This window comes from Arachis stenosperma, chromosome 1 (assembly GCF_014773155.1).
Source record: "Arachis stenosperma cultivar V10309 chromosome 1, arast.V10309.gnm1.PFL2, whole genome shotgun sequence".
Taxonomy (NCBI): domain Eukaryota; kingdom Viridiplantae; phylum Streptophyta; class Magnoliopsida; order Fabales; family Fabaceae; genus Arachis; species Arachis stenosperma.
Window position 1 is genome coordinate 135,326,571 of NC_080377.1, and position 117,193 is coordinate 135,443,763.

The following is a 117,193-nucleotide window of genomic DNA, read 5'->3' on the forward strand; positions in this document are numbered from 1 at the left end:
TTTCGATATAAATCATTGAATCATCGGACCTTGAATTGAACCTCTTCTAACTTTTCACCAATAGTTTCAAAAGAGGAGTGACAACAAGAACTAATTGAAAAAGAAATAAAAATGCTACATCAACAATAGCATAATAAGTACATTGAAAAAGCAGGGATTAGAGGCATTAAGGTATTCTTTTGTATTCACAAATTTGGAATTAGAAGCAACGATTGAATCAGCAAAACATAAAATTCCAACAAGAGAATATGAATTTGAAAGAATGAATATTATTAGTACATGACAACATAATTTACTAGATTTTTGGTAGGAGAGATTGAATATTCAAACCAAACAATTAAGTGAGCAAAAAGAAAATTCAACAATTGCAAATAGAATGACAGGAATCGACAATGTAGAAATTACAAACAAAAACCAATTAATTGATATTATAGTGAGTAATAAATTATGAATTAGTTACAATTACTAGTACAGATAAAAAAAGATGCTGAGACGGAGAAGTAGCGATCATTACCTACTTCAAATGGCGGTGACGGAAAGCAAGCTAAGCAGTGAGTTTGGCCACCAGAGGGAAATAGAGGAGCAACAACAACCGTTCGAGGAAAGAAAGCGAATGCAGCAACGACATCGTTCTTAGAGGAGATGTGTTGACAGAAAATGCACTTTCTTTCGATCTCAAAGGCTTGGGCATTGCTACCTAATCTTGAATGCATTGGCAAGGAAGGTGCCTTCGCTTGATCCTGGAACCTTTATGGCAACAGCAAAAAGAGATGACCTAAGGCGACAATGGTGGTGACGACGACAGCGAGCTTAGGGTTTCAATGATGAGCTCTCCCTTCCCTTTGAGTTAAGCTTCAAAGTAGTCTTGAAGTTGCACTCGAGCATCAAATTGGTCCTTAAAGTTAATAGTTACTCAAATTTGTCCTCAAAGTTATACTTCGGGACTCATAGTAGTTTGTAAGCCACTTTTTGTCATCAGAAAGCTTAGTGTAAGGCCTACATCGGTTGGGGAGGGGAACGAAGCATGCCTTATAAAGGTGTGGATACCTCTCCCTAACATGACGCGTTTTGACGAGTGAGTGTGGGGGGCTTCGGCCATCATCCCTATTGTCAAAGGCAAAACCGTGAGGCCTTGTGTGCCAAAGCAGACAATATCGTGCTAGCGGGTGGTCTGGGATGTTACAGATGGTATCAGAGCCAGAACACGGATCGATGTGCCAGCGAGGGTGCTGGGCTCCCTTAGGGGGGTGGATTGTAAGGCCCACATCGATTGGGGAGGGAAACGAAGCATGCCTTATAAGGGTGTGGATACCTCTCCCTAGTATGACGCATTTTGACGAGTAAGTGTGGGGGGCTTTGGCCATCATCCCTATCGTCAAAGGCAAAACTGTGAGGCCTTGTGTGCCAAAGCGGACAATATCGTGCTAGCGGGTGGTCTGCGCTGTTACACTTAGCTCAATTGATTTTTGCCACGCTGGCAAACCTCTCTTCTAAAATGACGTCATTATATATATAACCCCTAATGGCCTTTAACCCCCTCCCCAACCCTACTCTCTCACACTCATAAGTCAGGTAGAGCTTTTCTCAACCTTCTCTGTCGCCGCCTCTCACCGGTTGTCATCTCGGCGTTGCGCTGCTCGCCTCCCTCCCCAACCTAGTCTCTCAAACTCACAATACCCAAACATAGCAGAGGCACAACTCAAAGCATCAACTTTCTTTATCGTTGCCTGTTATTGGCCTCCATATCGTTGCCGCTTCGTTCGCTGGCCCCTTTATATCACCGCATTGTCTCATTTTTCACCCTCAATATTGATGTTGTCACTGCTGCCATTATTGGATTATCTATAAAGTGTTTCCCATATTTGTTTTTAGAGCTATGCTTGTGGATGACTTGGTAGGGAATTCATAATTTTATTATTCATTTTTACAATACCTTGTTTGGTTGTTGAATTGTTTTGTTGACAGTGTTAGCTTGTCAATTGATTACACAATGATTGGAGTTTCAAATTTGTAAATGTAGAGTCAATAGATAGGAACTTGTTCAATGAAAAAGTTAAGAATTTGTGCTTCTTCAATATAGATCGGGTTTGAATCTATTGTTAGGTGCATATAAGAGTTTGAATTGGTGTGTAGTTCGTTAATGGATTTTGTGTTTAGAGTAATGTTAATTGTATATACACATCCCAGTATAGATGGGCATCCTAGCATTGTGACTTTACTTTGAGAGATGTAACTATAGAAAGTTTAAGGCATTGGTTCTGACTAGCACACTACTTGGTTGCTTAATTGATTTTTGAATCCTTTGGTTATTTATAACTAATTTATTGGTATGAAAAACTGATGGTATAATAGTTATATTGTTGTATAGCATGAAATATTCTATCTCATGGGTATTGTATTCACTCTTTTGCTTTGTTATAATAGGTAAGATTTTGAGTTTTTGGAGGGGTTTTTAATATTGATTTTGTCATTGTTGCCATTCTTAGATTATCTGTACTCCTTGTTGTAGTGATGATTGGATTTGGAACAGTGAAAGTAAAAAATGGAGTTAAAAAAGAGAATCTGGTGAAGATAATTTGGGGTTTAGGATTTTAAAAGGGGGAAGGAACTAAATTGTGAAAAAAAAGTTTTCTTCACCACATCAGCTAGCTATCATAGTGCCAAAGTAGTAGAAATCAGTCCAGCTCAGCTTTTCGATGACGAAAAATGTCTTAGAGACTACTATGAGTCTCAAAGTACAACTTCGAGGACAAATTTGATTAACTATTAATTTTAGGGACCATTTTGAGGCTCGAGTACAACTTCAGTGTCCACTTTGAGGATTAACTCAAATTTTTGTTTCTCACACTCACTCCCTCTGATCTCATTTTCCCTCTATTTGGCAATTGACCAATTGTTATAAAAAAATATTTTAATAAAAATAATATTGACCATAGTATTATGGCCACTAAAAAATTTCTACCAAAAGTAGTTTTTTTTTATATTTCATTGGCAATAATAATAATTGCCATTATAATATATAGTATTTATGGCAAATATATAATTTGTACAAAAATATAACTTAAATTAAAAAAATAGCATCCATTGTTAGCACTAAAACTAATTATTCTTGTAATGATCTTAGCTATTTGGTTATACATGTCTCTGAGACTATAGTTCAACTTGTCAAAACTACCACTTTGACTTGCTAGCAACGCATAAACCTGGGATGTGCTACTTCCAGACTTGCACATGTTATTCATGAGTGTAATTTCAGCTTTGAACATTATCTGATGACCTGGCAATAACCTACTTAACTGTCCTTCCAATAGTTCGTGATTGTAAACATTTGAAAAATGGGTCACATGCCATTTTCCAGTTATCCCTTCAAACTTGACTTGGAATTATACTTTGCACCCAATTCTTGTCTTACTATTTGGGTTTTCTTTTTCTGTTTGGCAAAGTGTACCACTTCTATAATCATTATCTTTGTTGAAAACATATAAATCTTTGGATGCAGGTCTCGTCATTTGAGTTCTTCTAATTTTTTTCTTTCCATGTACTGAAACCGTGACTATTTGCAAATCTGTTATAAAATTCAAAAGCAATGGGTAGGGTTCCGAAATGAAACTCGTCAACTTCAACCTCACCAATGCTTACAAAGTCAAGTTTCAATAAATCTTCAAATGAATCCAATCCATATGCGTCAGTCAATTTTTCAAATATCTTCTCACCTTGTAACTCATCATCCAACTCTCTTTTTCCTGTTGCTACAACAACTATTGGTCTTCTATATATGACTTATCCCCTAAATACTTCTCATTGTAAAAAATAACATCCTCATGTTCATACTCATACTCATCTATTATCTCATCCTCTGCTATGAATGATAATTGCAAAGAAATAATCTGAACATAAAAGATATTGCAATAAAATTAAGGTCCAAGTACTAAGTAGTATAAGACAAAATGCCTTCGGATAAAATTTTAAAAAATTAGACTTATAATTGAAGACTTTAGACAACACTAGAATATGTATGTTATATATTTTTTGCATAATAAATTAAACATTTCGCAGTGATTAGGCATAAATCCTTAACAAAGATTAGTAATAAATTCGTAATAGGCTACATACATAACAATATGTTTATAGACAAAAATTATTATTAAATGCCTAAAATTTACTTTAAAAAAAAGTCACATGTTTCAAGAAAAAAAAAGCAATCAAATAAAAAGTTGAGAAAGTAAAGAAAAAAATTAGATTGGTATTCCCTCCTTGAAATCAATTTTTTTTTTGAGTAAATTGATCTTACTTTTCTGTTTTGGCCAATTATGTTAATTTAACAAATTACACTAATAGTTTGGATGATGATCATGTTCAACATTTAAATCCTCTTGCTTGGTCAGTTTGAACAAAAATACTCACAAAAAAAATTGCAAAACACAATTTTTCACAAATTTAAAATGACATTTCTTCATATTTAGAAGTACAAATTTTTGAATAAAAGAAAAGACATGTAGAATTTGAACAATTTTAAGCATATTCAATTAACAAATTAACGGTTTTAGCAATCATGAATAAATATCATATCATCATAGCAACTCACAACAATAATAGGTTATGTGCCAATTAAGAAGCATTTTAAGTTTCAACTTTTATTTACAATTTAGGAGAACAAAATTCAACAATACAAATATGACAATATAATAACCACAAATTAATAACAATATTACATTTAAAATAGCATCAATTTGCAAGCAAGCAAAAATTTTAACAAGATACATTACTAGCAAAAATACTATGAACTAGTATCAACCAAGAGAAATTGTCAAATCTAAAACTAAAATAAGTATAAAATGAGTAAATAGGTATTACAATAAAAAAATTGATTTAACAATATTTTAAAATAAAAAATAAATAGACAATTGATTTAACATATTATTTATGAGGGTTTCAACATTAATTGATACTAATTAATTCATATATATACAAAATTATTACACTTTATGTTAGGTTTAAGGTTCTCTTATTTGAAAAAAAATGGTCAATTCATCATAAAAATTTGCTAAAAAACTTGCGTGCTTTTATATCTTACTTAAAAACTTTAATTTGTAGTTTGAAATGTTAAACACTAACCTAAAATGTATGCTGGATATTAACTTAGAATTATTTTAAAAAACGTTAATAAATTATTTATATTAATCAAATAACACAGATGACAGACTAAACAAAAAGTTAAACAATCCTAAATAAAAAAAATAAAGTCACAATCAATATATATTCAATCAATAAAAGCAGCCATCAACATTTAGAAAAACTAAATCAAATTGTAACATGTGTCAATAATCTCACACACACATATTTTATAATTTTTATTTGATTCTTGTAAACATAAAATTATAAATTTATAATACATAAATTAAGAGTCATATTTTCAAGAAAACAAACAAGCTAAAAACAGAAAGAATAAAAGAGGCTTACCTGCAAAATGCCAACTACAAAGAAAAGACAGGAGTAAGTGAGCAGCTAGGCACCAAAATCACGATAGAGAAGACACAAACTCATAAAGTGTGACAGGATACAAGAGGTATGGTGGAAAAAGAAGTGAAGGCAAATTGGCAACGTGAGGTCTGTAGGTTAGTGTTGTAGCAAGACCGGCATGGCAGCAAGGCGGCAACATGTCAGTGTCGTGGTGTGGCATCGACGGGTTGGTATAGTGGTGGGACCTCGGCAGCCTGGCGGGATGGATGTACAATAAGGTATCTGACTGAGTTAGAGAGGAGAGGAAGAGACGAAAGTAACACATAACAACTAGGTTCTTGGATTTTTTTATATTTTAATTATGAATATATGTTAATTTGAGGGTATTTATCGATCTTCATCTAGTGCCTTATCTCGTTTGAAATGAGATAAGTTTGGCCATATCTCGTTTAAAGTATAAATGAGACAAGATACGAACACGTGACAAGGTATCACGTTGACAAACGAGATAAATACAAAGAGTGACTATAAATGGAAGTTGTTCACAGATCTCCAAACCCCACATTTTTCTCATTTCTCTCTTTCTTGCACTATTTTCTTGATATTTATTAGTCTTTCAGATGTTATGGCATGTACAGACACACGGGACTCTAACATCAACTGCCTCAATGCTAATTGGCACATTGCAAGAGCTATTAACTTTGATGTTAGTGTTATCTTTATTGTTTAAATTAATAAGTGTATGCAATTTTATTTTGAGAACTTTTATAGAGTTAGTGTTTTAACACATGAGTAGATTGGATGATATTGAGGTAACACAATTTAGGAGAGTTGGCAACTTATAACATGAGTTAGGTGTATAATTTACTCATAGTGAAAGTTAGATAAGTAATTATTTCGATTTGGTAAGTTAATTAAATGTTTTTGTTAGTTAATATTTTCTTTAAATTCAGAGAGAAATTTTAAGTTTTGATTTTGTATCCTATTTATTATGTTGTGATGTTTATCTGAGTTGTAGTTTAGATTTTTTAAAATAGATTTGGACATGCTAAAGGACTTAATTTGGAATCGAATCTTTATAAAAGTTTTTCTTTTAAACTGAGGCTTTACCTGTTACTACCTATGCGGGTTAGTCACATACTTACACTCTCGGACGCCATCGTCCCCTACTTGGGTTTGGCGATACGGTGTAGCTCAGGGACTTTGTCTTTGATAATCCCCTTATCACTACATTTGTAGAGTGGCGGCGACCGGAGACTCACACTTTTCACCTGTCATGGGGTGAGTGCACCATCACCCTGCAAGACATTGCATACCATCTTAGGTTACACACTCACGAGGAGCCAGTGGGTAGGTGCCTGCGTGACTTCTAAACTTGGTACCAGCGACCGACATGGGAGTACGTGGAGGAGCTGCCAGAATCCCACATAATCTGTATTTTTGCTAAGTTTTTCGAAGAAAAATAGAAGAGAAAGAAGATTTGAGAGACTTCTTCGAAATACCAACAATTTTCTAGTCCATTTTTAAGGTTTTGATTTTTGTCCTATTCTATCTAGTTTATTGTGTAAACGTTTTTTGCTCCCACGTATCTCGTTTACACTGTAAAACTATAAACGAAATATGACTAAAAAGCTATTTTCCACATATGATGTTTGTAAACGTGATATGTTGCCACGTGTTCGTGTCTTATCTCGTTTACAGTGTAAGCGAGATAAGTTTGGCCACATCTCGTTTATAATGTAAACGAGATAAGGCACTTGATAGAAATCGATAAATACCCTCAAATTAATGGATATCGCAATTAAAATATTTCTTTTATTTATTTAAAAAAATTCCTAAGTTCTTTTAAATAAATAAATAAAAAGAATTAAAATTAAAAATTAAAAATTAAAAATATTTTTCTTAAATTTAGAGTATACAAACATTAGATAATAATACATGTATTCAAGGTACACTGATATTAAATTTATTAAGTCTATATCTCGAGTACTTAATATCTAGTTTATGAACAACTTCGCAATTGTGTCATATTTTAAGTACACCCAGTTTTTTATTTTTTTTAATTTATCATATTTCAGATACAAAATATCTAATTTGTATTACTAATGATTTTTTTCCTCTGTATCCAAAATGTGTAACATATATCTAAAATTATAATTTTTTATATATTACATATTTTAGTAAATATTATATTTATTTAATTTAAATAAAAAATTCATTGAGATCCTACATGTTTTTTAATCAAATAAATTAGATTTCAACTATATACTTATAATTACTTGATGAAAGAATACTCAATTAATTAACTAGTGTTGTTCTAACATTTTATGAAAATGCTAATTTAATAACTTGAAAGTCATTCCATAGTTAACAATGACTAAATTTTTAAAATGGTCTCCAAAATTTACGCAATTATCTAAAATGGATTTGAATTCTCTAAAGTTTGAATTTCACTTTAGAGAGTAAAGTGTGATCTTCTACCCTTGAATAGTTTCTCTTTCATATTTATTCTTGGTCCCACCTATGAAATTAATGGTGAGATATCACACTTTACTCTCTAAAGTGAAATTCAAACTTTAGAGGATCCAAATCCATCTAAAATGATCTTTAAGATCCAATTTTTTTTTTTATAATGATCATCCAAATAGAATTTTGAACACCATAGTAGTCTCTTTGTCATTTCCAATGCCGAGTCGCTGGACAATTTCAATAGCTAAATGACATAAATTCATTTTAATTTGGACTCAATTAGGTCTCTCTCCCAATTTATAACCCTAGTCCCAAAATATAGAAAGCATCTCTCGTGTTTTTCATCTTCTTCTTCATCTCTTTTTTCTTCTTTTTCTTATTCAAAAAACAAAGTTATAGCAAATTATGATTCGTCAGTACTCAAGTCTAACTCTATAGACTTGTTCTTCTTTCTTTCTTTCTTTCTTTCTCTTTCAAATTCCATCATTAGTGTCCTTTGTAGAATTTCATCATTATATTATGCACAAATTCTCATTCTCTTATCATTTTATTGACATTTAAAAAGGATTGAATTTTGCATGAGTTTGGAATATGTGTAGTGTTGACCCAATCTAATTCTCATAATTACTTGATGAAAGAATACTCAATTAATTAACTAGTGTTGTTCTAACATTTTATGAAAATGCTAATTTAATAACTTGAAAGTCATTCGATAGTTAACAATGACTAAATTTTTATAATGGTCTCCAAAATTTAGGCAATTATCTAAAATGGATTTGAATCCTCTAAAGTTTGAATTTCACTTTAGAGAGTAAAGTGTGATCTTCTACCCTTAAATAGTTTCTCTTTCATATTTATTCTTGGTCCCACCTATGAAATTAATGGTGAGAGATCACATTTTACTCTTTAAAGTGAAATTCAAACTTTAGAGGATCCAAATCCATCTAAAATGATCTTTAAGATCCAAATTTTTTTTATAATGATCATCCAAATAGAATTTTGAACACCATAGTAGTCTCTTTGTCATTTCCAATGCCGAGTCGCTGGACAATTTCAATAGCTAAATGACATAAATTTATTTTAATTTGGACTCAATTAGGTCCCTCTCCTAATTTATAACCTTAGTCCCAAAATATAGAAAGCATCTCTCGTATTTTTCATCTTCTTCTTCATCTCTTTTTTCTTCTTTTTGTTATTCAGAAAACAAAGTTATAGCAAATTATGATTCGTTAGTACCCAAATCTAACTCTATAGACTTGTTCTTCTTTCTTTCTTTCTTTCTTTCTTTCTCTTTCAAACTCCATCATTAGTGTCCTTTGTAGAATTTCATCATTATATTATGCACAAATTCTCATTCTCTTATCATTTTATTGACATTTAAAAAGGATTGAATTTTGCATGAACTTGGAATATGTGTAGTGTTGACCCAATCTAATTCTCATAATTACTATTGCTATTGAAGAAAAATATTGGCGTTGCGAATGGAATTAAACCACCCGAAAATGATGATGAACAATCACCACTTTGTTGTTGATTATGATTCTGGCTAACAAAGATCCCTCCTCCGTTCAAGAATTTGTCATTAAAAGGACAGCAAACAAAAGAGTCCATTAAAAAAGTAACACTTCCATTGACATTGTTGTTGGGAGGAGGAAAAAGAGGTGCCTCTGGTAATAGTAGTGGCACTTTGAAACTGAGTGTTATTGGAGTAGCCTATGATGGACCAATAATTTGTGAATCGAGTTTGAAGGTGGTTGTTGTTGCTATTGAGTGATGATTGAGTTGGGATGAAGAAGACAAACGACAAAAAAGAGATGAAGAAGATGATGAAAAATATTGGAGAAACTCTACACATTTGGGATTAGGATTATAAATTGGAGGAGAGATCAAATTGGGTCCAAATTAAAATGAATCCACGTCACTTAGCCATTAAAACTGTTCAGCAAGGTAAAAGATGGTCATATTAGCACTTCGATGACTAACTCAACACTGAAAATGATAGAGATTACTATGATATCTAAAGTTCTATTTAAAAGACTATTGCAAAAAATTTTGAATCTAAAAGATTATTTTAAATAATTGTGTAAATCTTAAGAATCATTATAAAAATTTATTCCATTAACAATCAACTGTTACAATATGTAAAACGTTTTTTTCTATTATCATCTTCCTTTCTAATTTCTATTTTTTTCCACAAAAAATAAAGCTGTTTGTTGCTAAGATAAATTTTTCTAGTTAAATTAGTATTTTTCAATATTTTAATTATAGGCAACACTATGAGAAAATATTAACTTGTATTTAATAATTGTCCTGTTAAATAATAAATGTCTAGTTAATATAAGACACATTTAAAGTTATTAATGATTTTTTGTATAAAAAGTATAAAATTTAAAATTTTAATTATCATTAATTATTAAAATAAAAATTTTATAACTATATCTTACATGATAGCTATAGCTAAACTTTAATAATAATAATAATAATAATAATAATAATAATAATAATAATAATAGAAAATGATAAATTAATCTCTAATTTTTTGATCAGTACATATTTAAATTTTTTAAAATTTAAAAATATATTTAAATTTTTGACATTTTTAAAATTTAGACATGTCAATTTTTGAGTTTAATTTATCTTATTTTAAAAACTTTTCTGTAGAATTAATATGTTTAAATATTGAAAAAGTAAAAATTTAAATATATTTTTAATCTTTAAAAATTTAAATATCTACTAATAAAAAAAATTAAAGATTTATTTATTATTTTCTTTAATAATAATAATAATAATAATAATAATAATAATAATAATAATAAGAAAAAGATGAAGAAGAAGAAGAAGGCGAGGTATAAAAATTATTGGACGGGACGCATCGCAGGTGGCGGGGAGTGATGTTGCCCCCTTCGTCTCCGAAAAGAATCAGTCTTTCCAGTTTCCATTGCGTTAATTGTTATTAGGCCTCTTACTTTCCATCTTCTGCTAACAACCATGGACCGTCAATGGTATCCTAACCCTAACCCTAATCTGAACCACAGACCAATCCAACCCAATGTTTGCCCTTCTTGCTTCATCCCACACTTCCCCTTCTGCCCCCCTCCTCCACCCACTTCCTCCTATTACACCCACCCTCCACCACCTCACGCGCCACCCTTCCAGCCACCACCTCCCCACGCGCCCTCTTATTGGCCCCCCGACTCCGACAGAACCTTCAAGAGACAGAGAATCGATGATCCTCACTCTAATTTCTTGGAAGACGAGCGAAGGCTCAAGCTGATTCGCGATCACGGTGTTGCCCTAGCTTCGCAGCAGCAGCACCACCAACAACCACACGAAGAGCTTCGCAACCACAGTAACTACACTACACATGTTCATCAAAACGGGTTCCCAAATTTTCCGCAAAACGGTCAATTCAGTAACGGTTCTTATGCGCACGATTCTTCTAGCGGTAGCTACCATTACCAGGTACCTCATGATTTTCGAAATCTCGAAGGGAATCAGGGTCAATTGAATGGGAGAGTTGTGCAGTACCCTTACCCTTATGCCCATTCTGATAATGTGGCTCATGTGGAAGCATCGAGATTCTTCAGGGGCCAGCCTCCTCTTCCTTCTTCTCCGCCGCCTCCTCTTCCTCCAGCTGATCCGCCTATTAATCAGTCTTTGCAGTTGAATGCTTCTTACTTTTCCCCACCCAAGAAACCGGGGTTTCTTTTTCCTGTTCATGGAAGTTCCCCTGCTTCTGTGGCTCCCTCTCCCTCATCGTATTCACAGGTTCCTGAAGCTCATGCGTTGCCCCAGCCTTATTTTCAGAATAAACAAGTTCCAGAATTTTCCACTAGTTTTCCTCCTGAGGTATGCTTCATGCTTCATGATTGAATAAACAAGTTCCAGAATTTTCCCCAGAATTTTGGGGGGTTGTAGTATCCGCCAGGTGTTTAGTTTTGACTTGCATTATGAGCAGGAACCATCTAAGCGGTTATTGGGGGATGCTCAACCTTTTTCACTAAAGCATTTGCCTGCTGATAAACCTAAAGTCACTGATGCGTCACACTTGTTTATGCATCCACATCGAGCTTCCCGTCCTGATCATTTTGTGATCATCCTTCGAGGTCTTCCAGGTGTGTTTTCATGGTGTATCATTGATTGTTTAGTATTTGCTTATTTTGGATTGGAAAAGTTTATGACAAATCTCTTTATTTATTGAATTGCTATTTTTATGAAAGCCGAGTCTTAGTGATGGATCTTATAAGTTTTTGATTTAGTGGAAGGTAAAAGTGTTAGTCGTTTCCAGAGTATTTCTGTTGCTGATCTTCATGAAAGCTTCTCCTTTTGCATCTTCTTTGCCTATGAACAGAATTTTATGCTTCTTTTTGGCCCTCGGCACTGAATTTCATGGCCATTTTACATGTGATTTCGATAGGTCCTTCTGTTGATATCTTTGCTGTGTGTTGGTGCCCTTTCAGGTAGTGGTAAGAGCTATTTAGCAAAGATGTTGCGTGATCTTGAGGTTGAAAATGGTGGTGATGCTCCACGGATTCATTCAATGGATGATTATTTCATGACTGAGGTTGAAAAGGTTTGTGCTTACACACACACACACACACACACACACACACACACACACACACACACACACACACTGTCCTTCCTATATTTGTTTTGATTAGGTCTGATGGAGACTGTATAAACACTTTTTTTTTTTTAAACAGGTTGAGGATAGTGATACTTCAAAGTCTTCGAGTTCCGGCAGAAGCAAGAAACTGGCAACAAAGAAGGTCATGGAGTATTGTTATGAACCTGAAATGGAAGAGGTAGCTGTTTCATTTCATGGAGATTTCACATTCATTCTTAGAACATGACTTTTGTTGAAGTGCTGGTGAAATGATTGCTTCTTCTTCTTTGGGTTGGGTTAGCTTGGGTTGGGTTTTTTGTGTGTTGGTTGGGGGGGATGTGGAGCTTGTCCTGTGCGGGACAGAGACGCGATGTTTGACACTCTTTGACAGAATCGGTATCCACTGGACAGTGAAACTTAACTTTTTACACCACAAATTGAGCTAACCTTGAATGCAATATGGTTGCAAATTGAGAATTAGGCCATGGCAGCCTTGTTGCAGGAGAATTTTTTCTTTTTCTTTCATTCCTTTATTTTAGATACTTCTCATCAATAAAAATGATTTAGTGGTGTCATGTTATCCATATAATCAATCCCAACTACTGACAGGGCTTAGTGGTTGTTGTAATCTTTACATATGTTTCTTAATTGTGATAGAAAATCTCAGTATATTTGTGGTCTACAACATTCTACACTTGTTTGTCATAGATGACTTCTGTTCAAGTCCTCTGTGAATACCAGTTGACTTGACACGGACTTATTTACCAGATCGACATTTTCCTTCTATTTTCTGTAATTGCAGGCTTATCGGTCAAGCATGTTGAAAGCATTCAAGAAAACTGTTGAGGAGGGATCTTTCAAATTTGTCATTGGTATGCATAAAAGACAAATTATGTATTGAAGCTACTCTTTAAACAAATGATTCCACATTTAATGGTTTTAATATAATTATATGTCATAATTATAGTCTTGTTTGAAAATTCTGCATTGTGTTGTGAGTTCCGCACTCATTTCTGTGACAATGTCTTTGTATATTTTGTCTTGACTGCATTGCACTAAGTGCTGACTTAGACTTAATATCTTCCAGAGAATGAGTTTAGTTGAACTTCACCTAAATAATAATGACTTCTTAAGGAAACTGAAAGGAATAAAACGGAAGTTTTTAGGTGAATTACAAAAGTTTTAAGCATAGAAGACAAAGTGGTCAGGTAGTCTGTTCTGGCTTGCTGTGGAATGTGACAAGTTTAATGATCTAGTTTCGTTTTAGATTAAATAGAGATGCAGTGCCCATGCACTGCCTATTTGTTCACTAACTACAGATGCAGTTTTGTTCGACAATTGACCCTTTTCTTGGTGGTATTTGTGCCTCGTCTTAGTGGATGACCGCAATCTGCGGGTAGCTGATTTTGCTCAATTTTGGGCAACTGCAAAGGTATATACTTAATTCTTTCTTTCTCGCAACATCTGCAATGTGTGCTCAAGACAACCCAAAATATTTATGTAATACTCTTTCCAATCTTTCAATTTCCCCTCAGAAATAGGTGAAGAAGTGGTTTAGGCGAAGACACGTTTCATGTGCCTTGTGTTTATAAGATTTCTTAATTCTCGTTATGATTTTTATGTGGAACAGTAGATAAAGTTGAGGGAGAACTAGTTTATACAAATAGTATTATTAATTGTGAACAACCAAGCTGAATAGTTGAAAGTGCTCTATATGTTCTGAACACTCTCATGTTGTTTATCTGGTTTAATTCCAGACTTTGTATACCCATTTTATGCATAAGGATGCCATGGAAGATTGATATCTAAATGTTAACCAAGGAATTCTTGCATAAACTTAGGTGCATAGGACAATAAATTATTGAGATGTTTTTATTCATTATAGTTAATCTTCCATAACTATAGTAGTTTACATTATATTAAATATTAACATGTCAAAAAATGTTTAGTCTAGTGCACTGAATGCAATGAATTTCTGCAAAAAGTTCTATTTAAATGGGAGGGATGGTGCTACTTCTTGTGTATCACTTGCTCATTATGAAGTGAGGTGCTTGCAACTGAAGTTCAAGCTATAATTTTTCTGAATTAAAAGATTTGGTCATTTGAATTGCATGCTTGAATGCCAGTGACTGATCAACTGTTATGATCATTAATACTTATTTTTTGCCTAAATAAATCTACAAATTAAATAGCAGGTGCCCAATATCTGTTGCTTCAATATGTTTCCTTTTTTCATATTATTTCCTCATCTTTTCAGAGGTCGGGCTATGAAGTGTACATTTTAGAGGCAACTTACAAGGATCCTGTGGTGAGTTTAGTTGTTCTTTCCAACACTGAATATCATTTTGTTTTGCTTCTGGGTTTAAATGGACTAATGATTGTAATATTTGTTTGGTGGCTCAATGGTAGAGAAGAATTTTCATCTTTCCTTTTGCCCTTTCAGAATTTGGGATTAGCCATTTGGATAATGGATTCTCTTGTTTTGCCTGTTTTGTTGCTGATCAATCATTGACTAGGCCATCTGCGCAAATTTCTTTGTTCTGTGTTTTACATTTTTCTCCCTATACTCAGGGTTGTGCAGCAAGGAATGTCCATGGATTTACACAGGAAGACATAGAAAAGATGTCTAGGCAGTGGGAAGAGGCTCCTTCCTTGTATTTGCAGCTTGATGTCAAGGTTTGGTGTATTTAGTATTATTTGGGTTGAGATTTTGGGGATTATAGGCCATAACAATACTGGTGTTAACCTTTTTTTTATTTTTATTTTTATTCATTGCTTCTTACTTTTGTCTTCACTGTGTCTCTTACTGGCTTCCCAGTCATTATTTCATGGAGATGATCTAAAGGAAAGTAAAATTCAGGAGGTATTTGTAACTTCTTGATATATTTTATCTTGCAAGCCTATCCCAACTTTTTTCATATAACACTCTGGAGTGACTGGTTCGTATGTCATATATTCCAGGTAGACATGGATATGGAAGATGATATTGGAGATGCTTTGCCTGCAGCACAAGGAAGAGAAGCCGAGAAAGTTGTTGACCCTCCTGTCAGGGATGACACAAGTAGTGTCCTTTAGCCCATTACCGTTTTATGGCTGTATTTCACCTATGCTATTAGTGTCATTTTTTAGGTGCATTGGATCAGTCTTGCCCAACCATAGTGTAGCTGGGTTCCTTCTATAATGTTGTAAAAGTTTATGCTAGCATAGAGTTATTTTAAAATATAAATAAATAACTAAAGAAGAATGCCAGTGTTTAACTTGGAACTTGAAAAATTAGTATTCAGGCTAATATTTGAGTCCAGTTGGTATCTGTTAATCCATTTTCATTGGCTTGACTTGGTCTGATTGCAAAGTCAATATACTTAAGGGAGTAATATAGAATTTCTGAAGACTGTTGACTAAATACAGATTTTCATGCAGGGAGTCATCATAATCATAGTTCAAGGAAATTAGATTCATAATTTTTTGTTTGGTTGCTTTCTTTTCTTATTTATTTTAATTGAAGTAAGCAAATATGGCTGTTGTTATCTTCTATGATGACAAGCAAACCAGGTTTATCTCACTAGGTTGGGTTACATGGCTCTATGTTTCATCCAAAAACAATGGCTTTAGTTCTCTTATTATCACTTTTTGTTCCCTGGATTTGGATCTTAAACTGTATTATATATAATGGAGGTTTATTGCATAGTAAATAGGATTTCTGGTTTATCACCTCTTAAATATTGATGACTCTCTGTGCTATACTTCATAATATCTTCATAATGTTTTGAGTAAAGATTTCTGGGATGCTTTTTCTTGTTTGTCTAGCATGTCTTTTCATTGTTGTTAGCCCTTTAAAATATAGGTTCAATTAAGGAGGATGTGAAGGGAGGGGATGCTGAAGGGGAGCATCCAACAGAAGTCAGGGAATTGGGCAAAAGCAAATGGTCAGAAGATTTTGGTGAAGATGACACTGATCAAACTGAAGGTATGAGGGGCAATATTAATGCTCTATCTGGGTTAATTCATCAATATGGCAAGGAACGAAAATCTGTACATTGGGGTGATCAGGTATGATACATATGATCATGTTTGATACATTTGAAAGCTTGGGCCTGTTCGGATTGTGTTTATGTTTTCTAATTTTAGGAAAAGGAAAAGGTGAAAATAGGAAGTGAAACAAAAAATAGGATCTTAGTGTTTCACTGTTTTTTCTTCACAAAATTTTAGAAACAAAAAGCACTGAAAATAAAAACAGAAAATGTTTTCTTAAACCAAACAGGCCCTTTGAAGTTCCATTTGAAGACTGTTCTAGTTTCATACTTTTGTAGCAAAAAATGCATATTTTCTTTTCCGGTTTCTTTTTGGGTTGAATAGGAGGTAGGGGAAGGGGGATGGTGCAGGGATTAAACCATGACATCAAGTACACAGGAAAGAAAATATCTCTAGTTTTCTGTTTTCTATATTTATACATACATGTTTTATTTCCATCCTTGGTTTCTGCTTTGTTATCATGATTCATTTTTACCCTTGAGGTCTCTGAGAAAGGGGAATCACACATATTGCAATTATTTATATATAAGTTTGAAACATGGCCACAACAATAACAGTGGTACAGCTTTTGTGGCTTTTCCATTGTACGTGTTTCCTTAATCTCAGCACCCCCACCCTTCTGCCTTGAATTATCATTTCAGGCTGGCAAGTCAGGGTTCTCAATAGGAGCTGCAAGGAAGTTAAATGGTTTGTCTTTAGTGATTGGACCTGGTGCCGGATACAACCTGGTTAGTTTCTTGCTTTGTTTCTTCGTTTTCATTTCACTACTGTTCTTTGGTTTTCCTTTCTATTCAGTGTTTTCTGATATCTGTGCAAGATATTCGGTTTCACGGTTTTCTACTTCCATTTTCCTACTTTTCTTTACAACGAAGTTAAGGCTTTGTTTGGTTTTTGCTTTTATTTTTCGTGTTTTACACTTCAGTTACCCATTTTCATATTTTCCCTTAACAAAATCTTAAAAATGATAACACTATGGGTGAAGCTAAGCACACACCCAATTTAACTAATGACACACCCTTTGTGTATGGACAAAAATATTATTTTTTCCCCCCACTAACTATTTCTCTCTTGGAAGCTTTTTGTGAATGAAGATGCGGAGCATAAACGCCATTATCGTTGCATCTCCACCCTCTGTAGTTGCCTCCAATGTTGCTGGTCATCACTACTCGCAAATCCGTCTCCTTCTCAGTCGCCTTCTCCTTCTCTAACTCGGTCCCCTTCTACTTCTGCAAATCCGTTTTTTTGTTAATTAAAAATATTTTATGTGGGTGGTGAGAGAAGAGGTGCTGGCAAGGTGGAGGTAGGGTGGGGTGACGTGGATGGCGGTTGATGGAGTGGGATCCCGGTGGTAGGGGAAAAACAAAAGAATTGTATGAAATATGAACACAGTTTCCATGGAGTGGAATGTTGATGTAAGGATGGTTTCAAAGTCCTAACTTTAGGTGATCGATTAAAAATTTAGGAGGGAAGGATGGTCTGCGCTTGACATGAGACCTCAATATCGGGACTCCCTCTGTGATATGCTTCTGTCTGTGGTTGTTTGTCTAGGATTTGCTATTTTATGCTTATCTGTAGTGCTGTGCTTTTGTTTTTTTTTTGTTTTTTGGTAGGATTGTGTTGTTTATTGATGCCTTCTTCTTGTTAGGCAACTTCTGTGCTTCAATTTAGTTTTTGATATTCTATTTTGCTGAATCAAAAGAAAAGAGTTAGAGGGAATAAAATAAAACAGTAAGGGATGTTTTTGTCCATACTAAAGATAATCAGAAACCCAAGTTTAAGAATTTGTTAAGAATTCTATTTGCTGAATATATATATATATATGAGATCAAGTATGAAATTCTGCTTACTCACTCTGAAACTGAGTACCCCCCCCCCCCCCCCCCCTTTTTTTTTTTTCTTGCTAGGATTGAAATATATATATATATATATCAACTAAGTTTTTGGTTTGGGTTTTTGGTTTTGTACAGAAGTCAAATCCATTGCATGAAGAGGAGAGCCTAACTCATAATAGCAGGGAGCCGAAGAAGGGCAGCATATTTCAAGAACAAATCCGTGCTGAACGTGAGTCTTTCAAAGCTGTTTTTGACAGGCGACGGCATCGGATTGGTGGACTCAGTTTGGAGGAGGACTGAATCAGAAGTTTTGGCTTACCAAGTATGATTCATGCACAGCACATTGAATTTATACCTTATTATTGGACTAAGTCCATGTAACTGGGTAAGAAGAAAAGTTGATATGTTGGTTGGCTGGAAAAAGAACGTTTTCCCAGCGTCAGTTTTTTGTGAATGATGTTGTAAACTTTTATCAGAATGCTGATACCAAGTATACATATATCTGAATCTGATAGGTCACTCCGGTACCTTTGTATATTAGGCTTTCATTTCTTTCTTATACATTGTATCGTATTTGATATTTATATATTGAAAAAAAAGTGAAAATATTTCTTGGATGAAGATAGATGAATATATTAGGAATACTTGCTATTATTAAATCGAACTCTTTACAATATGAACGCTGATATATGGATTGCTAAGTGTTTCCATGCCTAGAGATAACAGGCTTGCTCTAACTTATGTACAACTCTCACTTTAACTTGTTCTCCTCTAATCCTATATTATGATCAAAGGGAAAATGGAAGAGAAAATAAATGAAAAATATAAAACACTAAATAAGCACAAAAACTCTGATCTGGTACTTTGCTCAGCATGGCTTGTGTACTACACATTTGAGAGGACCTGCAAAGCGAGTGAGACTTGATGTGAAACTCCCAGGCTTTGCAGTAATACCTCCTGATTTGGGAAAGTTTGTAACCTTCGTCCCAGACTCAACAAAGAAGGCTCCATTCAGCATTAAGTCACCCTCTGATCTCCAATTCCAATTTTTCCACACACTTTGAGGAGCATAATCCCTCTTGGTAACCTAAATCACCAAGCACAGCAATGTTATATTTTTCTTATTTGCAATTTGAATATTCACATGGAAACAAATAATTCTTCACTTTATATACCTCTTTTGCAGCTGGGTTTGGAGGTGCGATAAATCGGTTGCCCTGGCTGACGATGGTGGGATGTTGGCTACCACCGACGGCATACATAAGCCAGTGAGTGTAGTCATTGTTGACAATATGGAAGAAACCCCATCTGCACCTTGGCATCCTCTGCACCAATCCTTGCCCAAAATGGTTGAATGCCAATGTTACTTGCATGATTTGATCTCCTGAGTAGGCATCACTTGCACCAAGTAATATAACCTGCATGACACAATACATGTAAGCATATAACAAAATATTTCTGCAGAAAAAGGATGTAACAGAAAGTGATGATGTAATTTACATCATTATGGCGAGTCATGTGGCAGTTGGATATGGTAATAGCTGTTGATCCAGCAACGGCATCAATAAGACCATCATCACAATTTGACAAAGAAACATGATCAATCCAAATGTTAGTAGCTCCAAACAATGAAAGCCCATCCCCATCGCTCTCAGTGCGGATTCCAAAGTGGTCGACCGAGTCTCTTATCATGCCGCCGGCATGTTTCCTGATGCCGTGAATATGCAGTCCATGAACGATTATGTTCTTCACAAACTGTAGAGTCATTTGGGCACCATTGGCAATGTGAACATTGGCACCACGTGCATCTATGGTCTTGTGACTAGTGACTATAAGCTCACTACTAAGCTTGATGGTCATGTCATGTTTAAAAATGATCCACAATGGCTCCTTCTGAATCACTGCGAATCGCAGAGTCCCAGGTTTTGGGTTGAGGAGATCATGATCTGAGGGATCATTGACAACGTAGATTTTGCCACCTTTGCCGCCCGTCGTGCCATGGCCGAAACCAATAGCACAGTCTGCTAACCGTTGGCGGTTTTTCTCCCAATTGGGGTCACATCTCCAGCAACGGTCAATGGGATTTGTAGCCATACATGGACCTTTGTATTTGCCGGATAAACCCCTTCTCGTTTTATTGGAACCTTCAAGGTCCCTGCTCCATAACAATTTATTATCATGTGCAAAACATTCTCACTAAACACACAAAGGTTTAACATAACATACTATCACAATTTTTTTTTTTACACAATTCAATAATATTAATTACGACAGAATAATTCTTTCAAAAAATTATACTAGGTAACTTATTTTTCATCCAATGTATCCACTATCCAATATCCATGGCTCACTAAGTCAATGGGGTTCAGGTATGATTTACACTCATTTAATAATAAATGATAGATGATAGTGTTCATGTTTTCAGTGACGGAACTTAGGGAGGCCAGCATAGACCATGCTCATATATATATATATATATATATATATATGTATATATATTATTTATTTTTAGTTAAGTGTTTATTAAACATAATTTTGGTATAAGTATATTTAATTTTATTTTTAAAACAAGTTAAATTTAAAAAGTTAAAAGCTAAAAATGTAATAGATTTCTTTAGAAAAAAGTAATATTAACTATATTTTTAATCCTAGTCTCCTTAGTGTTAGAATTCTGATTGTCAACACAATGAAACAACTATTGGAGATGATCCAAATCCACTTTTTAATAACAGAAATGATGTTTGACGAAAACAAAGACATGAATGCTATCACAAGAGAAATAAATAAGCTCACCAAATGTTTGCACATGTTTTTAGTGTGGCAACCATTTTTAGAAAAATAAAAATGAAAAAGGGAGGAGAGAAAAGAAAGTATTATACTGAATAAAGAAATTGTTGCATTATTGTAACAAACTAATGCAAGCTTGAAGTTGAACTCAAACATATGATTTATGAGAAATTCTGATTTATATATAGTGCTGTAGATAATTTATCGTTACATGTATATGATTCATACAAAAAATGAGACAAAATAGTTAGACATACTTGTTGACATGTTGATTGAATTCATCAGTGACTGCCTCAGGGTTTGGCTTGAAAGCCTTGCGAGCTGCTTTTTTGGCTTCTATAGATCGCTCCATCCATACTTGGTCGAATTCAGCTATATTAGCATTTAAGGTAGGGAACACACATAACAACACCAATATAAGCATTTTACCTTCCATTAGAACAATTTTTTCCCCCTTAAATCTTTTTTCTTCAATGTCCTTTGTGCATTTCCCTTTGTTTCTCAATTGATAATGTATTTAGCTTTCAATGTTTAACTTGTACTTCTTTATTGACCTTACTATATAGATCCTTTTGAGATTGGTTCTTACAACAACAATAGAAGTAGGTGCGTGGATTTCGGTTCATATATATGATCTATATTTGCGTGATTATAATAAGCCTTTTAGGCACGGTAGGAATAAAAGCATTGAATCCTCCAAATTGTATACATCAGCCATATGAATCTAAAATAAGATCAAAAAATCCAAAAATGAATAGTTATGAGGAAAGCTTGGAGAGCCTTTACTTTGAGCGATTTCCTTTTGCTCTCTTTGCTTTCTGCACCTAATTTTTTTTTTCAGTGAAATTTTGACTGCATAAGATTGATTAAATAAGATTTTATCAGCGAATGAGACCTTTTCGCCCACTCTATCAGTATTAACCGTTTCAATCATTGTGATTTTTATTTTAAATAAATAAAATAAATATGAAAATTACGAATTTAGACATACTAAAAGAATTATAGTTTTTTTATTTATTATCTATCAAGTTGGCGGTACATATAAAATAGTTATAAACAAATTTGGTTTGCAATGTCAGAGGGAAAATTAGACCTTTAAAATTTTAAAGGGATCTAAACTTTTTTAAGAGAAAAAAAATTAATGGATAATTTTAATTTTTTTATTTATTTAATGATATTGTTAAGGTGATTTAATATATTAAATAAAATAATTATTCACTTATTTAATATAATAATTTGGCTGCTAATCTCCCCATTTTCAACTATGCTATTAATCTTAATTTTTTTTATTCCAACGACATACAGTCAATCATAAACTTCTTCCAATATACAAGAAAAACATATCCAATTTAAAAATATGTTGCTTTTAATGAATAAAAAATCACAATACCAATACTTATTTTGTCTATAAATTTTTGAAGGAGGTATGATTTACAAAATGAAGAAACACTTTACAAAGATAACTGAAAACGTTAAAAATGTTTTTAAAATTTCATATGATGTGAAAAAATATAAAAAAAAGTTTATTGAAAGAAATTCAGAGTAACAAAAGCAAAAGAAAAGTGAGTTTTAGTGAAGAAGATGATGATGAGATAGATGATGCAATTGATGAGGTAATAGCGCAAGAAGAACAACAATATATTTCAAGTCAGCTACCATCTAATAAAAAAGTATTTGAAGATGATAAAAAAAAAATCAAAGTCATTTTTTCTATGTTTGTACTAAAAATAACTCCAGGAACTCAATCAAGTATTAAAAGTGTTTTTTAGAATAAAGAGGTGATACATGATGTTGATAAGTGGTTTGTTAAGTAGCTTTTGGATTGTAGAATTTTCTTCAATGTAGTTATGTCACCATTTTTCAAAATATACTGAATGATTTTGCTAGTATTGAATCTGGTTATATGGATCTTTCTTATGATAACTTATCTGTCTACTTGTTGGCTAATCCTAAAAGAAAATATTAGATGTTAGTTGATAGTAATAAGAGTGCTTAAAGAGAAAGTGGATGCACTCTCATGGCTAATGGCTAAATAGATCAAAGGCAAAGAATATTGATTAACTTTTTGGTGTATTATTCTAAAAGTTTGTGCTTTATAAAATCTATAGACACTTCAAATTTGGTAAATAATGCTTTAATGTTGTGTAATTTATTTTCTGAAGTGATTGAATGGATTAACCCTAATGATATTGTGCATGTTGTGACTATAACGCGACTAATTATGTTGCCGCTGGTAGGCTTATCAATAAAAAATATGAGAATATCTATTGGTTACTAGATGCTGCTCATTACCTTAATCTTATTTTAAAAGATATATGCAGTATAGTGTATATTTCTAATCTTGCATCACGTACTTCAAATATTGCAGTATTTATATATTATTATGTGGTCTTCTTATATTAGCTTAGAAAAAGGCCTACTTAAAAAAAGATTTTCGTCCTGGTGCAATTCGTTTTGCTACTATGTTCATCACATTAAAGAGCATCTTTAACATAAAACTGATTTACAAGCATTGATTGTAAATTTATACTTTACCAATCACAAATTAAAAAGAAGTGCTAACTGTAGAGCTGTAAGTGTCATTATCTTGGATAGCGAATTTTGAAATAATTGTTTTACTATGTGTAAATTTGTGAGCCCTCTGATTAAATTATCAAGAATTGTTGATGCTGATGATAAATCATCTTTGGAATATGTATATGAAAGAATGTTAAGTATGGAAGATGCAATCAAAGAGATATTTAACTCAAGATGTGAGATAAACATTTGAAGAAAGACCTTCATGCAACAACTTATTTTTTAAATTATGCTTTTTTTTATAAAAATTATAAAGAAGCACCTGATATCATACGAAGTTTACTTGATTTTGTTACCTTGTATTGCAAATGTAATAATTTGGATTCAGTTGAGGCATTCAAAAAAATACACTTATATAGAGATCGAAAGAAAAGTTTCGACAGACCATAATCTATTCAAGCGGCAAAAAAACTTAAGCCTGATAAGAATATTCGTTTAATAATATGTTTTGTGTTTTCATTTTCTTAATTGATAACTAATAGTATGTTATAGATTTTTAATTCATAGATGAATGATGAAAGTTATTTGGTAGTTCTGCTTCATATTTACAAAGGATAGCTGTTTACATTCTTAGCCAAGCATCTATTTTCTCTGGGTATGAAAGGAATTAGAGTTTTTTTTTTTATTACATTCATACAAAAAAATATATTGAAGCATAATAAATTAAATGATATTGTGTATGTTACTTATAATTTGTATCTTAAATCTAGATAATATATGTTTCATTTCATATCATATCATTTCATGTGCAAATTTTATGATAACAAATTTGTAAATTATTAATCTTTTATATATATTGTATATTAATTTTTTAGAAAGAAAAAAAAAACAAAAAGTACAATATAATCCAATTAATTATAAAAGTATTAATTTTATTGAATTTTGGGTGATGGAAGTGGTTGTAGAGAAAGAGTCTAATTTTTTTAATAATGTAAAAGATTTATTAGGTGAGTATTATAGTTTATTTTCTGATAATTTATTAGAATGTTATTAGTTTTTAACATAATGATAATATGTGTATTTTATTAGGTAATATTAATGCTGATTTATATCGAAATGGCAATGGTAATAATGGCCTTTATGCTACATCTTTTGATTCTTCTACTGAGGATGTAAATGAAGGTGAAGATGATTGCAAAGCATTAAATTTGCAGCAAGTTTTTGTAGATTCTGATAATTGATGATAAACTTTTATGTTGGTATTTCATATTTAAAATTTTTTTTATTATTTGACTTTTGAGTTTATATTTTAATAAGATTATAAGATTTTGGTTGATGATATTTTATATAGTGCTTTAAATTTGGAAGATGTTTTAAAGTTTGTATTAGACTATAATTATATTTTAGGGTGTTTATTTAAAATGGTAAAGTACTAAATTGGTCCCTTACGTTTCGGTCTAATCTTGTTTTGGTTTCTAAGATTTAAAGTATCTTATTGGAATTCAAAAAAAAATTATTTAGCTTCAATGTAGTCTTTCTGTAAAGTCAATATTAAATAATTACTAAACCTAATGCCCTTCTCTAAAAAAGTAGAAACTCGAGAGGCACAGGATCAACTGCGGATGCATCACCACGAGCCACTGATGACCTTAGTTCAAGCACATGGAGAACATCTTCGAGAACACGCTTTTTGCGAAAAAGTTTGCTGGTGGCGATGAGGACAATGCCATCGTCACCTCTACTGCAGGAAACTTCCCTCGGCAACTAAAGAGTTTGATTATATATGTTCTGAAAATTAACTTTCGTTAATTATTTAACATTAACTTTACGGTAGAATTATATTGAAGTTAAATGAATATTTTTTTTTATTCAAATAGAACACTTTAAATCTTAAGTACCAAAACAGGATTATACCCAAATATAAGGGATTAATTTAGTATTTTATCCATTCATAATTTATTTATTATTTTATTATAAAATAATTTTTCAATTGAACCACGATTAAACTAGTTAAACTAGTAAACTAGTAATTAGAACTGTTTGAACCTTGACAAAAAATAATATTCTGAACACTCTAATATTTATAAATTTTATATTTATTTTATTTATTTAAATAAAAAATTCTAATTTTTAAATAATTATAGTAATATTATGAAGTTTTCAAATTTTACTCTTTTTTACTAAGATATTATGAAATTATAAAACTAAGACACTTTAAAATTGTGATCTATTTCAAATTTTCTCTTTTTTTGGATTCTAACTTCTTATTTCTTTGGTGTGGAGTCTAACTTTTCTATTTATATTTAGTGTGCTTTTCTTTTGTTAAACCAAAAAGAAATTTTAAAAGATCAATTTCAAAAAAATATATTTTACTAATAAATTAATCTTTAAAAATCTTTGTTAATATTGAGCAAAATGATGAAAATAATTTTTAAAAAATTAGAATTAAGATATATTTAGCTACCACATATCTTGTGTAAAACATATTTACAAATATTTTTATATTTTTATATTTAAAAAAAATGATAAAAAATTGATTTAGTTTTAAAATTAATCCAACTAAATTTTCGTCATCTTTCTAAAGTTCTGGATCTATCCTTGCAAGTAGCAAGATAAATAGAACTTTATTACGATTATAGTGCACTGAATTTGTTACGCTCTCAACGAATTAAAGCTTCTCATAAAATCCATTTCGAAACTAGCTCTAATTCAAATTTTAAAAGACACCAGCTGCGTTAATTTTTTATGCGTGACAATTTAAAACATATTTACAATGTCCATGCTAATTAATTTGATGCTAAATAATATGGATTAGTGTTTGCATTACAAGAAATGATGAAAAAGTTGGTGAATAATGCAAAACAAATTATATTTTTGATTATTCATATTTTTTAGGAGTAAATATGTCTCCATTTCAATCGGATATAAAATTTATGTAAAAGTTTAACAAAAAATTATTAAAAAAATATATATTCTAAAATTAACTACCAAATCATCATATTTATATGTATAAATATATTTTATTTCACATATTTTTTATATGTATTTCGTGTGTATATATATATATATATATATATATATATATATATTTCTTTCAAAATTCGAAGAACTAACCATGCTTTTACAACATATTATTTTATTAGTCTTCTGTTTACCAAAATCTTGACAAATTTTTTACTCATTATTAATTGCTTTTAAAAGCATATTTATTAGACTGCAACAATTCTATTGGAACTTTAATAGTTCAACGTCAAGAAATTAAGATAAATTAAGATCATGAATGTAATTTTGTCTATCTGGTAAAAAATTTTTTTACCATGATCGTTCTAACAGCTGATGCAACTCTTGCGGTTGCATATTCTCCTGCAAATATAAAGAAAAAAAAGAAGTATCATCTAACTCACTTAAAACCTAAAAAACCTAAAGAAAAACGATATTTGCATTATTTTGTATGCACGTATCTTTTATATATAAAACCTAAAAAACCTAAAGAAAAACGATATTTGCATTATTTTGTATGCACGTATCTTTTATATATATATATATATTTTTTTTTTAATCTTCTCTCAATCTTACATCTTATTAATTAATTTCAATACCAAAACTAAGAGATGTATAAAAAAATATAAAACGTAGTGGATCAAGTAATGATCTAATATTTGTTTCTAAATCTAACAAGTATCAAACTCAAATAAATAATAAAAAGTTTTAGTAGTAATGCAAATGATTTAAGCTTTTTCATGATTGGTTTCTCTATGATGAGCAAACTACCAATCTTTAAGGGTATTTTTTCTCTAGAATATATCATTTAATAATATGCATAAATTAAAAGGCATAATTAATTCTATTGTAAGGATTTCTCTTGCACTAATAAAAATTGGAATTTGGATTTTCTAAATTTTGAATTTTTATTTTAGAGGGTAAAATGTGATCTTTTACTTTTGAATGGTTTCTCTCTTATATTTATTCTTGGCCCCACCTATAAAATAAATAGTAAGAGATCACCCTTTACTCTCTAAAGTGAAATTCAAACTTTAGAAAATTCAAATCCTTAGAATTGTAACTCTGCCGAAATTCTAAATCAATCAATAAATTAGTAGAAATTAAGATCAACAGGATAATCACTCTTATTTAGCAATTCTCCCAAAAATTTAGAGAGATCAACAATTTCGGCCATTACAATAGACAAATACAAAAAAAATAGTTCAAAATTCGATTTGTGTACTTCAATTTTTTTTTAGTTTCTTAAACACAAATTGGACAGTTATAAAAATTGGACGATTCGATTTTTGTATCTGAAAATCGAACAGTCCCATTTCTATGCCTTTTAAAAATCAGACGGTCCGATTTTTATATCTCTTAAAAATCGGATGGTCCGATTTCTACTCCCTAAATTAAATCATCCGACATCTTAGAAAAATACCATAACAGTTCACAATTCAAGAAAACACTATTGTTAATCTAATATTAAAAATAAAAATGTGAAAATTTTCTATCTCAACAATAATTTTGTTCAAGTACCACTACTGACAAGAATAAAATAAGTATACAGAATTAAAGTCGCGATTCTTGTCCCCTCTCACTACTTTCATCTCTCACTCTCAAGGTCACCACGAGCTTGAACCGTCGCCATCATCTTTGGCAGAGGCAGAAGCGTTATTCACCATTATTGTCTTCATCTTCCTTTCTTCGACGGAGACAGAATGTATTCACCGTCTTTGTCTTTGGCAGAGAAAGAATCGTTCTTTGCCGTTGCCATCGCCGTCTTCGCCTTTTGTCGTTGTAATTTTTGCCCTTACAATATTTGTTATTTCTTTCATTAATTATCTTGTGATTTACGTGTATTTTTTTAATTTCGTACAATTATTTTGTGGTTGTGTCTCATATATATAATTTTTTTTTTAAATAATGCTACGTGGCTAAAAGAAATTGGAATTCAATGTTTAAGGTTTTGTATTATGGTATGAGAATATATGACTGTACGTGGATAATTGAATATTTGAAATATTAAGGGTAAAGTATATTTTTTGTCTTAATATTTTTTAAATTTTTAAAATTATCTCTAACATTTAATATGAATCAGTTTTAGCCTCAATGTTTAAACAAGTTTCAATTATATCCCTAATGTTAATTTTTGCCCAGTCAACTATTAGTCAAATTTTTTCTCTCCAATTTTAACCTTAATAAAAAATCTAATTTTAATCCCTAAATCCATCTAAATATCCTAATCTAATTCCAACCCTTTATCAAATCCACCACCCTCTGCCGCCGTAACATTTCCTTCTACCTCATTCTTTCTCATTGTCTATCTACCTTGCACTCAACCATTACTATCACCTACCTTTACCACCGCAATAAAGCTTTAAATTTTAAATTTCCATAAGAGTAAATAACTCATTTAGAGCCTAAAAATTGAGATACTTAAGCTTCCATAAAACTAAAATAAAAAAAAATAAAAAAACGCGAAGAGAGAAAAGAATAAGAATCTAATCACAAAAAAGTAAAGGTGTTCAAAGTCGTGCTTATTTCAATCCTTGACATGACCAGAAAAAAAAATCAGCATCCTCAAACTAATTCATAAAACAAGAAGTAGAACAACAAAAAATCAGTATAAAATTGTGAGAGTCCAAATAATAGTGCAGTAGAATTAGTGTCTACGGAAGAAGTTTGACCTCCTCAAATCTAAGATGCCATGGTTCGTACTGGTTCACTTTGAGCCCATAAAGGATTACAAGTTCATCAAGGATACATAGGGGGAGGGTTTCAAGAAGAAGTTGATGGTAATTGTGATTGATCTATTAGAAAAGATTCAACACCCTAATGCCTTTCATATAATTCAGGTTTGCTCAAAGGGACCTTAATGTCCCGAGGAAAAGATGTGATACCATGTTTGGGGAGCCTCTATGTTGCATGCGAAGAATAAGTAATGGCTGCAGTAGTTAATTTCTCTGGCAATCGATGTGCCGCGCTCTGCGAAGTAGATTTCACACCATATACCCTAGTTATCATCCTCTTCGCCACTATCGATCTTCTTCGATGTTTTTTCGATTTTGAGGCACTAAATTGAGAGAGGTGGCCGGTATGGTGGTGGTAGTAAGAAGGAAAGAGGTGGGAGTTGAGGTTACGGTGACAAAGAGTGGTAGGTTGACAGAGTATTGGAATTAGACTAGGATATTTAGATGAGTTTAGGGATTACAACACCAACGAAGTCTTGTCCCACTAGGTAGGGTCGGCTACATGGATCAAACGATGCCATTGAGCTCTATCATGTATCATGTCTACAGAGAGACTGTTTACATATAGATCTCGTTTAACCACCTCATGGATGGTCTTCCTAGGTCTTCCTCTGTCTTTCACCCCTTGTCCAGCTTCTATCTCATCCACCCTCCTGACTAGTTGCTCTGTCGGTCTTCTTCTCACATGTCCAAACCACTTGAGACGTGATTTTACCATCTTTTCCACAATAGGTGCTACTCCAACTTTCTCTCTTATATCTTCGTTCCTTATTCTATCCAATTGCATATGACAACTTATCCATCTCAACATCTTCATCTCTGTCACGCTTAACTTATGTTCATGTTCCTCTTTGACTGCCCAACACTCTGTACCATAAAGCATAGCCGATCTGATAGCAGTGCGATAGAATTTACCTTATGTTTTAAAGGCACTTTTTTTCACATATAAAACCAGACCCACTCCACCATTTTGACTAACCTACTTGGATCTTATGATTTAAATCCTATTCAATCTTTCTATTATCTTGTATGATACATCCAAAATACTTAAAACTTTTAACTTTTCGTATAATGTTTTCTCCAATCTTCACATCTGTATTAGGATTTTTCCTTCGGCGGCAAACTTACATTCCATATATTCCATCTTGCTACGACTTCTGCACAGACCATACACTTCTAGAGATTTTTTTCATAAATACAACTTCTTATTTAGGTCTATCATTGACTCTTCTATAAGGACGATATCATTAGTAAAAAGCATGCACCATGGCACAAGCTCTTGGATATGCTCTATGAGTACTTCCAAAACTAATGTGAAAAGGTATAGACTTAAGGATGATCCTTAGTGTAATCCTATACCAATAAGAAATTTTTCTGTCACACCACCTTAAGTCTACATACTAGTTGTAGCTCATCATACATGTCTTTAACTGTAGGAATATTTGTGATTCTTACTTTCTTCCTTTCCAAAACCTTCCATAAGACCTCCCTTGGCACCTTAGTGTACGCTTTTTCCAAATCAATAAACACCATATGTAGATCTCTTTTATTACTACGATACCTCTCCATCATCATTCTTAACAGGTATGTAGCTTCAGTGGTGGATCTGTTTGGCATAAAACTAAGTGATTCTCTATTACTTGTGTCTCTTGTCTCAGCCTCCATTCTATCACCCTTTTTCATAACTTAATGGTATGGTTCATGAGCTTGATTCCTCTATAGTTTCTACAACTCTATATATCTCTTTTATTCTTGTAGATAGGAACCAAGGTGCTCTTTCTCCACTCATCTGGCATATTCTTTGACCTTAAAATCTCATTAAAAAATTTGGTTATCCAACTGATGCCTTTTTTTCAAGGCCCTTCCAAACTTCAATCAAAATATTATCGGGTCCTACTACGCTGCCATTTTTCATCCATTTTAGAGCCTCTTTTATCTTGAAGTCTTCAATCCTTCAAGAGTAGTTGAAGTTTTGATCTTCTTCCCTCGTGCATAATCGACCAAGGTTTGGAAGAGTCTTCTATCTTTTATTGAATAACTCGTAGAAGTAGCTCTTTCACCTTTCATTGATCTTCTTATCTTGAGTCAAAATCTCTCTATCTTTATTCTTTATGCACTTAACCTGATCTAAGTATCCCATTCTTCTTTCACAGTTCTTTGCGATTTTATAGATATACTTTTCTCCTTCCTTCGTACCTAAAAGTTGAGGATAAAATTGATTCAAGTTAAACGTTAAGAATTATTTTAAAAAATTTTAAAAACGTTAGAGATAAAAAACATATTTTACCAAAATATTAATTTTTGAATGTTTGAAGTTTTTAGTTATATTTTGCAATTTTATTGAGGTTATGTTTTAAATTATAAATCTTAAAATTATGGGTAAAGAATAAATAGGTCCCTGAACTTTTAATTCATGGACATTTAACTCCCTCGGGAATGGAAAATATGAAACGATCCCTGACCTCTCAAAACGCCGTACAAATTGGTCCTTCCGTTCAATCTGCTCTTTAATGTCAAACGGAAAGGTCTGATATGGCATCCATGTGGCGATAACGGAGTGATGTATTCGTTACGGGGTAGGTTGAAATGTTGACATTCAAATGGAGGACAACTAGGTCCTTCTGCTCTGCCTCCAAAACGATGACGTTTTGGAAGGTGCCCTAATTCTCTAAATTGGTCGTAAACGCCACCACACTTGTATAGTTAGGAGTTTGTTGTATCTAGGGCATCTATGGCCAGTGACAGAGGTTCTTCAAGCACCCAATGAGTCCAATTACTGTCTCACATTCGTTGCATGGGGGCTGGAGACAAGAAGAACGACATTGTTCCGATGTGCAGGTGTGGCGTGTATGTTGTACTGTACAAGTCCAGGACGCTAACTAACCCTAACCGGTTGTTTCTTGGGTTCCCCTTCTTCAAGGTAACATGGTTCTATGAAGCTTGAGGATGGTTCATGTGTTTAGCTGAATTTTGATTTTGTTGTTGATGTTGCAGTTGAAAAATCTATCCCACTGCAAGTACTTTGTCTAGCTTGATTATCATTGGGTTATTGTTGTATGTTTGATAGTAATTTGTGCTGCTGTTGTTGTTATTAGGTGTTATTAGATGTTGAGCATCGCTCTTGTGATGAACAATTGACATAATATAGTTATGTTTATCTTTTGATGAATGATAATATGTTGTTGTTGTAACATTATATCTTTAAATGTCTATATATAATATCATGTTGATGGTCCGGGTATGTAAAATTCATTAAACTAGTTGGATCATTAAACATTGAACCATAAGATAAGTTTAAAGGGTTACAATCCTAACAAAATATGATAAGCAGTATCATAACAGGTCACAACCTCAGCATCATAATTTTGCCAAAAAGATACTACATTGCATAACAAAGGAAAATAAGTTTGTCCAATTTTTTACATCAGCTATGACTGACTTCCTAAGATAGCAACATCATTTCTTGGAACTGTTGACTCCTGGGGTAGGGATGAACCGAAACATTCTTTTAGTTCCAGTACTTGCTACAGCCAGAGTCTCATCAGATGGTCCTTCAGTTGCTTCTGCACTTGGCTACTATGATCCTTGAACATGTTGTTTGCGATCATCCTTCCTTCTAATTGGTTGTTTTGATCGCAAGATTCTGTCGGATGGCCTTGCTGGAACTCTGGCTGGAGGTTTGAATGGAACCTGGGCTTGCCTCGCAAGGACTGCAGAAACAGGCAGATATGCAGCTTCTGGAGTAGCTTGTTGTTGGACCATATCTGAAGTTGTGGTAGTTGCATAATGGTCCTGGTTGGTTGGAATAAATGAATTATGCTCTTCACCTTGAAATGAAGAAAGACGGTAAAGTCATCAAACAAATTTAAAAACTACAAATAGGTCCTTTAACACTTTTAAAATGGACAACTAAATCCTTCAACATTTTATCGGGGGGACAAAAAGATCCTTAGTCGAGTCAAGTACTTCTGCCTCAGATGCTGATTGTGAAAGTGGCAGAACCACAAAAGAAAGGTTGTCATGGGTCTTCTTCTTTGGTTTCCTGGTCTTAGGTTTCCTATTTGTGTTGGATGGCACACCCTTGCAAGTCTTATAGTTGTGTCCAGGTTGACCACACTTGCTGTAGGTCACATAGAAACTCCTCTTCAAATTTTCACCTTCAATAACAGTTTCTGCTGGGTCTTTTTGCCTATTATGGACCTTTGGACGACCGATTGGTCTCTTGATGATAGGTGCAGCAGGCCTTGTCTGATCAGTCCATATCCATAACTCTTCACTAGTAACAGACTGGATGAAGTGCTCGTAAGTCTTCTTCAGAGATTCCATGCATAACCATGGATGCACATAATCTTCCATGTTGTCATGCCTTTTTCTGATTGTTGCAACTGCATGAGTACAGGGCATTTATTTTCCAAAAAATCCAACAAATTCGTAACAGGCATGCATGAAAGGATAACAATTAGGCAAATACAATTTCACGTAATTATAATACTAGCAGGCAGGCAAAGACAATAAAAAACAAGTAGAGAAACATAAGTGTACACTGACCGGTTAGTTGCCATCTGTTACATGTGCATGTATGCTTGATCAGGTCCACATTAAACTTAGATCCCATGTATGTGACTTCAAATCGCATGCGCTCGTTATCACCAATCCACTCCGCAATCCATTTGTTACTCGCCTTGACAAGCCGCTTCAACCTTTTCTCTTGAACTGGTGCAAGCTTTTCGTGATGGCAGTCTATTAGTCTCTTGTGTTGAATCATACGCCTCATGAGGTAGCAGTGCACTTCCTCGCACATTGTGAGTATATGGTTGCACCTATACTTGACAATCTTGGAATTAAAAGACTCGCACATATTGTTAGTAAGGTTGTCCACTTTTAGACCATGACTGAAGTCGGCCCTTACCCATGTTGCAGAATCAAATTTTATCAGGTATGACCAGGCATCCTGATTAACTTCCTTCAGCCTCTCCATTGTTGTCTTGAACTCAGGCACAGTCGTATATTTTGCACAGTCCCACACAATTTTCCTGATGTATAAGTCCTTCAAACGATTGATGAAGTTCTTCCACATGTGCATGACACAATTTCACACATGTGCATTCAGCATTATCTCTTTCAATGCAGGCATCAGACCCTAACAGAGATTGATTCGAGAAGGGTTTTCATTAAATTGCAAGATAGATATTTAAATTAAGTAGAGAAAGTCACTTACTAACCTTTTGCTGGTCGGACATAAAACTTCAACCATGTTATTGCACATCTCCAATGTCCTCTTGTAGTAGGCTTAGAAACCACTTCCATGACTCCTTTAATTCAAACCTGGCCACAGCATAAGCAATCACATAAAATTGGTTGTTAGTGTCCTATGCCACAGCAGACAGTAATTGGCCTCCATGATAGGTCTTGAGGAATGCTCCATCCAAAAGAATCAAAGGCCTGCATCCACTCTTAAATCCCATCTTGCAGGCATCGAAACATATATACATTTTTTCGAATGTTGGGGTGCTTGTGGCTGGGGAATAACATGTAGCAAGGTAGTAGATCTTGGATTGCTTCTATATATCTCCATTAGATAGTCTCTCATCTTCCCATACTGTTCTATCTCGTTACTCATGATCCTGTCTTTGGCTTCCCTCACAGCTCTATAAACTATTTTAGGATGTAGAATTAGATCGAACTCTTCTCTTAAAAAATCAATAGCCTCATGTGTGTTCATGTGGGGATGGGTGGTCATCCTTTTCTTCACTTTTTTGCTGACCCAGTGTTGGTCAGTTGCATTACTTCTCAGATCTCTTGCACACGTATGTTCACTCATATATGTTTTCACTTGGAAATATTGCAGTTGTTTATTATAAGAGAGATGGGCAATCCATGGACAATCCTCACCCTTGCAGCTGACTCTAACCCTTTCTTTGTCATTTTTAATCCATACCAACTCTCTCCCCCCAGGAATAAATGAATCCTTCACAGCCTCCTTGAACTTCTCTATTATATTGTGCCTAACTCAAATCTACCTTCTCCAAAGCCATACTGTTTATCAAACTCAGGCCAGTGTGGTTTGTTCCCTTGATCCTCCGATGAGACAAGGGTATGTAGCTCCTCAGACTCACACTCAAACACAATGTCCTCATCTTCTGTGTCTATATCACTGACATACTCTGCAATGGCTGACCTCATGTTAGGCTCTTGAGCAGGCCTAGATCTATTGGGCTGTCTTCCTGGCCTACTTGTGCTGGACTGTTTAGCAGGCCTAGTAGACCTTGAGGAACCTCCTCCAAATGAGCCCACCCTTCTTGCTTTAAATATCTGCCTTTTAGACTCATGTGTTGCTTGTTTTTTTGGCTTCTCCTTAGGTTCAACCCCTTTCGTCGACGATGGAGACACTTGTTACCTCTTCCCTTTGCCAGCTCTAACCCTTATGCCCTCATCATCTTCACCACTCTCACTCCCACTTTCATAACCAGCTGGTGGTGGTTTATACAGCTCACTTCCTCACTGCTATCTTCATCAGTAGATGAGTCATCCAACTTCTCCAAGTCATTTGGATCGACTTCTTCCTCAACCTCATCATTTTTCTCACAATCATCATCTGTGATCTCAGGTTGGTCAACACGATGGTAAAAAAAATTGTAAAACTTTTCAGTATCTTTATTCCTCAAATTAGCTTGTCGCATTTGGTTGATCCCTGCCTCCCCCCTCAGTACATGCAACCCTGACTCCATATCTTTACTTTTTGGATCATACTAGTAAGCCTCCTTATACGATTGATATCTTAGTCCTTTGAACATCGTGACCAAATCTCCAAAATTGACAAAATCCAAGTCCATCGGAGAAAACTTTTCAACTTGACTATGCAGATATACTAACTCACCGGTAGGTGCCTTGAAAATTTATCCCCATGATGGAACACGGGAATACCAAATACATCAACCATCTGCAAAATTTTCAATCCACAACATAACACAAAACCAACCGTTATTATCAAAATCTCCAAAACCTCTCTAAACAATACCTGACAAATGACTAACCCCACAACTAATCACCTACAACAGTCACTTATAGTCCCTATCAGTCCCATCCTATGACATTGATAACAAATAACGGGCATAAGCACAACAAATTTGAATAATGTACTTACCGCTCTCCACGGCAGACGCAGTATAACCACAAAGCTTCAATGGAACTGCTATACAGAACAGTAAGGACGACAACACAGAGATGAAGCGTTGTATTTTTTTGAGGGAAAATGTTAGTGATAGGGCTTCCTGCAATTGTTTGTGACTGATATGGGCAGCATTGACATATCTCATATGAACCATTGCAAAACATTGTCCGAAATGACGTCATCTTAGTGTCTAAAGACCACAGCGTCCCATTACTTTCTCCAGTCGATCACGTCAGCCCCGTTCACACCATCCTGGAGACACGTACCCATTACTACGCCACATAAGCGCCAGGTAATCCGAATCTATAACGTGTTGCAAAGCAGATTAAACGGAAGGATTAATTTGTAAGGCGTTTTGAGAGGTTAGGGATCGTTTCGTATTTTCCATTCTTGAGGAAATTAATTGTCCACGAATTAAAAGCTTAGGACCTATCTGTCCTTTACCCTAAAATTATTACGTAATTCCTTTTGCCAATTGAGACGATATTTAGCAAGAAAGCAACAATATTATTACTCGTAACCGTGTTAAAAAAAAAAAAACTAAAAACTTACAAAAATGCTCTTTTGATTGTTTGGCGGGATGTTGTTCCTATGTTTCAAATTTCCTATTTGTTACAAAAGAAAATACATTGAATTAGATGTAAGATAAGTTATATTAAGAGTTAGTTTAAGAATTTTATATAATTTTTTAGAATTTGGATACATCAAAGTCTATTTTATCTGGGCATAAAATGAGTTTATTTTCTCATAAATAAATTTGTCAGTGTTTTAAATATTAGTGGGTAGAAATAATAGTTTAATCATAAAAAAATAAAAAAATATTAACCTATACTACATATTTGGGTATTAGAAGATTCAAAAGGATTATATGAACCATAATATAAGGTATAAAAATGAGTTAGCGTGTTATGAAGTATGGACTAAACTCCGCCGAAAGAGGGCATAGCCTGGAAATAAGCAAAGCAAGGAATAGTGTGCCTTTGCACATGCTATGCTACAACGCTACAAATAGTGTCCCTATCCAAATTCACAGGTTCCTGAAGCTTAAGTTTGGAATAACATTAATGTTCAAGCAAGCAAAGCAAGCTAATTAAGGCGCCCAATGAACTTGATCAACAGGGAAAGAAACTAGCAAATGGTAGCCACAGCAAGCAATTTATCTCATATAACATAACAAATTGTCAAATATATAGCTTCTGCAAGTTCCAAACAAATTGTCTCAAATTACCATTACTAAACTTGTTGCTCCTGAACATCAAATTCTTGAAATTTAAAGCAGAGTCATAATCATATTATAGTTTGATAATTGCGAATGGCAAGCACAAGGAGCAGCGCAAGAGTTGGAGCAGGAGCAAGAACAAGCTCATCACGAGGTCCTGTCGTTGAAGAGATCGTGCCCAGTTCTGGTTGGACAGAGGATTCTGCAGGACATTATCTCTTGGTGGATCTTCCAGGTACTTCACCAAACACCCCCAAATGCATTTGAACATTGAAGAAATAGAATATGCATATATGAATATGAATGAATATGAATGTAGAAGAATAAACAAACTCCATAGTAAGAGAAAGTGAATCTATTTTATTTAAGTGCTTGGCTATATCCTTTTTTTTGTTTTCTTGCTTCATTTGTTCACGTAAGAACCATTTAGTTACATTCATGAGACTTCTTGTAGAAAGAACTGGTGCTCAATTTTCCATTTTTGGTTTTTAACTTTTTATCTTGTCTCTTCAGAATTCAAGAAGGAAGAGGTGAAACTTCAGATTGATAGCTATGGTCGTATAATTGTTAAAGGAGAAAGGCACCCAAATGAGCGGAAACGAGTCCGATTTCATTTGACCTTTCCGGTGCCGGTGGATTCCGATACTGATAAAGTAGCCGGAAGATTCGATGCTGGAATCCTTTACGTGACTGTCCCCAAAGTGAGCAAAGAAAGTGAGGCTGTGAAAGCAGCAAACGGAACCGTTGAAAGAGCAGAAGAAAACAAAAGGCAAGAGCAAGCTGCAAATGGCAATGCTGAAAGAGAAGAACAACATGAACACCAAGAACCCATTGTTGATGATGATAATGTGGGGAGAGATCGCAGCCAAGAAGACAGTAACAGGGAGAAGGAAGTAAAAAGAATTGAGAATGCACAAATTGGGGAGTTTTCTGAAGGAATGTTAAGGAAGTGGGAGCATGAGCCTATGGTAAGAAGTGTAGTTGAGGTTTTCAGGAAAAACAAAGGAATTGTTATAACTGCTGTTATAGCATTTTCCTTAGGGATTTTAATATCTCGCAAGTTTCAATCCTCTGCACCATCTTAATGTATATACCCACTACTTCAGGTCATGGATCTTAATTTGTATATTATATCAAAATATAAAATGAAGTATCACTATCATGTACTTAAACAATAATAATATAATGTCCCCTTTATTCTTCTTTATTTCCAACGTTAATATCTACAAACAGGAGTTATGTCATGATCCATTATCAGTCAGAAGGATATATAGAATGAGTATGGGGGAAACTTTGGTGGCGTTAATTGGGACAGGTTCAAGGCCACATCTCTGTATGCTCTGTATCTCCATCACAATTTTTCATTCATTGATTCAGTATCAAGTTATCCGGCATTAACTTATGGATGAAAGAAACACAAAATTGCTGCTGCTCAAATCTAAACACCAATTTATAGCAATATATCAATGTCAAGTATTTCAACTTTGCGGCTCAAATCTAAACACTATTTTACACCAAATCCAAACTAATTTAGTCACCCAAAAAAATCCAAACTCATTTTAACAAGGAGAATCAAAAGATAGCATAAAAATAAGTGCATCTAATCAAGACAATCTTAAGCAGTATACAATCAAAATAAGGTTATTTCCTAGGAAACTTTCTTCTCATTAGTTCCTTCTCCAACACCTCCTTTGCATATGATTCTCTAAAATATAGTGCTCATCAATCTTCATTGACCTCATCCAGTACCCTGATCCAAATTATGCCAAATCGGAAACCACCATATATCAAAATTTACTTTTATCTTACAGCAGGATCAGATTCTGCAACTATCCACCAATTTGAAAAGATCAAAAGACCACAGTATAGTGATGCGGGATTGGGAAGCTTCTTTGGAATCTGTGCTATAAAGTTGAGTCATGGCCATCAGTCCTATCTTCTAACTTGTGAGTGTTCATAGAATATGAGGAAATTAAAAAAAAATTCCCTTCCCGAGGTTAAAAGAGAGGCACTTTGCTTGAAGAACCTAAACTGTTTAGGTCTCTCGTAATACCATAAACTATTTTCTTTATATTCCCGCCTTTCTTAAGATATATTAATGTTATAGCATCACTCCCCGAACATTCCAAATCTCTTATACACTAGTAGAGGAAAGATAAGCATTATATATTATTATAATACATCATAGGTCAATTTTGAAATGCTGAAAACAGAAGAGCTTGTTGAACACAAGTGGGATATATGGAAGTTGCAGTGGTAACTTGTGGGAGGTGGAGGAACACTAGTTTAAGCGATGGACGACAGTGCTTAAGACCTTATTAGATGTTGACAAACGATGCATGGGAAAGAATAACGGAACCAAAGGGGAGATAAAGGCGATGCTTTGTCCTAGCACTTTATTCAAAATGTAGGTGCTTTTTGACAAAAGGGAAGGCCCCACGGTTGGGACGCGGAATCAAGTGCCTTCCCTTTTAGCTTCCATTGATTTGGTTATTGTCTACGTAGCCCTATTTCTAAGGAGGATTACATGCCCATGTTCATATACATGAATATGTTCAAACAAAGTTTCAAATGTTTTGAATAATCATGGGGATATGGCTTGTTATACATCTATGATTCCTTTTAAAAACATTATTTTGTATTTTCTAAGCTAATAGCATTTTTGCAAATAGGACTATAGGAGATTCAAAGGGTGATAAAGAGAGCAAAAGTAAAGTTTCTCTCTAGTAGGCATCACCTACTTCTCATTGAAGGGAAAGCTAAGACAAAAAATTATGTGAAAAAATTATATTGGCATACAGCAACAATAGAAGATATTTAGTGAAAAAAAAAAATCCAACATTGAATTCTATAGTATGAAAGTTTAATCATTCAACTTATGTAAGTAAAACGAAATGTTATTATCATTATCGCAAGTACACATGTGGATTTAGCAGTTTTATGTCTCTTAAACCTAGATATAGAAATTTAGAATAAAGACTTTTCACAATTGGCATTTTGTTGCAACGGCAAAAGAGAGATCAAAGAATCAAGAATAGAAAAAAGGGAGGTGCTTGGGTCATTCTCACAAGTCAGGGAATAAAATAAGATAAAAAAATATCAATAAACAAATCTAAAACATATATTCTCACAAAAATATCATTTAAGAAGAAGTAACGCTGAGGTGGATAACGAACATGTAGTGGAGGAAGAGAGAAAGAAGAAGGAAGGAAAAAAAGTTGGAAAGAAAAACCTTCGCGAGAGAGCATGGAATCTTAATCTGCCCACTGTCATCACAACCATCTCCAAAATCGAAATTCCAAATTCCAAATATAAAAAATAAGAATAAAAAAAGAAAATAATAAAAAAAATTAAAAAAGGCACACCATAACACCAAAAATTTTCATTTCCCCAAACCCAAACACCCCATCATCAAAACAATAGTACCACTCACCGCCATCAACGGCCACAGTGTCTTTCTCTGTGAGAGAGAGAAATACATCATTCCAAGGCCAACAAGATGAGACCATGACGACGCCATTAAACCTTCAGCAGCAGCAGCATCAGCAGCTACAGCAGGCGGCGAGAACCGTGAGGAGGGTGGTGGTGGAGGTTGTTGACGCTCGCAACCTTCTTCCGAAAGATGGACAAGGTAGTTCGAGCCCTTACGTGGTTGCGGACTTCGACGGCCAGAGGAAAAGAACCACCACCCGGTTCAAGGAGCTGAATCCGGTTTGGAACGAGCCCATGGAGTTCATAGTCTCCGACCCGGAGAACATGGAGTTCGAGGAGCTCGAAGTTGAGGTCTACAACGACAGAAAGTTTGGTAACGCTAGTGGGAAGAAGAACCATTTCCTTGGAAGGGTGAAGCTGTACGGAACACAGTTCGCGAGGAGAGGGGAAGAAGGCCTTGTTTACTTCACTTTGGAGAAGAAGAGTGTGTTCAGTTGGGTAAGAGGTGAAATCGGACTCAAGATTTATTACTATGACGAGTTGTTGCCTGAGGATGATAGGCCGCCGCAGGTTCCGCCACCTGAGGAGGGTGGACCGCCGCCGGAGCAGGAGCAAGAGAGGGGGAGACCGCATGGGGTAACGATTGTGGAGGAAGGGAGGGTTTTTGAAGGTCCAGGAACAATGGAACCGCCGCAGATGCATCCACATTGTATGCCTTTTCCTGAACCACAGCCTCACTCGCCGCGTGTGGTGGTGGTGGAGTCTCCGCCGCCAGTTGTTCACGTTCATCACGATCCGCCACAGGGGACGGAGATTGGCGGTGGAGGTGCTGGTTCTGGTGGTCCGCCGGAGATGATGCAGTACCCTCCTCCCGTAGGCCCGGCGGCGGCGGAGGTAAGGAGGATGCAGGCGGTGAAAGGGGAGAGAGTGAGAATTCTAAAGAAACCAAACGGCGCCGGCGATTACTCTCCGAAGGTTATTCCGACGAAGCAACACGGCGGCGTTGAGTCCGAACGTGTTCACCCTTACGATCTGGTGGAACCAATGCAGTACTTGTACGTTAGAATCGTGAAAGCTCGAGGGTTAGCACCAAGCGAGGGTCCGTACGTTAAGGTTCGAACGTCAAGTCACTATGTGAAGTCGAAACCAGCGAGTTACCGTCCCAACGAACCCAACGACTCGCCCGAGTGGAATCAGGTCTTTGCCTTGAGCTGCAACAAAACTGATGCTAACACCGCCACATTGGAGATCTCAGTTTGGGACTCACCGTCGGAGAATTTCCTCGGCGGCGTTTGCTTTGATCTCTCCGATGTGCCAGTTCGTGACCCTCCCGATAGCCCACTTGCTCCGCAGTGGTACCGTCTCGACGGTGTTGCCGCCGATCAGATTCCGGGAAGAGTTTCCGGCGACATTCAGCTTTCTGTTTGGATTGGAACTCAATCCGACGATGCGTTCGCTGAAGCTTGGATCTCAGATGCGCCATACGTGGCTCACACGCGCTCAAAGGTATACCAATCGCCAAAGCTTTGGTACCTGCGCGTGACTGTAATCGAAGCTCAAGACCTAAGCATTGCTCCAAATCTGCCACCATTAACGGCTCCAGAAGTTAGAGTGAAGGTGCAGTTAGGGTTTCAGTCAGGTAGAACAAGGCGAGGGAGCATGAACCACCATAGCCTGTCGTTCCACTGGAACGAGGACCTTCTCTTCGTCGCTGGTGAGCCTCTAGAAGATTCCATGATTCTCCTTGTTGAAGACCGGACGAGCAAGGAACCTGCACTCTTAGGCCACGTCGTGATTCCATTGACATCAATCGAGCAGCGAATCGACGAGCGCCACGTGCCTGCCAAATGGTTCCCCTTAGAAGGAGGTGGAGGTGGTGGATCCTACTGCGGGCGAGTTCACCTCCGTCTCTGCCTAGAAGGTGGCTATCACGTGCTCGACGAGGCCGCTCACGTGTGCAGCGATTTCCGCCCCACTGCGAAGCAGCTCTGGAAACCACCGATCGGAATCTTGGAGCTGGGAATCCTCGGCGCCCGCGGCCTCCTTCCGATGAAAACAAAGGGCCCAGGGAAGGGCTCGACCGATGCTTACTGTGTAGCCAAGTATGGCAAGAAGTGGGTCCGAACCCGCACCGTAACGGACTCGTTGGATCCACGTTGGAATGAACAGTACACGTGGCAGGTCTATGACCCCTGTACCGTTCTAACCATTGGAGTCTTTGACAACTGGCGCATGTTCGCTGACGTGGCAGAGGACAAGCCAGACTGCCGCATAGGGAAGGTACGCATACGAGTATCTACGCTGGAGAGCAACAGGATCTACACAAACTCATACCCACTATTAGTCCTCACACGAAGCGGGCTCAAGAAAATGGGTGAAATCGAGTTAGCCGTCCGGTTCGCCTGCCCATCATTGTTGCCCGACACGTGTGCCGTCTACGGGCAGCCTCTTCTCCCCAGAATGCACTACCTCCGCCCCCTTGGCGTGGCGCAGCAGGAGGCCCTCCGAGGTGCCGCAACGAAGATGGTAGCGCAGTGGCTGGCGCGGTCGGAGCCGCCGCTGGGGCACGAGGTAGTACGTTACATGCTTGACGCAGACTCGCACGCATGGAGCATGAGGAAGAGTAAGGCCAATTGGTTCAGAATCGTTGCGGTTTTGGCTTGGGCCGTTGGGCTTGCAAAATGGTTAGATGACATAAGAAGGTGGAGGAACCCAATAACAACGGTTCTGCTTCACGTTTTGTATTTGGTTCTTGTTTGGTACCCTGATTTGGTTGTCCCAACTGGGTTCTTATACGTGGTTCTTATTGGAATTTGGTATTACCGCTTCAGACCAAAGATACCAGCCGGGATGGATACCCGGTTGAGCCAGTCGGAAGCGGTTGACCCTGATGAGCTTGACGAGGAATTTGATACTATGCCGAGTTCGAAGCCCGCAGAGGTGATTCGGGTTCGCTATGATCGGTTGAGGATGCTTGCGGCCCGGGTCCAAACGGTTTTGGGCGATTTTGCTACCCAAGGGGAGAGGGTTCAGGCCCTTGTGAGTTGGAGGGACCCACGGGCGACAAAGCTGTTCATTGGGGTGTGCCTTGTTATTACTATAATACTGTATACGGTGCCGCCCAAGATGGTTGCGGTGGCGTTGGGTTTTTACTTTTTGAGACACCCAATGTTCAGGGATCCCATGCCGCCGGCGAGTTTGAACTTTTTCCGGCGACTTCCCAGCTTGTCTGATCGGTTGATGTAGATGATCCAAATTCAACAGACTAGAATTTTTCTTTTTCTTTGTTTTATTATAGTTTTTCATTATTTTTTTTAATTTCTCTATATTAAGTGATAATTTTTTGTTAGAGAAGAACATTTATTTAATATATATTGGAATAGGGATGAATTGATGGGTGACAAATTTGTTTTTTATTATTATTATTTTAGAGTTGAAAAAGTTGTGAAGCTCAAGAAGGAGGAGTGATAAAAGAAGTGGAAAGTTACTGGCTGTCATCATTTATTTTTTGCTGTAATGAAATTGATTTAATACTTGTACTAGGAGTAGGAGTAACTATGGTAGTACTATTCAATGCTCGAAATAAGAGAAAGGCACAAAAGAGGGAGCAGAGTGTGCGGAAATTTTTTGGCTGCATGCCTTAATTAGTGGTGGGGAGACTCTAATGAGGGCACATGTTATGTAACTTCAATTAAAAGTAAATTGTTACATGTGTAATTTCAATTAGTTACTTAGTGATTTTAATTTACACATCATTGTTATATTTTTTTTCATGGCTTTACTTCTATGTTGTCAAATTCTGACTTTAAATTGTTAGGGTGGAAATAAAAAGGTAGAAATCTTTGGAGTGCATAGTATGGCTTGTTCCGAATCCATCCAAATGGAAAAGTAAAGGGAATGAATGCATAGCATAGCGTAGGCTTAGACAGCCACATGACACCTGCAAATTGTAAACCTAAAATTCAAACCAAGGCTCTGCATTCATCAGCTTTTGAGGCATAATTATGTCCGTCTTTACAGAGGATGGAGTGAGTGACTATGAAGGATTATTAAAATTAAAAATAATTTTTTTATATTTTAATAATATTAGAAGTATTATTAAATAATAAAAAATATTATTTTAATTTTAATAATATTTTTTAAAATATTATAATTATTGTAACTACTATAATATAGAGATACTACAATGACTCTGATAATAAACCTCAAAACAAAAATTAATTAATTAAGTTCATAGAGAGAGTAGTAGCGCGCTAGCGCGCGTACTCTTCCTCTATCTATGAGCGAGACTCCATCAAAATCTGCCACTCGTTGGGCGACGCCCTCTTTTCTATGAAGACCGACCCCACCACTGAATGATGAACTTTTCCAGTCTTCGCCAATGCAAAGGCGACCTGGAGAGAACACAGAGTAAAGCCCTTACCCGCCTGAATGGAATTCATATCTCCTTCGTCTGGTCGAGAAGGGAGAAAGCCCGGGGAACTGGCTCACAGAAGAAGGGCAGTTCCGGAACATCTATAGTAAAGTATGCTATAATGTCGGCAATTTGATCTGCGACACTTGTACCCCCCGCTTGCCAAAAAGCTATAGTCAACTGAACTTTCACTTCACTCGAAAAAGGAATTCTGCATTGAACTTAAGTTTCAGTTCCTTCTTTCTGATCCGCCCTAAGGTAGGGTGCTCCCTCTATCTCCGCACTATAGGACAGGAAGGTTCTCTCTTCTTAGGTGCTGGCTTTCGCTTTCCCAGAACAAAAGAACAAGGATTTATAATTCATGTTCATGCTAACAGAAGAGCGGATCCAATACAATGTCAATAATATATTATATGCAACTTCTTTCTCAAAAAGTGCTTGCTGCACTTCTTTCTCATGAAGCTGCTTTGCAAGAAAGGTTTGAGTTCCCTCCGGGGGTTCTGATAGCCAATGCTTCCTACGCTCCAGCCCTTAGCCCTTAACTCCTTAGCACAAGCACTAAGTAAGCCCTCCAAGGCCTTCAATATCGCACCTACTAGGACTTCATTTTCGTTTTCGAGTCAATAGTGGCCGTGCTTTTAATTTGGGCCACAAATTTCTAAAAAGACGTACCCTGCCTCTGCACACTGTATATGCCACTCTCTCTAGTGTGGAAACCAGTCATGAGTATTTGCTGTCAAGATTTTCTCAATGATTTTGTGTGGATTGCAATGAGCAATGCAATCTAATCCATACCCTAATATTGTATGCGTAAAACATATGGGGAAGTGTGGCAATATTAGGATTATCAACCATGAAATTGATAGTAAAAAAGACGTTGATTTGATAATTTAAAAAAGGTTAATAAATAAGGATTATGAACCATGAACTTGGGTTATGGCTAGGCGTGGACAGCGGAAACTAGTATTTTATTTTTTTTTGCTTGAAAAGGGGCATTGACTGTTGTGGATGTCCAAGGAACCAAGAGTGATGCCATGCTCCAAGATTTGTTTATTGCTAGTAGAGTAGTAGTAGTATTTTAGTAGGTTGCAAATCTTTGTCTCCCATACAAGACAATTACAAGTTGGACACCCCTAGCCCTAAGATCCTGGTGATATGTCCTTAACATTTGAGTAAATGTTAACTGTATATTTTGTGTCTACTTAAACTACTTATGCATCACATGCACTGGTAAAAAAATAAATTAAGCTGCAGTAGTATGGTACTTCCAGGAAATTTACCACGTCTTTTTAGGCTTGTTTTTTTCTTTCTTTTCATGGATTGGACCGTTTTAGGTCTTATATTGGAACTTTATTGCAAAACCCTTCGGTAAATTTGGGCTTCACCAAACAGTAACCTTTATTGCCCAGTGTTGATAATTGGCTAGTCATTCATTGTCTTTGATTATTTTCATCTGAATGACCATAATTTACTTTGGGTCAAAGTAACAAAATATTTGGGCCTTTGGCTCCTTTGTATATAAAAAAAAAAAGTAACAAAATATTTAAATACTGTTTGAAAATTTAAATAGAATTTTTTAACTTATTACTACAAGCTTGATTATGATATCTTCATTATTGATTTTAATTATAACAGGATATGATAAATGATAACCTATGCCAAATCAGAAAGTGGTAGAGAAATCATAAATCCTAAAGTAAATGTGTCAGTAATCTAGGTCTCAGTGTCTCACACATAAAAGAATTGACAAAGCATGGAACTTATTTTTGTTTGAGAAAGTTATTGCAACATTCTCTTGTGAAATCGTTTCAGTGGCAGTGCATTGTTCAAACTTCACACCATAGTAACCATGACTTCGAGGTTACTCAATCATTAACACGAGAGCTATTGTGTACCCTGATTAAGAACAAGCGCAACGGTAGAGAAAATCAGAGTAATGCCTAAGGATTTGTCCCATTCATAACAATCATAAAGCTCATTAGAACTAATTAATTATTTTAGTAATATTTTAGCATAGTAGTAGTTAAACAACGACAAATTGTTTCCAAATAATATAATATTATATCTAAAAATATTAATAACCATATAGTCAGCTTAACCTTAAAGTAATAATCATTGAATAATATAATGGTTAGCCGTTAAAATTTCCATTTCTTTTGTTGTATGAAACATAAATAACAACCCTATTTAAGGACAATAGAAAATGTACAAGAGGCAGAGTTCAGAAGTATCAGTGTTTGTCTATAACCTAAGGTTAAGTCTTACTCTCTCTATTTTGTTATTGTCTTTTTTTGTACGAAATATTAGTCACTATTGGTTCATGGAAATTTCGTTTTATACAGGAATTTAAACACAGGTGGGTCTATTTTTTTTGTACAAGAGGAAACTTCCCTTTGCCACAATATTTGATCCTAATAAATACTTGGGTCAATAAATCATAGAGGTGAAGAAACACTCTCTCACTCACTCAAACCGAAGAAAAGAAAAAGAGAAAAAGGAAAAAAAAAAAATAAAAACAAAAGAATTTTAGCAAAATGAGCAAGTGTCCCGGGATATATTTTGATATTGGGAAGAAGGCCAGAGGTTTTGTCAAATCGTATATATATATATATTTTTTTCTAAAAGAAATATCTTATGAATCCTGATATGGTGCAGTAATGTGACTCATATTTTGTTTACTTTTGTGGTAGGTGTTCTTCAAAAGGACTATGCTCATCAATCACCAATTCACTTTCACTACCAGTTCATGGACTGGAATGTAGACCTCTCTTGTCAAGGTAATGTAAATAATTAATCAATATTTGTTCATTTATTAGGATCTAATTAAGTTGCACTGAGGAAACCAATTCATATCATTTTATCTGATGCAGTAGAAGAAATTGTACCTGGATTCAGGAGCCTTTTCAACTGTACCATACCTGATTCTGGAAAGGTAAAAAGAAAAAACTACCTTTGACTTGTCCATGTACTAATCAGTATCATCATTATTTCTTTGATTTTATTGCATCTTACCATATGGATTCTTAGGTGGAACTACAATATTTGAACAACTTCAGTGGAGTTACTGGATGTATTGGATTAGTAGGAAACTCAAATGGAGGATATGACCCTGCTGTAAATATCTCAGGCCTTGTAGGAACAAGCACTGTCTCCCTTGGAGCCAATGTCGCTTTCGACATAGCATCAAGAACAATCAACAAATTTAATGCAGGCTTAAACTTCAACACTGCCTTCCTTATTGCTTCCTTAACCTTGTAAGCTATCCTACAATTCAGACTATGCTTTTAAATTGTGGTTGCAGTTGCGATTTTACTAAAGAGAAATCATAGTATACCAACTTTTGGTTAGTTAATATTAGCCAACTTTACTGTTTAGGTTTATAATTCAGGATTCAAGGTTAAAAGTTTATGATTCAGGGTCTAGAATTTAAGATAAGTAAAATAATTTATAAAAAAGTTGGCTGATAATAGCTGAAAAAAGTTGGTTATCTAGCGTTACTCCTCAGTATTCTTCTATTTCTTTCTTCACAAGCCTAATGAAGATTGTGTCAAATTATTGTGCCAAACTGAAGATTTGTGTTATGCAGAAATGACAAATTTGACAATGTAAAAGCCTCATGTTATCATGAAGTGAATCCTCTGACCAAGACAGCTATTGCAGCAGAGCTGAGGCATAGCTTTTCGGAAAGCGAGACTGGTGTGACCATTGGTGCTCAACATGCTTTCTTACCGGACACATTAGTGAAGGCTCGGCTGGATAGTACTGGCAAGGTTGGCGCGCTCATTCAACAAGGTTTCTTGCAGAGATTTTTTGTAACTATGGCTGGGGAAATGGATTTTACATCCATAAATGATAAGGCTCCTAAAATTGGAGTCTCTCTGGCTCTAACACCTTAATAATTTTCCAGGGACATGAGTTCGGATTCAATTGAGAGGTTTTTCCTTGTTAAGGAAGATGAGTTCAATTTCTTTTCTCATATGTCAAAATTAGATAAATTGGTAGAATTGTAGTAGCTTCCATGTTTGTTCTCTATTATTTGGTTTTGGATAATTGATCATTCTACTACTTGTAAAGGGGGGAGGCAGGTTCATATTTCTTCATGAAAGATTGAACACTCAGATGCATGTTGCAATAAAAAATACTGTAACATAACTTGCTACATAAAGCTGTAATTTAATTAGAGGCATTGACCACTAGAAGCATTTTTCATTTGTGCAAAAAAAAAAAAAATTGATTGTGAAGTAGCATACTACTAAATTCAACAATTAGGCTAATTTTATGGATACTAGATGGTGCATCATTCCTTATATTATCATTTTATATATATTTATTTACATTCTGGTTGAACACCAATCAGAACCTTGTTACTGAGTATCAAACTATATCACATTGCACACTACACATAAAAGAAAATCATAGGTATATATATATTGCATCACCATATTCCCATGCAAACTACTCATGTGTCTGATGATGAGAAGCCTGAAGAAGTCCATCGCGAATCTGCGTAGCTACATCACGAACCGCGCCAGGTCCGTGTGGAATGAACACAGCAGAGGACTTGGAGGCAGCACCAATTTCTTTCATAGTATCAAAATATTGCGTGACAAGGACCATATCCATGACATCTTTCGCAGTTGTCCCCGGTACATTAACTGAGAATCCAAGAACACTGTCTCTCAAACCATCCACAATGGCTTGGCGTTGGCGAGCAATACCCAGCCCGGAGAGGTATTTAGACTCTGCCTCGCCCTCGGCTCGCTTAATTTGCAAGATCTTCTCTGCCTCAGCTTTCTCAGTCGCGGCCACCCTCAATCTTGCAGCTGATCAAAGACAGAATAAACAAGCATATAGTATTAGGCATAGAGAGAAACTTTATATGACAAAAAAAACATGCTGTAAGAAAACTCACTATCTTATATAAAATAAAATAAGAATTGAAAAACAAAAAGGTATACCAGCATTGATTTCATTCATTGCTCTCTTCACATGCTCATCTGGCTCTATGTCAACAATCAATGTTTGAACAATTTCATATCCATATGCTGACATAGCCTGTTATAGCCATGAAATCATCAGATTCATATTCGCATCAGTCCATACTTTACAATATCAGTAAAATACTAATTTAATAAAATCATGAAACCTTCTCAAGTCCTTGTTCCACAGCTCTGGCAATATCATTTTTCTGCTCAAAAGTATCATCTAAGTTGAGTTTTGGAACACTCGCCCTAATCACTGCAATCAAAATAGCAATGTCACAATATCACAATAGATGATAGTTTATCTTCTTAACCACAATGTGCTTCCTAGTGTATAGTAGTGTTATGATTTATACCATCAAAAACATAGGCTTGAATTTGGCTCTTGGTATTGCTAAGTTTGTAAAAAGCATCACTGGCTTTGTCTGCCAGGGCTCGATATTGAATAGAAGCAACAACATTGACAAATACATTATCCTGTAAGCCCAAAACGAAAAAAACGGCCAAAACCAATCAAGTGTAATTCAATAGAAAATTATACAGAACAACATGTTATTATGCATAGAATTATATTATTCAAAAAAAGTAGACTGAAAATCTCTTAAATTGATTTCTTTTTGTTAAGAAAATTAAAAAAAAACACTTTTGTTAACTACAAAATATTGTGGTTAATAAAAAATATTGTAAAAATGGTAAAAGTATGACCTTTTTAATTTTGCAATATAATTTAGTTACAACCAAAGTATGAAACGAGCAAAACCTTTGTCTTAGTCTCACAGCGAACATCCAACTGCTGCAGGCGGAGAGAGAGATGACCGGCAAGCCGGTCTCCGGTGACCCATGGTATGCAATGGCACCCTGGCTCGAGAACTTCTTCAAACTTTCCAAATCTTTCTTTTATAACCACCGTTGATTGTTCAACTACCACACAACAGAAAAGATTCCCCATTTGCTCTTAACTGTAACAATTCAAAAATCCTATCATTCTCTAGGATCATGTTCCCTTCTCCTATCAGCTTAAAAATAACTATTTATATTGCTTCATCTTATGAGCTTATGCTTTTGGAATGAATGGTTTTATGAAATAGTATTAAAAAATTCTATGTCCAAAGAGTTAAGAGTTCAATTTTTGGGTCAAAAATGTAAAAAATAGCATAACAATTAAAAAGAGGAAAAAAAGCCGCAAAAATCAAGCAAACCGTGTTAGAGTCATTTTGCCTACAAAATCCCAACCAAATCAATGTTCATCATGGTAACAAAATAAAATCCCTACAAAAACCCCTTTTGTTTCAATTGGTGCATTCATGCACTAGAAGTGAGGTACATTTATCAAGGAATAATTGAGTGCACCATTCAACAAAACAGAAGGCAACATGAATAAACTTTGAGTTTAATCCAAAGATCACCAAAATCAGATAGGAATTAGTTGAAAGAAATAAAGAAAAAGTTTGAACAAAACAATAAATAAAATGAACTGTTATGCAGGAAAGAAAACAAAATGGCAAATCAAAATTCACCTTCCGACAAGGATTCCCAAATATTAACAAGTTATGAAACCATTAGCAATCTCATATAATCATTGCATCTTAACTCTAAGTTATCTGCACTAGTGAGATTATGTTGATCCAAAGCTGTACATAAGAATTTAACAGACAAACATAATTAATGACTCAAGATTCATCAAAACAATACCTCAAAATTATAGATAGGCTTTGAAAAGCTGATTTGATGAAAGAACTGAGAAGGCTCTTTCTCTTTGATAACTACTTAATTGGGATTAGGGAAAGAGAGAATTTCATGTACAGTTAACTTAAATTACAAGCGAATCGACAATTACATTACATCCTAATCCTGTTCTTGATATTCATGTTCATTAACTATGGCAAAATTTGTTTTCTAACCATATATTATTCTATTGGAATACATATAAAAAACAAATTAGTAACACTGTCTATGAATAAAATTTTATAGCTAACTAAAATGACAAACAAATCCAGCTAAGTTAGCTATCATGTTGTCACAACCTAGAAAAGTATAGGCACTTGGAGATGAAAACTTCAAAGGGATAGAGGTATATGACAGTTGTGATTGTTTAAATAATCTGCCGAATAATTGAACCTATGTTCTGATTATTAGAGGCAATTGAAGCTAAATGACAAAGGTGGCAAAGCATAATTAAATTGTTAAGATTCGATAAAGCATCTTTTCACTGCAAACAAACAGTGTAACGCATAGTGAAATTGAGCTACAATGCAAGGTAGCTATGAGTTATTTACTAGGGTTTTTTTAAACAAAAAAAAATCCGTGATCTTTAATCTCTCACTCTAAAAGAAAAAAATATATATAGTTTTGTATTGGATAAACTAGTTTACTTTGCCAAATATGGTTGAGGATTACGTTTATTGTCTTTGGCGGAACCATAATTATTAAATTCGGATTGGACCAGATTGTTTAACCGAAAAACTAGTGGCTCGGTTTAATATTTTGATCATTGAAACAAGTGAACTGGTCAACTTCAATAAAATCATTGTGAATCCTCTCTGAACAGAATAATCAAACCACACACTGATATTAGCATTATAAGTTAATGAAAGCTAAAAATATTGTAAGTTAATTTTTCTTTTAAAAAAAGTTAAAATTAATTTATAAAATTTGAACTTTTAGTGTTAGAAATTTAGAATTCTATTTCCAAATTCCAACAGTAGCTAGTGAATTTGAAGTTGGATTGGATAATATTTCTCAAATAGCCACAAGCTAAGATAACGTATAATAATATTAGTTACAACTTACAAGCAACTGAGCAAGGTATAATACCAAACCATCAATTATATTGTTCCATGCAAACACCTCAACTCTCAAATCTCTTGCCCTTATTATTCAACATTCCATGGAAGCTAGTAAGGATTCACACCTAATACATAAATAACTAGTCTCGAAAAATTTCTTTAAACAAGTTAAATTTATCATATTACTTTCTAGACACGTTGACATAAAAATTGATGAATCCATGAATAGCAAATGCATCGTAAATAAAGCTAATCATGAAACTCATTATTATTGTAAATAACCGTGTTTAAAGTTGATATGATAAAGTTGAAGAAGCTGCAAGAAATCAAAGCACTGATCTAGGTGGTGGTATGATTATCATATTTGTGTTGTGTATTTGTAGGAAGAAGCCCAGAATAGATAGTGAAGAAAGTTGATTCCACTAAGAACACAGAGAAACCAGTAAAACCTCTCAAGATGATAGTGATTCAAGTTGGAACCCAACAACCATGGCGTGTGTCCAACCACACTTGTGACCTTGTTAATGAGCGAAACAAGAACAGTGCTGGAGTAATAACCCATGGCAAGAGAAGCCCAAGAAAGCGCGGTTGCAAGAGACCTCATGCTCCATGGCGCTTCAGTGAAGAAGAACTCCATCATCCCAGCAAGAGTGAAAAGATCAGCAGAGCCAAGAAACAAGTACTGTAACGCCACCCACAAGAACGTTATGGGAAGAGGCTCCGTTGAATCCGTTAGACCATGAATCAACGCCGTTTTCTTTCTCTTTGTTTCGACTAACGCGGCAACTGCCATGGCCACAATGGAAAGAACCAACCCTGTTCCAATTCTTTGTAAATGCGTGATTCCGGTTTCGGTTCTGGTTATTTTTCTTGCGAATGGGAGGATGGCGTGGTCGTACATGGGGGCAAGAACCATGATGAAGAGAACTGGGAATACAGGGAGAGAAGCTGGTGGGACCTTGAAGGAACCAAGATTTGTGTCCATGGTGGATGATTGTTGGATTGAGAAGGTGGAAAGTTGAGCTAGGCAACAGTTTAGCATTATGGTTGACATGAAAATGGGGAGGATTCTTAGGACTACTTTGACTTCTTCAACTTCCTTCACTGTGCATTGGAGCATTGGGTGGCATGGTTGTGATGTCACTGCTCTGTTCAGGAATTTGAGGCTCTCTGATAACGGGCTTTGATGATGATATTGATGATCTTCTTTGACATTGTTGTTGGTTTCCTCTGTTTCAAGTATTTCAGATGGGCTCATGTTCATTATAGCATTGCTTGAGTTCTTCCCTGCTTTGCACCACTTGTCGCAAATTGCTGCTGCAATTACCTGATTGTGTTTCATTTTAGTTTATTCACTGAACTTTATATATATATATATATATGGTAGGTTGTTTTAGTTTTTTCTGGATCAATTATTATTTAATTATTATCAACCATCCTACCAGCTAAAAATTAGTCGTGAAATTAACAATTCGCACAAAATATGTACTAAAAAACAATTTAGTGATTAATTTATTGTGCAATGGTTGCAGTTTAATGATATGACATGAAATGTAATATTCGGTCAATGTCATCTCAATAACGATACACTTAAATTTTTTCAAAGACTATTATAGTGATATAATTGTAAGAAGTAAATTAATATTATTGGAAATATATATAAATGGTTAGAGTATATAAACCTTGAGCATGGTTGTAATGGGGCTTCCAACAGGAAGCTTGTTCCTGTACTTGTGAGAACCAAGAAGAAAAAGTGGAATAGAGATCAATATTGATGCAGTTGAGACACCCAAACCCCATTGCCAACCCTTGTTGTCTTCAATCCAAACCACAACAGTGACTGCAATCAAAGCACCACATGAGAGGCTAAACACATAGTAATTAAAGAATGAAGACCTCTGCTTCCTTCCCTCTGCTGTGCTCTCGTCAAACTGCTCTGCACCGTGCGGAGGAAGCGATCCTTTGATGCCGCCGACGCCGAGCGCCACCAGATACAGCCCTGCAAATAGCATAGCTGCATCTCCACCACCGTCAACTTTCTCGCATGCACCACTGTTGGTGGTTCCCATGATGCAGCTTGGTGGTTTCAGTGCTGGTATATGAGCTTGTATTGTTAGAATTAGTAGACCCTGTTTCCATGCATGCATTCATTAATCATGTATAACTATTCATGTTTAAATCAAGATTGATGAACTCACATGAAAATTATGTATGTGATCGATCTTGATTTGATTATTCCATGGTTCTGGGTTAAGTTTAGGGTTTTGCTAATTATAATGAAGAGGCTAACATAATTTAAAAATTGATTCAATTGGAATTTTGTTCTACATTATCTTATATCGAGTTGACTATTTTTTTATCATTGAATATAGTGTGAAACCAAAATTAATTAAATCTCATTCTCTATCTTGTAATTGAAAAATAAAAGTTTAATACATAAATATAAAAGAGCAAAGATAACGAGAATATTAGATGACTAATATTTTTTAATTTTTGCTTGAATCAATACTAATATTTTTAATGACTATAATTTGATCTTTATATTTTTTTTCTTTTAATGAGATTTTTACATTATTTTTAATTTTGTAATTATATCATTTTTGAGTCAAAAATGTTAAAATTAGTGGAATATTACTTTCAAAAAATATATATTTAAAGATATAATTAGCTAAATTTTTAATTGTGAATACTTTTAATTTATAAAAAATATTATATTAATTTTAATATCTTTTATACTAATAATAATCTAATTATAAAATTAAAAATAATATAAAAATTCAATCAAAAAATATATAAAAATTATATTATAAATTTAATAAAATTATAAAGATCAATAAAATAATTAAACTAATAAAATAAATACATACACATGCTTGGTGTTTAATTACCACACAATAGATCATGCTTTTAGATAGATTAGTATTAGTATTTATTTTGAAGTTCATTATACTAAGAATGAAAAAGAAAATAAATAAAGAAGGTAAATAATAATAGTAGTATAATAAATATCAAATAGTGACTTAAAATATTCTAATATTTATATAGAGCAGATAAAATATTCTAAAAATAAGATCAATAAGTTTCCAAATAAACGAAATTAACCAATTAAAAAGGAATATATGAAGAATCAGCTATGAAATATCTAGAAGGTCAATTCTAGATTAATGATTCAACCAATTAAATATATTAAAGCACGTGATAACCATATGTAGTCCCCATTTTGATAGGTTCCACATAGTAAGGTGCCTAGCCCCACCTTGATGTATGTTGCCCTGCTTCAAAAGTACTCAACCTAGCTAACTCGCTATTAAGATAAGTTAGTTGCTCGCATACACAGTGAGAATGTGAAAAGATATAGAAAAAGAGAAAGGGAGAGAAATAAATGATATATATGGGTTTTTTTCTTTTTTTTTTAAATACTTACCTCTGTTGTATTATTTGGGAGTTTAAATTTTGTCGAGTTTATATAATAATTCATTAACTAGTGATAAATTTAAAAAAAACTCAAATTTACAATAAATTAATTCTTGATCTGTAAGATATTTTGAGTCTGGCATATAATATGTATACAAATGTGAACCAAGAAATAAGTAAAATTGAAGAACAAAATTGATTAAAGACAAAAGAATCATGATAAATATACACTGATACACATACCACAATATAAACACATATGAAAGTTCCAAGCCCCACACTTGGTTACATTATGCTCAAGCTTGACATAACCCAGCTAGTGTCCCCATTTTTATGTGCAAAATTGATAAATATTTTGATATTAATTTTGGAAAATATTAGAGAATCAATAATTTTTAGTGAAAAACATAGAGAATCCATTAGTATTTGAAATTAATAGAGTAATTTTTCATTCTATATATAATTAATAGTATTTGAAAAATATTAAGAGCTAATATTTTTACTAAAAAGAAATAGCTAATAATGTCTTAAATATAAAATAAATAAAAAATTGGTTACCTAGTATTTTTTTAATAAAATAAGTATCACTAATTATATATATTAGATTCATCATTTAGTTTCTAAAAACATTATTATATATAGAAATAAAATTCTATTCGTATTATAACTATATATGTTTTATGGCTTAAGCTGATTGACCAATAACAAATAGTCTTAGATGAGTTATTATGGTATGACAGAAACTTATTTAACCCTGCTTTTACTTTGCCAATGATTATGTATGCATATGATATTCAAGCACCTAGTAATAACGGAAATAATCTTGAAGCATTTTCCTACAAAATCAACAATATTACTGCCAACATAATTAAACACTACTAATAGTTGAGGGAATAAGAGAAGAAGGTTAACTATTATATTACCACGAATTCTATAGCAGCACTTATGAGATATATGGAATAAGTGGTGAAGAAAGCATCTGCAAGGAATCCACCAAGAATAGCAAGAAGAAAAGCTGTTCCCATGAAGTTTGTGACAATGTTGGCAGAGCTGGATGGCGAAAAGTGCATGAATTTGGACACGTACATAACAAGATTGCTTGCATTTGCAATATATGCTAGGTTCTCCAATACCTCCACCGCTGTAATTTAATTAATTTCTCATGTATAAAGTATCTAATAATTTTGTTAGAAAGACGATATATATTATGACGTCAGCAAAAGTAACTAACCTAAAACGAAGGAAGCTGCAAGCATTCCACCATGAACTCCTCTTATGGCAGGTCTGTTCCTCCAATCTATGTACCCTTCCCATACCTGCACCTGTGCTTCATCCTAAACAGTTTACAATATATATATATATATATATGGTGTTAATTATTATTATAATAAGAACTAAGATATAAGAGTAAAGGATCGATCAGCGAAGGTTTTGAAGTGTGTTACCATGGCTAATATATCCGGTGAGTTTATCTTAATTAATGTTTATGAAGCTAATAATAAGGAAAAAAGATATAAAGTGGTGGCATGCACAATTATAATACTGCTACTTCTAGTACTAGTTCTTGATATATATTCTTCAAGAATGTGCTTTAATTTATTTCTGTTATATCTTGGAAGTGTGGTGAACAGATCTTGCATTTATAGCTGTGGCAAATGGAATTTATTACAGAAAGATCCATGGAAAGATCTAGATTCTAGACTTAATGAAAGCGACCTTTCTGATCTTTTCACCCTTACGTTGTGTGTTTGTTGGTGACCTTGACACTTTTCTACTGTGTCTCAACCTCTACTCTAATCTTGGTTTTCATATTGGTCTGATCTAGAGAGAAAAAGTATAGACATAGCTAGAGAGACATGCATGAAAAAAAATATATTAAAGAGTTATTAGAATTTATTTTTTTTATTAATTAATTATTAATATTTAAAAATATGAAATAAAATATGTTATTGAATAATTAAAAAATTATAAAAAATTGAATTAATAGCTAAATGATTATCAAAATAATAAATTCTGATGATTTTTAACACTTTTTTATAAAAAAATATGATGGAATATTTTGTTTGGCGTTCGCTCTCTATATTTGTGTGCGAGTATTCTCCTTTTATATTATGTCATTAGTAAAATAATAATTATATTCTGTATATGAATTGGTTAAATAGTTAATTTACTCATTTATATATTTATTAAAGATTTAAATTTTATTTAATTTTATATATGTAATAATTTATTAATTAATAATAAATTTTTAAATAAAACTTAAATTTGTACAAAATTTATTTTTAACCTATCATATTAAAAAATATTATAAAAAATTAAAATATATATATATTCCATATATGTCTATTTAACTATGTATATACCTGTTAATTTCGGTTGCTTATCGATAAGATATGATTATGATTACTATTAGAGTTTTGTTAGATAAATAATAATTTTGTAAATAATATAAATAATTAGTTCTAAAATTGATTTAATAAAATAAAAAATACTTTATTTTTAAATTATTTTCTAAGTCTTAGTATTAAAATAAATATATGCACATCTATTAAATTAAATATTCAGTCATTATTAATATGTATGAGTAAATTAAATAAAAAATAATTATATAATTAAAAATAATTAATATAATTATTTTTATATTTATTAAATTAAACCTTCGATATATTTATTATTTATATTATTTAATATTTTTATTATTTATTTATATTTTTTTATTACTATTGGAGAACAAAAATTAAACGAAATGATAGCAAATCAAACTCAATTAGCTAGAAAATTTGAGACATGATGAGGTGTTCACGGATGATATGCTATTATGCTATATATGCATATGCGCATGTGTTGTTGGGAGTTAAAAGGTGGCATTACATAATTGCGTGAACCAAAACCATGCAGCAAAAATATTTTCAAAGGAATATAATTCAACATTAGAGCATCGCAAAGTGAGATACACAAATTCAATGGTTGTAACTAGGGGTGTACATGGTCTGGTTCGATTCAAAGATCTGATCCGACCTCGAATGTTTTAAAAATTAATTTAGTGTAATTTTATCGGATTTAGAATCAGGTAAGGGTCTTAAAAATAAATCCGGTCATTATTTCGGGTCAGGTCCGGGAGCTCGAGTCACCTGAACTTGGCCCGGTGGCGCAGTCATCATACACAATTAATATTTTGTGTTATTAGTGATGGATGATAGCTATTCTTATGTGGAATTTAAATCTTGTAAACCTTAATATTTTGTGTTATTAGTCATTATAAGATTATAAGTTAATGTTTTATGTTTAAAATGTATAAGACTTTAGACTAATGCATAATAGTGTTATTTGTATTGATTTAAATATTTGGTGTTATTAGACAATATTAGTATTGATTATGGTTATGCTTTAATTTTAGAGAAGGGTTGGTTCTTGTTATATTTTTTTTAAGTGAGTTTTACTATGTGAATTGTGAAATAATGGTTGGAGATTAGGTGATTTTTACATGTTAAAGACCCAATTTTTACTCGGTTTTTATTCCTTTTTTACTCGGTTCGAAGATGCGTAGGTTTTATCAGATTTAGGATCGGATTAGAGTCTAAAAATTAGATCCAATTTATATTTCGAGGCGAGTCTAAGTTAAGTCAAACCCGATATGACCCGACCCATATAAATCCCTAGTTGCAAGCTAAGTGGACAACAAATTAAAAGAGGTCATAATTGTATGATGATTTTGTTTGTGAGGGTAAAGTTAGAAATAAAGAAATCTTGTGATTTTATGAAATGGCTCTCTTCAAAAGCTTATTAAATTGATAGAAAGATACATATATAAATAATTTTATTTTTAATATATTTTTTAATGTAAATCCTTTTTTTTATATTTTGCATAATTTATTTTTTTAATTTGTCTTATACTATGCTAAATTTTTTTTAGGATGTGTAATTGAGATTGGATATTAGAACTCACTATTATATTTAATAACCAGAGATTAAAATTAATTAAAATGTCAATGTTAAGAAACAAAATTTTAGTTCATTTAGTATTTTTAAAAAGTGAAAACACAAAAAATTGAAATTTTTAAGGACAGATACTAAAATTTTAATAATATTTTTTAATAACTAAGAGTATTTTAGTAAATATTATTATTTCATTTCAGTATTTATCTTAAATTAAATAAGATATTAAGATATAATTCAATGTTATACACTTTACACTAAACATAATACAAAGACTTAATTTAATTCTAGTCTTTTAATTTCTATCTTTTAATCTCAGTATCCTTTTTAAATACAACCTTAAAATTCACAAAGGATGAAAATCTAAACCTGACCTTTTAATTGTAGAAATTTTGATATCATATTATAAAATATTTTTTAATTTAAACTTATAAAAAAATATATGAATAATTATATTTTAATATGTATAGTTATTTTTTTAATAATTAAAATAACATATATGAATTAAATAGGTTTAATTATTCTGTTGGTTCTTATAGTTTCGTAAAATTTTTAATTAGATCCCTATACTTTTTTTCTTTTTAATTGGGTCCCTGCACTAATTTTTTTTACAATTAAGTCTCTCTTAGTAGTAATTGGCTTAATTTTATAGGGACCCAACTAAAATAAAAAAAATTGGTATAGGGACCTAAATAAAAGGAAAAAAAAGTGTAGGAACTTAATTTAAAAAAAATTGATGCAAAGACTCAATTAAAAAAAAAAGTATAAGGACCTAATTGAAAATTTCGTAAAACTATAAGAACAAGATAATTAAACCAATTAAATAAGACATTTTATTCAAAAATGGCCACACAACACCCATATATGCCCTTATACAGTGGTTAGTCCATTGTGTGGCTTTATGATAAGCTGGAGATATGATAGATTTGTCTGCTTCAGATCAGAAGCTGTTAATTAGCCTCACATTTAAGTCTTTTTGACCAATAGGAAATTTAATAATAATGGAAGAGGGGACCATCCTTATAATAAAATGTAAAATAATACACAACCTTGAAAATTAATTAATTAATAGTGTTTGTTTGAATTTGGGTACGTAAATAGTGATGGCGACTATGAATTGTATTTGTCAAGAGGCCATTGAAGGTCATGTGAATTTTGTCTCATTTTCAATTTTCTTAAAGAGAAGGGCTGTCAGTTATGGATTGTTCTCTATCTATCTGGGGTCACTTGAACAGCATTTTCGTATTCAATATATGGTATTCCCTTCTGCTTAGAGTATCCTTTTTTGGGACACTAGTGAGTAACCTCTATCCATGATCATATAAAAAATATGTGGATGTAGCTTTTTGGCATCCAAAATTGATGATAGCCGAACTCTTTATGTTATTAAAGATATTAATATTAAGGGTAAAATATACTTTTTATTTCTGAAATTTAGTAAAAATTTTAAAAATACTCTTAAATTTTATTTTGTTTTAATTTTGTCCCATAAGTTTTCGATTTGCATCAAATATATTCCCGGCAGCTAAATTTTTAAAAAATTTAAGATCAATCTAACAATAATGCATGAGAATGATACTTGATTTGCTTGTGTTGATGGTTGTTCTTATGAAATTATTGTTGAATTGGTGTTAAATTTTTTGAAAAATTAGCCGTCAAGGGTATATTTGATGCAAATCGAAAATTTTTGGAACAAAATTGAAACAAAATAAAACTTAGGGGTATTTTTAAAACTTTTTGTCAAACTTCAAAGACAAAAAATATACTTTACCCTAATATTAATTAGATAGTTAGAGACTTTTATATATACATTTCACAACTTATACTACAAAGAGTGCTTCGTTTATAGTTAATATTCAAAACTGACTATTGAAATTTGATTATCGATTCAATTTGGTCTTTTAATTTTCAATCGATTCAATTTGTATATATTAAAATTTTAAGACATGACTAATGAGCGGATAATTTATACGCTTTTTGGGATTGTTTTTAGGTAGTTTTTAGTATGATTTAGTTAGTTTTTAGTATATAATTATTAGTTTTTATGCAAATTGAGGGACTTTGCTATGAGTTTGTGTATTTTTCTGTGATTTCATGTATTTTTTGGCTGAAATTGAGGGACCTGAGCGAAAATCTGATTTAGAGGCTAAAAAAGGATTGAAGATGCTGTTGGATTCTGACCTCTCCACACTCGAAGTGGATTTTCTGGAGCTAAAAAAGCCCAATTGGCACACTCTTAATTGCGTTGGAAAGTAGACATCTTGGGCTTTCCAGCAATGTATAATAGTTTATACTTTACCCAAGATTTGATGGCCCAAACTGGTGTTCCAAGTCAGCATAAAAATTCTGGCGTAAAACGCCCAAACTGGCATCAAAGCTGGCATTTAACTCCAAGAGAAGCCTGTGCACGTGAAAGCTTCAATGATCAGCCCAAGCACACACCAAGTGGGCCCCGGAAGTGGATTTCTGTATCATTTACTTATTTCTGTAAACCCTAGATTACTAGTTTTCTATAAATAGGACCTTTTACTATTGTATTTTCATCTTTTTGATCATCTGTGATCTGTTGATCATCTTTGATCTTGGGATCATGTCTTTGAACCCTTTTTCGATTGTTTCATGCTATTTGGGAGGCATGGCCATTCGGCCATGTCTAGACCTTGTTCTTATGTATTTTCAACGGTGGAATTTCTACACCCCATAGATTAAGGTGTGGAGCTCTGTTGTTCCTCATGAATTAATGCAAGTACTATTATTTTTCCTTCAATTCACGCCTACTTCTTCTCCAAGATATACTCTTGTTCTTAATTCAGTTAAATCAGAATGAAGGGGTGACCCGTGACAATCACCTAATCTTTGTTACTCGCTTAGCCAAGATCCGCGTGCCTGACAAACACAAAAGCGGTCTACATGATGTTCAACGTAGTCATTGGACGCCAGCTGGAGTATACTCTCTTGGATATCTAATACAGAGGACCGAGTCTGTGAGATTAGTATCTTCGTAGTATAGGCTAGAACCAGTGGCAGCATTCTTGGAATCCAGAAAGTATAAACCTTGTCTGTAGTATTCCGAGTAGGATCCAAGATCCGGAAAGTATAAACCTTGTCTGTGGTATTCCGAGTATGATCTGGGAAGGGATGATTGTGACGAGCTTCAAACCTGCGAATGTTGGGCGTAAGTGACAGTGCGCAAAAGGACAATGGTCATATTCCGACGCTAGCGGAAACCGACAGATGATTAGCTCTGCAGTGACAGCGCAAATGGATTTTTTTTCATCTGAGAGGATCATACAGCTTGCCATGGAAGGAGGTAATGCATGGTTGGAAGAAAGAAGTAGAAAAGCAGAGGTTCAGAAGTGACAAAGCATCTCCATACGCTTATCTGAAATTTCCACCAATGAATTACATAAGTATTTCTATCTTATTTTATGTTTTAATCACATTTTAATTATCAAAACCTCATAACCAATTTAATCTGCCTGACTGAGATTTACAAGGTAACCATAGCTTGCTTCAAGCCGACAATCTCTGTGGGATCGACCCTTACTCACGTAAGATATTACGTGGACGACCCAGTGCACTTGCTGGTCAGCTGCACGAAGTTGTGTATCACAATTTCGTGTACCAATGACTCAAGTTGGCTTTTTGGTTCATTTTCGTCACTGAATAAATGATGTAGCAGGTTTAGTTGGCACCTGATTTAGTCTCTCATCATTAATTCTAAAGCACACACCCCATACTCTAATTTCTCTCATTCTCAGTCTCTCACAAACAGCTGAGAGCTCATTGCTCACTCCTAGACACCACCACGCCATCAAAGCTCACCTCAGCGACTTGGCCCAACTCCATTCACTGCCAATGCACACTCGCCACTATCGTCGTGTTTCTCGCTAAATCCTCAGCGTCGTGAGTTCGGGTGTCGCCACTCTTCTCCATCTGTGCTCGACTACTAGCGTCTCGGCCTCGCTGCACCTCTGTCAGTGAGTGCTCGAGGCCTCGAGCTATCCTTCTTAGTTCCTGCAGCGTGTTGTTGTTGTATGCCATCACTGCATACAACCAAATGCCTCGTTTGTTTGCGAAAATCGCCTAAGCTGTTCGCGTCTCACCGCGCCTCCCTCCACCAATGAGTACTCGAATTGTGCGTGGTTATTGTGCTGTTCGTCGCCCGTGGTTATTGCTGCTTGCACTGCATTGTTCGTCTACCTACATTGCTCGATTCTTTCACTGCAACAACAATGAACAGATAAACTTTTGTTTTCACTTATTCTAATATTCTATATTAATTTTTAATAGTTGATTTATTGATGTTATTTTTGTTAATTTTATTGTTGATTGGTTTATGAATTTGATTAGAATATAACAAAAAAAAGAATATTCAAGTAAAGACTTTTGGACTTTCATATTAAAGATCAATAAAAGAGTAATGAAATTTTATTGTTGAAGCTTGATTTAACATATTCAACAAGTTTAAGTAGTCGAATCAAATAAATTATATTTTGTATAACTATTACTTTGATATGCTCAAAAATTGGAAATTTTTTGTAAATAAGTTGGAGGAGGTGAGAGAGATTATACTGAAAATGAGGTATGATTCTACCTTTATCTACCATTATTATAGGTCTCAATCTTGTGGAGAATGTTATCATATCGGCGGGGGCGAAGCTCGAACCTCTTTTATGAGGGGGCTAACATGTGAAATATAACTAAATAGAGAACAAAAAATAAAATTAGGGAGGGGCCAAATTATAAAATTAGAAGACTTTATAAGTAAAATTTATTTATTTGGGAGGGGCCATTGCCCCCTTTCATATATACTAATTTTCGCCCCTGCATATCAGCACATAAATTAAATTCACAAATTGAGAGAGTAATAAATTAATCAAATAAGAAGAGAAGAAAATAACCCAATTAAAAACGACACTTTAAAAAAAATTCGATGCGTGCCATGTTATTTTTTTAGTGATAAAAATAGACAAAAGGATTAACTTAAATCACATTTTAAAGTTTTAAAGTATAAATGGAATCAATTAAAAAATTAAAAAGTTAAATTGAATAAAAATCAAATTTCAAGAATATTTTGAATATTAAACCGCTTCACTTATATATATATATATATATATATATATATATATATACTTATTTAGCAAGATATCATCAAAATTTTTATCATCTATCTTAAAAAAAGGGCAATTCACCAAAATAAAATATTTAAGTTTCAATATTACCAAAAAATATAACTTTTGATGTTTTGAGACGAAAATGCAATTTTTTCTAATTCTATGTAATCCGTGGGAAAGGTACTATAGATTCTGAATGAACGTAAATCGTGGTTGGGATTCCACGATTTACGTTGAAACGCCAATGCATGAAAACCGTGGTAGGAGTTCTACGGTTTCTATTTGAATGTGTAATGAGCATAAACCGTGGAAGGGATCCAGCAGTTTATGCTCTACTATAAATACGTGGAAGGGGTGCAGCAGATTATTCATTTCAAAACACTTCCAACTTTAGTGAGAGAAAGTGGAGTTTCTAGAAAGAGGAAGAATAGGAAAAGTTGAGTGTTTGAAAATTTTCTTGGGTCGGGATCATGGTAGACAAACGCAGTCTTTATCTGAATGATGTTGCTCACATAACCGGCAGCATCAACGAAGAGGTAAGCCTGCTATATTTTATTCATTGTATTTCATTTAATAGAGAAATGTAGGTTACGAATTAGGATCATTTAGGTTTATGATTAGGATTATTTAGGATTAGGATTTGTTAATTAGGACTAGGATTTTGAAATTAGGAGATAGGTCCAAATGTTTAAGTAGAGTATTGTTTCTCTCGTAATTAAAATATAGGGTTCAAACTCAAATTTGATGTTTTCTAAGCGTTCATGTTTGAAAACAAAGTTTTGAAATTTGAACTTTTAAACATGTAGGTTTAAAAAGTAGATTTTGTAAGTTGAACCTCGTGGTTATATTTTCACTCTTAAATTTAAAAAATTATAAGTGTTTTTTAGCTTTGTTGAACGTTCGATTTAGATTATATCATGTTATGTTCAGTAATTGCTTATGTTGAATTAAAGATTCATGTCTTATATTATAGCCTTATTAATTTGAACATAGAATTGTTGTTAGTGATGCAATCTCACTTGGTTTTTGGTTTTTCATCTCACCTGTTATAGCCTAGTAGGTGCATCACTAGTGTCCGGAGGTAACAGAACATGCCTCTGCATGACAGGATCATACTGTATCTGGAGAAGGCAGGTCTGTACCACCTGGCGAGGCTCAACACGAGGTGGTTCTGGTTGGATGAACCCCTCGTCAGCGCATTAATTGAGAGGTGGCGTCCTGAGATGCACACCTTTCATATGCCATTTGGGGAGTGCATCATCGCGCTGCAGGATGTTGCATACCAGCTGCGGTTTCCCGTGGATGGTTTACTTGTATCCGGTTGCCTGACAGATTTTGAGAAGCTGACGGAGGATGGCCGACCCGCTTGGGAGTGGTTTCAAGAACTCTTTGGCGAGCTTCCCCCACCGAATAAGGTGAAGCAGTTTACGGTTCACTTCACCTAGTTTCATGAGAGATTCAGGGTGCTGCCCAAGGATGCCACTGAGGATACTATACGGATATATGCACGGGCCTATATTATGCTGCTGCTATCCACTCAGTTGTTCGGTGATAAGAGTGGAAATCGGGTTCATATTTGGTGGTTGCCCTTTGTGGTGAGACTTGATGACATGGGCAGTTACAGTTGGGCTTCGGTAGCATTAGCCTGGCTATATCGATGTATGTGTCGGGTTGCGAACAGGAATGTGACGAACTTGGCCGGCCCACTCCAGTTACTGCCATCGTGAATCTTCTGGCGGTTTTCTAGTCTTAGATCGCGTGGATTCGACGATTTTTCTTTTCCGTTGGCTTCCAGGTATCGATACTCAAGAAAATTAGAAATCCGGTTTTCTTTTTTAGGTTAAAGTAATTAACTTATCTGTTATCAGTTTATTTGATTATTTAACCATATCTTCGTTCAGGTGGGCCACGTATTTACCGACATTCGACCGTAGGGAGGAGAGAGTCACATGTTGATGCAAGTGGGATAAGAAAAAAGCCCAAGACTCCACATTCTCCCCCTCCACGAGAAAAAAGGCTACGAGCAAGATATTTGAGTTTCCATCTTGCGCGATTGCTAAAATTAAAGTCCCACCATACTTCCCACAAAGATGAGTCCCGTCGATGCTAACTAGTGGCTTGCAATGCCTAAATGCTTCAATGCATGGAGGGAATGTCCAGAAAAGACTATGAAAGTACCTCGCAGACTCATCAATCTGATCATCAATACGCACCAGAGAAGTCTTCAACACTGCCACGGTTCCGTCCATCGTGGCTTGTACCCCTAGCATCCAACGTGACAACTTGGCATAGGACTCCTCCCAATCCCCATATATCTGTGCAACGCTTTCTGTTTTTCCATCCACACCTTCCTATAACTTGGCTTGAATCCATGCGTTGTTTCTGTAGCTTCTTGTAGCACCTTTATCGTAACCGCTTCATCTGCCCTCACCAATGGAAATATCCTGGCACAAATGACATGGTGATCAAGTTGTCGATGGTCGCTGGAAATCGACGTCGCCAAGCAAGTGTGAGGTCTGTTGTACCTTCTAACCTCCTAAGTACCCTTAGGCTGTCGAAGTGTGATGCGAATCAACCACGTGCAGCCATTCCCAAACTCTTTGCATCCCCTATGAAACTTTAGATGATCTGACTCCATCACCCGATACTGAACTCCACGATGGATGCTATAATCCTTAACACTCAACACAGCTTCCTCCTTAGTTTAGAAAGATTGGCCAATCTGAAAGTCTCCAGAAGGATTTCCCTTGAGTAACCCCTGCCTCCCAGAGGTGGGATCTATGTCCGGGTGCTGGCCGATTGCTTCGATATATTCAACGTGGAGAAATGTGGCAGTTGTTGGCCTAAACCAGAACTCGATGGCCTCAGACATACTGGTGGCGTCCTCGGAGTATCCTCCTCACTGTCTCCCAATATGTGATCTGGCTCATCATCCGGATCATCCTCTCGCATCGCATTCTCAATATGATCCGGCTCACCCTCACCAAACAATCCAAGAATCAAACCAGGTGACCTAGCTGCCGCTGGTGGAATAGATGGAGGTTCAGCCAACAGACCACCAGCTGCAACGACAAGCATCGAAGTTAATGCACCCCCGACTGTCATCGACTGAGGATTTGGCACCGATGCACCAGAACTATCAAAACTATCTTCCAACTTGGTAAAAAGCTTGTGTATTCTCACTTCCAGAAAACTGCGCCGACAATGAAACAAAATCACTATGTCTTCGTCCGACCCTATCACAAATGTTTCATACTGCACCCCAGCTGAAACAACTGCAATCGAAATGTTGTAAAACAGCTTCTTCACCCACTTGGACCTACACAGCACTGCCTTTTGCAAAATGCTCATCTTTAGTTCTGACAAAGTCATCGTGGAACGCACAAAAACACTAACCGATTTTTTGTCAGTGAACTTAACTCCATGCCTTTCGCTTTTTTTAATTTTTCCAGAGGTGTGGACTAGGACCAAAAAACTCTCCTCACTCATTTTTGAACAAGTGAAAATGACTTTCTACATCACAATAGTTCTCCTGGGTGGGTATTTATAGGCGAAATAGGTCCATGCATAAACTGCTGAACCCCTACAGCGGTTTATGCTCATTGCACATTCAAACAGAAACCGTGGAATCCCTACCACAATTTTCATGCATTGGCGTTTTAACATAAACCGTGGAACTCCAACCACAATTTGCGTTCATTCAGAATCCGTCGTACTCCTCCCACAGATTACATAGAATTAGGAAAAATTGCATTTTCGTATCAAGGATTCAAAAGTTGTATTCTGGTAATATTGAAACTCAAAAGTTTTATTTTAGTAAATTGCCCTTAAAAAAATCTGCTTTGATATGGAGTTTTCATTAATCTCGTATTTTTTATTTTTTTATTTTTTTAAAATTATTTAGTATTTTCTGTATGTCCAAGTTTAAATTTATTAAACACGAATAAATCTAATTAATTTAAAATTTAAATTTTAAAATTATAATTAATTTTTTTAATTTATTGTTTACATTACTAAAATAAAGGTTATTTCCCTCTACTTTCTCTTGTTTCTTATGCAGTTATACTCATTCTATGCCCCAACAATTATTATCAGGTTTATGCCCATCCCAAAACTTAAATAATCGTTCAAAAACTCACCCCATTTAAAGCGATCATATCAAATTGTCATCCCTGATGGAAAATATTTTTTTTTTCTTTTACCAATTAATATTTAAGGAGCTCCGTACACTTCAAATTTCATAATAATTAATGTCCCTTACTGTGTGTTTAAATAACACTTACTCTATATATGATTGATTTATTATTTAATAATATTTAAAAAATAATATCTAAAATTATTTCATATATAATATAATATTTATAATTTTATATACATAATATTTATAATTATATATTTATTATATTTAAAATTATATCATTATTTTAATAATAATTTATAAATATTAAATAAAATAACTTAAATTATTTAGACTAATTTTTTTATTGTTTTCCAATTATTTTCATTATGTCATGTCCAAGTTGAGTGGCCAAAAGCCCCTCACATAAATGGCTTGTACCTCACCATTGACCCTACCCCATTATTTCTACTATATATCCATATGCAATAGTTTCTTCTATCTCATCAAAGATAATTTATCTAAATAAAAATATTTAAAATTTATATTTATGTAAATATAATAATTTTAAATTGATTATATGCAAGTCTTATTTTAAATTTATACCAATCGCAAAATTTGTATCATATTTTATTATTTACATATAAATCCTAAACTTTTTATTACAGTTTATAAAAAAACGAATTTACACGTAAACCATAAAATTTTTACCACTGTTTATGAAAAGGTCGATTTACACATAAATTATAAAATTTTTATCACGATTTACAAAGAGTTATGTCTCTATATAAGAGAGAAAAAATTGGAATAGTATTCATTGTAGAAAAGATGATAAAATCATATTTTAAGTAGATTAAATATGTGAAAAGAAAATTAATAAAGTATTCAGTCAAAAAAATAGATGAAATAAAATAAAGATAAACAAGGGGTGAAAAAGAGAAAAAAATCTAGAAAGATCATTTATAAGATGATCAAACGATAATAGAATTCAATAGCATTATTTGATTTATATAATAAATTCTATTTAGTGGGATAAGATTTTGTTATTGTTATTGTTGATATAAATAAGTCTAGATAATAAATAAATAATAAAAATGTCTTTATTGAGATAAATTAATTGTAATTTTTCTCTTAGTAATTATTATGTAAAGAGTGTTTATTAGGATCGATCAATCAATAAAAAATGTAAGTGCGAACCATCTTACTAAACTATAATTAGTTATTGTAACGTAAAAATGAAATACCGTGAACCATGTTAAAGTGATAGCAGTGGGGATTTTTTGAATGAAAGATGCAGGTAGGTAATGAAAATATTTAAATAATATAAATAATAAATATACTAGATGTTCATTTCATTAGATATATGGATAGTTATTTTAATATTAAAATTTAGATAATTAATTTAAAAATATAATATATTTTTATTTAATTAATAATTATTTATATTATTTAAAATGGTTATTATTTATCTAGCATTTCCTTTTTTGAATTTAAGTGTGTGATTATGTATACTAGTAAATCACGAATAGGTTCAGGTTTTTATCTGATTCATTTGGTTTTTATCTTATGATTTCAGATAGGAAATGATCTTTTTGTGAATAAAGAATTATATTTTTTTTTAATTGTTCTAGGCTTAGCTTCTAGCTGTATTTTTTTTAATTGTTCTAGACTTTGGATACTTAGGTTTATTTTAAAGAAATTTTTTAATAAAAAATAAAATGGAGTGAAAAATAAAAATTTATACTTAAATGTTTAAAAAATATATGCATCGTATATTATAATTTTTTTTAGGTTTTCCATTTATTCTAAAAGAATAATCTTTACCTTTTACCAAAATATTTTTTTTTAACCGTGATATTATCTTTATGTTAAGAAAAAAATAATTTTTTTACCAAAATAATTTTCTTCAGCTAGTATACATAGAGACGTAGTTTTTCATAAACTATGATAAGAATAGACAGTTTATGATCAAACATGTTTTTTCATAAATCGTAATAGAAGTTTTTCAGTTTATATATGTTAAATTTGTCTCTTCATAAATTATGGTAAAAATTTCACAATTTATATATAAATGGCAAAATATAATAGGAGTTCTGCAGTTTGTATAAATTTAAAATAGAACACACATATAATCAATTCAGAATTAGTGTATTTACATAAATATAAATTCTAATTATTTTATTTAAATAAATCGTCCTAACTTTATTTTATTACGAGAAAACATTTGCCTTTTGACATAATTAAAAAAATAACTTTGTGGGAAGCATGAGAACACGGTTGCAGATGAATAGCCTGAAACTATTTGTCTTCTTCCCCACAATGTTTCCCACTCTTTTAGCGGGCTAATGGGTGTCATTCCATCTGTCCCTTGAACCCATGCCACAGTATAGTGATAGCTATGTCTTGTTGCATTATTGTACTGTGGATAAAGTTCATTATTAATTATCTGTGTTATATTATATATATATATGCCGGATCAAATATATTTTATCTCTTGGAATTTTATTTATCCGATTAGAATATATCCATATGGATTTGGAATCAATTTGGTTAATTCAAGGGTTGCATATTAGATTCTTCTCGAGCAGAAGTACTTATATTCAAATTTATTCAAGTCTTATGAAAATAATAATAAAAGAAAAAACTTGTTTCGTCATAATATAAATATAAATAAATAGTATAAATTAAAGAATTAATTTTTAAATAATTTAAAATATATGATTAAAATTTAAAATTTAAAATTTAAAAATTAAAATATTATATATTTTTTTATTAATTTAATAATTAATTTTTAAAGAACATAAAATATTTTTATAAATTTATTGGTGTATATATATTGACTAAATTTATAAAAATATTTTATATATACTAAAAATTAATTATCAAATTATTCAATATATATATATATATATATATATATATATATATATAACACTAAATAAATAACTTCTAAAATAATTAGGGTAAAATATACCATTAAATCAAACCCAACTCAATGTTACACAATTCATCCAAATAAAAAAATGTTACATGGATCTCCCCAGTCCCTAATCACCTTTCTATGAAAATCAAATGAGTCAAATTAGATTTAGCTCTCTATGTAAATTTAATCAGTCTGTTTCGATTTATGCATGCATGCATGCTGTCTTAGTAAATCTAATCAGACATGCATGCATGCTGTTCTAGACATGCATGCATAAATCGAAACAGGCTGATTAAATTTGTAGAGAAAGTTAAAATACACAAAAACATATTTTTGACATTTGAAATAATTAAATAAATTTTACTAATAATTTAAGTTCAACTAGAATTTAATTTTGGGAAAAAAAAATTCAAATTTTGAGCCCATAATAACTATCTATATGTTCACGCACTATTGCTCGTAACTGGTATTCACACAATAGTAGTATCATCTTCAACCTTTGGATAGGTGACTAGATCCGATTTGTGATTCAACCAATGAGAAACGAGCCAACAACCATATCTCTTTTATTATTTGTCTATGATTTTTCATGTTTTTGGTACTATATATGGATTTATCTCTCACTCGCTCTACGAAGCTCGTATACAAATATATTTCTCGGCCAAAAACTTTTTAATTTTTCTTAGCAAGAATAACAAGATACAGGTTTCACCATTGAAACTTAAGTTTTGGGTAAAACCACTACAAGAAACCAGGATTTTGCTATGCTTTTAAAGCGTGGCAGAAAGTGGAAAAAAGCGTGGCGATAGATTTTTGTCACGTTTTTTGAGCAACCGGCACGCTTTTGAAAAGGTCACATCTACTAGCGTGCCGGTTGCTTTATCGCCACGCTTTTTTTGTTGCCACGCTTTTATATATTACTACGCTTTTAAGCATGACCGTATACGAGAGGATATGGCTACGCTTTTAAAGCGTGCTAGTAGTTAGATACGACCACGTTTTTAAAGCTTGACAATAGTTAGAGATACGCCTACGTTTTTAAAGTGTGCTAAAAGTTAGAGATATGGCTACGCTTTAAAAGCATGGCGAAAAAGGGCTGCTGTATGGAATAGATACGCTTTTAAAGCATGGCTATAAATTTGTTCAAGTTCAATTGTTTTTTTTTTTAATTTTCGTAATAAAACCTAACAAAATTCATAGATAATGTAAAATTTAGACAATATAAAACCTTCATAAACTTGTATACCAAATATAGTGGTTGATCACATGACAAGCTCTAACAAAAAATCAAAGTGATAACAACAACCCATGAATTTGTAATACATGCATTACAATTCCAACAACTATTACATTATCTACTTCCTTTAAAACTACAAAATACACATTAAAAACTACAAAATACCCTTCCCTCTTGTGATGTCTTGCATATCATAGGCCAACCATTTCCATCTGTCCTTATCTGTTTGCCTGTCCTCATTGATCGCCACAATCCTGAAGCTTCCGGAGGAAACCTTGCTGCTGTTGGGGATTCTTGATATAACCTTCTTCAAGCTGCTTCCGAAGAAAGCTGATAAACTGGGAATTGATGAAGCCACAACCCACAGCTCCAGAACCATTCAAACTCACCTGCAATGTAAAATTACATTATTCTCTTGTTATTTAAGAGTTACTACTCTATTCAAAACTATAATAAAACTCTGTCGTCACGCTTTAAAAGCATGCCTGTTTCTCTCTATGGCTACGCTTTTTAAGCATAACAAAAAAAATGTGGCCAAATTTTTAATCAATTGCCACCCTTATAGAAGCGTAGCCATTGACTCTTTTCGTCACGCTTTTGAAGCGTATCAAAAAAATATGACCAAGTCTCTCTTCAATTGCCACCCTCATAAAAGCGTGGTCATTGATCACTTTTGGCCACGCTTTTAAAGCATGGAAAAAAAAGCGTGGCCATAGACCTTCTTTCTTGTAGTGAACACACAATTAAACCAAATTCAACTCAATATTACACTATTCACCCAAATAAAAAAATATTACATAGATATCCCCAATCACCTCTCTATGTAAATCGAGTGAGTCAGACTAGATTTAGCTCTCCATGTAAATCTGTTGAATTAAGAAATCAACTAACATAATTGATGATGACAAATATTAATTTTATTCGGCCAACAACCCAATTAGTTTTGATAATTTTGTTTTAAGTGATGCAGGCTAAATTTCAATAATGCAACAGCCCAAATAAATGGAACAAAAATCTGAAGCTTTCATAGTGTGCTGCACTTTCAAATAAAGCCCAAATTAATTTAGAACAAAGAAATATAGTTGCAGCAGCCCAAAATGATGGAAATCAAACCAAAAACAAAGTAGGCTATAAAATACTAAAAGCCCAAAGTTGTTAAGCAAAGAAATCACTTGGGCTGAATATGAAGAAAGCCAACCCAAGCCCGAGTTGCTCACCCAAGTTGATCCCACCAAGCTTCTCATACAAGTTTGAAGTCTACACTATCTCTTATTGCTTCGGTCAGCAACAAAATAAAAGAAAGAGATATTTGTTCCTCTTGCTCATTTTATCGGAGAAAAAAGAAAGAAAAAGCTTAATCATAAAGCAAAGATCTAATCACCCACATCAATCCATATTAAACTGAGTCATAAATTAAATGTGATTTATTTCCATTTGCATGCAACTTACTTTCTTCTCTTCATCTCAAATCTTCTGCTTTACCATTTTTGGATAAATGAAAAAAAGTGTTCTATGTTCTACACTGCTGCGCATCTACGGCTATAAGTGTGTCTTGTGGACCAAGTTGTGTTTCAATGGCCAAGATTTGGTTTACTATTGAAAATTTGTGTTTGTTGTCCTGTGGCTTTCAGTCAATAAAGAAGGTCAGAAACAAAGTTCCTAATTTGAGGATTAACTGAAAAAGGTGATGTGATGAGTTGGTGAAGCACACAGCTCAAGGAGTTGACCTAGGAGAGAGTAACTCAGCAAAATGCAAGGAGATACAAAAGAAGAGTTTTGATAATTCGGAAGCCAATAAGAGAAAACTAGTGTTATTGAGATTCATGTTCTGAGAAGAGCTCTTTGAAGAAGTTCATCAACTTCGACAGTGCTTCCTAGTCAAAGGAGCATTCTGCCAAAATGAAGAACTGAATCAGAGGCTAGCAAATCTGGTTTATCACATAGCAAAGAGGCTGTTGAAGAGTCAATCTCCTTCATGTTTTACAGATTATATTTCTTTTTAATGTTTATCATTCTGTAATTTCTTGAGTGAAAATACATAATTAGAGAGCTCAAGTAAAAGTCAATGAGTGAAAAGAGGCTAAGTGATACACTTGAGAGAAAAGCTTAGAGTTATTTCAAGTTTCTTTAGGTTAAGTCTGTGTCTTATATCTTGTACATGTGAGGTACCCCTTTCTTAGTTGGGTGAGCACTAAGAGTGAATAGTTAGATATTAGCATAACCAAGTCAAGTTAGGTTAGAACTTGAGAGTGAAAGAATTGTGTTAATCCTGTGGAATTGGTGTATGTAATACTTTAACTATAGTGGAAATTCCACTACTGTTGTGGTAGAGACTGGATGTAGGTTGCATTGCACAAGGCAACTGAACTAGGATACATGATGGTGTCAGCTTTTGTCTTCCTACTCTGTTCTGTTTTCTGATATTCATGAGATAAAAATAAATTGTCTCATAAATTTTCCACCGCTGAATTTAAACAGAATCAGAAGTGAAAGTTTGTTTTAAAGGGTTATTTCAGTAATATAAAAAAGGCCATAGATTCAACCCCCCTTCTCTAAGCCTTCTATAACCTTCAAAATCTAATCAGGCTGTTTCGATTTATGCATGTATGCATTCTGTCTTAGTAAATCTAATCACCTTGTTTCGATTTATGCAAGCATGCATGCTGTCCTAGTAAATCGAATCAGGGTGATTAGATTTACTAGGACAGCATGCATGCATGCATAAATCGAAACAGGCTGATTAGATTTAGTTATGTGTTTTATTATTTTAATTATTTTTTAGTTAAAACTGAAAAGAATTTTATTCTAGTGAGAGAAATAAATATAACTACTTTAATCCATTTGGACGTCGATTTTCCTGCCGTTGCTCACCCTTTGTCTTTGTTTGATTGCATTTTTTGTTTCTTTTAGGTAGAGACTTTGTTTATTTAAATGGAGATCAGAATGAATTTGTTGGAGAAATTATTTCATTCTAAAATATTTGTTTAACCTTTATTACAATGAAAACTTAAGGGTAAAATACACAATTAATCTAAACCCAACTCAATATTACATAATTCACTCAAATGAAAAAACGTTACATGGATTTTCTCAATCACTTCTCTATGTAAATCGAATGAGGCAGACTAGATTTAGCTGCTCTATGTAAATCGGAACAGACTAGTTCGATATATGCATGTATGCATGCCGTTTTAGTAAATCTAATCACCATGTTTCGATTTAGCCTGCTCTAGTAAATCTAATCAACTTGTTTCGATTTAACACTGTCACTGTCCTTATATAATTTGAATGGTACTTATTAGATTAACATGCATACATAAATCGAACTACGCAAATTAGATTTACTATGAGGCTAACCTATATAAATATGATATGAACGTGAATTCTGTATGAGAGTGAAACACAATAGCTAGTGAGGATAGTTTTCTAGTATTGGTGCACTATAGAGGGTCGATTAAGAAAAAAACACGTTCTGGAATTAAATTTACTGATAAGGATCCCCTTAGTATTTTTTGAAACCTTCAACCAGTTTTACTGAGTTCCTGAACTCTATAATCCAAAAACCGGGGTTGCAAGGCGTGAAACGGATTGAGAAGTTATTCTATAGAATTTCGATTTCAATTTTGCGGGATGACGTCAAGTAAGATTCGTTCGTCATAGGAAATGACGAAGATTTGGAAGTTCTATTCCATTGTCGTCAGTTTCCCGATGTTAGGACCTCTGAGCTGTTGGCCAAGCTTGTAGATGTGGTCTCCAGCTCAGGTGGTTCGAATCGGAATCCCCAAGCTCCAGCAACGGGAGTTTGTTCTAGTTTGAGGCATAGTGGTGCCTCCTCATTCGTGCCTGTGATTGCACCTGAGGCAATGTTGGTTGCCTCACCGTCCTTCGCAGCTGATCTAACCTGCAGTGGTGACGAAGAAGTAGGTATTACTGATACGACACCAGTTTCATTACAGGGTGGAACACTGGATGATATAGAGGATGTACTGTGGGATGATATCGAGCCGGACATCATTGTCGATGATGGTGGTGATGACATAGCAGGTAGTAATCCAGCGGGGCGTGATGGAGCGTCTAGTTCAGGGACTCAGTAGTGGCATCGTTGGCACCACCAGGAATCTCTCCGAATGTGTCCTACATCCAACTGCATCTCACCGTAAATTTGTCGATGTAGTTCGCAGGAGGCAAAACACCCAGCAGCTCCTGAAACCACACCCAAGCTGGGTGACCACCCTCGATGTATCGCTCAAACTCCGTCAGGCATCCACTGATGTACTATCCATCAATCGGTAGCCCTAACTAGTATGCCACGTCTTGTAATGTAATCATGCACTCTCCGAACGGCATATGAAATATGTGCCTCTTCGGATGTCATCTTTCCACGAATGCACTCATCAATAGCTCATCCAACCTAAACCAAGTCTCGTTCAGCCTTGCAAGATGGTATAAACCAGTCATCTGTAAGTACGAAACGATTCTCTCGTCCAAGCGCATATCCTACTGTCGTCCCATGCTACCGATGCATCGGTGAGGCTACATAAACAATATAACAAATTGTCTCTTACGACCACATCAAAACATATTTATAAAAAAATAGCATCTAATGAATCTCTTAATCCAAATAATGCCATATACGCAACTAAATAATGTTACGGGTACAAACACAAAATAAAATCATATATTCATCAAATTGGGCCTAATAAAAATAAGTTTAATACTAATAAAATTTTTTTACTAACAATCCAAATCACAACATCGATTCCATTGACTACTCTTACTCTAACTAAGTTTCACTGCACATTATCTTCACTACTCATATTCTTCTACTGATTTGTAATTACTATCCAAATTAGAACTTGCTCGGTCAAACCTCTAGAGATCATTAAGCCACTAATCTAACCACTCTATCTACTTTAACAATTGTAATAATGAGCATCATTAAAATAGACAAAAAAATTAAAGTAAAACATTTAATTATTTAAAAAAAATGTATGCACTAACCTCTTCATTGATGACACCAGCAATATGGACAACTCCGTCCAAACAATAAAGACAGTCCGGATCAGGGACGGATCTACTCTATAAGATGTGGGGGCAAGCGCCCCCACTACGATTTGAAATTTTATTGAGTAGTATATAATAATAATATTTATTTGCCCCCACTAAATTATTAAATTTGACCCCATAATAATTTTTTATTCAACTTTCGACACTTGATAATTAATTTGAGAACTTCATATTAGATATCTATTATAATGATCAATTTTTAAATTTAAATAAGATTGTTGTTCTTTCTTAAAAATCGACTCGAAAGAATATTATCTATCCATTTGTGTTTCTTCTTTTGAAATTAGCTTTAGTTTTTTCATAACAACTACACTAATTAAATGAGCTTTTTCAACTATAAATATTATCAAGAGCTAATTGTATAAAAGTTGAGTTTTAAATTATTGTTTAATGACATATATATATATATATATATATATATATATATATATATATATAAAAGACATTTTGATTATATTGTCAAGGTTTCAAAATATGAAATATAAAAAATTAAATTTTAAATTATATGTTATTATTTAAATTACTATTTTAGTATTTTAATTTGTAATTAGATATTTTGAAACCTAATTGTATTTTACAATAACAAAATATAATTACAATAATAATTATGTTACGTATACATAAAATAATTATTTATACAGAATAAATCTTAAAATATAAATTTTAAAATACAAAATACACATTAAAATTAAATTAAATAATATATGTATTTATACACAAATTTATAGTAGATAATTTCATAGCTAATTTTTTATATAAATTAATACTTTTATTATAAAAATTATTATCAAATTATATATATTTTGTCCCCACGGTCAAAATTTTTTAGATCCATCACTAGTCCGAATTATCCCCCGTCAGGTGATTTTTCAAATGTTGGAGTGTTTGGACTGAGGTTATTTGGTGGGGCGGGATTTTGAATTCGTGATTCGAATGAGTTTAATTCGAACTCTATTTATAGAGATCCTCCTAGTAAATCTAATTAGACTCATTCGAATTACCATGGGCAAGAAACAGTGTGTAATTCGAAACAGCCATAGTCGAATTACTATGGGCAACACACTGGGTGTAAATTGAAACATGTTGTTTCAAATTATTATGGACTCACATGCAAGACTAAATCAAAACAGGTAGATTAGATTTATTAAGATAGGCTAAATCGAAACAGGATGATTAGATTTACTAGGATAGCATATATGTTTGCATAAATCGAACCAGACTGTTTTGATTTACATAGAGCATCTAAATCTAGTCTAACTCATTCGATTTACATAGAGAGATGATTGGAAAGATCAATATAATATTTTTTTATTTAGGTATATTGTATAATATTGAGTTGGATTTGGTTTAATTGTGTGCTTTATCCAAATATATATGTATATTAATTATATATTTTTTTCATCGATGATTAAAATTATTCTACCTAAAAGGAGAGTTTTATTTGTAATAAGTACTATATGAGTGAAAACTAAAAAGTGGTTATTCTAATAAAGATATTTTTATATAAAAATAATTTAATCAAATTTATTAAACTATTAAACAATTGATAATATTATTTTCATATAAAAATATATTCACGAGAATAATCACCAAACTAAGATTATAAGTTGTTAATTGTTAATGTGTGACTCCATATAACTTGCCTTTCACACTCGGTATCAAAAACACAACGACTCAAGACTAAAGCATGTTTTGCGCGATTAATCTACATTTATTTCACCATGGACCCCTTCAAGACCACTAGATAATATACCAATCATCCAATAATACCAGGATTTTTTAGCTAGTTACTCCAAATTAGAGTGTGTAATAATTTGTTCGTGTCAGCGAGAATAATAGGAATCAATCGTTGCTTCGCATAATACTGATATGTGATCAGATCGAGGAGACTGATGTTATAAGTTTTTGCAGCACTAATACTTAAAAAGAAGTCTCACATCGATGGTTATTATTTGAAAAAGAGTTTTATAAAGTGTTGGATTTTTTTAATGGTTTAATTGCTTTGCAGATCCCTATAGTTTTATCAAATTTTTAATTAAGTTTCTATATTTTTTTTTCAATTGGATTCTTGTACCTTAATTTTTTTTTCAATTAAATCCCTGCCATTTGAGATAACAGAATATTCTTGATAAAAAAAAATATTTATTTAACTGGAGTGACTAGGTGAACTAATCTGAATTTTTCCCAAATACCCAAAGAACCCCTCGCATTTCATTCCTAAGAAAAAAAGGAAACCTAAGCTGCTCTCGTCTTCTGCATCTGCTGCATTGGTCCGTCGTCGGTGTTTGTGTCTGGCATCGACTGCAACGGACGCTTGCTGGTGTGCTCTCCGTTGTCTTCCCTCTGCGTTGGGGCCATCTGCTTTGTTGTTGTCGGAGGTCTTCTCCACTGTTTGTCCAGCCAAGGCATCTCCATCCCTCGCGGTGAAGCCCCTCGCCTGGAGTCACCACGCCGCACCTTGCCGAGCCTCCGAGCGCCTGGCCTTCCGTCCCCGTGTTGTGCCTCTGCTCCATCCGCCTGCACTCGAACTTTCTGCAAGTAGGTGACAAAAAAACCTCCTTTTTTTAGTTTTAAAAGTTGATGTTTATGTTTTTATTTTAAATATGGCATTGGTTGAATGTTGTTGCTGTGATGGTGCTACTTTAAATGGATTCTGCTTTCAATGGAGAATTTGTAAAAGTGTAAAAGTGTTATTTGCAATAGTTTAATTTTGTGAAGATGTATAAATCGACGGTTTTGTTTTCATGTTTTGGGTTACGGAATTAAGCAAGATGGGAAGATGTATCGCAAGATTTGAGCTGGGGATTTATCTTATGATAGGTTCCATGTTCAAATAATAAATTGTGTTGATGGTTTCACAATCATTGCCTTGATTCTTTTCCATGTTCTGGATGTATGCTAAATTAGGATGACTTCAATTTTGAACCTATTTTTCTAATTATGTGCTTGAATGGAACTATTATAGCATTGGATGATGAATTTTGTTTATTCTTGAATGTTGATTGTTGTGGCTGTGATGATGTTGCTTTAAAATAGATTATGTTTCTGTTTTTAATACCTGTAGTGATGGGGGACTCAGATTTCACCATTATGAGCTCGATGAATGGAGTTTGTAAGAAATAGTTAGTGAATTGCAAAAGTTAGGGTACAAAGAGTACAAAGTTAGGTCAAGCAACACAACGTCCTGATCCTAAACTTAAGAAATAAGTTGATCTGGAAAATACACCTGGACATGGATACAAGTTAGCAACACCCCAACTGATGCATCTTAAAGCTGTTAAGCCTCCAAGGTAAGTAAGCAGTTATCATATTCATAGTGTATCTATGTATGTTTTATTATGTTTTTTGGGAATTGATCAACATAAGTGCCTTATTGCAGTGCTTTGTCTAGGAAGAAAGGAAAAGTTGTCCTTGGAACGCCTTGTAAACTAAGTGTTATTCTTGAAAAGCCTTCAAAGATTGCGAAACCAAAGGACACAACAAAGCCACGTCAAAATGATGCTTCTTCACCTACAAGTAACGGCGCTGCTTCCAATTCAAAACCTTGTTCACGAGGAAGGAGGACTTTAACTGTTCCAAAGAAACCAAAGTTTCATAGTCTCCATGTTCCAAAGAAACCAAAGTTTAATGACAAATGTATAATGAATTTTTTTCAATTATAAAATAAAAAAAATTATTATTTTTTCAAACATGGCTTTTTCAAGAATTTTTTTTAATTATAAATAAAGAAAAGCCATATTTAACAATGACAAGTATTGTTATCGTCTCTAAAAATATATAGATACATCGGAATAAGTCATATTTAACAAAGATTTTTTATTTATAAATTAAAAAAATAATATATAATTCCCAAAAATAACGAGGATTGTTATCCTGTGTACTTTTTGTGTAACCATAATAATGGTTACCATTGTTAACTTTCCAATATGATATATTTGAAGTGGATTGTTAACAAGAATTATATATATATTTTTTAATTTATAGATAAAAAAGTCTTTGTTAAATATGTTTTATTCCGGCGTACTTATATATTTTTAGAGACGATAATAATACTCTTACAATTGTTAAATATGGCTTTTTTATTTATAATTAAAAAAATTCTTAAAGAAGTCATGCTTGTTGTCCATGTATTTTTGTGTACTTCTATATACTGTTTGTAGATCTATATACTATTTGGAGATGATAATAATGGAATAAAAACGTGAATTTGAAAAAACTTAAAAGGGAGTTTGCTAGGCAAACTTACTAATTTTTATAGAGTTCGTCGGAAATGCCAAAAGAAGTCGTATTTTAAGAATTAAAGTCCAAAAATCATGTTTGAGAAAATAATAATTTTTTTTATTTTATAAGTGAAAAAATTCCAATGTACAATTGCCGCTAAAAGAATTTTTTTTAAGGAAAGAAATTGTAACAATAATATTATTGCCACTAAAAATTTATCGCTAAAAACCTTTTTTTTTCTGATAGTGGATAGAAATCATGGCCCAGGTCTATGACGTCCAGCCCACCTAGCCTTCCCCATATCGCTTCAATACGACGTCCAGCCTGCCTAGCCTTCCCCATATGGGCCATATCGCTTCAATTCTCCTTTTCATAACAGGATAGCTAATTTTTCTACCCATGAGTTTGATGATCATTGAATTCCACCAAAGTTTCCAAAGGTCCTGTTTTGCTATTTCATTTATGACTATATTGTAAAGGCCATCTCCCATGTCTTCTACTTTTATATATGTGCTCTCTTCTTTGTTTTTGTTGTCTTTATTGACTTCTTTCTTATTTTCTTCCTCTGTTTCAGGGACGTTTTATCGATCACTGTCCATCTCGTCATCTCCAATTTCTTCGGAATCGTCTTCATCCTCTGACTCAGGTGCGGCTCTCTTCAGCATGCTTGCATAAGTTCTAGTGTTGTGCCCTTCATCATGGATGTCTTCCATCCAGTCTTCATGTCTGGGAGTTAGCGCTGAGGTTCCTGAAAACTCTCCCTCCACTTTCCTTCCCTTCCTGGTGCTTCTTCCCTAATGGGAGGTTCGTGCTCGTTGGGCCATGAGCCTTGGTATCTGCAGATTAGAACGCACAGTACGGAGAGAAAAACAACTTGCTAACGGCTAGGTTTTTTCCTTATCAGATTAAATCTGTTAAACGTCTCATTTTCACCGGCCTATTATTTTAGCAAAAGTCCAACCATTTGGGGTGTTAAACAAGACAACCCGATAGGCAATGTGCATTTTGATAGCCTTGTGTTTTTTTAAGTCAGGACCTACTTTTATCTAACTATTAGTTTTCAATCAATGGCCCAGCTACTGTGATGTGGACCTTTTTTGAGTGCTCCTATAAAACTCCCAGGTAGTAGATTTTTTTTTGTCATGCTTTTGGGTTAGAAGTTATAAGGAATCTTCGCAAGGGAAAGCATCATATATATTGGGCCTATGTGATTATATTGTTGCCCGGGGAAAGTTATTTCCTCTTGACTCTTGAGAAAATTTTAGTAGGAGGATTTTTTTGGTGACTTGGTAGGAGGATTAAATTTATGTTTATCACCTCTGTCCATAAAAAAATAAAAAAATAAAAATATTGATAAAATTATATATTAAAGAATTAACCTCATCTTGCAGCCATAAAAGCATAATAAATTAATCAATCAATATTGCGTTCCACAGCCTAAGTGAGAAATGATAATCCTTATGCGGCTTATTTTTTTTAAATTTATTATTAAAATTTTATTTTTAAAAAGTAATTACCTGTCATCTTTTTGTTAGTGTAGCAGTTGATTTATTATTTTATTTTTAATTATAATTAATTATAATAATATAAAAAATGATATCTAAATAAATAATTTTAAAAGAGTAGTATTTTAATATTAAATTTTAAAAAAGGTGACACATTAATAAAAAAAAATTTAAGGATCAGTATTTTTATTTTATTATTATTTTTAATTAATAATCTGATATTTTTAGCTTAATAATATAATAATATATTTTTAATCAATAAGTTTACATATTAATAACTAAATAACGGTAAAAAATAATAAGTTTAGACGAGGTTTTAACATTATTCAACCTCCTCGTGTTGAACCAAAACAAAAAAGGGGAATAAAACTAACTCTGAACAGTGAACAGATTAGAAAAACAACTAGCGGTAATTAGGTTCTGTTTATAAAGATAGAAAGACAACATTTTGAGATATAGATATAGAGATATAAAATCATATTTGACAGAGAAGACATAGATAAAAATAATATGTTTAAAGACATTGAATTAGTATATTTTGTGTCTATTCTAACAATAAAGACACATAAACACTAACAAAAAATACAACTTATTTTTAAATTTTTTTTATTATTTTTATTAATTTTTTATAATTATATTTTTTATTATTATATTTTTCATCTCAAATTCTTTAGATAAAAAAAATATGAATAAATTAAATTTTTATAATTTATTTTAATTTATCATTAAATAAAATATAATAACACAAAATTTGTATTTCTATCTATTAATATTTGTCCTATCCTATTTTTAGTATCATGTTCTATCCTATTATAGAAACAAACGCACGCAGCCTAAAAGAAAAGAAAGGAGATTTGATGTGAAAAACCATCTAAACCATTAACATCACCTGACCAAAAAAAAAAAAAATAATAACATCACATATCCAGTATCCACATTAAACATCTAAATGTGATAAAAGGGGCATCATATAGTAAACTAAATAACCCTCCTCCCTCCTTTCCCCCTTAGGCTTCTTATTATAAACTCAACACCCCACCCTCTCCGTAGTCCAAACAGAGACTCGTAGTTCTCTTCTTTCTTCTTTCTTCTTTCTTCCAAGTGAGTCACACAGAGACTCTGTTTTTGGGGGGGTTTGTTGAATCTTGTTGCTATTCTGAGTGATGGGTATGCCCTGCCGGTGTTCTCACACCTCACACATAACAGAGATCATAATCACAAGCTTCTTCCGCCATAAGTCTTAGATCCTTTGCTTCAGTTCTCATCTCCATGGCTCCTTGAGAAACATATCCATCTCTATCTTCCATTCCTTTTTCTTTTATCCCTTAACACACATCATCACCCATGGCGGGTGGGAGGCTCTTCAGCTCTGCCTTCTCCAACACCAACAACAGTAACACTCTTCTTCTTCATCAGAACCAAGCTTCCCAGCCTCTTCCTCCTCCGTCTCTCTTCCTATCTTCATCACTTCCTTTTCTCGGTCCGTAATTTTCTTCTTCTTTTTTTTTTCCTTGTACTTGTTATTGCTTGTTGTTCTGTAATGGCTCTGATGATGTGATTGAAGTTTGTCACATCGAATTATTAATCTAAGCTAGCTATTTAATCCACTACAACAAGAATTTTCAAAATATTATATTTTTATATTCATCAAAAAAGCGCACTCACCAAAGATTTGATTGGTTCAATCTTATTATCCAATTAATTGAATTGTTTAAACGAGCCATGTTCAATTGTTCATGTTAATTGATCAGGTTCTCGATCCATGGTGAGCTTCAAAGATGTTCCAGGAGGGAAGGGGTGTAAAAACGGGTCGTTCTTCCGGACATACGACCCGGCGGAGGAGGACGGGGAGGAGAGCATGGAGGAGTACTTGACGCAGCCGGCGGAGAAGAAGCGGCGGCTATCGGCGGAGCAAGTTGAGTTCCTGGAGAAGAGCTTCAAGGAAGAGAACAAGCTGGAGCCAGAGAGGAAGACGAAGCTGGCGAAGGAACTTGGGCTGCAGCCGCGGCAGGTGGCGATATGGTTCCAGAACCGCCGCGCACGGTGGAAGACGAAGCAGCTGGAGAAGGATTATGATTCCCTTCAGGCTACCTTTGACACCCTTAAGGCCAACTACGATAACCTCCTCAAGGAGAAAGATCGCTTGAAAGCAGAGGTCAAATTCAACACTCTCTTCTTTTTTTTCTTTTTTCTTTTTTTAGAGCAAACAATTTTTGGGATAGTTTATCAACATATTAATCTTTTTAAAAAAATATTATGTATACGAAACAGTTCAATTGATATATTATTTTGATAACTCCTAAGTTTAAGTAAGCACTGAGTGCTCATTATTATATATTTATATATTTATATACATTTAATATATATTATGTATTTAATATGCATTAGCTAATTTTTCGATGGACATGTAGTATAACTATTTTTATTTATATCTTATCAAATTCTAGCAGAAAATAGGTGTGGGTAATTAAATTATTTGGAGAGTGAATTATGAGCAACTGAATGTATGAGTGCAATGTTTGAATTTAGGTAGCAAGGCTGACGGAGAAGGTGGTTGCAAGGGAGAAAGAAGGCGAAGACAAGAGTGAAAGAAAGGGAATGCAGGAGGCAACCGCAGCAGTAGTTTCATCAGAAGGCGAAGGGTCCAAGATATCAGTGAAGAGTGATATGCTGGATTCGGATGACAATATAAATAGCCCCTACTACCACACAACCTCTGGAATGTTCGAGGCCGATCAATCGGATCTGTCACAGGACGAGGAAGAGAATCTCATAAATCGGAGCCTCTTGCATCCATACCTCATCTTCCCTAAACTTGAGCATGTTGAATACTCCGACCCGCCTGAGACTTCATGTAACTTTGGATTCGCTCATGAAGATCATGCTATTTGGTCCTGGTCTTATTGACCATTACTCTCATGTTTCATAGTGTAAAATCAATCCATCTATTTAGTTGTGCTTTTCTTTCTTGCATTGTAATCGATCTTTTGGTTCAAATGTAACTAAATAATGTCTCCTAGTTAAGGTTGTAAACTATGAAATGGATTTCATAAGAGTAAGTTCTGTCTCCACTTGGATGATGGAGTTACGGGTCCCCGTTACGTTTCTTGGCTTTAATTGGTCAAAATTTAGCTCCGCTTCACTAAGTTGACTTATTCCTTTGATTGCTTTAGTTTTCCGGAAATGAAAGGGGACTTTTTTCTATTATTTTTAATTTTCAATTTAATTTTTTAATTTAATAATTTAATAACATATTTTAACTTACACTTTTAATTATTATTAATTAATTAATAAAAATAATAAATTTTAATAATCTTCTCGTATTCTTACTAGTTTTTTTTTTCAAAATTTTAGAGACGCTATTACATAATAATCACATCTTAATAAATATTTTATTTATTAAATATAAATAATTTTAATTATACTATTTATATATAAAAAATTAGCCAACATTAATCATCGCATATAAAATATGTATTTAAAATTTCATAAAAAAATTTTAAAATGACTAATATGTTGTTTTTGTTTTATATGTAAACTAAAGAGATAAATATTATTTTAGTTCTTAAAATTTGGAGTCAAAACAAATTATTTCAATTTTTTATTTAAAATAATTTTTTATATTTTTTTTAATATTAAAATCATCTTTTTAATTTTTTATTATTGAAAAGCCAAATTTACCCCACAAAAACATAAACTCACACTATTCTCTTTATCTCCAACTTTTATTTTGCATCTCCTTCTCCATCTATTCTTTTTTATTGTCTGACAAATCTGATGACATTTCGGTCACGACCTTTTCTGTGTCTGCAGTCGCGGAGCAACAGTTGAAGAATTCCCACATGACCTTGTTCTCTCTCTCTTTTTCTCTCTCTCTCTCTCCCTTCATGTCTGTTTCTCTCTTCAAACTTTCTTCTAACGATGGAGGTGCAATGAGTCTACCTTCGCCTGTGTCACATCTTCTCCTACTTCCTCTCTTTTCTTTTTTTTGCAATATATCTCTCTTCCTTCATCTATCTCTATTTTTCTATCTCCTTCTTCTTTTTTTTTAATTTTTAATTAAATAAATTAATTGTTGTATTGTTACTATTGTTATTAAATGTGTTTATAGTGTAAAAAAAAATTTGGTAATTGGTGACGGTGGAAAAAGTAAAGAGAGAAAGAGAAAATTTTACATAAATAAAAAATATATTGAAGATGGATGAAAAGAGAAACTAAAAGAACAAATTAAAAGAAGTCAAATTGAAAAAGATTTTGTCTTTTTTTTCTCTTAAATTTTACAGCTAAATGAAAATTAAAATTAAAAAAAAAAAACAAAATGTATGGTTCAACATTGCATCTTGTTGTGAAGAGATGCAGATTTTTAAAGATTTTCATAGAGAAGATGATAATGCTGTAAAGGGTATTTTTGTTATTAAAAAAGTTATTGTGTTAAAAAAGATGATTTTAATATTAAATAAAATATTAAGGATCATTTTGAACTAAAAAAAGATTTGAGACGATTTTGATTTTGACCACAAACTTTAAAGATCAAAGCAATATTTATCTTTAAACCAAAACTAGCCACCTCTCTTCTTTTTTACACTAAAAGTATTGGATATTTCTATTAAAAAAAGAGGTAATGACCAAATCAGTACCCGAAAAATTTAAACGCTGACATTTTAGTACCTGATTATTGTTATTGACAAAATGATACCTGGATGTTTTAAAAATTTGCCAAGCGTGTCCTCGTGCTTGCCGGACCATGGCTCCGACGAGTAAGATGTTTACGTGTTCACCGATTTTTGCTGACAAGAGAAATTTATTTTGAGTTGAAATTTGTAATTAAAAATATTATTCCAAACCCTAATCCCTCCCCTTCCCTCATCGTAGCCCCCTTTCCCTTTCCCTTCCCCTCCCCATGGCAGCCCCCTTCCCTCTCCTTCTCTCTCTCATATCATCTCATCTTATCTCATCTCATTTCTGCAATAAAAAAAACAATAATCTAATATCTTAAAATTACATCATTTCAAAGCAACTACAAACCAAAACTTTCGATTCTGTCTCTCAGATTAGAGAAGAACAGAACGAGAATCTGAGAAGAAGAAGAAGAAGAAGAAGGAGAAGAAGAAGAAGAAGAAGAAGGAATAATAGATCTAGCACTAGAGGAGCTACAATTCCTGAACATCCCAAAAATCTGTTACCTTTTCTTCCTCTTCGCCTTCTCTCTCCTCTCCACCGCCGCCACTATCTTTACCGTCGCTTCTCTTACACCAAAAAAGTTGTCTCCTTTTCTTCCACCCTCTCTGCAATTTTCAAATTCTTCAAGCGTTTGTTCATCACTTACCTCTGGGTCACGTTTTTGATGTTCATCTGTAACTTTGTCTTCGTAATTTTTTTGGTTTTGCTTATTATAGCAATTGATACACAGAACTCGTTTCTGCAATTTTTCACGATTATTGTGGGTGTGTTGGTCATTGTGAATTTAGTGGGATTGTTGGTGCAGAACGTTTTTTACTATTTGCCAGAGTTACCATCACCAAGAGATTGATAAAAGTACTTTACATGATCATCTTGGTAAGAAATTTGGGGGGTTTGTAGGTGAATTTTTTTTTTCTTCCTTTTTTAATGTAATTGATGGAATAGTATAATACATTTGGAAAGAAACACAAATGGTATTGGTGGATTGTAATTTGAATTGTGATATTGTATTTGTTGTGTATGCTTCTATCTGTGCCTTTATATGATCTGCGATGGGAGGGAGAGGGAAGAGGGCAGCGAAGGAAAGGAAAAGGGAAGGGGGATGCGATGTGAAGAGAAAGGGAATGGGGGAGTGTGTTGGGGGGCTGCGATGGGGATGGAGGGGAGGGGAGGGGGCTGCGTTGGGCAGGGAAGGGCTACGATGGGGAAGGAGATGGAAGGGGAGTCTGCGTTGGGGAGGGAGGGCTTAGGGTTTGGGAGGTGGTTTGCCATGTCACCAAAATACGGTGGCCATGTCAGCATAGTGTTTGCCGGAGATTTGCTCCGGCGAACTCGTGGGTACGCTTGTTAAATTTTAAAATCTTTTAAGGACCATTTTGTCAATAACAATAGTGAGATACCAAAATGTCAGCATTTGTATCTTTTGAATATTGATTTGGTCATTACCTCTTAAAAAAATGACATTACTATAAATAAAACAATAAAGTAAAGTCACCAAGTCCAACCAAATTTTTTTTTGTATATGCACGCACTTCTTCAACGGCTATGTCATCTTTTTTTGTTTAATTTTTTTCTTTTCTTTTTTCTTTCTCTTCGTTCTCCTTTATTATCATTATTGTCATCGTTTTCTTTAATTTTTTCTTCTTATATATATATTAAGAAAAGTAGAGTACATGAATTTTGACCTAAAACATTGAAATTTTGGTATACAGTATAAAAAATTTGATACCCATTACAAAATTTTTTGAAAGATTATATATCTAAAATATTGACACTCAGCTAATAAAATACGTATAATACATAAATTTTAACATACAACACATAAATTTTGGTATATAGCATATAAAATTTTAGTGTGCAATACACAAATTTTAAAAGATTATATACTGAAAAAAAAAAAGAAAAAAGTTCTAATAAGAAAAGAAGAAGACGACGATAATAACCAGTTAAAAAAAACACACGTATCTGATTTGGTTGGAACTTAGTCAACAAAATTATTTGGCTCATAGCTTTATTATAAAATTGATTATTATCTCTTACAAATTTAATTATTTTATAATGACAGATTTTGTCATTTTAGGAACTAATTATTTAATTAAAAAATGTGTAAACAAATACGTATAAGTATATACAAATATGTAATAATATATTTAGTGGCTAAATTTTAATGTATATAAAATATCTTTTAATAAATAATAAAGAATTAATTTTTAATTAGTCTAAATTATTTAATTTTTATTGTAAAATTAATTTTTAACTTTTAATTTTTTAAAGAATTTAGAATTAAGATTTAGAATTTTAAATTTAGAACTTAAAATAAAAAAAATAAAAAATAATTTTAGAAATTAGCTGGTTGAAAAAAATTAGTTCTTTAGTTGAATTTTGAATAAATATATTTACATCATAATATTATTTTATGATCATCGAATGGCTTTTCGATCATAGTGTGTGATAATGTAAGGGTGTTAGACTAAATTTTTAAAATGATCTTTGAAATTGATGTCGTACACTAAAATTGTTCATGAAATTTTAATTATACCAATTACATTCCTAAGATTGAAAAAATTACACCATATTAATCTCTGGTCCATTTTCTATTATCGACGTGCTGACGTGGTTTGATGGCGTAGACTTTTAGTGACACGTATCAACTCATAGCTTGGTCATGTGTAATGATATAATGATGTGTCGGTTAGCAATACGTGACATGCTAACGTGGATGATTATGTCACATATCACAATACTATTTTGTCACGTGTCGCAATATTATTGGTCAACGTGTCATCCAGGCCACTATGCCATTATTTACATATGTATCGAATTGGTCCTTTACTTTACATCAAATAACTCATTTTAATCCCTGAAATTGGATGTCATGCACCAAATTAATCATTTTATCAATTTTTTTCATTTTTTTTTATAAATTTAAAATTTTTAATATCTTTAAATACACTAATTTTAATTTTATCTTTTCACAAGTTATCTAAATACAAATACTTTTATAAAATGTTTTTAAAATTTTAGTTTTAATTATACATATTTTTTCTATAATATTTTATTAAAAGAATTATATGAGATATTGATATTAATTTAGTAAAGAGTGTAAGTTAAAAGTATAATGATATTTTTTAATACAAACTTTTTAATATTTAACACCTTAATAAATATTTTAAGAATACTTGACAAGACACTTGTTAATTAATATAAATTTATTATTCTCATCCGTTTTAAGAATGTTCGATTCTCCATATAATTGATTTCTCACTAAATTAATAAGATAGATTTATACTGTCAATTATAATAATTCATTTTATCTATAACTTAGTAGACGGCCTTTTCATATATTATACTATTAATTAATATAAGCAATTATTGTAACTATGGCTTGAACAGTATTAAAACAAATACAAATAAACACAAGAGGCAATAATAAAATTTTGGATTTAGCTAACATGTGCTCTAATGATACAAGTTAAAAATATTAATCAAAAAATTTATTATAAAAAATATAATTAAAATTAGTGTATAAAAAATATTGAGAATTTTAAATTTACAAAAAAAATGAGAAAAACGGATGAAGTGACTAATTTAATGCATGACATTTAATTTCAAAAACCAAAATGAGTCATTTAATGTAAAATAAAGGATCAATTTAGTGCATATATAATGATGACATAGTGAATAACACATGGATAATAATATTGTAACACGTGGCATAATCTAACATATGACAAAATAGTATTACAACGCGTGACATAATCATCTACGTCAGTATATCATATTTTGCTAACCGATACGTTATCATACTGTTATACGTGATCAAACTGTAAAATGATATGTCTCACTAAAAATCTATGTTATCAAGTCACATTAGCACGTTTTTAATAAAAAATAAATTAAAAACTAATATGATACAATTTTTCTAATTTCAAAAATATAATGAATGAAATTAAAATTTTAAAAATAATTTTAATGTATAACGTCAAGGACATTTTAGAGATTTAGTGAAGGATGTCACTTTCTTGGTATAAATTGGACAAAAAAGTGGCCCTCGTGGGCATGCCTCTCCATTGAATTAGAATCACGGGCTTCTGTTTCCATTTCATGTGCTCATTACTCGAATTTAAGTCATAATATCTAAAAATTTGAGATTGCCTTTGCACTTTGAGTGATTCTAGAAACATTTATAACTTAAATTTGTTCAATATCGATCAATTTCGATATAATGTATTGTATCTATGTGCCCAGCATGTATCATTTATATTTTATTGCTTGTGTGTAATTTCTTTAAGGTAATAACCGTAATAGTTATGTAAAAATAAATTCACACTTTTACTAAATGACATTAAATTTAGAATTTAATTTTAATATATTATTAATATAAAATAATTTAATACGTATATCTAATTATATTTTATTACATCAATAACAATAATTATATTTTACATTAACTATAAATAATAATTTTAAAAAATAGATATAATTAAATAATTATATAAAATATTTTATATTATCAATATACCAAAATATTTCAATGCAAAAATAAAGCGTTCTTGCACATTTCTTTTGTTCAATTAATTTTTTTCCCCTTTTTTTCAATAATACAAAAACTGAACACAGTAGAAAATGGGATTAAGATTTAAGAATTTTTTAGATTTTCATTTTTGTTAAAATTTCTTCCCATTAGCACCTTATTGACAAATAATCACTAAATCACACATCTGATCTGTTGAAAAAGAAGATAGCACCTACCCCTTTTGAGATGTGGACTTCATATTATAACTCTTTTTTTTTTCTTCAGTACATTAGATTCTATAATACTCCTAATATTAACATTTATTAGCTAAATCATATGTTGTCTCAACACTATCCATGGGTATTATTCAGGTGATTATTCAGGTGATGATGATTGGTATCAGCGACCTGAATATTCTTTTATCCCATCCATTAGACCATCTCCAGTAAGGAACTCATTCCAGTTCCTGTTTATAGTCTACCTGTCATAAAAAGGAACTTCACATCAGCTTTTACGTCATAAACAGTAAATAGGAACTCAAAGCATCTCTCTCTTCTCCATTAGAAGGAACTAACTTTAGTCCCTATTATGGTCCCACTTAATTAATTAATTAAAATACTTAAAATTAATATAATTAAATTTTTTAATAATGTAATTTAATAGAATTATAATTAATTATTATAATTATTAATAAATTAAATATAATTTAATTATTTAATATAATTTTTTAAATAACTAAATTAAATACTTACATCATATTTAATTTATAATAATTATAATATTTAATTATATACCTAAAGTTAAATAAATTAATATATAATAAGAGGAAGAACAACCCTTCATTGATAATATATTATGCAATGTTATTAGTTATTATATTAATATCATATTATTTTATTTTTTTAATTTAAGTGCCAATGAAAACAAAGTAAGTCCCTCTGAACAGGCCTTCCTTACTTTGAAATATGTGCGAGGACTCATGTATGTATTGTTCCAATGGTTGGGTTTTAACTTTTGTCAGAACAGGGCCTTCATTTTTTTGCCGTTGAAGATGCTCTTATTCTACAAGTGTAATGCGAAATCAATCTCCATCATAATTACGGGTCTAATGACCATGATATATAATATGATTAATTTTTTATACTTAGCTTGGTGAGGTTAACTAAGATTATTTTTATTAAATCATTATATACGTGGCTGAAAAATGTCATTGTTTAGGCTTTAGGGTCAACCTACTCTTCACTGCTGGCGTCTATTTTTTTATTATTATTATTATCAATTTCTTATTTTCATCCATGTTTGGAAGGAAATTGCATGAGGTGACCAAAGAAACAAAAGGAATCAGCGTACTAATAAGTAATAACATACAATAAATTAAAAAATAAATTAAAAAGATAATTTACCCTCTTAAAAGAATAAATTATTTTTTAAAATTTCAGATAACAATTATATATTTTTATTTTATGTAAGGAGTAAGATGTTTTATCCTTTTTTTTTCTTTTTCTTTTTAACAAGCAATAGGAAGAGTATGTAAGAAGTATGAACAAACACAATTGCCACAAATCTATTTCACATTGAAGCCGAATCTTGAACATACAGGTCATCCTAGCTATTTGTATTCTCAAGTCAATTCACATATCCTTAAAAAAGAGAGTATGTATAAAAATCCAGATCTATGGATTTTGATTTACATATTTTTCCGGTTTAAAAGAAAGGCGTCTATACTTTAATATAAAGCCTAGATTTATATTTCATTATCCTTATTTTAATTTGTACCCTCTTTCGCATGAATAATTAATTAATAGGTGAGCAAAATAAAAATAAAAATAAAAATATAGTTATCTTTATATTATAATATTTTTTATTTGATATTGAAATTTTATAATAGAAAAATAATTTTTAATTGAATAGTAGAGAAAATTTTTTGTACTTTTTGTAAATTAAATAAATTTATTTTTTTACTTATTATATTTTATATCAAAGATTCAAATATAAAAGAATAATGTACTAATCAGTAGATTAAGTTTTTATAACATTATAAGTAAATAAAAACTCAAAACTTTGCTAATTTATTTGTCTTTCTCTATGTCACCTAGATTCTAAAATCTTTTAATAATGTTATTATTATAACAAAAACTCACGTATAGTTATTTTTATGTAAGGTTAAAATTAAGAATTATTAAATAATAATTTAGTCAAATTTATTAAATTATATAATAATTTTTTAATATTAATTTCACATAAAGATAATTATATAACAATATTATCTATTATTATATAATGATACTCCCTTTTGTTATAAATTCATAGAAATATAAAATATAAAAATTTATGTATAATTATATATAAGGTGATATTATAAAAAATATCTGATTTAGTGATTTATACATTTATCATGCGAAGATGCCGATGGGGTGGAGTGTGTGAATCATGAACCGTTGGTTCTGAAGGAACGTCCCAATCTGAGGGTGCCCCACCCTTTACGGCGTAGGGCGCTAAACGCCAATGGGAAGAAGCCACCTGTTACTACCTCCTCAAAACGTAAACCGTCTTTTCCGTGGATTTTTTTTGCATTTCCCTACCGACCGGGTCAACCCCACATGACCATTTCCCCATCCTCAACCGTCTGATTGAGATTGTGTGTACAGCCAAGATCATATCACGTCCCCTTCTGTCTTTGCTACCTTTTTTTATTTTTTATTTTTTATTTATTATATTAATACTGTTGTGGGTCAAACAAAAAGATTTAGAAAAAAAAAAAAAGGATAGTGAAGAGATGTAAGAGCACATAAGGTAAGAGGAACAAGCAAACTCCAAAGTGGAATCTCTATATCCTGTTTCGGCCCCATTGATCTTGACCTCTCGCGCAACGTGGCTCCTAATTTGTGAATGGTGAATGCTAAAGATGTTGTCTATTTATTAAAAAAAATTAAAAAATAATATTTAATTTAAAAGATATAATAATAAATAATTTTTAAAAAATTAAAATTTATTATAAAAAATAAGTTAGGTAAAATTTAGACGCCAATTCATAGGCACTATAGAATTAGTCTTTGTGAATTGTAAAAACATATGAAAAGAATTCAAAGGATAAGCGAAATTTATTATTTTTACTTTTTTAGTTAATGTTTTTAATTTATTAGTCTAATAATATATTTTTAGTTTATATTTTTAAATATTATTAATTAATTTTTAATAAAAAATAATAAATTTTATTAATTTGTTAATATTTTTCGAAAACATTATTGATATACTAGACCTTTTTTATATTTGAATAAAAATATAATTAGTATTAATTAATTAATTAAATTAGATTATCTGGATTATTTTGATATATAATTAGTATTGATTAATTATATAAATGTAATAGGAGTTCAAGGTCATAGTAATAAATGCTCACACAAGTCTCAATTTATTTTGAAGAATAACTAAGGCGGCTAAAAGGTGCTAAATTTATTTATATAATTGATAATATTATATTTTGTTATTATTTTTAATAAAAAATTATTAATAAGTACTATATTACAATAAAAAAATTATACTAAAAATAATAATTTTATATTTGATGTTATTGATAATAACTAAAATTTTAATTTTAATTTTTTATTATTATAAAGAATATAACATAAATAATATAGATTAATTATTCTAATATTTTTTATATATGTATTTAAAATAAATTAATGAACAAAATATGTAAAATATTCATACTAATATCTAATTTATTTAATATGTTATTATTTTAATATCATGAAAAATAAATAAATATTAAAATATTTAATTTTTATGTACATACTTTTTGTTACTCAATTAAAATTTGTTATAAAAATTAAAATATTTTTTATATGATAATAGATTTAAAAGTTAAGAAAAAATTAAAAAGATAGAAAGAACAATAAAAAGAAAAATAATTAAACAAAATTATTAAACAAAATAGTTGACCTAACAAAATATAAGACACTATTAATATTTAAAATACAACAATTTAAATCTAAACCTAGATTATGGGACAAAAATTATTTTAATTAGCCACTAAATTAACAATTCAATTTTAAAGTTAATTGCATCATTATATAATATACAGAAGTTCTAAATTTTTTGCGAAGGAAGAGGGGTGACATGCCCACCGGCCCTTCTCTAAATCCGTCCCTGAAACAGATTTGTGAGTGGTGCATAATTATAAAAGAAGTAGTTATTTAAATTATTTTTAATTTTATTAGTAATTATTTCTGTATTTGAATTTTTTAATACAACTATCTAATTAAAATATTTATTAATATGCGATTTAATTTAAATAATAACAAAATATATTATTTTTTATTTTTTAAATTGATTTAAATTAAATTATTAATATTTTTTATTTTAAAAAATTATATTTTTATACTTATAAAAATTATATTTTTATATTTTAAAATACACATATCTTGTTTATAGTTTAAATGACATAATTTTAAATGTATCTCATTTACAAACCAGATAAAACCAAATAAAATAGTGTCTTATCTCATTTATACTTATTTATAGTTTAAATAAGATATGTGTATAATTATTTTATTTACACGTTAAATAAAATATATAAAAAAATCTAAAAGTATAAATAGTGTCTAAAATATATATTTCAATAAATAAAATAATTAAAATATTTATTTAAAAATTTTAAATTTATAGGTCTAACTCACTTTTTTAAATAAATAGACATATTTTTATTTTTAAAATTAGATTCATTTAAATTTTGAATTAAACGAGTTGAATCTGATTAACTATGGGTGAACTCGGGTAGCGGGTACCTGATTATCCGTTCAAATCCAAATCGAACCAATTAAATTAGTTCTAAAACCAACGGGTAATCGGATTCAACTCGAACCAAACCCATAATTTTGTTAGTGATTGGTTTGGGTATCGGTTTTGGGGATGCAGAGCCCAAACCAACCCACAAACCCGATCATATATTAATTAATAAAAAATAAAAAAATATATATAGCTTTTTCATTAGACAATGATTATTCATTATTAATATATTTGGATTTTAATGAGTTTAGTTTTTAATATATTTAGTATTTAACATGTTTGAGTTATTTCTATTAATGTTACATGTTTATTGTATTTGTTGAATTTTTAAGATAAAAATTTGGTTTTTTTTTTTTTTTGAATTTCAAAGTTATCGAATATCCAATTATCTGAACCGAACAAATCCGTTCTTAATCGATTTGGTTTGCTTCGGATACATGTACAAAAAAATGTAAATCCAAACTAAACTGAACTAATTATATTTTGATCAATTTAATTCTAATTTTACCATAAACTCGAACCAAACTAACTCGTACTCAACCCTATAATTAACCTTAAAATATAAAATGTTAAATGGACCAAGTCTGAAAGCTAATTAACTAAATGAATGACCCATTTGTTTATTTATTTATTTTTGTATTTTTTTTTAAAATCCAAGATTTTTTTAAGTAAACCATTAAAGAGTGTCACGATTTACCAAGAGGTTGCGTGAACATACTTTTATGACTAATAAATATTTTGTACTCTAATTTTAAGAAAAAAAATTGTATTTCCAAATTAAATTTGCTGTTCTTAATATGTTTAAATTTATATTTTATTAGCTAATAAACTATAATTTAAATGATAATTTTTTTATATTTATCTATAAATTCGAATCTCACTCTTATTTAAAAAAAATTTACCCCTTATTAACCGCGTTAATTAACTACCTTTGGCAAACAGGATTGGTTTGTTATTAGACAAATTTTACATTTGAAATTACATTTAAATCTATTATTGAAAGTAACATAAAATAGCGGAAAAAATCACTTAAAAAACTAATATATTTATTTAAAAACGAAAATATGAGAGTAAGTAATATTAGTGTTGTGCATTAACACGTCAAGTTGTTGCACATAGTATATTTTAATTTTTGTTGTCCAATGTCGCCAGCTAAGTAAAAAAGCATTACTATAACGTGCCTGATTAAGAAGGTGATATTAGTGGTTAGTGATGGATGCCTCATCATACATCAATTAAGCAAACCAAAGATAGAAAGTTTAAGAATTAAGAATAGAATGCGTTCACATAAGTGGTGATTAGGGACTTGGGAGAAGGCACTTGGCGAATATAATAAAGTCCATGGAGATAAAGGAGAGAAACAGATTTCACTTCAGAAACCAAAACCATAATCATTAGATTTTTTGACTATAACATAACATGGAATGCAACATTCTTCATTTGAGATAGCATTAATTAATTAATTAATTAATTGATTAATTACATATTAAATATGTAATATATTATGATTCCCACTAATGGAATATTTTTTACATTAATAAATTCAGGTGAATGACTGATGTTTAAGATCCCACTTTAATAATAACGTAACATCGCAATTGGCACATTACACATTACAGAATCGGATATTGTAGTTGATGAACATTAATTCCAACCACCCATTTATTTTTATATTTTTCAGTGAACAATGTTGTTTAGTCAAAATATATGCAATGTAACGATATTCAGAGTGTCACAAAAAAAAAAAAATAAATAAAGCTAAGTTCGTGTGTCATGTGTTTTCAACTTTTAGGAGACCATGCCACGAGTGTTGTGGTTGGGTTAGTGGGTTCCGTTTTCATGGGGTCACTTTTATTTTTAGCTTTTATCATTGAATTTGTTCATTTATTCTTTGCATCTATACAAGTTGGCCAAGTTGCACGAGTATATATCAGAACAAACTGCGGCAGAATGGTGGATTGCCATTTGGCATTAACCAATCAAAGATACGCTCATGATCAAACCAAAATCAAATCTTAGCACTGTGTATAAATCTTCTTATGAATAGTTATTTGAAAACATTTAGATTTGTTATGAAAATTTTCAAAAGATTCTAAAATACTCTGAAAAATATTTTAAAAATCACTAGAAGATTTTAAAATGCGCTAAAAATTCTAAAAGGTTCTAAACAATTCTATAATAATGTGAATATATGTCAAGTATTCTATAAGTATAATATTTTATATTGATAATTCATATAATTTTTTTTAAATTGAATTACCTTTTTCTTTTATCTAGTCATCCATCATAGTTAATATTAGAGGTGTTAAAATCAGACCGAATTTATTGGATTAATTTGTTAAATTTGTTAAAAAAAATCTAACTAAAATTTTATACTTATTAAATTTACGAATTTTGACGGATAAAGTATGTAACACTCTACCACACAGAATCTTATGCTTAAGTCATAAAATTTAGGTGACAATGTATTACGACCTCTAAAAGTAAAATATATATAATATATAATAATAATAATGAAAAAGAGATAATATACTAAGAAACTTGAAAGATAGGTAAAACAAAATCAAAAAAAAAAAAAACGCAACCCTCAGCAAACGTGGTTACTTGCATGAGAAGAAAACTAAAGTCTAATAACTCATAAATACAGATGACACGAGTAGAGGGCCAATAATACAAAATAACAAGCTCCTAACTCAGTTTGCGAAGACAAGGCTGGCCAGAGAATAAACCACTTCACCGCAGAAGCATCAGACGCCTACTGAGGTGCCGCTCGACCTGCATCTGAAAACAACAACACAGTATGGGATGAGAATCCTTATCTCTAATTCCAAGTTCCCGAGTGCATCCTTATCTCTAGTTCGATTTCAAACAACCCTTACTAATGAGATTCCTCTTACTCAGAGTTTCTTGAAGCTGACCTCATACTTGATACGTCAATCTCCCTTCCTCAAACTTGAGGAATTTCTCCTTAGGTCTGCATGACTCTTTTGTCGGCTTTTTCATTGTTGCTACTATCAATACTCAGGAAATAAGGTATTTGATACTTCCAGTTCCACATCAATACAAAGACGTCTAGCACACCGTGAAATCTCACCTTTTTCTTGGCGTATAGTCTCGTTAATATCTTCGATAATTAGTTTTCTCCGATGGACGGAATGGACTTGGTCACTAGTTCCACAATTATCTAACAGCATCACCTTCTGTCATAGACCTCGGCAATTTATTCCGAAATCAATGGCTATCCTTTCTCACCTTAAGTCTAGAACCTTCAATGGTTGCAGCATTTCGAATGGTTTCTATTGGTTACTTTCTATTTCCTAACATGTCAACCATATAATCACACTTGCCTCCATATCATTTCATCAAGCCACCCGTAAATGTCTTCTTTGGATTCATGACACGTTTCGGTAATTACAGGGTGAATCAAAAATCCGCTCTTGTAGGCTTCAGATATCAGTTCATGTGTCAACTTTTGACGTTGGGCACACTAACCTGTTCCTATACCTTCAATTTCATCCCTTCATTCCTCCAAATTTCTCTCTTGTCTTCCTCTATCTCCCCTTGATTTTCTTGTTTAATAGACTTCAATATCCTCGATAGCTCCTTATCCTCCTTGGTCATACAAGCAATACTCAGAGATTTCCTGCTCAGGTGTCCGTCACCCTTCCCGAAGTTGTGTTCGCACGTATCCTAAATCCCCTATTTGCAAGGCATCGCAACCATTTAACATAGTTTACTTAAGTCTGGGCATCATGAATACTGGCACTGATGTTAGTCTCCTTTCAAGGTCTGAAAGCCTTTGTCGTATCTAGGTGTCCAACAAAAGATACATCCTAAAGTGCTAACTTAACCGCAGGTAATATGATTATCAAGAATTAAGGCTCCAAAATTCTTCGTAGTGCCACAAGTGTATTTTTCGTGTTCGAAAGTCTTGCTATAGGGAATTATCCTTTTAATGGGTTCATCTAGGAGTTGTACGTGACGAAAAATTCAGGATGAGTTAATTTTCAAAAGGATGTTAGGTTCAGATTGACAAATGGGCAACGCGGAGGGTGTTTACAAGAAATCAAAAGAAAATATTGCATGTGATCAAACAGAGCTATACCAAAATAATGAAATGCATAAGAAGAGGAATCAAGGTACATCTCAAGATAAAAGCTCAAATCAAGAACCTTTGGTAGAAGGAGCAGAGCGTATAGAATCAAAGAAGTGTCAGCTGATTTTAAAGTATACGATTTGCAAATGAGAGCAATTATACTCACAGTGAGTTTCCAGGATTCAAGGACTACGCGGCTATACCAAAACAGGCTCAAGCTCATTTTGGAAGGAACAAGATTCATGTGCATAAAGAGTAAAACTAGTAAAATGCTCAAGTCATTTAGGAAGGAGTCCAAGTAGAGTTCCAATGCAGGTCTCAAAGAAGATTAGATCGGTTCGCGCAAATTTCGTTGGCACACTTCCCCTCGCATAAAGCCTTCTGCTGTTCTCATCCTTCTTCACTAGCATAACCAGCGCTCCTCACAGAAAACACTTAGTTGGACAGTTTTCTCTTCTAATACTCATTTTAACTCGATCCTAGGTTCTACTGATTATAATGGTGTCTTCACTTGCGGTACAATCAAGACTGATCCGGCTTCTGCCACCAAGCCTATTGCAAACTCGCTTTCTCTCCAAAATGGCGGGCTCTGGTACACTTTTAGGATTGTCTCAGAAATTCTCTCTCAATAGCGATTTGGTCTCATCTTCACTCGCCTCTCAAACGATTAGCAATTAAAGGTTGAATCTGTTCCATCCCTCATCCTCGCAGTTCACTATCACGGGGTTCCGAACAATAACTCCACACAGTTCTCAACACATCCGATCTCTTATATATAATCTAACCCGCTTCCGCTGCGCCATTCTGATTCGTTTGTCTTTAAGAATTTGTCATTTGATGTCACGACCTCGCATAGCAATCTTACGTTGGTTCCAAGTTAACTACCTTAAATCCTAATTTGTCACTTCTATTTCAAGTACAAATAAACGCAATATCACAACATTGTATATCATAATTGAAATTACTTTAGCGGTTTCACGATTACCTCCACCTCATGGTGACCGACCGGCACCCTAAGTTCTCCCTTGTGGACAGTTTTAGGACATATGCCCAAGACGATTGCACTTATAGCATAATCCCGAACCAAAACGACACGGCCTATTCGGGTGATAGCTTCTGCATTTTTGACAACTTGAATCATCTGAAGCAGCCGCTAACTGTTTTCCTTTTCTCTTGAATTCTTGGCCTCTTGGTGCGAAGTTCTGATTATGTTCCTTTCGGTGAAATTCCCGACCATCATTTCTTTCTATAGCAGCATTCTTTAAACATTCTTCCGCAACCCTACTCTTGTTTACCAGGTCTGAGAAAACTCTGATCTCCATTGGTCCCAATGAACTCAATATGTCACTCCGTAGTCCTCCTTCATATTTGATGCACTTCCATTCCTCAAAGTCTCCCGGAGCACCCTGACAAATCTTGGAAAATCGACATAATTCCTCATGTTTGTATATTCGGCTACAGACATTTAACCCTGCTTCAATTGCAACAATTCAAGCTCCTTAGCTGTCCTGACCGAATTGAGGAAGTACTTTTTGTAGAATTCTAACTGAAAGGCTTCCAAGGCATTGCAATGTCGTCTTGCTGCAGCAAGCGTCGCGTACCTTGCCACCAATGCTGGGCTTCACCCATTAACTGATAAGTTACAAATTCAACACGTTGATTTTCAGGGACTTGTTGTGCGTGTAAAGCCCGTTCCATCACCTGAAACCAGCTATCTACCTCTATGGGGTCTGTCATTTCTCTAAAGATTGGCGGGTTTACCTTCAGGAAGGTTGCTAAGGTCATTGGCCCCTTCTCTCCATCACTGCCATTCCTATTACCGGCCTGATTCCCTAATGCCGCAACTGTAGCCTGCATAGCAGCAGCCATGTTCTCTAGGACAGTCATAAAGTTCGCAGGATTATTCTCAGGTTCCGTATTACTAGCCCCATCTCTCTCTCGACCGTGATCGCGTCCACGAGTCGCCATTTGGTTCCTGTTCACACCAAACAAGTGATATCAAGGTGATCAGTCTCAATATCGCAAGTCTAGTGCTTCAAAGTTACAAATGCATGCTCATGAACTTTATGCTATGTATATCAGGCGAATATCCTAAATAGCACATAGACACAACTCAGAGTATGCTCAGAATCATAGTCAGTCCGTCCCTCAAGCTCTACAGGAACGAACTGCTCTGATACCATAATGTAACAGCCCAGACCATCCGCTAGCACGATATTATCCGCTTTGACACACAAGGCCTCACGGTTTTGCCTTTGACGATATGGATGATAGCCGAAGCCCCCCACACTCACTCGTTAAAACGCGTCATGTTAGGGAGAGGTATACACACCCTTATAAGGCATGCTTCGTTTCCCTCCCCAACCGATGTGAGACCTTACAGACACAGGTTTGAAGACTCAGTATGAAGATGTAGACGAATAGTTAGAATTGTTTATAAGTTAAGTTGTTTTCATAGAGTTTCCTCGCCTTTATTGATTAGGATTTTATTTTATCTAGAAGAGTAGGTATTGTATTCGAGTTTTATTTTGAATTTATTTATATAGCATTTATTATTAGTAGTCTTTATGTGATTACTATTACTTTGTGATCTTTGATATATAATTTTAATTAATAAAAATAAAATTTTCAGGCATTTTCTTAAAAATTGAAACGTAACATCGAACTAAAGGCTCAATATTAAATAGTTAATAAGAAAAACGAGTTAGTAACGCTTTATTTTTGGTACGATCATGACACACTGGAAGTTAGGTCGTTATACATGCCCTAGTAGGGATGAAAATAAAGTGCAGAGAGACAATTTTTCATTTTTCTATCTCACATTTTGAAACTTCTTTCTATCCTCATTTTCATTTCTTATGACAGAAAAATTTTATATTTATCTTTGATCTTCGCAAAAAAAAATTGTTAAAAAGATTTAATTATTAAAAAAGATCGTTAATACTAAAATTATTAAGAAAGATTAATATTTATAATATATAAAAAGGACTAAACCTTTTTTTATAAAAGTATAAATATGTTTTTAATTATTTATTTATTTATTTTTATAATCTTTATAGCAATGACTTTTATTTCTCCTAAAATTTTGGTCATATTTATAATTATTTATTTTTCTCATTTATTTTTTTATTTAGGGATTCAGATATACATATGGAAAGATATAGAAAAAGTGAAAATGTTAATCTTTTTGAACTTTTCTATTGCTTTGTTTTAAGAATGAAAAATGGAAAATGTATTATGATACATCTTTCTTCAAATTCCAAAATCACATCATAAATTATTTCATAAGTGTTTTTTTCATACGATACCTGTTCTCAAACATATTGCTTATATAGTAGTAACAAGATTGGGTTTTTTTAGTTACTTTTATTTTTTATATTAAAAGTGAGTCATAAGAAGCGGAAGAAAAATAATACAAATATCATTTTTTATTTTAACATGCGGCCTATTTACTAAAAAAGGTTAAAAAATAATATTTAATTTAAAAGATATAATAATAAATAATTTTTAAAAAATCAAAACTTACTATAAAAAGTAAGTTAGGCAAAATTTAGGCACCAATTTATAGGCATCGTAGAATTGGCCTTTTTATATAACTGGCTACTTTTCTGCCAAGACTTGGGATCTCTAATCCCTCGTTTATAATATGGTTTCAACCTGTGTCAACCAAAGGATGAAATGCAACAAATGTTGATATACAATGTTTTGAAATAATTTTTGGATTCAATATTATGATCACAGAAACCCCAATGGCAATACATTGTTGCAAGTTTGCAACTAGGAGCCCTGTTTGGTGAAGGAAAATGTACAATCGTAATTTTTTGTGGACATACATTCACATTTCACAAATGCTGATCAATGAATAATGTTCTTCTTCCATTCCCTTCAGTAAGAAAGTAAATTACTATATCGGAAGAAGGATTACTCTGGCCTTCAGAGATCAATGAATGGATCTCAGAATTTGACATTTTGCTTCAAGTATACAACTACCTCTTGCTGAAGAGAACAAAACAAAAGGAGCAATTCAGGTCTTCCAATTAGTAAAGCTTGCAATGAATCACAATCAAAGAGTCGAGAGTATAATGATAGATTACTTACAATCAAACTTAGAAGAATGCATCCAGCAGCACCAGGAAACAAAGCATACCAGAAATTCAAGTGATGCAATTTAACGGCGTCGATGAAAAGCAACGGCAAGCTTGCGGCTGCATATGTTAATTAGTCGAATAAAAAGCATAACTGTTTCAGCTTATCAAAGATGTAACTAATTCATATCAGCTTTTTAGAATAAATGATTTTACAATGCAGCTTAACAACGGATATTAGTAGAATTGTTACCTGGTGGATGAACGGTGCCGGTGAAGATCATGTAGGCAATGCAGGCAGAGAGAGCAGCACTCCTAGCGAGCCATCCGGGTCCGAATATGGTGAATGCGAGAACACCAATGGCTGCACAACCTATTTGAGCCATGAACATGTTGTACTTCTGCATAACGAACCACATTAGTCTTATCAACGCGGTAAAGAAGAGAATAGGGAGAATGGAATGGAATAATACCCTGGCAGCAGGTGCAGAGGGTGTGGCGAAGAGGACAGCAGAAACTGCACCTAAAGGCGCAATCGTCATTGAGAAGCCCTTTGGTGCCAATAGCTGATCCATCTTTCCCAGCAGTGCCATTGCCGCAAATGCCCCTGTTCATTTGAGTGATCCAAACAAGTGAATACAAACAGAGAAAGAGAAAGAGAGAGATTGATTGTGTTGACCTGCAGAAGGCCAAAGAATGTCGCTTAGGGAAGGAGTTGAGGCAGATTTGAGGGGTTTCCAGTCATCCCATAGGGAGGGGGAAGGCGAAGCCACGTCGCTTGATGCCACAATCCCATGCGGTTGCCTCCTCCTTCTTGCCAAATAGTTCAGACTCGATCCCTTTCGGTTAATCAATGACAAGGAACCATGATTTGAGAGTGAAGACCTGAGTCCAATTCCAATTCCAATTCCAATTGCAGAGGACATTTCTCAACTCTCTCAAAACAGTGGAATAGTTGAAACAATAGAAACCACCGTTGAGCCGTTGTAACACAACTCATTAGCCTTTCAACACCGCCAAAGGTCACAAACGGAGAGACACAAAAACAAAAATAGAAAATATAAGAGTAGAGGTGGGGGCATTGTCGACATTTTGAAAAGAGTGGTTGATTGTTTCATAAATTCTTGTTAGTTCTTTTTTTTTTTTCCCAACCCGTCACTTCTTAAAATTACTATGAAGAAATTATATTATTTGAATTATAATTTATTCACATAAATTCTAGCTAATTATAAAGATTGTTTAGTAGCTCATTTATAAAAATATTATAATTATAATAAAAATTAATCACTATATACTATATATTTATATTTTAAAATATATTTCATATGAAAGACCGAATTTAAAAAATATATTTAACATGATTACTCGTTTATAATTATATTCTAAAAAATCTATCGTCACGGCCCCGTCAAGAGAGAACAAAAACTCATCCATCGAGGATTGTCCACCACCAGTAGCAGTGGGAAGTAGTGCTTTTTTTTTCTTCCGGTAAAGAGTGGGAAGTAGTGCTTGATTGCTTTCCCTTCTCTTTCACTTTGTAGACTGGACTGGACTACTCTACTACTTGGGCCTTTTGCAAACCATCATTTCTTCACATACAATACACTAATATTGAGCTAAACTCTATCAAGTTTAGCTAAATTCTGGACTCAACACACACCCAATCAAACCTAATTGTAAAACATAAGGTTAGCCCAAAACAAATTTACCAGGTAGCTAAAATTTATGAATCTGTTTTACCCCAAAAACAATACTTATGAATCTGTTTAAATAACAGGAACATAATTAGTCAACACTATAAATATTCTGTCATCATAGACATATCTCAAAAGTCAAAAGAATAACATATACATGGCATAAGTTCAAGAGGTAATAAAATAAGTGATATATCACGAGTTAATCAATTGGATTGGGCCAAAAATAATTTGAATGAACTGTATTCGGTGTTATTTTTTTTATAAGATAATTCGAAAATAAAAAAGATATCATGTCTCAAAAATTTTGGATCAAAAAATATACTAATTATAGAGAGATTGGAGACACAACAAAACTTTTATCCTATTAGACAGAATTATTTATATAAATCAAATAATTGTCATTATATCATATCATACACATAATGACATAAATCTCTTTTGAGTACCACGTGGTAAAGAGACGGGAGACGTACTATAGGACTATATAATTGGTTTTTATATAAGACTAGGCAATATGTAAATATATTACACTAATTAAAATAAATAAAAAGTGTATTACGCGTTTAAGTGAAATTTTTATTGCTCGTTGCATGCCAACAGACTCACATAGTTGCATGAGCCAAACCAAAGAGTGGTGCATGTTTCTGTATATCAGGGATGAATCAAATTTCAATACTTAAAAATAATAGCAAGAACGGAGCTAATTCCAAACACCAAACCCACTGCAATGTCCAAATTGTCTCTCTTCAATGCTACAAGAAGAGAATGAGGCAAATGTATTCACAAAGCCACTTAGTTGCACCAATTCTCATTTGTCACTGGAACATACAACAAAATCTACAAAAAGCCACAAAGAGTGGCATGAAGCACTGACAAAACTAGAATACTTATGCAGTAGCAGTAGCACTAGCACTACCAACAATTAAGGACTACTTCGATTTTTGTTTGTCAGCGTCTCAGCGATCTGACTGAGACTCGTAGAATTCGCTAGGACAAGGAGACATAACTTCTTGCTCAAGCAACTGTAACACCTCATTCATCGATGGACGTTCTTCCGCATTTCCATCCGTGCATCTTGCTGCTATATCAAGAATCCCCTCAAGAGTCCCTGCATCCACATTGGTGCATCTTTTGTCTACCACATCATCCAATCTGTTTTCTCTCAGCAATGTGTTCATCTGCGCCGAACAAGTACCAAAACATAAAACATCATCGAGGCTGAAAATTTTGCAGACCTTAAAGTGATCAACATTGACTGAGTTATAGAGCTTACCCAACCAACAACATTTAAACCTCGCTTTGCGAAGGAAGGATCAGTAGGCCTCTTTCCAGTTATAAGTTCTAGCAATAGAACTCCAAAGCTATACACATCTGACTTTTCAGTGGCTCTACCACTTTGTAGGTACTCTGGTTCGCATATAAATACAAAACCATCAATCAATTAATGGAGTTTCATTAGCTTTGGCACCATAAAATTCAGTTTAGATATGATGCAAACAGGAAAGAGCTTCAATAATTGATGCATTGATGAGAAAATTGAAATTTCAAGAGCTAAAAGTTAGTCATTTAATTTTGTTAATGTTAACATTATCAAATGAATAACTTGTATTCTGTCCTGACATTCATATTTATCTCCACATTAATATCTAAGGAATTTTACTTTGCAAGGGACAACATTAAATTGTAAAATCTGATTTTCTAGTGTTGAAATCTGAAATATTTTACTACTTGAGACTATATAATATACGTACACATACCTGGTGCCAAATAGCCAAATGTGCCAGCAACCACTGTGGTGACATGAGCCTCCTCATCGACCAAAAGCCTTGCAAGACCAAAATCAGAAATACGAGGCTCCAAATTTTCATCAAGGAGAATATTGCTAGATTTGATGTCGCGGTGTACAACTTTGGGACAGCACTCATGGTGCAAGTACGCCAAACCCCGGGCAGAACCAAGGGCTATATTTAAGCGATCGTTCCAATTCAGTGGTTGTTGAGTATTTTCTAATAAAAAATAAGTTATTCATTACAAGTCATGTTATAGAGAAGAATAAAGATTTCAAAGGAAATGAAGCATACCATGCAAGAGATCATCTAAGCTTCCCATGGCCAAATAATCGTATATAAGGAGCCTCGAAGAAGGGAGCCTGCAGTAACCGCGCAGGTTTACCAGATTTATATGCTTGATGCTCCCCAAGATCTCAAGTTCCCTCTCAAACACTTGATCACACCCTTCACGAGTTCTGTCAATCCGCTTGACAGCAAATGTGCCACAATCATTCATCACCATCCGGTAAACAGTCCCGAATCCTCCTGATCCTACTACATCCTCTGCATCAAGAGACTCCAGCTTCTCTATGATCTCGGATGATGCGTATGGAAGATCACCATGGAATGTAATAAGTTTTGCTCCTGTTACAACATCAGGTCATCGTTTGCAAAACAAGAAAAAGTCGATATTGTCAAAAGTGTAAATATCATTCTTCCTACTTGATTCTGAATCAACTTGTTTCTTCATTTCTGTGTATCTCCTAGCAGCTCTTTCCTTCTTCGATAGCAACCGGACCCACAGTAATGATAGGATTATCACAAGTGCAATCCCCATTGTTGACATTGCCCCAATTACCAACCACTTAATGTAATGTGAAGATTTTTTGGGAGGGACTGCATGTAAATTTAAATATTTATTGTTATTAGTTATGATACAAAGTTTAGCCAAGATTTCTCGGATTTTTTTATAAATATCAAGATATGTGTATGTCTATCTATAAACAAGATATTTATACGGTTACAATGAGAAAAAAATGAGATAAATGTACACCTATCTGGTGTAAACAAGATATGACAAGAAAAGAAGTTAAGCATGTATCTCCTTTGCACCCAATATACATACAAAAAGGTTCTGACTTATCTCGTAAAGGAGACATGTGTATACTTATCTCGTTTATGCTGTAAACAAAATATGTAAAACGATATAAAAATATAAATATGCCCTAAATTATACATATTGGTAAATAAAACATTTAATTTATTTATATATAAAAAAATCCAGATTTCCCAGTGTGCAATTGAGTTATAAATCCAAGAAGCTGACTTGCCTGCAGCTTCTTCGCTTTCAGCATGGGGTAGCACCACAGGGAAGCCAAGTGATGTTCGGCATGGTTTTTCGACCTGTCGCCCACAAAGATCTAGATTGCCAATAAACCTACACACATGGAAATGAATTTGAAACCAAATGAACCTTTTACACAGCAGTGACAGCACCAGACAAATATGTTACCAAATTAACCAGAATTAATAAACAAACAATAAAAAACCAGTGTGAGGCAAGACCGCAAGGAGTACATACGAGTTCTTCCCAAAGGTGCTTAGAACTCCAATGTCAGGGATTTCTCCAGAAAAGAAGTTGGTAGACAAATTCCTAAGATAAGGAGGTTCAGCTTTTACTGAAATGTGAGGTTATGATTTATGAATATCACTATGCTGCAAGGTTAAATTAACTTACAGAACTTGCAAATGGGAGAGACGGCCAATAGAGGAAGGTATAGCACCTTTCAATGTGTTGCTTGATAAATCACTGTACAATACCAATTGAAAAACGTAAGCTAGTGAAGGCTATAAACCTATTCAAAGAATTGAAAACATCAGAGATGGACTTTACAGTATATTTAGAAAAGATAGATTTCCAATAGCTGCTGGTATTCCACCTTGGAAATAGTTACCCCTTAAGTACCTTTTCAACAGAATCAGATTAAACCCATCAATCACTCAGCATAATATATAAGAGGAGAGTATCAACACAAGTAGTATTCATCATTCAAACAATCAACATGGCAAACTGAACAAGGAAATGTACTATTTATTTCACTTACAGCGCTCTTAGCTCAGTACAATTAGTGATTTCATAAGGAATAATCCCATGCAAGCTGTTCTCATGAAGTGCCCTGATTCATTGTAACAAATTGTGTTCAGTACTTGTAGCTTAAAGATGAACCCAAATAACCCTAAATGCTCCACTTACAATCTCTGTAGTCTAGTGAGTTTGCCAATGCTGGGAGATATGATTCCTCCAAGTTGCATGTATGGAAGATTTCTGAAGAACACAAGCACACAAAGGAGTCATACTCAGCTCAGAAAGTAAGAGGTTCTTGAGAGTGGAAAAAAAAAGAGTAGGAATAAAATGAAGGGTGTATGATGCTTTTTTGCATACATGAAGCGAACTCTTTGTTCAGCATCAGGGTAACATGAGATACCAGTCCATGAACAAGGAGATTCATCAAACTCTTGCCAGTTGCTGAGAACATTTTTTGTGTCATTCAATGTGCTTTTCATTTCCAACAAGGCCAAACCTAACAAAGTAAACAAAATAATGAAAATGCCTTGAAGTTCCAAACTTTAAACCCAGCAATGTAACTACATAGCAAGAAAAAGAGAGAACAAAGAGAAAAGGGGGATTCATATGGTTCTTACCATCTTGGGTGAGAGCAAGAGAGGAAGAACAGAATAAAAATGTGGTCAAAATGAAGAAACCCCACACTCCATAACCCATTTTCATTTGCATTTCCCAGAGTGAGCTCAATCAAGTTTGAACTTTGAAGATCTGTACTCTCTTTGTGAGTTGAAATGGAACCAGCCACCTTGAAGTGATATGATTCAAGTGGGTAAAGTGGAGGTTGGGAATGCTTGTGATGAAAATGTAGACCCAAAAAAGGGTTACCAAATTACCATGATTCAAACCTTGAAGTTTATTTGAAAAGAAAACAAAAAATAATAATAATAATAATTTGAAGGAAGGAGCAAAAAGATAGTGCTTTGTGGCTCTGTGTTTGATTTTACTCAAATTTATATATTTTATATTTTATATTTTATGAAGAAGGTGAAAAAGGACAACTTTTTTGAAAGCTGGAACCAAGAGTGGTGCAGTGTGGAGTAGCCGTTGATCAGAGCGAAAAAACTTTTGAATAGAAACAATCTTTTAGGCCACACTCTAGCCAAGGTCCGTGAATACATGCGCCTGTAAGAACCAATGAGAAGATGCCTTGATGGACACGTTTCAGAGTAAGAAGAGAGTTGAGTTTGTGTGAAGTCGCGCGTGGCGCGTGGCGCGTGGTGCATGTCTGATTCACCACAGAGACATTTGGAAGAACTATACGGAGGTAATTAATAATATAAACAGTGTTGCCATTACATTATTGCATTGTTATCAAACTCGGTTCGACCCGGTTGGTCTGACCGAAAATCTGATCACCTAGTTACCTGGTCGGATCGAATTATTCGTCGAATCGATCATGCATCAAATTTAGTGGAATCCGGAATGACTTGGTCGGATTTCATCAAAACTGTCGGCCCGGTCGATTTATATGGCTTGGACCGATTCACTTGTTTTTTTTCTTTTTTTTTTTTGTAAAATGGCGTGGTTTTTATTTGTAGAATACCTTCTTTCTTTTTCATTGCCCTAACTCAATGCCTAGTCCCTCACCTCAACGTCTCTGAGCTATTCTCTTCTTTCGTCACTCTCTTGAGTTCTTCCTTTGTCCCTCACCTTCAACTCCAAGCTCTTTCAGAGACACAGACTCTCCCCTCTCGTCTCATAAAGACAGAGATACAAATACATAGAGATACATAGATACAAAATATACAAAAATTTTTAGTATGTTTGGTCATAATGTACAAGACACACTTATTTAAATCAAATATCATTTTTGTCCCTATATTTATCCACCGCTACATCACTTCCACGACTGCCATCGTTGTTTTCCACCACCACCATTAATTTTTCTACCATCCAAATTACTATCATCAACGTCTCTAATTCATAATCAATTCAATAATTAAAAAAATTAGGTAGAAAATCAAAAATGAAAAGAAGGAGGCAGGGAAGAGAAGAGTTTTAATTTTCTTGTGTTCCATTACCATTATCATGAATTACAAATTTTTTAAAAAAAATGGTGGCACATCCCAAATACTCAAGTCATGCTTCCCTTTAAAAAACAAATTCAGATTTTGTTTTGAACATGTATTTTTTTCTTAAATAAAAAAATTACAATTTTTGAGAGAAAATATTTAATAAACTAATATTCGAACAATGCTTCATCTATCATCGTTTAAAATTCTCATTTTGTGTGACTTTTTTTCATCATCCAAATTCATTGTCGCCACGGCTGGAGAAGAGGCAGATCTGGAGGCGGCGCGGTCTGAAAAACACGACGGTGAAAGCACATAGAAGAGACAGATAGGAGAGCGCATACAGATCTGAAGATGAAGTGAGGGAGGCATCGACACGAAGATCAGATTTGTCCTCTGGGACGTGAAGAAGAAGATGATGGGTAGAAGAAGAAGGAAGAACAGAAGAGAGAAGAGAAAAAGATGATTATGACGATTAAATCTACCATCTGTGGCATGAAGAAAATAAGATGAAGGGTAGAAGAAGATGAAGAGTAGAAGAAGAAGGAAGAACAGAAAGAGGAAAAAGAAAAAAAAAGGGATTAGAAAAGAAGAGAGAGGGTGTTGATAGTATAGGATAATTATGGAATTTTAAAAAAATAATAAGGATAAAATTGTCCAAAACTATAATTCAATATGTGTCTCAAGTCAAAAATCCGTGTCTCAATGTTTTGGGAAGACACAAAATACACGTCTTTTGTGGGTAACCATGTGTAACTGTGTCTTAAAAAAATTGTCTCAAAAAACAAACAATAAATATGTACCACCGTGTCCATGTCTCTTATGGACATGGACAATAACCAAACGGTGCCTTAGTTCCTCGTGGCCTCGTACAGTTGCACAGTCTAACCTATCGTCGTTGCTGCCTGTGTCTTCACCGTCTCGGATTCAATGGACCCAAACTCGTTGTCATTGTCTCGGACTCGGCGGACTCAAGCTCGTTGCGACTTATGTCGTCCCCATCTCGTACTCAGTAGACTTAAGCTCGTCGCAGCCTTCCCTACGCTCGCTTCGCCAACGACAGAGGTAGACCGAACGAGCATCTGGTCCCTCAAGTGGTCGTCGTCGTTGTCTTCTTGTCAGTTTGTTAGCTTCTTGCTTCTCTGCCTTCCCTCAGCTCGTCGTCGCCGGCAGCAGAAATAGGCGCTAGCAGCAGCTAGTCCTTGGGCTTTGTAAGGAGGAAAAAAATTAGAATAGGAAAGACTTAATCAATCAGAGAGAAATTAGGAAGAATCATGAGGGAGAGAGATGATTTAATGGACAGAATTTTAGAAAAGGAGATATATCCATTACTCAATTCATGGTTCCTCTAATAATAAATCAAGTACTAATGAAATTATTCAAATTGGACCTTGGCCTATATTTTTCTCATTACATTATATTTTCCTTAATGACATCCTTGCCCTCAAGATTGTGGAAAAACAAATTCCAATATAAATCCGAAGGAATTTTTTTTTAAAATAAAAAAAATAAATATATTAATTACCGAAATATGCATCTACGAGCGTTTTTACCGAAAAGCTTCACATCACTTATCTCGTTTCACGTGTCTTGTTTACACTGTAAACGAGATAAGACTGAGAATAAATGCAGCGTATATTTCGTTTACAGGGTAAACGATATACATGTTAACTTTTATTTCGTTTACATTGTAAACGAAATACATTAAGGCAAATTTTCAGCTGCTATAAAAGGATGTGCAACTATTTGTATCCTTCACAAATCTTTCACTACTTCTTTGCTATCTATTCCTTCCGAAAATAAGCCAAAATGTCTAGTAGTAATGGTTTCTTGGTTGTAAGTGTATATCCCAATTGTCGTATGAGAAATAGTGATAATGGGATAACATTTGAGTGTGAAAATCCCATTCTGTTGCATACCTGGTCAGTAAACTCATTAGTGGAATTAAATAGGCTGGTATTGGGTAGTGTCGGTGGAAGTGGGAAAAAAAGAGATCGAAAGGGTGGGATATAACTTGCTAGCACCGATGGAAAATAGAATTTTTCGGTTCCATATGTTTTGCCTCTATGGCGACGAGCATGTGCGCCTAATGTTTGACATCCATGAGAAAATCATGGCGAAGCAAAGTAATGGAGCTTTTCGCAGAGGTTGGCGACATCGGTGGTGGTGGATCTAGGTCGTCGGACCTCGTTTAGGATGACCCACCTCTCGCACCACCATCGATTCATGTTGCCGATCCAGTGAAAGACATGAAAGTCAACAGTGAGAACTCCAACGAGGAGTATGTTGTGGATAGCAACGAGAGCGGTCCCTCCGAGGATGATGATGAGAAAGAGTTTATACCAGAGACCTTGGTTGAGGCATCACGAAGGTATCTTCTGCCTCTCTTGCATCCAATTCCGGCCTTATCATCTATACCCAGTCACTATGGTATGTTGGATCT

The 117,193-nt window shown here is 33.3% G+C and overlaps 12 protein-coding genes across 17 annotated transcripts; 6 read left to right on the plus strand and 6 right to left on the minus strand.

The window, feature by feature from the left end:
- Positions 1-10,776: 10,776 nt before the first annotated feature.
- LOC130937869 (uncharacterized) lies at positions 10,777-19,019 on the plus strand. Of its 2 annotated transcripts, none has more exons than XM_057867113.1 (13): positions 10,777-11,778; positions 11,888-12,044; positions 12,390-12,502; positions 12,636-12,737; positions 13,341-13,410; positions 13,915-13,970; positions 14,796-14,846; positions 15,110-15,214; positions 15,357-15,401; positions 15,500-15,599; positions 16,383-16,505; positions 17,212-17,298; positions 18,538-19,019. In XM_057867113.1, exons 1-13 carry the CDS (start codon positions 10,918-10,920, stop codon positions 18,555-18,557), a joined length of 1,890 nt encoding a protein of 629 aa, XP_057723096.1. In that variant the 5' UTR covers positions 10,777-10,917; the 3' UTR covers positions 18,558-19,019. The 2 variants fall into 2 exon arrangements, with proteins under 2 accessions (XP_057723096.1, XP_057723095.1); XM_057867112.1 differs by having other exon boundaries at positions 10,782-11,778; positions 16,383-16,588.
- Positions 19,020-19,270: 251 nt separating this feature from the next.
- LOC130935542 (pectate lyase-like) lies at positions 19,271-21,625 on the minus strand. Its single transcript, XM_057865335.1, has 4 exons — positions 21,447-21,625; positions 19,852-20,557; positions 19,578-19,820; positions 19,271-19,489 (listed from the first exon to the last, which is right to left on the minus strand). Exons 1-4 carry the CDS (start codon positions 21,623-21,625, stop codon positions 19,271-19,273), a joined length of 1,347 nt encoding a protein of 448 aa, XP_057721318.1.
- A 16,130-nt stretch (positions 21,626-37,755) lies between these two features.
- On the plus strand, positions 37,756-39,038 carry LOC130944964 (uncharacterized). Its single transcript, XM_057873586.1, has 2 exons — positions 37,756-38,066; positions 38,345-39,038. Exons 1-2 carry the CDS (start codon positions 37,925-37,927, stop codon positions 38,914-38,916), a joined length of 714 nt encoding a protein of 237 aa, XP_057729569.1. The 5' UTR covers positions 37,756-37,924; the 3' UTR covers positions 38,917-39,038.
- A 1,956-nt stretch (positions 39,039-40,994) lies between these two features.
- Positions 40,995-44,927, plus strand: LOC130943011 (protein QUIRKY). Its single transcript, XM_057871047.1, has one exon. It carries the CDS (start codon positions 41,339-41,341, stop codon positions 44,507-44,509), a length of 3,171 nt encoding a protein of 1,056 aa, XP_057727030.1. The 5' UTR covers positions 40,995-41,338; the 3' UTR covers positions 44,510-44,927.
- A 3,170-nt stretch (positions 44,928-48,097) lies between these two features.
- LOC130960787 (mitochondrial outer membrane protein porin of 36 kDa-like) lies at positions 48,098-49,961 on the plus strand. Its single transcript, XM_057886250.1, has 5 exons — positions 48,098-48,260; positions 48,368-48,454; positions 48,548-48,609; positions 48,705-48,931; positions 49,264-49,961. The coding sequence occupies exons 1-5, from the start codon at positions 48,212-48,214 to the stop codon at positions 49,571-49,573; spliced, it is 735 nt and encodes a 244-aa protein (XP_057742233.1). The 5' UTR covers positions 48,098-48,211; the 3' UTR covers positions 49,574-49,961.
- Positions 49,962-50,021: 60 nt separating this feature from the next.
- Positions 50,022-52,520, minus strand: LOC130960775 (hypersensitive-induced reaction 1 protein). Its single transcript, XM_057886240.1, has 6 exons — positions 52,352-52,520; positions 51,420-51,618; positions 51,016-51,136; positions 50,824-50,915; positions 50,636-50,732; positions 50,022-50,500 (listed from the first exon to the last, which is right to left on the minus strand). The coding sequence occupies exons 2-6, from the start codon at positions 51,606-51,608 to the stop codon at positions 50,133-50,135; spliced, it is 867 nt and encodes a 288-aa protein (XP_057742223.1). The 5' UTR covers positions 51,609-51,618; positions 52,352-52,520; the 3' UTR covers positions 50,022-50,132.
- A 1,169-nt stretch (positions 52,521-53,689) lies between these two features.
- Positions 53,690-58,464, minus strand: LOC130951917 (protein NRT1/ PTR FAMILY 4.6-like). 5 transcript variants are annotated; one of them, XM_057880765.1, is made up of 5 exons: positions 58,305-58,464; positions 58,091-58,193; positions 57,786-58,000; positions 55,128-55,574; positions 53,690-54,772 (listed from the first exon to the last, which is right to left on the minus strand). In XM_057880765.1, exons 1-5 carry the CDS (start codon positions 58,305-58,307, stop codon positions 53,804-53,806), a joined length of 1,737 nt encoding a protein of 578 aa, XP_057736748.1. In that variant the 5' UTR covers positions 58,308-58,464; the 3' UTR covers positions 53,690-53,803. The 5 variants fall into 5 exon arrangements, with proteins under 5 accessions (XP_057736748.1, XP_057736750.1, XP_057736684.1 ...); XM_057880767.1 differs by having other exon boundaries at positions 55,128-55,537; positions 57,783-58,000; XM_057880701.1 differs by having other exon boundaries at positions 57,783-58,000.
- An 8,539-nt stretch (positions 58,465-67,003) lies between these two features.
- On the plus strand, positions 67,004-68,535 carry LOC130935549 (protein MAIN-LIKE 2-like). Its single transcript, XM_057865345.1, has 3 exons — positions 67,004-67,342; positions 67,454-67,546; positions 68,311-68,535. The coding sequence occupies exons 1-3, from the start codon at positions 67,004-67,006 to the stop codon at positions 68,533-68,535; spliced, it is 657 nt and encodes a 218-aa protein (XP_057721328.1).
- Positions 68,536-85,947: 17,412 nt separating this feature from the next.
- LOC130937943 (homeobox-leucine zipper protein HAT5-like) lies at positions 85,948-88,189 on the plus strand. The gene is made up of 3 exons (XM_057867117.1): positions 85,948-86,462; positions 86,734-87,137; positions 87,512-88,189. The coding sequence occupies exons 1-3, from the start codon at positions 86,327-86,329 to the stop codon at positions 87,887-87,889; spliced, it is 918 nt and encodes a 305-aa protein (XP_057723100.1). The 5' UTR covers positions 85,948-86,326; the 3' UTR covers positions 87,890-88,189.
- A 15,910-nt stretch (positions 88,190-104,099) lies between these two features.
- LOC130935556 (uncharacterized) lies at positions 104,100-105,030 on the minus strand. Its single transcript, XM_057865355.1, has 2 exons — positions 104,664-105,030; positions 104,100-104,533 (listed from the first exon to the last, which is right to left on the minus strand). Exons 1-2 carry the CDS (start codon positions 105,028-105,030, stop codon positions 104,100-104,102), a joined length of 801 nt encoding a protein of 266 aa, XP_057721338.1.
- Positions 105,031-106,752: 1,722 nt separating this feature from the next.
- On the minus strand, positions 106,753-108,188 carry LOC130960472 (uncharacterized). The gene is made up of 5 exons (XM_057885872.1): positions 107,827-108,188; positions 107,621-107,754; positions 107,401-107,548; positions 107,161-107,267; positions 106,753-107,058 (listed from the first exon to the last, which is right to left on the minus strand). The coding sequence occupies exons 1-5, from the start codon at positions 108,071-108,073 to the stop codon at positions 107,017-107,019; spliced, it is 678 nt and encodes a 225-aa protein (XP_057741855.1). The 5' UTR covers positions 108,074-108,188; the 3' UTR covers positions 106,753-107,016.
- Positions 108,189-109,545: 1,357 nt separating this feature from the next.
- On the minus strand, positions 109,546-113,596 carry LOC130973207 (LRR receptor-like serine/threonine-protein kinase FEI 1). The gene is made up of 13 exons (XM_057897645.1): positions 113,317-113,596; positions 113,057-113,195; positions 112,868-112,939; positions 112,719-112,790; positions 112,508-112,579; positions 112,352-112,423; positions 112,196-112,267; positions 111,951-112,051; positions 111,337-111,516; positions 110,926-111,258; positions 110,602-110,850; positions 110,118-110,251; positions 109,546-110,022 (listed from the first exon to the last, which is right to left on the minus strand). The coding sequence occupies exons 1-13, from the start codon at positions 113,405-113,407 to the stop codon at positions 109,801-109,803; spliced, it is 1,809 nt and encodes a 602-aa protein (XP_057753628.1). The 5' UTR covers positions 113,408-113,596; the 3' UTR covers positions 109,546-109,800.
- Positions 113,597-117,193: the final 3,597 nt, after the last annotated feature.

Coding starts and splice junctions, on each gene's coding strand:
- LOC130943011 (XM_057871047.1), top strand. CDS start 41,339: ATGACGACGCCATTAAACCTTCAGCAGCAGCAGCATCAGCAGCTACAG.
- LOC130960787 (XM_057886250.1), top strand. CDS start 48,212: ATGAGCAAGTGTCCCGGGATATATTTTGATATTGGGAAGAAGGCCAGA. Junction 48,261..48,367: donor TATTGGGAAGAAGGCCAGAG/GTTTTGTCAAAT, acceptor CTTTTGTGGTAG/GTGTTCTTCAAAAGGACTAT. Junction 48,455..48,547: donor TGTAGACCTCTCTTGTCAAG/GTAATGTAAATA, acceptor TATCTGATGCAG/TAGAAGAAATTGTACCTGGA.
- LOC130935556 (XM_057865355.1), bottom strand. CDS start 105,030: ATGGCGACTCGTGGACGCGATCACGGTCGAGAGAGAGATGGGGCTAGT. Junction 104,534..104,663: donor AGCCCAGCATTGGTGGCAAG/GTACGCGACGCT, acceptor CAATTGAAGCAG/GGTTAAATGTCTGTAGCCGA.
- LOC130960472 (XM_057885872.1), bottom strand. CDS start 108,073: ATGTCCTCTGCAATTGGAATTGGAATTGGAATTGGACTCAGGTCTTCA. Junction 107,755..107,826: donor CATTCTTTGGCCTTCTGCAG/GTCAACACAATC, acceptor TCAAATGAACAG/GGGCATTTGCGGCAATGGCA. Junction 107,059..107,160: donor GCATTCTTCTAAGTTTGATT/GTAAGTAATCTA, acceptor TGTTCTCTTCAG/CAAGAGGTAGTTGTATACTT.
- LOC130973207 (XM_057897645.1), bottom strand. CDS start 113,407: ATGCAAATGAAAATGGGTTATGGAGTGTGGGGTTTCTTCATTTTGACC. Junction 112,268..112,351: donor CTCTCCCATTTGCAAGTTCT/GTAAGTTAATTT, acceptor TCCTTATCTTAG/GAATTTGTCTACCAACTTCT. Junction 110,851..110,925: donor CTTAGATGATCTCTTGCATG/GTATGCTTCATT, acceptor ATTTTTTATTAG/AAAATACTCAACAACCACTG.
- LOC130960775 (XM_057886240.1), bottom strand. CDS start 51,608: ATGGGGAATCTTTTCTGTTGTGTGGTAGTTGAACAATCAACGGTGGTT. Junction 50,916..51,015: donor TCAAGCCTATGTTTTTGATG/GTATAAATCATA, acceptor TTTTGATTGCAG/TGATTAGGGCGAGTGTTCCA. Junction 50,733..50,823: donor TGGAACAAGGACTTGAGAAG/GTTTCATGATTT, acceptor TGGCTATAACAG/GCTATGTCAGCATATGGATA.
- LOC130935549 (XM_057865345.1), top strand. CDS start 67,004: ATGCCTCTGCATGACAGGATCATACTGTATCTGGAGAAGGCAGGTCTG. Junction 67,343..67,453: donor ATAAGGTGAAGCAGTTTACG/GTTCACTTCACC, acceptor CTATCCACTCAG/TTGTTCGGTGATAAGAGTGG. Junction 67,547..68,310: donor GCAGTTACAGTTGGGCTTCG/GTAGCATTAGCC, acceptor AGCTTCTTGTAG/CACCTTTATCGTAACCGCTT.
- LOC130937943 (XM_057867117.1), top strand. CDS start 86,327: ATGGCGGGTGGGAGGCTCTTCAGCTCTGCCTTCTCCAACACCAACAAC. Junction 86,463..86,733: donor TTCATCACTTCCTTTTCTCG/GTCCGTAATTTT, acceptor TTAATTGATCAG/GTTCTCGATCCATGGTGAGC. Junction 87,138..87,511: donor AAGATCGCTTGAAAGCAGAG/GTCAAATTCAAC, acceptor GTTTGAATTTAG/GTAGCAAGGCTGACGGAGAA.
- LOC130937869 (XM_057867112.1), top strand. CDS start 10,918: ATGGACCGTCAATGGTATCCTAACCCTAACCCTAATCTGAACCACAGA. Junction 12,738..13,340: donor ATGAACCTGAAATGGAAGAG/GTAGCTGTTTCA, acceptor CTGTAATTGCAG/GCTTATCGGTCAAGCATGTT. Junction 15,215..15,356: donor ATTTGCAGCTTGATGTCAAG/GTTTGGTGTATT, acceptor CTGGCTTCCCAG/TCATTATTTCATGGAGATGA.
- LOC130935542 (XM_057865335.1), bottom strand. CDS start 21,625: ATGGAAGGTAAAATGCTTATATTGGTGTTGTTATGTGTGTTCCCTACC. Junction 20,558..21,446: donor TTCAATCAACATGTCAACAA/GTATGTCTAACT, acceptor GTTATGGAGCAG/GGACCTTGAAGGTTCCAATA. Junction 19,490..19,577: donor CAAACCCAGCTGCAAAAGAG/GTATATAAAGTG, acceptor TTGGTGATTTAG/GTTACCAAGAGGGATTATGC.
- LOC130944964 (XM_057873586.1), top strand. CDS start 37,925: ATGGCAAGCACAAGGAGCAGCGCAAGAGTTGGAGCAGGAGCAAGAACA. Junction 38,067..38,344: donor TCTCTTGGTGGATCTTCCAG/GTACTTCACCAA, acceptor TTGTCTCTTCAG/AATTCAAGAAGGAAGAGGTG.
- LOC130951917 (XM_057880701.1), bottom strand. Junction 58,001..58,090: donor TGCAGCTTCCTTCGTTTTAG/GTTAGTTACTTT, acceptor ATTAAATTACAG/CGGTGGAGGTATTGGAGAAC. Junction 55,575..57,782: donor GTGCTGCTATAGAATTCGTG/GTAATATAATAG, acceptor GCATGGAAACAG/GGTCTACTAATTCTAACAAT.